Genomic DNA, 144,179 nt, shown 5'->3' with positions numbered 1-144,179 from the left:
GCCATCTATCGGCGCGCGCGGTCCGGTGGACTGCGGGTCGCGTCGGCGCCGCGCGTAGAATGCATGTTTACGTGTTCGCTTCTGTCGTTGTAGTGCTTCATCATAACGTATGAGGGTGTGTGCTGTGCGTCACTACTCACATTTTCCCTCTGCCAGACAGTACTGCGGTTATCTTGCGCGCAGTTAGTCGTTAACGTGACATCTCCGAGTTTTTTTCCGTTCATTTGGATGTGAGTAAGTGCGGCGAGGCAGTGCGCGTCCGTCTCGTTGTCTGTGCCCACCGTGATGATATTGATATTGATGATTTGTGCTCGTGTCCTGTCTTCACCTTTTCTGTGTCGCGTTTTTCACGCTACGTTTTTCAATGATGATATTCTGCTGGCTCAGGATTCTAAACGCTGGCACCGCAGCGGCGACGTTGCTCCACCGAGCCGCTGGTGCGGCGGCGCTGCTCAGGGAAATTCTGGGATAGTATTGTAAACAGCAAGGATTTTTCCCGCGGAGTAGTCGGCCAGGTAGCGTACGGACTGGAAATTGGCACTTCTAAGCAGATTTCTGCGCTGGCGTGTCGTTTGTTGCCGTCTTTTACGGACGCTATCATCTATGATAATTTTAGGCACAGGAATGTGGATTTATTAGACTGAAGGTTGTCCCGACGAAGCTCGTGTTTTCGATCACCTCCTTGCGCTGAGCTTGCTCTAGTTCCCATTAAACACATTTCATGCACAGGACTGTAAGCACGACCGCTACCGATTTCAGTTGCTCTTTCCGCACGCATGTCACAGGGATCAAGAGGGGGGGGGGGGGGGTAAAGGGTTTACCGTAGTGTCTTTCTGCTTTTGCTATCTACCTTAATCATAGGAAAGTATGCGGGATTTTAATACTATCATTCACACTTAGCCAAAGGCCTACGCAACGCTGTCACACGCGGCGAGAGCTACAGAGTAAAATGAACGCGACTTCGGACCTCAGAATTCGTGAAAGCTGGATTCGCTGCCAATGTCTATGCAAGCTTTGATAATTTGAGCAAAAGTACGTTTTTATCCACCAGGTTGCATAAACCGTGACAAATTTTGTTTTCTGTTGGCGCTGCGACTCAGCTAAGCTCACAGCGGTAATTTGTTGATAAACTGGCGCACCACGCATGCGGCAAGAAAGCCCGATTTGTGGGTGGTACTTTATGACCGAAGGATTAAGAGTGCATGGGAATTGGAACTGCATGCTAGCCGCACACCTAATACTTAATATTGAACAAACAGTTTTTTTTGGAGTGGAGCACCAAGACGGTAGCGATATAAGCACGAGCGCGTTCTAAACGTGAGCACAATTCACGTGAATGTCTAACTAAATGTCATTAAAACGCATCAATGTGCTCCCTTCGATAACGTGAATACTTCCTGCAACACAGCCACGCTGCGGAAGTATGCTCGGCAATGTTTTTTTAGCGCCCGAAGCGCGGCTATATGCAGGCGCGGCCGCGGAGCTGCCGCAGCCCCGCAGTCCCCAAAGAAACGCCCGCACCGCGGCGCGCCAGTCGGCGGAAAATGGCCGCGCCCAGGAGCGGCTCTGGATTCTGGTCTATAGTCGGTTACAACTGAAGAACGAAGCGGCACATGCAACTCAGAGGGAGCCCTCCAGCCAACCACGTCAATTTCTGTGGCTGTGCATGCAGCCAAGTCTGCGAAAGAGATGAAAGGAGATGGCGTGTTGTCCCCGTGTCGCCGAGAGTGGAATGTCCTTTGTTCGGGATAAGGCTGCGCATAAGCTGCATAGCCAGCAGTAGTTTATTAAAAGACTAATAACGCAAAAAGAAAGGAAAAGATTTTGCTGCCCCGGAATCTGCCATAGTCTCTCGGAGCACCTGAGCTGGGGCAGCAGAAAGGAAAGGGATAACTATCTAACAGGTAGGAGAGAAATAAAAGTGTGAAAAGACAGGGAGAAAGGAGAACGTACTAGTAGGTGTGCCGCCCCCGTTTATTGTCTTAGCTGCACTGACCACTACGGGGGAGGGGGGGCTGGGATGCTCATTTTTCGCATATGTCCGCGCGAGAGCGTCTTTTGCGCAAAAGCGCTGAATGTTCCTGGTGGGGTCATGTTCGGCATCAGACGGTCGTGGCGGCTTCAGTCTCCACCGGTGCTGTCGCGGCGCACCGGTGGAGAACGAGCAGTAAACTGTTCGGTCGACGCGCTTGGCTGGGCGGTCTCCTTTGATGGGCATGTGCTGCTTCGTTCTTGAGTTGTATCCGACTTATAGGAGGTATTCACATGACGTCATCCGCAAGGGGCGCTAGCGGCCGGCGCGGCATTCGCCATGTTGGTGGTCGCGCGCGCGTCCGCTGCAGCCCGCCGCAGCGTTTAAATAGCTGGTGATGGGTGAGATGTGAGTGTATTTCGCGTCTCGCCGCAGATAATTTCTGTCCGACCTGAGTGATTATTCCGTGAACTGTGCGAAGCAGAAAAGAGCGGGCACGCTCAGAAGGTTCTACTTTGTGAAAGGTCGACCCCTGTAGGAATGCGAAGGCGCTGGCATGGTGTGCGACGTACAGGACTGGTGCCGCGCGTTGAATTCACCGGTATCAAGGCCCACCTTGTGCACGGTTTAAGTTTGCTGACAGGCCAAGGAATTAAAACATACAACCCTATGAGAGGGTGCAATTACTTGACAAGCGGGTGAGTCCAAGAGCCGTGCTGAAGGTGCCGAAGGCCGAGGTGCCGAAGGCCGAAGTGCCTTTTTTTGGAGAGGTGAGTAATTCGAAGGGTCTGTTCGCTTAGCTGTAGCTTGACATGTCACCTCTATCTGCTGAAAGTGACGTGTTGCTACGGCTTGAAGCAGCGCTACGTACCTACAATCAAAACTGCAGAATATTCTCGCTGGGTCTGACGTTCGTGCTGCGAGCATTTGTTTGACCGTTCTGCCGCTGGAATTATCAGTTTCTGCGGCGCCAGTTTTGGAATTTCGGTAGTTAATCGTGCTGTTTATCCACGATGTGCCCTGCATGACTAGCTGACCGTTATCAACTGATATTAAAAGCTGCAAGTCGTGTACATTTTTGCGTGCAGTGCAGCCAGCCAGTTTTGCTGCCAAGTTGAGGCAGCTCTGTTTAATCACGGCACAGAGGAATTCTGCTGCAAACTTCATGCACAATAAGCGTACGCGGTCGCTGATGCATTTAACAACGTGCAAATATGTTACTGATCACTAACAGTTCAGGCCGGGTACCTCCCGGCGTACCGTGTTCACTGCACGAGATGGCGTGAAACGACCGCAAACTTGACGCGTTTGCCGCGGCGACGCTCGCGCCATCTGGTAGCGCGGCCTCACTGAATACCTCCTATATGCCGCCACATGGACTCATTTCAGCGGTGGAACATAGCGCCCTCTGAATTCGTTTGAAAGAAGTGCGAGTCTAGTGCAGAAAAAATGCACCTTCTCGGTGGTTAGTGCTGAAATAGTGTAGCTGCAGCCGTCATGGAAGCAGATGATGGTTTGCGGGTTGTGATAAACGACGGAGACTCGAGTAACTTTCACTCGTCGACAAGCTAGAACGCTGCTCGAGTTCTCCAAAGAAACGGATCGAGGCTGGTTCATGGCAACATGTTATTGTGATGGGCTGTTTGAACATTTCTTCATGAGATACGAGATCTTGGCAGCCGCTGATGTAGGCTGTAAACAGCTGGCTGCAATTCATTGGCATCGCCAAGGCTAGCGACGACCAGGCCTGCACTCTACCATCCGTTTTGGAAGCAGACGTACAGTGCCAAACTTCGCTCAAACTGCCGGAACTAGCGGTACACACCCGCGGCACCGCCGCTGCCGCAGAACTTTGCCGAACTGGTGCAGTGAGTGCAGGCGAATCGAGCGCTCTCCAACTTCCCTTTCCACAGCCAGTGGTGCTCCAGCTGCTCCATTTTGATACATTTACATTTTGCTGCACCAGTCTGCTCCAAAAGTGGCAAATTGATCAATATTGCGCCTTAGCTGCTCCAAAAAGAAGACACAGTCGCGGGAAAGCAACTATACTTAGAGCCATTCAGGATTTTGGTTGACAGCCTACTAAAACGTTTTCGCAGTTGGCAATCTAGGGCGTTGGTGGGCTGCCTTGTGGTAGAATTTAGCAGCCAGTTTTTATGGAGGAAGGAAAGAACTCAGGAGAGGCTGTTACTTCACATTTTTTGAAGCCGGCTCCCGTAGGGAAAAAAACTGAGCAGGGAGCGTCCGGTGAAGCCTAGTCATAAAGACCATCGCCGCCCCCATTGAAGCGTGTAGTAAAGGTGTACCTTCATGTAGTAAAGGTGTTGCGGGAGCTGACCTTGATGTAACGGACTGGCTACGCCCTCTATCTGTTAGTGCTGAGCCACTCAAAATTTGTTAGAACCACGCGAAAGTTCCGTGACGAGAAAGCACGAACTGACATGAGAGGAACGCCGATCGCATCGAGCCGCTGCAGTTGGCACAACGCGCCGTGCTCCAGCGCCGTTGACGCATCTCCGGCTCTTTCTCTTTTGGAAGGTCATGCCACGTGGCGTTACAATTGTTCATGCTCAAAAGCAATGGAAAATGATAGGGCATAGCAAAAAAGAAAAGACACGAGCAGTGCGCGGCAAATGCCGCGTGGTTGCTCGCGTGATTCTGGTGCCGATAACTTTGGCGTGTCAGGAGCGGGGACGGCGGAGATCGCCGGCGACGCAAGGTGAGGAGTCCGTTTCCTGGGGCTACAGTGAGGGAGCAGTGAGGAAGAACCTCCGCGGTTGGTCTACGGCAGCGGCACGGCCGCACGCGTTCCTCTCCAGCTCGGTCGCGGTGCCCCCGCCTTGCGCGGGTCGCGGTGGAGGTGGCGGCAGCTGCTGCTGCAGTCACACTATCAGTGTGATCGCAAAAAGTTTCTCCACGTTTATGATTTTCAAGTAACACTGCTTTGTGTAAATGTTGTTAAGGTGATTGCACCTACTTTTATTTCTTATTTCGGTTCCCGTTCTGCAGTGTCCTTTTGATTCACTTCACGAAACCTACATGTAACGGAAACCTGGATGTAAAGAAAAATCTCAGCCTTTTTAAAAATTTCGTTATGACCACGTTTAACTGTAGAGCCAACATGAAAAAAGAATGATTTTAGTAAACGTCTTCTCTGCACGCTTGGTTGAACTTGCGTGCAAGGCAGTGTGAGCATTAATGAAATCTTTTCTCTGTTTTTGTGGTTGTTTTTTTCCTAGCTACGCATGGCTGAACCTCATCTCGTTAGGAACAAACTCTTTGTGACTCCTTTATTCCGTTCATGCTGTTCCCATGTTGCTCCAGGGTTATCGTTCTGATACAAATGTGCTCCAGGATGGATATTTTTCTGCTCCAAAAATTGCTCAAGAACTTGAAATGGCTGGAGCACCACTGCACAGCGCTAGCCTGAACAACGAACAACCGACAGCACGAAGCGAAAGCCTGTCTTTTTCCCTTTCCTGTCTCTCTAGCAGTGCCAAAGCTGTCCACGAAAAATAATACGACGCCCAGAATGCGATTCGTAGCGTCAGGTGAAAAAAATTGGCAATGGCTTAGCTCTGCTGCCTGGATATACGTTGAGTAAAGCGCTCCGGTGTTTCGGCCGCACGTTTCGCCTTGGCTCGATTGCTCTTACGCTGCTCGACGGCCAACTCCCAGGCGACAACCTCGGGATCGGAAGAATTCAAATTTTCCAGACTTCTGCGCGATTTTGCAGCGGCTCGTTCCTCCTTAACCTTATGTCGAGCGCGGCAGTCTTTTCTCCGCGCGCATGCGCAGTAGCGCGCGGCGCAACTGTCGTAAACGCGGCTCCGGCCAAGCGTCGGAGAGGAGCGCACGCCGGCGGCGCCGGCAGCGAGGAACTCGCACCGGCTGTGGCTGGGAGGCGACGCACCTGCGCCTCTCGTGACGTCACGCGGTTCGCGCGCATGCGCATAACGGGCGGCGCACACTCCCGCAAAACTCGGCTCTTACCTGCGCAGTGTAGCTTTACTAGGAGCTTTACGCTACAATACAAATTAGCAAAGCAATATGGCGGAAATCTGCTAGGAAGTTCGACAAATATCTCCTAGTGGCACGAGCGGCAGCCCGGAGACAAGCCGGTCCACATAGACAACGCGAGATGGCGCTACTGCAACCTTTCCTAGTGGACGTAGGTTTAGGTTTGGTTTATGGGGTTCAACGTCCCAAAGCGACTAAGGCTATGAGAGACGCCGTAGTGGAGGGCTCCGGAAATTTCGACTACCTGGGGTTCTTTAACGTGCACTGAAACCTCACAGTACACGGGCCTCTAGAATTTCTCCTCCAAAGAAATGCAACCGCCTCGGCCAGGATCGAACCCGCGTCTTTCGGGTCAGCAGCCGAGCACCATAACCACTGAGCCACCGCGGCGGCCTGGACGTAGGTTTAGGTGCTCTTCGGATCACGCGTGGAGACCGGGACCGGACCGGCTGCACGAGCGACTGCGTAAAATAGATGAGTACATTCCTTTAATATTTTTAAAAGTGTGTTTAGTTTTTTTAGGCTGTTAGGGGAAGTGCAGATTAAGGAATAGAATTTAGGTCAGTGGCCTATATTCGGCCGGGACTAATTGGCCGGCAGTTTTTTTTTCAGTGCTTTTTTGTGCGTTAACTTTTATAAAGATAGCTATTTTTTTTTAGGTGATCGATCGGCATTTGCGGTAGACAGAATTTTATTTTATTTGTGCACGTGTTTTCAAGTGTTTTTTTGTCTCGAGCCTGTACATATCTAAGCATTTGGTGGAAGCAATAATCGAGTGTTGCTAAGATGGTTCAGCTACTGAAGGTTCGATGTATGGAGTGTGAGGCGTCGGTGAATGTAAAAAAAACGCGGTTCGATTCGGTGGAGGAGGCCGAAGGCGCAGATTTTATGTGCAAATTTTGCGTATAAAGGTGCACGCCTGGAGAGGGCTGAACAGGCGAACAGCAAACTAGTGCGAAGGATTGATGCTCTAGAAACAGAGTTACAGATAGAGAGGGCAGAGAAGCGCAAGCTTCAAGAACAGCTTTGCCAGTTGGAGTCAAAAACGGCTGACGCCGCCATTGGAAGCCACAATGGCAGGCATTCCAGCGCCAGCCACGTGGATGGGGCTTGCACTGGCATGGAGAGCGATAAGCCAGTAGGTCAGACACGTTCAGACAGGAACAGCTACGCACAGGTGGCAGCTGGGAAGTCGAGAGGCCATACTGAGAAGGGGGACGAGCTAATTCCAGGAAATGAGGTCACAGTCGCTGGTAAGAGGCAGCAAGACACGGAAGTTAGGAGGGAGGGGCAGAGTACGCTAGTGCTTATCGCTGGCGGCTCAAACATGAGGCACTGCAAAAGAGCTATTCTTGACCGTGTAAAGGGTGATAGGCGGGTAGCAGTAGGGGTGTTTCCAGGAAGGACAATGGACGATGGTCTGAGAGAGACAAAAAGTGAACTTTCCAAGAATGTTGCAAGGCGTAACTTGGTTGTGGTAGAGGCGGGGCTAAATGATGTCCTGAATGGTAACGCCGCACAAGTAGGGAAAAGCTTAGCTGAGGGAGTTGACGGTATAAGGGCGATAGCACAGCAAGCGCAGATCGTGGTGTGTACAGTGCCGGAGGTACAAGGAAGGAATGTAGAGGTTGCTAAAGACGTTGTGAATTTTAATCGAGAGATAAAGCAGTTAAGCCCCGAGAAAGGCTTTGAGGTGGTAGACATAAACAAGGAAGTGCACAGAGCAGGTTTGGGCAGAGTCTTTGGACGAGATGGCATCCATTTCAGTGGAAGGGTAGAAGAGATAGGCTGGCGCCTGGGAGGCCGAGCGGTAGCTTTTTTAGGGGGTCCACGGTGGTTCAGGGCGTAGGGATAGGTAGAAGCGATGTAGTAAATGTAACACTGGCAGCTGAGCCCAACAAAATGGCCACTAGGAGGCCCTGAAAGAAAACTACGAAAAAGAAATTTAACGCCAGTATCAGTTACATAAACATGCAAGGGGGTAGAAAGAGAGCAAAATGGCTAGAAATAGAACAGCAGTTAAAGGACGAAGAAGTAGGTGTGTACGCTCTATGCGAGACACATCTGAGGGATCTAGAAGATCCACCTTTAATCGATGGCTATGTCTGGGAAGGGTGCAACAGAACAACAACGGAGAAGAAGGGAGGAGTAGTCGGTATGCTGATACGTCAGGGAACAAATTGGCAAAGAACAAAATCAACTTGCAAAGAACATGTCTGGGTATCAGGTACAATTGCTGGCAAAAGGACATGGCTAGGGGTAGTCTATTTAGGGACCGGGGACAAATGCAGGCAAGAAAACAAGGAGCTAGTCAAGTGCCTCAATGACGATATAAAGCAGGTTCGAGACGGTGTCGATTTATTTTGCTTGGAGACATGAACGGCCACATCGAGGATCTGGATGGATACACAGATTGTAACGGGAAGTTAATGCTAGATTTGTGTGAGCGGCACAACCTAGTTATTGTCAATAGAGAAACTAAATGTGAGGGACAAATCACGTGGGAACCCCGTAACAGGCAAACAACCATTGACTACTGTGTAATGTCGCAGGGCATCTATAGCAAGCTCGCAATGATGGAAATAGACGAAGAGGGGAAGTACAGCCTAGGAAGTGATCATAAACGTATTAGACTACAGTTGGGAGCCCTAGTCAAAAGACAAATGCCGCAAAGTCAAAAAGACAACGCAAAATTAAACGATGAACAAATAGCGCTAATAAAAGCCGATATAGAAGAAGTAATCCAGAAATGCCCCATGGAAAAGTGGGATTATAATCAGTTAGAACTGCTCATCGCTACAGAAATGAAACAAGTGAAAGGAGTAGACCGCTGGAGAGAAAAGAGGAAGCCACGAAGCTGGTGGAATATGGAAATTAAGGAGGCCATCGAACAACGACGGGTGGCTTCAAGAAACAGCAAGTTCAGGTCCTAGTCCAGGCTAAAATGAAGCAGTCCTCTGATAAATGGCTGGCTGAAGTTCGCGAGGCAAATAAAGGGGGGGGGGGCAAGAAAATTTTGGAACCATATAAGCTGGTTGGGAAAAACAAATCAAAGAACGCAGGAACAGATTATAGATGCTGAGGGAAAATGTTGATAGGGAGACGATGCTGTGAACTACATTACGTCATTTATAGCTGGGTTTATCAAGGACAATGGGGTAATCTCCCCAAGTGAGGCGGCAACACAGGACAGCACAATAGAGAACAGCTTACAACTGACTAGTCTCAACTGGGAAAAGGCAGAAGCGAATATTCCTAAAACCACATCCGCAGGGATAGACGAAATTGCAATTAAGCTGATTAATAAACTTGGCCCAAGAAGCAAGGAAGCGCTGATAAAAGCTTTGGAGACAGTCATAACAAATCAGCAAATTCCGCACAGCTGGAGACAGAGTAAAATGAATTTGATTTATAAAGGGAAAGGAGATAAGATGAACATAAAATCCTTCCGTCCGATTACGATAACATCTGTTATGTACAGGCTGGCAATGCAGGCGGTGAAATTAAAAATGCAGTCATGGGTAGAAGGCAATCGGATACTCGGAGAAATTCAGAATGTGTTCAGAAGGGATAGGCGCTTAGATGATAGCCTGTTCGTGCTTACCCAATGCATAGAAATAGCTAAGGCGGAAAGAGACCTCTGTTTTTAGCCTTTCTGGACATAAGCGGTGCATACGATAACGTGAACAGGGAACTCCTGCGGAGCATATTGAAAGATTTAGGTATCTGTCATGAGGTAATTGATTTTCTACAGGAAATCTACCGAGATAATGAAGTTGAAATTACATGGGAAGGGAAAAAAAGTACCACAACTGTTGGAGTGCACAAAGGATTAAGGCAAGGTTGTCCTCTATCCCCGCTACTGTTCATGCTTTACGTGATAAATATGGAAAGAAGGCTAGAAGAAAGTAATCTAGGTTATAATCTGTCGTACAGATTAGGCGGAAATGTAGTTTAGCAGCGACTCCTGGGTTTAATGTTTGCGGACGATATTGTATTGTTAGCAGATAGCCAGGAAGATTTACAAACTTTGGTTAATTGCTGTGGAGACGAAGGAGGCGCTCTAGGATTCAGTTTTAGCGCAACTAAATCAGGTGTGTGATTTTTAACGATACAACTGATCAGATGCTTACAATACAAAGCCACGAAATACCCAAAGTGGCCGAATACAAATACCTCGGGATATGGCTAAACGAAGGGCAGATATACACGGAAAAGCATGAACAGGCTCTTATGGCAAAAGGAAGAAGAGACGCCGCGATAATGAAACATAGGGCATTATGGGGGTACAACAAATATGAAGTACTAAGAAGTATTTGGAAAGGAATAATGGTGCCAGGACTTACTTTCGGCAATGCGGTTCTGTGCTTAAGGGCAGAAGTTCAGTCGAGATTAGACGTAAATCAGAGAGCTGTTGGAAGATTAGCACTAGGTACCCACGGCAAAACCACAAACGAGGCAGTACAAGGGGATATGGGCTGGGCATCGTTCGAAGCACGGGAAGCTATGAGTAAGATACTAAATGAAGAGCGCCTGAGGAAATTGGACGATAACAGGTGGGCAGCTAAGGTATTTAAATATTTATACAGAAAAGCGTAGACACATAGTGGCGGAAAAGAACTAGAAAACTAACCAGTAAGTATGCCGATCATGAGGATGGAGGAAGAAAGAGCATTAGACGACAGGTTAACAACGCGGAAGTTAAAAATTGATGAATAATGGAAAAGAAACATGGTGTAGAATTATATCGATACTGGAAAAGGCAGATCAGGAAAGAATTTTTCTATGATAACTCAAGAGGCAGTGCCCTACTTTTTGAAGCTAGGTCAGGGTGTCTTAGAACGCGCAGCTACAAAAAGAAATTTAACGAAGAAGATGACACATGTGCAGTGTGTAGTAGATCTGTGGAAACAATTGAACACGTCATAATCAAATGTGATGGTATCCATCCGGATGTCGATGCAGGCACAGTCACTCTTCCTGAGGCCCTAGGGTTAAAAGATAACAATGGTCATGTAAATATATCTGCAGTGGAAGTTAGCAAAAATCAATTCGAGGATTGGTGGCTGAAAAGCCATCCGTCCGTCCGTCCGTCCGTCCGTCCGTCCGTCCGTCCGTCCGTCCGTCCATCGATCGACCGTAGTGCTGCTGCCGCTCCGTTGGCTGGGCGCAACGGCATCGCGCAGCTAATTTTACGAGATTTGGCGTTTAGGTTGACACAGACGTTAATATGCGGCTGCTTGGTGATCTGTAATGTTTTTACTATGGTTTTACGGATCACCCGCTTAAACAAATGCTTTTATGCTTCAATGGGTCTGGTATTGCACCTGCTGCTCGCGTATGGTGTACTCGTTTTACGGACTGGTATTTTCTGCTAGTGTAGGACATGTTGGTGCATAGCTTGGATGCAAAAAGCGATGGCACAGACCAAACGCACAAGATTAAAGGATCCTCGTCCAGTCTTCACTCATTGTGTCTGTGTTTCATTTACAATCCCCCTTTCTGCATTCAAGTATGACTCGCGCAGACTGTATTTTCTTCCACGCGAGAAAGAAGCCTAGGGCAGCCTTGTAGTTCCATGTCCTCAATTCAAAAGTGCTATCATTTTCATATATAAAAAAAACTGCAGTGACTGCGTAAAAGTTTTGTTTTTAGCAGAAAATTTCCATACACAAAGTTTTGTCACCGCTAGTTTTCTCACAAAGGGCAAGAAAGTAACAAAAGCCAAAAATAACTTTTCTTCAACTTTTTAAAACACACGAAGTAGGGAGGCCAAATACGTGTCTAGATATTCTTTGTTTATTAGAGGTTATTTACAACATAAAAACACTGTTCACGAGGCATAACCTCTGATCTGAGGTGCACAGCAGAGCCTTGTCGGATCTATTCATGCACACCACACGAACTAGTCAGCCAAGTTACCCTAATAGCATCAGCTGATTTTCGAAAACTTTGCTAGGCGCCTTTTGTTATTACTTTTGTTGATGCTACAATGCTATCTTCGCACAGGACACCTCGGACGTTCGTTTGGGCGCACACTTCGACATCACGGGCAAAGAAGCAGAGAGCTTTCTCGTGAATTGTTTCAAGCATTGCCTCTCTTCGAATTGTAGTAGTGGCAAATACGACGCCTCCATGATGACCAGTATAATCACCAGGCTCAAGACGACACCACTGCTTCGATGGATCTTGTAATTTGTGAAGTAGGCCGGTTGTAAACGGTGCAGGACTCCCTGGGGCATCGGCAGCTTCATGTTGCATAGTGTCAGTCACGGCAGTGCCGTTTAAACCATCTTGCAAATGCTGGCGCGGCTTTTTTCCCCGCACTTGAATGCTTGCCACAGGCGGTCTTTTTCGCTCTGGCCTTGGTTTTGCAGATCGGGCGGAAAGGTAACCAGGGCAACCGGGCAGAATAGTAGGCACAGCGTCAGGGGCCAACGACGGCTTTCCACGCGGGATCCGTACCTCGTTGCCTTCGATTATGTGGACATAATCCCGCAAAATGCAATGAGGCTCGAAATGATGCTCACATACAGCTGAAGACTCTGTGAAGGGCTTGTCCTGCTTACGCAAACTGCGCTCCCATTTCTTCCGCAGTTCTTCATTTCTTGGAGCAGCGAAATGGGAAGCCTTGGGTGCACCCGGATAGCCGCTGCGGCATCCCGGTGCGAAGCAATGAGAATTTGTTTTTCTTTTCGACATTCTTCGCATTGGATGTTGGCACCGTCCCCCTTGATGTTCACGACTGGCAGTGGGGTTTCACTGAATTCAGGGCAGCACGTCGCAACATCCACTTCGCCCCACGCGATTCAAGCCACGCACATTCATCCGTCCGCGCCGGCACATACACTCATCGCCCGGCGCTAGAAAAGAGTACTGCAGAGCCACTAGCGGCCGTCTGTGGCATCAGGCACATTGCGGGGGGCGCCGGACATGGCGGAAGGAGGCGCCGGAGCATGGCGTTCGCGGCCATAGAGTTTCTTGCTATTACCTAGAGGGAAAGATGGCGGCATTTTTTTCCTCCATCGCTGGCGGGGCTGCCCTTTAGCCACCATGGACGCTCAAAGCATCATGGGGCGGTGAGCTACTTGTTGCGAGACAGTCGTAGTTTTTCGGGAACACGAAGTGGCACTACTGAGATGTTTCATTCCGAAAACGCTGTTCGAGGCTAGAAGTTTTGACTAGTGTCGTGAGCAGGCGCCCTCGCCAGCCGCCGCGCCGAAACCTGTTTCGATGCTAGCGTAGGTGGCGCTGTTCGCGGCAGGCGAGTTAGGCGAGCCGAGAAGACTGATGCCGCCGCCGCAGCTCCTCGTGTCGCTCGTCGAGTCTTTCTCGTTTGTTTCCGCTTCGCTCACTTCGTTTCTGATTGCCTGGCATGTTTGTGAGCAACGCCTTCAAGCAGTTCAGCGATGAGGTTTTGAAAGGACTTTTTTTTTTACAAGGATAAGCTCGACAAAATTTTCCGTACTACTGAGCCAACAGAAGGATTGGTGAAGCTCATGGAACGCTTGATATTTGTCATGGCATCAAGGGTGGCCTCCAAAGGGCTTCGCCCAGAGTAAGCAAGTGCGAGCTTTCTGAAGAATTTTTAGCTTTTTTGAATGAATGGGAACGGTACGCCGCTCAGCACGGCGATGGATTTCTCAGTGCAGGGACTGCCCTCGGACTTCGTGTGACGCTGAAAAGCACACTGTCACTTATGATTTATGTGACGCGTCATCACTATAAAATACAAATATCTCCTGACAGCCAATTTGATCCACGACAAATTCGAGAATTTATTTGGAATTGTAAGACAATCATTCGGCTGCAATGACCACCTCTCCAGAACAATTTTTGCTTATAGTAAATAATCTTGCCTTCTACAACTTGGCAAGGTCGCCAAGGAATGGAAATTCACCAGCTGAGGTTGTGAGTTCTCTTGATGTAAGGAAAGAAAAGGTGGCACAGATAACGAGCCTAATCGATGATCTCTTGGACGAGGGAAATCTCGCACATGCTTCAGCAGTGCTGCAAGAGCAGGACAGCATGTTTGACCATAAAGGCGGCGTAGAAAAGAAAAGCGACTGCCGACTCACTTTTTATATGTCGCTGGCTGCGTTGTCAGGAAATCACTGAAAATATTCTCGTGCCCCTTCGCATGTGCATCTTGGCTATCTTGCCCCTAGAGGCTGATAAAAATGCGAATGCCTCACTGACGAGGCAGGATGACCATGGAGGTTTGGTGAACGCTTCAAAGCGCATTGAAGTGCTAATAACTGCACTAGAAAATGCATTCACTGCCTTTTTCAGCAGAAACAAGCTGCATATGCTGGTAGCATAATGTCTTTTTTACATTTTTTACAAGGGCGTGAACTCCAAGAAATTGGCTCCAGCGAACACTCCCGCGCTCTTACAAGGGATATGAATAAGTTTTATGTATTGACAAGGTAGCATTTTTTACTAAGGCAATGAGCAAAGATAAGGCGTCCAATAGCGGGAAGCAAAAGCTGCTCGAGGCGGTGCCAATGAAACTGCGTCAGTGAAATGTTCCTGTAAACAAAAATTCCGTTAAAGTGTTCTGTTCCCTTATTTATGTGATTATATTAATGTATTCGGGGCTGTAACGACCATCCGCGAGTGGTGCCTTCCACACGTGAGGCCGTAATTTCGCTCGGTCGCTATACGAGGCAAGCTCAAACTCTTGGATAACGAGCCTTTCTTGTTTTTGCGCATGTCGTGTTGTGCTCGTTCCTTTCCCTTCGTCGCTGTCTTGCTGCACACCTTTTCTTTATTCCTTTTTCCGCGAAAATGGGTCAACCAAAGCATAGAAGAGCAAAAATATAACTGCTCGCGGCTTCAACAGGCTGTGTCCACCTGAAGAAGTAGCTTCGAAAGTGGTTTGCTGAGAATACCGCTTCTGACCGATGCCGCATGCCCCGCAGAACATATGGACACTCGTATTATATTTTATGCTTTGGCCAGACGAATATCACAGCCGTTACAGCGAGATGCGCGCAGCGAAACGCGTTTCCCGGCATTGCTGCCGAGCGCGCGCACAACACGGATGGATGGATGGATGGATAGGAGCGCCCCCTTTGAAACGGGGTGGTGGCAATTGCCACCATGCTCAGCTTTTCTTTATTTATTATTTTTTTTTGTTTACTGTGTTGGCAATTCTCATTAAGATTCTCCATCAACTTTGCCTACGGTTTCCTACTATTCTAACCTTATGCCACATCTCTGCTTTTCAGCCACCAATCCTCCAATCGCTTTTTGCTGACTTCCACTGCAGATTTATTTACATGACCATTGTTATCTTTAAACCCTAGGGCCTCAGAAAGAGTGACTGTGCCTGCATCGACATCCGGATGGATACCATCACATTTGATTATGAGGTGTTCAATTGTTTCCACAGATCTACCACACACTGCACATGTGTCATCTTCTTCGTTAAATTTCTTTTTGTAGCTGCGCGTTCTAAGACACCCTGATCTAGCTTCAAAAAGTAGGGCACTGCCTCTTGAGTTATCATAGAAAAATTCTTTCCTGATCTGCCTTTTCCAGAATTGATATAGTTCTACACTATGTTTCTTTTCCATTGAATTCATCCAATTTTTAACTTCCGCGTTTTTAACCTGTCGTTTAATGCTCTTTCTTTCTCCGTCCTCATGACCGGCATACTTACTGGTTAGTTTTCTAGTTCTTTTCCGCCACTGTGAGTCAACGTTCTTTCTGTATAAATATTTAAATACCTTGCCAGCGGCACACCTGCCAGCGGCAGCGCCATCTGTGAGCCGTCATTGCAAATCATTTCCACTGCGCCCGCGCGTTCACGACACTAGTCAAACCTTCTAGCCTCTATAGTTCGTGTGTGCGCAGACGACTTTCGCGCGAATGCAAAGTGTAAAAACCATAGTAGTGAAACCGCAACGACACACAACGCCAATAAAAGGTTTCACTTTTCCAAAATGCTATTAAAAAATCTTTTGAAGTATTTAAGCAACTAAATGTTTCTTGAAAACATATTTCCTTTTAAAAGCGCGCCTGTTGAGCACGAAATATTAGTTTTTATAATGTTCAATACTTGGCCAATAGGAGAGCGAGTCGTCTCTTATTTTGGGCAAACTTTGCACTTAAAGGCTTTCCTGCTCGTTGGTTGCAATTTACAGACAGCACATTGAATGTTAGGACATTCGTATTTATCGAATAGCTTTATTTTTGCATTATTTTTTGGCCAAAAGTTGTAGTTCTGCAGTCGGTAGTTCATCGCCCCATGATGCTTTGAGCGCCCATGGTGGCTGAAGTGGTCACGAGGGGCCTCTATGCAAACTCCCATAGACGGCTCGCCAGCTTTCCCTCTAGGTAATAGAGTTTCTTGCTATTACCTAGAGGGAAAGCTGGCGGCGCTGCACTTCATCCACCATGAACGCTCAAGGCATCATGGGGCGGTGAGCTACTTGTTGCGGCACAGTCGTAGTTTTTCGGGAACAAAGAGTGGCTCTACTAAGACGTTTCATTCCGAAAACGTTGTTCGTGTGTACGAAGACGACTTTCGCGCGAACGCAGTGTGCAAAACTAATAGTAGTGAAAACGCGACGACACACGACGCCAATAAAAGGTTTCACTTTTCTGAAATGCCTTTAAAAACCTCTTATTATGTTTAAGCAACAATACTTTTTTTGAAAACATATTGACTTTTAAAAATGCGCCTGTTAGTTACGAAATATTAGTTTTTGTAGTGTTCATTACTTGACCATAGGAGAGCTAGCCATCCCTTATTTTGGGCGAACTTTGCACTTAAATGCTTTTCTGCACGTTTGTTGCAATTTACAGACAGGATATTAAACGTTAGGACATTCTTGACTATCGAATAGCGTTTATTTTTGCATTATTTTTTGGCCAAAAGTTGAAGTTCTGCAGTCAGTAGCTCACCGCCCCATGATGCTTTGAGCGCCCATGGTGGCTGAAGTGGTCACGAGGGGTCTCCATGCAAATTCCATAGACGGGTTGCCAGCTTTCCCTCTAGGTAATAGTAAGAAACTCTATGCTCTAGGTAATAGTAAGAAACTGTATGGTTCGCGGCACTAGAGTTCAATGTAGACACACACTACAGAGGGCAAAATGGAGGGAAACGGGCAAACATCGTAGAGATATCGTTCCCTCTCGTGAACACCTGATTTTAAATGTTTGCAAGCGCCACACGTTATTTTTTAACAGTGATTATTTAGTACACGTGCATTGGTGTAGATGGCGGTACTTACTACTTTATCGCATGTCGCTGCGATATTGCTAATATTGTTTGTATTCAGTAGATTTTGTTGTTGATAATTGTTGCAAGTTGATTAAAAGAATGAGAGACCGACATTTTAAGAGTATATTTACCAGAAAAAAAGAAGCTGCGGAACGTTTCAAGAGCTTGTGCCCTTCATAATGAGAACCAAAAAGGTAGCTAAAATCAACTAATATTGCACGTTCCCCAAAAGCCGTAGAGTAAAGGCGATGCTTAGCCACGTAGAGCGAAGTATTAAGCTTCTTCACGCAAAATCTCAGAACTGCCACGTGCTGGTTACCTGAACTGTACAGCATTCTGTTTTTAACTATTTCGAAAAAAAAAACGCTAACTTTGATCAGGAATAACTTTTAAACTAAACAAGGCAGATGAATAATATTTTCAGAATAGAAGAGCGATTAGACGGTCTCAAAGTGTGCAAAAAGTCGCCGCAGTACAATGCATATCCCAAAAGTTATTGCAGATTGCATTGTTCTGTTTTCTACGTTTTTCAAACATGCGTGGCTAATAAACTAACCTATAGACCTCCTTCACCCCGCGACGTCACGGAGATGCGGTGGCGCTGATGTCAGTAGCGACTTTCGCGTGGTAGGCAAAACAGGTTCCGCCTGGCCGTGCCTACCGCAGCTGCTGCAGCTACCGGCGGCTGCATATCGTGGCTGCGCACTGCAGAAGCAGCATGTACTGACCAGCTGCGTCGCTGCTGGATCCGCGTAGTATGATAAAACGAAAAATTAGATTAGCTTTAATAGGTTTCTCGGAAATAAATGCCGCATTAGGAAATGAGCCGCGGTAGTAAAAGCGCGAAGTCTGGGTGTAGACCGGCGCTGCCAGTCAACATACTTCATAGCACGGAAATTGCCGCGCTCATTCACCTGAACAACCGCATGGTACGCTTAAAATTGCGCAAGGAAAAGAAAAAGCATGTATGTAGCTGCGAACGTATTTATCACCCTGAGCTGGTGTGCACGGGCGCCGGCAGGGTCACTCTCCACCGAGGAGTGCGTTATTTTGTTGATATCACAGCATGTTTTAACGTGTGCAGAAGTTATACGGACGTGTAATGACGCATTTTAGGGCATTTAATATATACTTCAAAATATTTCTTAACATGAACGACATAATTATTTGATTGTAGTAGAAAAGTCTGGTAAGTTGTGACAACCTTGCGCGGTCGCGTTGGCATGCTTCGAACAGCTTACTTTCATTGCATCATGCATGTGTCATCAGCTTCTTCATGAAGTAGTACATGATCGCGAAGGCTGTTTGGAAAGAAGCAACCGCAGGCGGGCTACCAACAGAGGCACGTAGCGAGATTGACAGGGGATGAGGCAATGAAAAGTGTTTTCTTTATTGATGCTTGAGATATGTAACCAAATTTGGTGCAAATGTGAAATTGCTCTGCTAATTTCAGCAATGCGTTTTATTTTCAGCTATACCTGGTAATAACACCCTCGTCAAGTCACCACGGGTCTTGAATAATTAGGTAGAAAATGCGGAAATTTTTTATGCTAGCACGTTGCCAACGCCCTATTCTCTATGATGGCGGTATATATTACTTCTTTTTTTTTAGATTCGCAGTACCTTTCTTATCAAAAATGACTACCATACTACTGCTCCTGTAGCAAAAAAAAAGTCGGGAGATTTATTGCACTCCTCAATTTCTCTGGAATCGTTTGCGACAAATAGAATCATTCTATTTCCATTCGTTACAAATTTACGAAGGGTTGAGTGATACCAATCAGAAAATGTGGTAGATCACAAAACAAACCTCTAAGTTTTTTTCCCTCGTTTATGGCCTCTTCCCTTTCGCTTTGGTCAAAGAAATGCCGCACTGAAATCAACGAAACCTCTGATCCCTCTTCTGCGTAGTGATACTACCATTGTGGTGCTCCGTCGTCGGAAACCCGCAGGATTCGCGACGTGCCAGGACCATCAGAAACGCCATTACCTCACAATTTTTGACGACCAAAGATCTAAAAACCGTAATTTTATGAATTTCTACTGAATATTTTGCTATAATTTTTAGTAACCAAACAGAAGACCCAGGGCTGGAAGAAATATAATTTCAGGAATCCAAACTTTTCACCAAATCGACCAGTTTAAGAAGGGGAGAAGTCAGCCTGGTGGTGCCTGATCTGACGGCTAAAAAGAGCGGCTACGCGAGACAGATGAGATCGGGACACGATCGACGCTGTCCCCACTTTTCGCACTGTGCGACACGTGTGTCAACAGACGGTGAGCGCACGTCGGCTCTGCCGAAAAAACGCCAGTGCTTCCCTCAGCACTGTCCCGAGGTAAAATCATTCTTGCTAGTTCAGTGTCAAAAACTTATCATTTTATTGAATGCCTGGGGTAGAAACCAACTGCAGCGCTTTCTAGCCATAACACAATACACACTGTGTCGAAATACGCCGTACATGGCCAACGCGAGCCCGTGTACTTCGAGGAATACTAAGTTGAAAGCATCAACCATTGTTATGATTCTCAGAAACTCAAAACGCGCATACAAGCCTTGAAAACCGGCGCTGCACCACCTCAACTCGACGCCACTCCCTGGCCTCTTGCCTACCGCGAGCCCGTTCGCGACTGCAGCGCCACCTCGCTTGTTTGCAAACATGGAGGAGGTCTATACACGCACTTCTAAATGCTTAAACACGCTCACTAGCACCAGATCCCAAAGTATCTCGAAAGATTGTTCTCTAGGTGCAAGAGGTTTTTCACAATTTTGCATTTTCTGACACAAGTTGAGCTCAACTGCCAGTTTTTATCTTTGCATTTTCTTTTACAGTTGAAACAAATTTGCAGCTTTCGTTAAACCAAATGTATCGTTTGAAAGCAGAGAAAATTAACTTTTCGGAGATATCTGAACCATATTTATGAAGCCAACGAGCGAGGTACAGTCGACGTACAAATATCACAAAAAAAAATTTTAGATGCATCGAATTTTCCTTCGTTGTTCTGCTAGAACCAGTTACATCAACCTGGGAGAATGATTTTCGGTGATGTCAACTAAGTAACTTTTCTGGAGAATGTAGATCTCTTACCAACCTCCAAACGCAAGCAGAATTCTCTCTTTCATAGCGCGTCTGGCCTCCCCGAATTAGAGACCTTGTTTATCGCTGCTTTTTCTGTTAAGCGGGTTTAACGTCTCAAAGCGACTCACGCTATGAGAGACGGCGTAGTGAAGGGCTCCGGAAATTTCGACCACCTGGGGTTCTTTAACGTGCACTGACATCGCACAGTACACGGGCCTCTAGAATTTCGCCTCCATCGAAATTCAGCCGCCGCAGCCGGGATCGAACCCGCGTCTTTCGGGTCAGCAGCCGAGCACCGTAACCACTGAGCCACCGCGGCGGGGCCGCGACGTTTGTCTGCATCGATAAAACAGCTGACATAAATGGCACGGTGCCCCGCCGCGGTGACTCAGTGATTAAGCCTCTGCACCGCTCTGGCCGCCGCGGCAGCATTTTGATGGAAGCGAAACACAAGGCGCCCGCCGGTGTGTGGTGTCACTGTCAGTTAAAGAACCCCAGGAAATTGAAATTTATGCCGCGCCCTCCACCACGGTATCCCTCACCGCTCATATCGCTTTGGGAGGTTAAACCCCATATACCATGCCGTGAATGATAGCGCGATGTAAACACCCTCGAGTTGTTCGACAGACTGCGATCTTTTTTTTCTTCCAAAATATAAGTATGTGTCATCTTGTGGTTTCTTATAGAAGATACGGGCAATCAAAAGCTTGGAACCATCGTACGTGGTTGGGCTGGGCAGCAGACAGCATAACCCGCATTTAGGAAGTGAACTGACTTCATCCGAAGCGTTTTAGTATTTTAAATTCACAAAGTTTTTGCTCCAACAACAGCGTATGCCCATATGTTTGCTCCTCTTCAGTGGAATCGCAGGCATCGGACCTTTCGCCACTTGGGTGAAACATGCGATGGCAGTGGCTTTCGCAGTTCACTGAATGTAGAACCATGAATAGGGTCCCTAGAAATACATGAGTTGGACTCACGTAGCCTAGTCACGGCCATGGCCTTCTCTTGATAGCTGTACGACTGCGCTTTCGGTAATGTCTTGCCCTGCTTTGCAGCAAAAAGCACCAAGCAAAGATAATTTGCTCACCAACTTAGCGCACCTGCCGTCGGTGACGACACGAAACAAAGATTTAAACACTTTATTGCGATACACAGAAATCGAACTCGTTGACATTGCGGCAATTTCGTGCAAACAATGTTTTCTGTGCCCAACGTTGATAACGCAGCCAAGAAAGTTCATTTAAAGCAACCGCGCAGCCTCCCCTCGTCCGCCGTCCCCAGTAGAGGGCTCGTTTCTCTGGTGGGCGCTAGACACTGGAGTGACTCTAGTAGGTGCGAAATGGCTTCACGGGTACCATTGTTGCGAAATCTTTCTGTTGTGGCATGTGTTTTGGCATAGAGTTTCTTACTATTAGCTAGAGGGAAATCTGGCGGCGCTGCACTTCTGCCACCATGGATGCTCAAAGCCAGGAACTAACGGCGCTGCAGTCACGCTTTTCTATCGCGTGTTGCATAAATCAGAGAAAATCGAAAAAAAAATTATCTCGGCCTAACCGCACGTTTGTTCGGGCTCAAATTCGCACAGAGATTGGATTTAGTGGTCAGTTTTGTTTTATACTACATTTAGGTGGGGTACTTGCCTGATTCGGTCAGAATTATTTGGAAATCCCCATCGTCTGCGGCGACGGGGAACCAAAACCGAAAGATTTCGCAGCAGCGGTACTTGTAGCGTCATCTTGTAACTACCGGAGAGACCAAGCTGTGCTAAATTGGTGAGCAAATCATCTTTGCTTGGTGCTATCTGCTGCGATGCAGCGCAAGACATCACCGAAAATCCGGTCGTACAGCAATCAAGAGAAGGCCATGGCCGTGACTTGGCTATGCGAGTTCAAGTCCTCCTACGCTGCCCTGCCCGGTAAAGGGCTCGTTTCTCCAGTAAGTGCGAGATGGCGCCACGAGTACCAGTGCTGCGAAGTTTTTCGGTTTTGGTTTTCTGTCGCCGCAGAAAATGAGGATTTCCAAATAATTCTGACCGAATCAGGCAAGTACCCCATGTAAATGTAGTATAAAACAAAACTGACCACCAAATGCAACCTCTGTGCGTAATTTGAACCCGAAGAAACGCGCAGTTATGCCGAGATTTTTTTTTCGATTTTCTCTGATTCACGCAACAGTCGGTACACATCTCGCGCGTCGTCGCCCACACATTCGTAAAGGGGGCAGCGCCGTGCCCATACCTGGAGGTAAATTATTTTTTTCCGGCGTGAGCAAACAAGAATATGGCATAACTGGTGTTGGTAGATGGCAAAAAGATGTTCCGCTTGGTGGGCACAAGAAATTTTATTATGAGGAGGATGAGAAAAAAACTGATAGCAGCTCTACTTCTTTTTTTTAGGTGAAGACAAATCATAGTGTAGCGCAAATAGACGATATGCGAAATTGCTTGGCGGTCTGGCAACACCGCGCCCACAACTTCCGGTTTCCATCTTGGCTCGGTCGAGCTCGTCGAGCTGGTGCATCGTTTGCTATGCGTATTTTCTTGCGAGTGGAATTTCAACAGGCAAGCTTCAGCTGCTGCGTTGTTTTCACAGCTGATCTTTGACCAAATGTAGGTGCTTTCAATAAGCGCCAGCTTACTCCTACCGCGTCCTCAGCTTCGCTTGAAGTCTGGCGCTGATGATCGCAATAATCGGCACTCGAAAGTGGGTTGGAAAGTCGAACCATGACCGTGTGCTGTTGTCGTTTTAATGCTCGCATTAAAGCACCAGTTCAAGCATCACGAATTATCATGGCTATTTTATTCCCAGGTGGACGCGAATTCATCTGGTAGGGTAGCGAGCGGTTATTTTGCGGTGAGTGCGCACGTATGTTGAGAAACTTCTGTGACAGTGCGAACTTTCGTTCGCGCCGACGCCAGGAGCTTCGTGCATTGCAGTATAATCACACAAGACCCTCGACCAGCGGCGTAATTCGATTCCTTTACTGTAATGTGCAATGCGCATCCGTGGTTTTCAACGTCACCGTTTCAGAGCCCGGCGTCGGTTGATTTTCGCCACAATTCGTTGAAACCGCGTCCTGCTTAAGACGCAGTCAGTCGACATTAACAAAAGGAAAGTAGGCATGCACATATAATTCAAAATATTGTAAGCAAAGACGCAGCTTTTTTTTTTCACATAAGCACTGAGCCACCGCGGCGGCTTGATTAGAGAAAGATGCCACACCAGTAGGTGCATGCACGGACTCGATACGCTGGTCAAGCTGTGTGTGCAGGGACGAAATTAGCATGTTCGGTTGCTTCCGAAACTCAATTAGCTTACTCCCAAACTTGGACAAATGGCTTTGTTGCGAAGCAAGTTGTTGGAGCGTGCCACAACGATAATAAAATCTGATGGCCTGAAGCGTTTTCAGAACACTGTTGCACGTACTTTCTAGCTTAGAAATGCGTCCCTCCTTCATAATAAAGTAGCTATATTATTCGCTTCTTTTTTTTTAGATTATCGTCGCCGCAGATATCGAAGGTATAGGAATCCTCAAGAAATAAACATTCGCACCTCAGTTTTTATACGTAGGGTGTACTGCTTCACAAAGACTCCTTAACGCGCATAACATATGCGTATGGTTTGGTTTATAGGGTTTAACGTCCCAAAGCGACTAAGGCTATGAGAGACGCCGTAGTGGAGGGCTCCGGAAATTTTGACCACCTGGGGTTCTTTAACGTGCACTGACATCGCACAGTACACGGGCCTCGAATTTCTCCAAAGAAATTCAACCGCCGCGGCCGGGATCGAACCCGCGTCTTTCGGGACAGCATCCGAGCACCTTAGCCACTGAGCCACCGCGGCGGCTACATATGCGTATGGTCCAGAGAGTTTGCTCGCCCTTCTAAAACTGATTGAACACGGGAAAAACTTAACTGAACACGTAGCAAACTAAGCAGTAATCGGCATATGGTTCTTCGATGGAACTTATTTCGCCACGGCACGAGCGATTGGCCCGCTCAAAAAAATTACCTTCTCTATTACGTTGTTCAAGTATGCGTCTATATATATTCACGCCCGACCGGAGAGTTGATAAATGCACGAAATCGGCTTCTAATTTTGATCAGAGACAACAAAGGCTGTGGTTCTTATCTTAATTTAAACGCAAATCACCTCGAGAGATTTGTCAAAAATCAGCGCAGAAAGCGAAAGCTGCGCACTGATCTGCGTACTGACACATGATACCTCGCATGGCGTTTTGTGTTACTAAAACGTTGGGACGGAGTAATAAAATAGAAAAGCGAAAAGCTGGAACGCACCTAGTTCTGGCACGCATCGTAGTGTCTTTTCACAGTGGAGAGGGTAGCGCAACACTGCATCGGCATTTTACTTTTCAAACGAAGCGCAGCCGTTTTAACCCAACGCTGGGCAGCGGTTTCGTTTTCTGTACCGTACCAACATGGAGGACTTAGTTCTCGGAGCGCCGAGAGATGACGCTGCGCATTTCGCAGGCTGCAGCCTGGGGCACCTACCTCGAACGCAAGCACGAAATGCAAGCCATGGTGCAGCGTAAGATTGCCGAGGCAGATCGGCAGACGCTCGGAGAAATTAAGTCTGCTGGTAAAAATGCAGCAGCTAAATTTTGGTCGTACGTAGCGTCTATGGACGGCAGAACACCAGACCCGCTGATCAGAGATGAAGCAACGGGAAAGACGGGCGATCTCCACCGCGTACTGACAGACCACATGAGGCAACTGTACGCAACTGACGGCATGCCATACGTCTTCGAAGGCGTGGAAACACCCGCACGACCTCCGGACGACAGACAGGGGACGGTTTCGAGTGGAGCGATCGACAGAGCCATTGGCAAAATCAGCGCGCGTACAGCCTGCGGTTTGGATGGCATCGCCGCTGGCCTCGTCAAGTGTCTCGGAGCACAGTCAAGATACCAAATGGCAAATATCTTCGGTGACATTCTGGAAGGTGCACCGATACCAGCAGACTGGCTTCGTGCAAGAGTGACACTGATTCCCAAGAGAGGTGGGGACAGCGGCCTTCTGCGGGACTACCGGCCTCTGACAGTGACAAGCGTAATGTACAGAGTATTTACGCAGGTGTTAAAAGTGTGGATGAGTGGCTGGGCGGAGCAAAATGGGCATCTGACGGAGCTCCAAAATGGTTTTCGTCGAGACCGGCGGCTGGAAGATAATATTTTTGTCCTCACCCAGTGTAGTGAGGTTGCAAGAAGGGAAGCTCGTGGGCTGACCTGCTGTTTTATGGACGTCGCGAAGGCGTATGACAGCGTACCACATGAGCCTCTAATGCAACGCCTAGAGTCATTGGAAATGCCCTCCGCCTGGATCGACGTGCTTCGTCGCCTCTATGCACGCTGCACAGTGGTGGCCGCAGTGTGCGGCGTCAGCTCGGAGCCAGTGGTCGTACAGAAGGGGTTGAGGCAGGGCTGCCCGTTGTCCCCTCTTCTGTATATGTTGTACGCTGCAGGGGTGGAGCGCAAGCTGTTGGGTGCGCAGTTGGGGTTCACTCTAAGCTACATCAGCGGTGGTGTAAAGGACCGATGGATATTGCCAGGCCTAGTCTTCGCCGATGATGTAGTATTAATGGCAGAGACATGCGGAGCTCCAGACCCTCATCAACATATGCGCTGAAACCATGGCACCACTTGGCCTGAGCTTCAACTCAAAGAAGTCGGCTGTGGTGTGTTTTTCAGCGCCGCTGGACGCTGAGCAGCCGGTCCACTTACCTAACTTGGACGTCCTCGAGATGGCAACAGAATACCGTTACCTCGGCATTAGGTTCAGCACGCAGCCAGAATATGCAGCAAGACATGAGGAGCACTTGAAGCAAGCTTCGCAGCGAGCGGGAAACATACTGCGAAGGCGGTGCCTATGGGGCTGCAATCGGTTTGTTATGGTCCGCGAGCTGTGGAAAGCAGTGCATGTGCCCGCATTGTCATTTGCGAACGCAGTTATCTTTGTGACATCGCCCGCAAGGGAATGGCTTGAGCGTGGTCAATGAGCGGTGGGACGCCTGGCGCCGGGGTGCCATGGGCGGGTGGCTAACGAGGCTGTGCAGGGAGACCTCGGGTCTACCTTCGAGGCTCGCGAGGCAAGAAGCAAAATAGCCTACGACGGCAGGCTGCGCCTGATGCACAAAAACAGATGGGCGCGCAGAGTCTTTGACTATGTAAGTCAAAACTGCCTGCGGACCACATGGGTGAAGCGGCTCCAACACCTTCGTCGCTAGTTCGGCTTCTTCAGAAATGAAGTACAAGCCGACAGCGCGAGGAAATGGGCCAAAGCAGTTGATACCCAAGTGCGTGCGCAGGAGCGAGAGGCGTGGAGGGCTGCCATGGAGGGGAAGTCGACGCTGGAAGTGTACCGGGCAGCCAAGCAGGACATCTGCGTCGAGAGCTTCTACGACAACAGTGTAGGCAGCCGCCTGTTGTTTGAGGCATGCGCTGGTGCCATGCCAACGCTTGTGTATCGCAAGCGCTTCGACATTACAGTCGAATGTACCCAGTGCAGAGCCTGCGGAGAGCACGACGAAACAACGGAGCACATCGTCCAACTCTGCGAGAAGCTGCCAACGCCACCGCACGAGGGCGCTACGCTTCCGCAGGAGCCAGTGACTCTAGCAGGCGCTGGGTTTCCGTTCTGCGAACGAGGGCTGCACGGCGGATGCGGCAAACCAGGCGGCGGTTGCAGCGACGAAGCGCCGATTGACAGAGTGGTGGACGCTGGTGCGACACTAGAACAGTACTGTTTCGTCGGTATTTGCGTGTGTTTGCCGCTTCGCGTTTGATAGTGGTGTTTTTATGTGTGTGTATATCCAGCCAGGGCACCTTTGGTAGGCGCCCACCCGTTACAAAGGGAAGGATACATCATCATCATCATCATCGTCTATTACAATGTTAGAAATTCATGTAATTATAAACAGTGACGGACGTGAAAAATACGCGCAATAGCACTACTGGGGTTCAGATAATGTTTGTTTAAAACGGTTTAAAGTAAGTGTCAGGGTTGAACTCTATGCTGCCGGCAGAACTGAACGTCGAAACATTGTGCTCAGCGGCGCCCTCTGCATAGATAAACTTACTCTATGCTATGGTGGCTAGAATCTATGCCCTCCTTGGAGGAAAGAAATTATGCTGAATTCCAGTGGCAGATCGAGACCGCTCCGTCGGATCGCGTACGGAGCGCGTCGGAGCGCGTAGATTTGCCACCTCCCAGTTTGCGATTGGAATGCCAGTGATCCCTCGGGAGCGCGACGCCAGCGCCGCAGCGGCGACCGCGGAAACTAGGCGCGCCGCCGGACCGGACGCCCTGCAAGCTTCGTGTTCGAGTGCGATAGGAGTTGCGCGAGGCGCGATCTCCGCGTTGACAGACGCCGTCTCGGCGAAACAAAAAGGAGGTAGTACGAAGGCCGTAATGTAAAACCAAAACCAAAGCGTATGTACAGGATGGTCCACTCTCCGTGAACACGCGAGCATGCGGCCGCGGTCTTCGGAGAGCCGGTGAGCCTGTCCCTACCGTTCACGAAAGAAGTGGCGGACGACGCGCAGGCAAGTTGCTCGCTGCTCGATTTTCCAGCCTTGCGACTGCGAGACGCAAGCCGCTGAACCAATCAGCGAGACAGTCGAGCTTTCGGCAACGACGCCGCCCGCGGACACGCCGAGCGACGAACTGCGCTGCCCCCCGGCCAACGTTTCTCCCTGGCTGCCGTAGTCGTCGCTAAGCCTAACTGTTTTTCATCGATGCTGCAGCTGAGGGCGCTTCGGAATTGCCCAGCGCTGTAGTAAAGGTGCTACTCGCGTCACCGTTTTACTGTGTTCCTCGTCTCATAATAAAATAAAGACATGATCGATTTCTGCGACGCCTCCAACAGCGGAGCTAGCAGACAGCAGGCCAGCCGCACTGGGCATCAGGAAGAAATTTGCTTGTATCGCAGTTATCAATTCTACCAGCGACTCGGTATTGGCCAACGATCCTCAAAAATGATTCATTTTTTACATTCCTCTACTCCAGGGCTTGTTATGAACGCGAACAAAGAATATTAGCGCATTCTTCTGACGCCGGCGGCAGGCATATACAGGCCGGCAGCTTCACACTCGCTGTCCGTTTCAGACCAATCTTCACTGCTGGACTCTGAGCTTTCAGTGCCCGAGTCGGAACTGTCACTTCCATGAAGCAAAATTAGTGCCGCACGGCTCGAAGCAAGATCATTGCCGTCCACTGTTGACTGGAAAGTGCCCGGCTCGCCCGGCTCACCACGTAGCGACGACAGGAACGAAGCGGCTGCTGCCGGTCTTGACAGGAAGCAGACGCGGCGGAAAAGAAAACGTCACGCGAGGTTCCGGTCAAATCCGCCGATTTCGGCAGATCAAGAATCGCTGCTCCACGGAGCGATCCGGGATTTACGCCTGATCCCGATCTGCCATTGGAACATACAACTCGCGCTCCCATTTTACCATTGGAATGGGACTGATCCAAACCGAGCAGAAAAACTTGATCCCGATCTCCCATTGGAATTCACCATTAGAGGAGAGGCCGTCACGTGACATTTTGTGAAGCCGGCATGGAGGAAGGAAAGAACTAAGGAGAGGCCCTGACGTCACTTTTTGTGAAGCCGCCCGCAACCGGAAGTTGGCTCGGCTTTCCTCACTATCTTCCTTTTCCACCGAGCTGCGGGGCGGGGATCGCGCGCGGCCACGGTCACAAAAGCCTTCTATCTCCGTGCGCGCGGCTCGCAAGCGCTTCGTAAAAGAAAGGTATCAAAAAACCGCGCCGCTCGCAGCTACACTCCTACACCTCCCTCCCCGCAAACACGCACCTAGACACAGACCGGCGCACAGGTGCGGTGAACCTTTTCCGACGCCAGGCAAAGAAAGACGACATTGCACGCCGCTTATAGCTCAGCTCACCATTCTCCTCGGGCTACCGTCCGCCGTGTGGCCTTCGAAACGCAGCTCAGCATCGCCGAGAGTGGCTTCATGTTTCTGTGCTGTTTGGTGACGTGCGAAAATTCGCTGATCAAAACAATCACCGCTTCTTCGCGTGTCGAAGCGCGATTCCGGAGTGCCACCTTTTCGCGAGATTCATTTCAATGCATCGATCGCTTCGCGTAACGACACCAAGTTTGACGAACAAAATATCAAATGAGCGGTTATTTGCCGCATTTAAAAGCAATCCTAGATGCGTGTGTAACGTCACGACGCCAGACATGTAGACTTTAACACGCAAGGCCGAACACACCGTGCCGAAAGCCCATCCACCGCCACCGAGAAACACTCGGGCCCCTAGCAACAACGACGCTAGCGACGCCGTACGCCGTTGCTAGTGGCCTGAGTTCTCTTAGCAACAACGACAACGTTGCTAGTGGCCCGACTTTTTAAGCCTAAATTTTGACGTCACTTCCGCCACATTCTCGTCAATGCATTGGGATATAGTGCCTAGAATATACTGGCTAGTGTGTCGACCGCGGCCTCTCGGGTGGCACCGGGAGCAATGAATGCCGGCGGCCGCCGCGAGGAGCGCTGAAGAGCGGGTGGGTGCTAGAGTTACTGTATATGCTACCAAAGGTAGCAGAGTTGCGCGTAGGTCCGCCATCTTGCCTGCCAAGCAACCGAAGTTATGCGGCGAAGCCGCACTCCGTTTCTGCAGGCGACATGCCTAGCGCATCACCGATCGACCGTGGGCGCTTTTCCGAGGTTTTTAAAGCACTTTTTCGATTTATCGCAAACAAAAAGCCTCTAAAAAGCTGACTGCGTAACCCAGTAAACAAATGTAGCCAAGAAAAAACGGTGCTCTAGCGCGCGCCGTGAGCTGCGGCAACAGGCGATTCCCGTCACCTTCCCCGAACTATTTACCTGATAACCTAAGGGCAAACTCATTATATTCTAAATACGCCGTGCAAATGCAGCATTCATTCATCTTTGCGGCAACATTTATTCACCGGACCTGCGTTAAAAAACCTGTTTATAGTCTATTTTACTAAATACGAAACCCTGCAAAAAGTTATGAGCCGGAACTATAGAAAGGACAGTATAAAAATCCAAAATACAGTTTACTCGAAACTGGATGAACGTTACCATCTGAAGTAAACAATCAGATGCCTAAACATGTTTCCCTCGATTAAAAATGGTTTGCCATTCAGGTTTTATGCCAACAGGGATAAATACGCAACGCAGATCTCTATTTTAGCGTTTCAACAGTGCACACGAAAAAGCGCAGAGCCGCAAGTCCAGCCTGTTTTCGGTAAAGAAACCTCAATGCAACTTTTAGCAAAAACAAACAAACAAAAGGCGCGAGCTACGCACGCTAGACACCCCACAGCAGCGAACGTAAACAGCCGTTGGATAGTGGATCCGCTTCGAACTTGGCCGGCTGTCAATCCAGTTCGCTGCAGCGGCGGCCGGGCTACGTCATCAGCGCACGTGTTTCTGGCAGGGTGTCGAACCGGCATTTTTTCGGGTTCGGTTCGGGTTCACGCCTTTCGGGTTCAGTTCCGGGTTCGGCTCCAGAGGGCCATTCCGTTCCGGTTTGAACCGGTTCGGACCGTCTCGAACCGGTTCAAACGGGTTCAAACGGGTTCAGAACAAAAAAAAAATTATAACGCCGAGGGGTTTCAGTCAACCTTGCTAAGCGTTTTCTTTTTTCTTGCACATCACGGTACAAAATAAAAAATCCAAAGATTTGTTTACAAGAACATAAAACTGGGCTAGTTGGTAAGGGTTCATGAAAAAGGACAAAAAGAAGTCTGGAGACTACACAGACGCTGACTAACAACTGTTATTACATTCTCGGAAACGTATAGGAAGGCGCAGGACACCGTGAACAATCCAAAAAACAGAAGAGCAAAGATTAAAAAAAAACATACTGCGCATGCACATCATAGTCGAGTCATGACATCTTTTTCAACGAAATTGGAAGACTATATTCTATAGTAGACGGCGCTCCCCTATCTCCTGGAGCTCACACAGTTGCCAAGAAAGCCTGGCTCCTTATCAATGAAATTGATGTATGGTTGAGCAACACGCTCATCTGCTTCCTTCCTGATCATAAAGGCCTCGACCAACTCCCTACAAATTCGATCAGGGTGATTAAACAGGAGATTTGTCTTCCTAATTGGGGAAGCAATGAGCAATTGTTCGAACATCACAGATGGGTGAAAAAAGTAGTGGTGTCGTACAACTTGGCTTTGCATTGCAGCGAGTGAAACGATTGCTTCCCCCAGTAGATAAGACAAGTGTCCTGTTTAATAACCCCGTTTGCATTTGTAGGGAGTTGGTTGAGGCCAATGGGATCTGGAAGGAAGCCGATGAGTGTGTTGCTTCACCATCTATCAATTTGGTAGATAAGGAGCCAGGCTTTCTTGGTGTTGTGTGAAGTCCAGGATATAGGGGAGTGCCGTCTGCTGTGGAAAATACTCATCGAATTTCGTTAAAAAGACGTCAGGATGTGATGTGCATGCGCCACATGGTTTTTAAGTTTTAACCTTTGTTCTGCTTTTTGGGGTTGTTTCCTGTGTCCTGCGCCTTTATATACTTTTCCCAGAATAAAATAACCAGTTGTTAGTCTGCGCTCGTGTCGTCTCCCGTCTTCCTTTTGTCGTGTTTACTGCGTTACTTGAGCATGAAAAAATTGTTTAATGTGAGATGTTCTCACTTTACCTATTTTATTTATTGTCCGCAGCAAAAAGACGAATTTACGGCAAGAGCCGCAAAATGAAATGAACTCGAAATTAATGGAAATCGGCTATGTATATACGCTATAATCCACCTTATGAGGTGTAGGACGAAAAGCCGATGGACTTTCAGTGGTGGTCCAGCTGCTCCATTTGCTCCATTTTGATACATTTACATTTTGCTGCACCAGTCTGCTCCAAAAGTGGCAAATTGATCAATATTGCACCTTTGCTGCTCCAAAAAGAAGACACGGTCGCGGGAAAGCAACTATATTTAGAGCCATTCAGGATTTCGCTTGACAACCTACTAAAACGTTTTCGCAGTTGGCAACCTAGGGCGTTAGTGGGCTGCCTTGTGGTAGAATTTAGCAGCAAGTTTTTATGGAGGAAGAAAAGAACTCGGGAGAGGCTGTTACTTTACATTTTTTGAAGCCGGCTCCCGTAGGGAAAAAATGGCTGAGGCTTAGCTTAGGTTAAGCCTAGTCAGATGCGAAGCATATTGTCGCCGAGTTGCATATCGAGCACGCCGCTTGGATAGACGTTCTTCACGCTCTTCAGTCTCTGTAGCACGCCGCAACTTTTGCTTCTCATTCCAACGAGCAGCCCTGTCTCCAGGAGGCATCTCTATCCCGTGTACGCCTAGCAGAGGCAGGCGCACCCCCTTGTATACCGCCGCTCCAGCATCACGTGTTCACTACAGCGCACCTAGCGGCAGAAGCAGGAAACACATTGGTCGCGACGCCTCGCGCGACGGCGCGAGCTGGGGCCCCGTTTCTCCTATGTCGTTACGTCACGCATCACGTGGTCCTCCTTGGTCGCGACGCCTCGCGCGACGGCGCAAGTTGGGCCCCCGTTTTTCATCTGCTGTGACGTCACGCATCACGTGGTATGACATGGAGGTCACGAAAGGTCAATGGTAACGACACCGCCGCGCTCGAGGAGCTGGGTTGGGCTATTTTAGTATGCTTCGCATAAAAAACTGAGCAGGGAGCGTCCGGTGAAGCCTAGTCATAAAGACCATCGTCGCCCCCATTGAAGCGCGTATATTTCAGACCTTCATGTAGTAAAGGTGTTGCGGGAGTTGACCTTGATGTAACGAACTGGCAATGCCCTCTATCTGTTAGTGCTGAGCCACTCAAAATTTGTTAGAACCACGCGAAAGTTCCGTGACGATAAAGCACGAACTGACATGAGAGGAACGCCGATCGCATCGAGCCGCTGCAGTTGGCGCAACGCGCCGTGCTCCAGCGCCGTTGGCGCATCTCCGGCTCTTTCTCTTTTGGAACGTCATACCACGTGGCGTTACAACTGTTCATGCTCAAAAGCAGCGAAAAATGACAGGGCATAGCAAAAAAGAAAAGACACGAGCAGTGCGCGGCCATCACTGCCGCGTGGTTGCTCGGGTGAGTCCGGTGCCGATAACTTTGGCGTGTCAGGAGCGGGGACGGCGGAGATCGCCGGCGACGCAAGGTGAGGAGTCCGTTTCCTGGGGCTACAGCGAGGGAGCAGTGTGGAAGAACCTCCGCGGTTGGTCTACGGCAGCGGCACGGCCGCACGCGTTCCTCTCCAGCTCGGTCGCGGTGCCCCCGCCTTGCGCGGGTCGCGGCGGAGGTGGCGGCAGCTGCTGCTGCAGTCACAATATCAGTGTGATCGCAAACATTTTCTCCTCGTTTATGACTTTCGAGTAACATTGCTTTGTGTAAATGTTTTCAAGGTGATTGCACCTACTTTTATTTCTTATTTCGGTTCCCGTTCTGCAGTGTCCTTTTGACTCACTTCGCGAAACCTACATGTAACGGAAACCTGGATGTAAAGAAAAATCTGACATTTTAAAAATTTCGTTATGACCACATTTAACTGTAGAGCCAACATGAAAAAAGAATGATTCTAGTAAACATGTTCTCTGGACTTTTAGTCAAGCACGCTTGGTTGAACTTGCGTGCAAGGCAGTGTGAGCATTAATAACATATTTTCTCTGTTTTTGTGATTGTTTTTTCCTAGCTACGCATGGCGGAAACCTTATCTCATTAGGAACAAATTCTTTGTGACTCCTTTATTCCGTTCATGCTGTTCCCATGTTGCTCCAGGGTTATCGTTCTGATACAAATGTGCTCCAGAATGGATATTTTTCTGCTCCAAAAATTGCTCCAGAACTTCAAATGGCTGGAGCACCACTGACTTTGCATCTACAAGACCCTCCTGTTGGGAGACACCGTAGCGCGAGTAATAGGTTTGAAGCTTTAGTTAGTTGGTACTGTCTCGTACGCAGTGTGCTTACGGGGCACCAGAATTTCCGCCGCACGTGCCCTCTACGTTCCCGCGCACTACTGAGAAACGAAACTGTCATGTGTTGGCACGTATACATATACAGGCAGATACCTTTCCGTCACCCCGAAACCGACTTGCCAGTTCCCCCCTCCTTTACTACATAGTAAGAATATGTCGGAGAATCCCTCCACCGCCCATCCCCCACCCAACGAGAGCCTCGAGGGAGCACTGGCTCTCCCTAACATGCAGAACTTACCAAACATATTTTATTTAAATCACCTATTCGACATCGCCTTTGTGACTCACGTTATATATCCCAAGCCCCTATAGCTCAGTAGCTTCAAAAACTCAGCTAATCGTGGCTTCTCACTATAGTAAAGTAAGAAATTTGTTTGTGATATAATGTTTAGGACTTTTACTGGGGCGCTATGAAAGGCAATCTTTTCGTCAACAGAATTTTTTGCGCCCTTGATAGAGTGATAAAGAGTGGTTAATCTGGCGTGCACCATTTGTCCACCAACTTGTTTCAGGCATTTATTTTCAAAACTACAAACAGCCCCTTTCTGGCAGCTGTGCTTACTAGGTGACTAAGGGCTCGCCTGTCTTTTCTGGACATGCTCGCGAGTGCTGATTCATTCGGTTTTCCCACTCTTCGCTTTTACTTACCTGTACGGCCTCTCCACAAGGCAGATGACAAATGTTGCGATCGGGCATTACTTCCTCTACCCATACATATACAGCCTTACCTAGACTTTCTTGATACTGGTGTATTAAAGCAAAGTCAGCGGATGTACAGTGGAGCCCACTTTAATGGCCGCAGATATAACAAACGCTCGCTTATTGCGAGCGGGTGTGGTGCTACTATGAAAATATGCATAAGGGCAACGGAAATTCGTCGCACATACAGCGAGCAACTCTGGCCATACCACTCGGTTATAGCGAACGAGGTGGCGTGGTGAACTACCCTGAGGTTGTAGAGGTCGTCCTTCCGCTAAGCACGCAAATGAAATAGCGCCCCTCAACCTTCACGACGCCGCCCCGGAAAGAACATGTCAACCCAGAAATGGAATTAAAAGGCGGCACTGCTGTGCGCAGCGCTAACCGTTAAGTCCGGCGTCCGGTAGCACTGTAAACGCTATAAACGGCATGGTTCGAATAGTAAGTACTATTGAAATAGTAAGTAACCGCCGGCCAAACCCGCGTCGATGGCCAACGAGGGCAATCATTGCCTACGTGTTCGCCGGCTCGGCAAAGCATCCCGAATGGAAGAAGCGCGGTGCGCGTGAGAAAGGGGCATCGTCAAAAGCGAAGCTACTGACCATGGTCGCGGATCAACTCACAACAGCGATTAGATAATTCTGAAATCCCTGCTGGTCATGCTAGTCGCGTGGTATGCATATGCATAGCATTTGCGGGCGGAGGCAGGGAGTTATGGTGGCACGCCTTATGCCGAGATCGCTGAATTTGACGCTGTCAAGCAAGGCATGAGGAGGGTCAGAGAGGTTCCAAATATTCCATGCAACAACCATAAAAAAAGCCTACAAGATAGCCGAATAGCTTAAAGCATCTGTAAACAAAGTTTTCTGTTGCGCCGCCATTAGTACGAATCCCGCTCGGAGTCAGAGGTTAGACTATGCATACTCTTTTAGTTATTCATTTTACTGCGTTAGCAGTATAGCCTGCTTTCCCAAAAATAACTTCGCTGCGTGCGTGCAGCCTCCATCCTTGATTCACACTCCGGTGGGCGTACATCAGAGCATTCACTGGTAAAAATGCACCTTCAAAAACTCACCCATCTCTCCACCCCTCATCACCCACCTGTACCCGATACAGCCGAGGCAGATTGTTGCGAAGGCTCAACGTATTCAGTCGCCCAAGCGTTCTACGCAAAAAATGCCAAAAAAGCATGAGCCTGTCGTGTCAGACACTATGAACGGCAATTATGACTGCGAGAAGTAGATATAAGTCGCCAGACAGAGAATTCAAGATCGAGCAGTGCGAGAACAGCGGATGGAGCCGCGCGCTGGCGACTGGCAGCAATTCTTTCTTAGAAGCAGAACGATTTCAGCGAATCGGCATAACGAAATCACTTCATCGTAGTTACATTTCATCGCAGCAGCATCTTTCTGGGCGGAATAACTATCGCATGCCAGCGAGCGCATGTATTTCCGCATTGTCCTTTTGTGTAATCGGTATTTATTTTTTTTTTCTTATTAGTACATCTCCACCGTTGCCAAGAACCCGCCTTTCGTTGCTTATTTCTGTCGTGTGCAAACAAGAATATGCGAATTCTAAAGGAAAAAGAAGCTGGGGCGCTATGCTGGAAGGCCCGAGTTTGCTGAAACTCGGAATTTCCAGAGCTCTGGCGACGCCCTCAGATGAGTGAACTAATGGTAGCAAGACAAAATCCCACACTCGTCACGCCTCCAACTTCATTGGGTTATCTGGATATATTCCGTGCTTTATCATCACATCGGCGCCACTTCATCGGCTTCTTGGGCGGTCTACAAAGAACGGGTCACGTGAGCCAACCGCCGGTGCACTTTTCATTTGTGTGTCGCTCCACCAAGTGCACTCCCACGAAACACAAAAAGCGCTAATAGACGTCTAAAAAAAGTCTTGGAAAGAAAAGCTTGACATCTAAAAGAAGTTTCAGGTAAGCAGTTTTTTAGACTTAGATGTTTAGTAGCCCTCTATTAGCTCTGCTAACGCTACGCTTGTATACGGCTAGAAAACTTCTGAGGTAGAACTTTTATAGAATTTTTTTAGACGTTCCTTTTTTTTCGAAACGGGTGCCTGGATTATTTTACGCATTTCAATACTGATTTCAGAGTTGCGTTTAAACCCTCTAAAGCTTTAAAAATGTTGTTGTTCATTTTTCTGGTATACACAACTCAAAAAAACTCAAAGCTGATTTGAAATGACCCGAACAATGAGCCCACATTACAAGGGATGTATGGCTGTAGTAATGAGGCATAAATGCATGTGCTAGCACACTTTTCAGTCACTGCGTTACTCTTTATTGAATCCAGTGCATACACCCACACAAAAAAAGAAAAGGATCAGGAAATTAATGTTAGAAGCCACGGAGGAGGTAGCTTCACTGGTTTGGCTGACGTTACAACGGTAAGCACTTGGATGGCGGGAAAGCGTCGAGCAGCAACCAATTGTTAAATCAAAAATTCATTCGGCCCCGGGCCTTGTTCACAACGGATGCGTTGATGAGAAAGTTGCTGTGACGTGGATGGCACTTAAGAGCTCGCTAGGTGTTCCAAAAATCGCTTTTCTTGCACGGAGGATGCCAACTAGACGGTAACAAGGGGAAGTCAAATCAAGCTTGGTTCAGCAGCCTGCAGAAGTGAAAAATATAAGAGTAACCAAAAGCACAGTCAGTCAGGTGCATGTAGAATGGCCAATGAGGAGTCGGAAGCAAATAAGACCAGGAAATGGCAAGGAGTGACAGCACAGGCAATAAAATAAGCTAATTAAAAGCATAGATGCATATGATGTCACTGCAAGCTGCATTCAGCAGAGTGCTACGGCTCACCATAAACTCAAGAAGTCAATCACTGTGGAGGCCTTTAACAGAAGCAAAATCCAAACAGCGTGCATGGACACTGAAAGCCAAGCAGTCAATAGCAAGTGCACTGCCTTACTGTGATGCACATTGTACTCATAGAACCTCCTAAGCTGCATATTGCAAACAGGCTTTCTCTTACCTGCAAGATGTGGCTGAATCAAAAGCGGTTGATGTTCGACATCTTGCACCGTCGCATGAAAACATAGCAGAGATGCTGCTGTCCTGGTAATGCCTGCATCACTTCAGTATACACCAGAGATGTGTTAAATCTTGGACCTTAACTTGACAGCCACACAAGGCACATCTGAAAGATAAGATAAATAAAAGTGCATGTGTATAAGGTTCCTAACACTGCATTGCCAAAGAAGCCCTTTCTAATCTGTACGATGAAGCTCAAACAGTGGGCAAGAGATTACTTACACCACTGCACAAGAAGCATTAGTCCAGATTCCCACCTCAGAACTGAAACAATCTCCAGGCCAAGTCATCTGAACAACCAGGTACAAGGTGCTGCTATTAATTTGCGTGAAACTAGACCAGGTCCTTGCTCCTCCGGCCAACAGTTGGAGTTCTAAAGGACAAACAAATGTAGTTCCACATAATGTTTCAGTTCCACAAGCCCCTGTTCAAATAATGGGGTTTGTGGAATGAACATTAGCAAAGAGCCTAGACATATACAAGAAATCATGAAGTGAAAGAAAAGGTGTCAGCTGCAAAGCGTGCTTACCAAAACTTCAGAAGTTGAGCAACAAAGGAGATCCTCTGAAAACCACTGTTGAACAGCCTGTACATAAAACGAAATGTACACAGTGAAGTAGGGACAACGCCAGCTGTGCACGGTGCAATGGTTTTCCAAAAAATAAAAGCTGCCATGCCTGCAAAGAGCCGTAGTACTTCACTGCACTGTCAAACAGCCTGCACACATACAGAGCAGCACCACTGAGTAAACTACCTTTGTGCCGGGGCTCTCAATCGCAATGAAATAAAAGCTTGACGCAGTTAAGATAACCAAAGCCTTTTTAACGCGAGTTTCACTGACGGCAATCACAGCAAGGAGAAATGGAGCACACAGGTGGCCAGATGAGAGTCCTTGGCAAGAATAAAACCCTGCCAGAATGCAATAGAGCACAGACTTTAATCAATGTGTGGGAAAAAATCCGCGCCTTATCAACCTATGCTTAAACAAAGCTGGTTGGTTTGAAGCTTTGTCACGTTCACCTTGTCACCGCCTTGATAAAGAAAGCAACTCGCATGCGAGAGCAGCCTAGCTGTATCCACTTAACAAAAGCTCAAATACATGCAAATGCCCTGTTTTAATACATTCAACGCTGCACTTTGGTATGTAAAACACTGGCTGATACTGTTTTGTGATTTGTAAACCAAAGGTTCAATCAGGCGCGTTAGTGGCTTAGCCGGCAAAGCCGACGCTTTCACCACAGAAGAGAAATGGAACGTTACTTACTTTTGCGGAAAACGAGGCTCACATCTCAGTGCAACACTGGTAGTAAACGATACCGCAGAAAAGGGGGAAAATGCAAACTGCAGCGGCGTGAAGTGCCAACCAGCGCGGCAAAAAGTGCGCAGCGAAACATACTACAATGTGCGCAGCAACCGCTTCGCGCGCGTAGCTATCGCTAGCCTCTGCAACGCCAAATGACCAAATGAAGTACTAAATTTCTAAATCTAAAAGTAAACAAATCATCAAAGAACCAAAAAACAAATTGAATCTAATACTTTCATGTAAAACTAAGCAATTGCAGCTTCCACTAAGATTTTTTTCTGCTTTAAACGGTTAAAACCACTTTGGCAAACTATCCTGCATCGCCACCGTGCGGAGCGACACCAAACAGCAAACAGCAAGCTGCAGCGTGACAGCGTGACTCAAGAAAGATTGCCTCCAAGATACGCCGCCACGAAAAGATAGCGCGCGGGTGATCTGCGCGATAAACCGCGCGTGCGAGCTCCGCGTAGGCGGCGGGAAGGCGGCGAAGGCAGCGTGCGCTGCGCCTGTCAATCCGCATGCTGCCGCCAGTTAGCCGAGGCGTAACAGAGGCGTTCGCAACATGAAGCAAATTTTTTCGCTCGCGTAACTACCGTCGGCTTTCAGGGCCATTATATGTTACCTAAATCCAGCCTTACGAGTGGCGGGTTAGCTGCACTCGATGTGGAACGTGATTCGGGCTCCGTAGGAGAAAACGCGCTTTCTGTGTTCGAATACAAAGAGCGGTCTTTGCACCGGCGCGCCTGTTCTTCGAAACGTCAAGCAGGAGAGCCATCTAATTTATGTGCCGTGGTTTACAGCATGTTTAATACACGGTGGCAACTCTCTGCTGATTGCTGGCGCATCTCCTTGACGTGGTCTCAAGTTCCACGTGTTAGAAACAAGTCTAGAAAACATCTGACTACAGATGTTTCACAGAAGTTTCACAGCAAACGTCTGACTGCAGATGTTTAAGAGACGTCGCAGAGGAAACTTCTTCTTGTCGACATCTATGAGACGTTTGAACACAGCGCAAGACGTTTGTAGTCATTTGAAGCTGTTCCGAGACGTTCGTAAGACGTTTTGTGTTTCGTGGGCTGCTTGTGCAATTAGACAAACGAGGTTTGTTGATTTTTATAATGCACTTAATACACCTTTATAAGTATTTTACAGTGTGCAAGATTTGGATTTAAAGCGCTTTGGAGGGATTTATGCATTATTAAAGTTTGCTTTGTACCGCGAGGGAACGCTACCAACGCCCGTCATCAGCTGACCGCCAATGGCGACGAGGTACATGTGCAACGCTACGGAAGTAGTCCGCAAAAAAAAAATAGAGAGAGGTGTATCACTCCGCGCTGTTCTGTGGCTGTGTGGTCTAACGCGTCGCTCCGGAGAGTCGACAGACAATGGGAGCGCGTGGGTTCAAATCCCGCATGGTGAAATTTTTTATCACACATTTTTTTTTTCATTGCAAGTTGAATTTCGCTGACTTGAATGAGAAAACTTGGTGTGTTCAGAATCGCTTGAATATTATGCCGTGTTCTGAAATGAACTGGATGCATCTGTTCATTTCATGCATACCGCGTTAATGTGAGCTGTCCGAAATTCGTTGTCAATAAGCTCGCACCGGCTTTTGGTCAGCAGTGGCGGTTATCTTCCCGATTCTGCAGCATTGTGACTATACTTTTTAGATGCAAGTGAGAGGTGTGTGCGAAAGATGACATTCATTCGTCGGATTTAATTAGCACAGTGGTGAGTGCTCTGCAGTGGCCCGATTAACAAATGGCCATCTGCAACTTTCGATTTCGCCGTTGCCGAGGAGCCCACTTTTTTTTTGTGGGCCTCTCTTAAGGTACCTGGCATGTTATGAATTATTCTGTGCAACCGGTTAGCGGCTGATCCAGTCTTCGCCAAAAGAGTCTGGGACCGACTTTGGCACTGTGCTGTAGAGTAGCCCAAAGGACTTGGCGAGAACAATTATTTTCTTTTTGCTGATTGCAATGTTCAATGCATAATGTGCCTTCCTCCTGAAATAGTTGGCCTTCACCATGTCAGGGCTGGACTTCGAAGGGGCCTTTACGCCAATGTAGGTCCCTTGGACGCATCCCACGACGTCTGTGATGCCGCCGCGCAGAAGGAAACGCTCCTCAACATACGCACGCTCGGCCGCAGTCGTGGGCAATGCGAGCCACCGCTTCTCACAGCCGCGTCGATAAGCGCGTTGGAGATATCCCTCACACAGCGGCTCACAGTGCTTCATTGGCGTCCAATAAAGCGGTCTGCGCCGACGCTCCCCTGGAAGCTCCCGGTCGCGAAGAACCGGAGGGCGCAGAGGACTTGCTTTTCGACCGAAAGCGAATGAAGCCCGGTACGCACTCTCTGCAGGCGTGGGTCGTCGCCTAACTATTTACACAACCATCGTACCGATTTTTTGGAGAGGCGAAAATGTCGCTAGAATTCGTCGTCGGCCAAGGCAGTAAACGGGTCCAGCCGGCCCTACCGACATTTGCCGTCAGAGGAAGCGATTACCCAGGCTGCTGCCGCCATGACAGTCCCGAGATGAATTCGGGGCACTTCACCGTTCACGAGTTTAGCTCCGAGTTCACCTGTCAATCAAAACCATTGCTCACGCCCCCGGCGTGCCGTACATAAATTATAGGCGTACGCGCTATGGGTGGGCCACTCCCAACATCCCTGCCGGCTACAGGTATGCTGCGTGGCTGGGCTGATTGCTGACAGACATCGACGATGTTGACCATCGAAATATAACAGGCAAAACGCACGTCATCGCTGATAAATCTAAGCACCTCTGCGAAGGACACGCAACGTGGCGAAAGCCGCCGATTTCTTCGCTCGCATACCAAGATTGCACAACACCATAGCCTGTTGCAACCACGTAAGACAGAGCACAACACTGACGGCGCGTCACACCTGCTTGCAAGGCGTCAAACACGGAGCACGACGACGAACCGGTGCTTGGAGCACGTCCTACTCCAACAACATCGCATCACAGGTGTTTGGCTTGGCCGTCCTTTCATCGGTGATAAAGCTCAGCATCAATGTGTCAAACACATCTGGGATCGACAAACGATCGCTGCTCCAGACCCAGTGCTATAAAGTGTTTGCAATTTCTAGCACGCAAGCACTGCGTACTTCACAACCGTAACACCTTTCTCTGTTATGAGTCCGATTCCATTATTACAAACAGGATCCCTCACCTGCCCGAATGATATTAATGCGATGTCCCTGCGGTGTACAACGGCGATCGACGTTAGTGACCAAACCAGTCCGCAAAACTTTGAAGTGCGCGACGTTAACAAATACTACGCAGATACGCGCGCCACCCCTTTCACAGCTTTTAGTCAGCGTCTGATGACATAGGATGAGTTGTGTCGCTGGGTAGCACGCTCTTTGCATCCGCAGTGCAATATAGAGGCGTCACACACAACAGGCATACGTAATGAATCATTGAATACAGCCAAACAGCAATTTTGTTTCTTACACCGCATCACAGCCGCTCGCACGGCCAATTTCTACCGCTGAGATTCGCCAAGAGCGTACTAAAAGCAATGGTTGGCCATAGCGGGGTGCGGCAGCGGCCGTAGCAGCGGAGAGCTCCACCTGAGGTCACTGCAGAGATCAGCAGTGACGCGGGGGTGCAGTGAAGTTCAGTTTTTTGCTTTTGTTTATTATGCAAGCCAGAAGATGCATGACTGTTATATTTTAATAAACGACACAATAAAATATATTATCGCAATGGCCGAAAAATAAGACAGATTCAGCGTGTAGTAGTTGCCCAGTCTTTCCAGTCGAAGGCAGCGCTACCGGCGGCGTGTCAGCGCAGGAGCTCTCTCGTTTTCGACACGGTGGGCTGCCGCTCTAGTTCGTATGCAAGCCACGCTATAGTGTACTATAGCCACGCTGCAAGCAATTGCCTCACTATCGCCTCTAGCGGCAGAAAGTGTCAAATATTTGTTAATTTCCTAAAGCTATGCTTTTCAACAACGCTTTATTGGATTCAGATTTTAAAATACATTTGGAAATGAACAAAATGTTCATAATATTATCTGTTGCCTTTTAACGTATTCGAGAGAAGAGAAAGGGTTGATACAAGAGTGCACCTAGTGCGCACTGTTCGTCTTCGGAAATGGAGAGACAGATAGAGCCTGAAAGAGAAGACACGCCTTTGACGCGCCCGAAAAGGCGTGTCAAACAGCTAGCGGCGAGTGTGCAGATAGATAGCAGAGAAGTCACGATTTCGCGATTGCTGATATGGCGCTGATAACTTCAGGTAGCGCTGCGGCCTGGTATTGCGCAGTGTATTGTGTTTTAAGTGTGAAACAGGCGCGCAGGGTGCGCTTGTATCGCCTTTACGTGGCTTTATCTCTACATTTTATTGTCCGCTGCCTGCGCACGTTCCGCGCTATCTTCGTTCACTGACTGCCGTCATCGCAAACTCGGATGAAACTCGGGCGAGCGCCAAACTCGGGCCTTCCGGCATAGCGCCCCTGCACCAATTTATACATCCTTCTTTTGGTAATACTAGTAGTAATATCTCGGGTTTGACGTGTCGAGTAGACATTGGGGCTACATGACAGACGGTGTAGTGGAGGGCTCCAGATTAACGGAGACCAGCTGGGGATTTTCGACGTCACGCTGGTTTTTATATTTTTGGAATCAGCAGCCGAGCTCCACAGCCATTGAGCCATTTTTTTTTCTTTATTGCCCTTCAGACCCATCGTGAGGGGTTCTATTTAGAACTTGCTGTCTCAGACAATGAGCGCCCACAAAAGTAAATGTTGCACTACCCACTGCGGTTTCTCAGGGGTTAGGGCGCTCGGTGTACCCGGGCTCGAACTCGCCTCCGCCGACCACGTTTTTTTGGAGGCGAAACGCAAAAGGCACCGTGGGCTGCGCGATGTCAGTGCACGTTAAAGGGCAACTGCGCCACTTTTTGAGAATTTCGCGATACTCAAGGATTCAAATCTATATAGGCTGTAGGTAACGCATGCTAAGTTTTTTGCACTACCATTTTAAAAAGTGACGTAATCGACGATTAAATTTCGCACTTCTCCTCAAAGCAACAGTGGAGTGCGGCGAAGTTCAATGTGATGTCACGGAAGGTATGATTTCAAATTACTGCTGCCGTCAGCCACGCCCTGCCGTGCCTCGTTGGACGCTGCCAAACAACGTTCGGCGGGCTTTGACTTCGGTGGCGTTGGTTTTTTTTCTTTCAAAGGCGTTTATGCGTTGGAAATGTACGGATACTTTCGATGACGTCATTATGCCCCCCCCCCCCCTTAGCGTTGTGTGCTGCGGAGAAGCTTGAAGGCCGACGCAATTTTAATTGATGATTACGACACCGTTTCAAGTGCTAGGCCAAAAGGACTTCGCATACTTTACATGGAAGTTTCACAAATTGACCCTTTTAATCTCGTCGATTTCTAAAACCTATGCAGTTGCCCTTTAAGGATTCGCAGCTGGTAGAAATTATTCCGGAGCTCACCCCTACTGCGCCTGTTTCTCTTTTTTCTTTCATCCCTACCTTCCACCCTCTTACGACGCGGTTCAGGTGTCCATCAAGAAGTGAGACAGACTGCGCCATTTCCTTTTCTCAGAAACCACCATCACAACATTGTTGGGTCCTCGCGCTAATATTTCGTCTATTTGTGGGAAATGACGCAAAGAAAAGGAAGGCATTCTCAATCGGTACTAAAATGCCTATAGACACCCAGTTTAATTGCGTGTTTTCTCCTTTCAAATGACGCCATAGATATTAGAATGCATGGATCACCGTGTGGTATTCGGCTACTGCCGCAAAATAATTTAGAAAAGAATTTATTCTTCCATGCTGTTTCGGTTTCATCAACCGAATGATGGCTGTTACGTGAGTTCAACATTAGGTCACGTGAGGCACGGGAAAACTAATACAAACGCTGATGCGTTGTTTTCACTCACTGTACCACTTAAATCAGCCGGCTTCAAGACCTATCATTACAACGAACGACGTATCAGCAGTTATATTGCCGTGTTATAGCCCCTCACGTGACCAAATTTCCACTACACGTCACACCCATCGTTATGTTGGTGAAACCGAAACAGGGTCAAGAAGAAATTAAAATATAAATTGTTTATTATGTGTTGGTGAACACCACGCGGTGCTCTATGTACCCCAATGCCTAACGCATTGTTTGGAAGAAGAAAGCACGCAAGCAAAAGTTTGGTGGCTATAGTACTTTATTGATTGGTTTATGGTTTATGGGGTTTAACGTCCCAAAGCGACTAAGGCTTTGAGTGACGCCTCAGTGGAGGGCTCCGGAAATTTCGACCACCTGGGGTTCTTTAACGAGCACTGACATCGCACAGTACACGGGCCTCTAGAATTTCTCCTCCAAAGAAATTCAACCGCCACGGCCGGGATCGAACCCGCGTCTTTCGGGTCAGCAGCCGAGCACCATAACCACTGAGCCACCGCGACGGCAGTAGTACTTTATTGAGTTAGAGCAGTCCTAACAATTTGATTAAAGATTTACGCAAATATGTAAAAGGGGAGGAATACTGACTCAAGATTTCACATAAACCTGACGTACAGTATGGTCCATTGTTAAAGGGAACATGCGATCGCGTGTGCTCTGCGCTTCAGGAAGCCCTGTGGATGCGGCGAGAATAGGCGGCATCAGGCGCGGAGTCACCAGCCGTCATGCTTACTGCGCATGCGTCTTGTGCCGACAGTTCCCACAACTTCTCGGCGGCAGCGCTACGCGAAGCGCGGAGGCCACGCAATCGCATGTTCCCTTCAACAGTGGACCGTACTCTACAAGTGTTTAGAATTGGCGGTAGCACATTACAGAAGGGTCAATTAGGCTTCTTCCCAGGCACCACATCTCCTGTAAGTTTGCTGTCGCATATACTGGGTACAATTTTCTCACTTCCCAGCGCAGACAGCCACGGGTGGATGCCATAGATCATCTCATTTTGTCGGAAAACAAGACGTATGCCGGAATGCAAAAAAACTGGGGCTGAACCGGGTCCCGAACCGGTTCGGAACGGTTCCTTTGAATCGTTCCGGTTCGGGTTCAGTTCCAAGATGGCGAAAAAATTATGGGTTCGGTTCGGTTCCGGTTCCGGGCGAAAATTCGGGTTCGGTTCCGGTTTCGGGTTCAGTTCCGGTTCGACACCCTGGTTTCTGGCCGGATGGGCAAAACATGCACCGTACCGAGGAGGCTCTCACAGGGAGAAGCAAGGCTGCGGGGCGTCTCGAATCGGGGACAGAGGTGGCGGGGGTGCACTCGACACTGGTAAAACCGGTTCAGAACCCAAAGTGAACGATTTTGCCCATCGAGCGTCGTCTTCTCCGCAGTACACGGTTGCTTGGACACCACGTGATGGCGCTCTACCAATGGAGTCGCGAGCGGCGTTTATCAAACAGACGCGCAACTCTGCTACCTTTGGTAGCATATACAGTAACTCTAGTGGGTGCGTGCGGGGAGCGCTCCTACCGCGCTCGCTCTGCAACTGCTGCAAGGGGCCTGCTCAATTTTTTGCTTTCATTAAGCCATATGATGTGGGCGTGCGCTCAATCCACACCTTTAGTGAATTGCAAGGAGTCATGGGAGGTTTTGCTACGCAGCCAGGACCTCCAAGAACAAAAAGAGACCATCAGGTATGCCTTCGAAGCCGCCCGGTCCCAAGGGATCTCGGCCGTCTGACAAGGACGGGATGGCGAGGCCGCCGTCCTGATTATCTGATATAATAAAGTTTGTTTAAGCCTAAGGTGTAACAGACCAAAGCTTTCAGCCGTCACGGATGCATCTGACTACAAGTTTCAGGGTTTGTTTTGAGTATTTGACAAGAGGCAAAGTATTTGACGGTTGTATCTTGCGAAAGCTTGAAAGAAGTTCGGCGCGCAACTGAGCTTCAAACATCCGTGCTCACAAAGGAAACACGGGATTTGTATTCTAGCTACGATTGCATAATGGTCTCTTTTTTGATACAAAAACAACTTGAAATGCTGCAGTTATATTGGCTTGCATTTATGCGTTCTCTCTGTGAACAACGCAGGCAAAAAAGTTGCGCAACACTCGTTTTTATTTACAAGGAACAACAAACGCAGGGAAATGGCAGAATTGCATGGTGACTGGGAGAATTTACTGGCAGCGGCGCTGTTGAAGCAACTTTTGCAGTTTAAGCAACTTTTGGTAAATGACGGTCTCTGTGCACCATCATTTTGCGATCCACCGGCGTTTGCTGGCTGCTTCACGACCAAAATGTGTGGAGCACTTTTCAATCACAGGAGCTCCGTTGTCGGCACCAGATCCTTCCGCGTCCACCGATTCGGCACTCTCAACAGCTAAACACAACTCGGAGGCTTCCGACGGGGCCCGCCTGTGGCGCTTAAATTTGCTGGAGGCACAAATTCCTATTTTTTCTCTTCGCTGGAAGGTGTTTCGGATAATCCGTAAAAATTGTAGGTACGGCGTCGGGTTTCAAACGCGGTTTATCGCGGTGGAGCTCACTCCGTTTACGGTGACACTGAACGTGCGCTCGTTACAGGTGCTCTCAAAATGTGTTTTGTTGTGTTGGGTTTAATGGCACATATGCAGCTAAGGCCATCATGCGCCATACACAAGGTATAGGAACTGTTTTCTGTGAGATTTAATAAAAATGTGGAAGCTCTCAGTGGTGTAAAGGGCCAAAAATTAGCTACCTTGTAATATTGGGGAAAACGAGATTTAGGAATGACTAATGGTAAAAGCTTTAAAAAGGTCAGGTAGCCTCAGCGGCCATCCTTGGCTGGGCAAGGATGCTGAGGATCCCGACCAATCAAATAAAAGCCTCAGCCTTTTCCTCACGAATGAGGAAGTGACTGAGGGACATCATGTGAAGCTATAGGTCATGATTTATATTTAGTTGAGAAAACCTGCTTCAGTTAAAAACTTAAAAACACAAGATATGTGCTCTCAAAATGTTTGTTGCAAACCACAGCAGTTGGCGTTAATCTTCTGTCTTTCCTTCTGATGTTTTTCTCCCATTCTGCAAGCTGTAGATGGTGCAGTAAACATAGAAACGCGCTCTTTGTTCGAGCGGTAACCGCTTTTGCACAGCGGCACAAAGCAAGTCTTTTCCTTGCCCTGCTGCTTTGGCTTCGACATCTCTCTGTGCCGTTTATAGGCAGGCAAGGGAAAACAACAATCCACGACTCACTCCATGAATTGACAACAGTGTAAACGACACGCTGAACGGCATGCTGAACGACACGGTGAACACACACGCACGGATACACGATCGCACACAACGCTAGCACAGAACCCCGATGCCATCCGAACGAAACTGCTAGGAGTACGGAATGGCTCGCATGTGCGAGGGCCTACGCAGAACAACAAACGCTGTACCTCGCTGAACAGAAAAGACGTGCACAAGCGGGTTAAATCACGCACGTGTTGACCAACCGCTTGCCTGCTGCCTTCCGAAGCAAGAAAGGAGCGCTGGCCGCGTCGTCTGCTGCGGCAGCACCCTCCTAGGGAGCCTACATGTCGCGCCCCCTCCCGGCTACACCCTCCCGACAAGCAGCGCCCTCTGTCGCCGTCGGTGGGCATTCATTGCAAACGGCGCCACCCTCTCCCATAGCGCAGCGCGGGCGGTCGTCACACTAGCCAGTATATTCTAGGCACTATAATTGGGAATACGAAGTATAGAGGCTAGATACGAAGTGCCTCTCCTTAGTTTCCCTTCCTCCATGGAAGCCGGAAACAAGCTCGGCGCCATCTTGTCCGGGCTGACGTCATGCTGACGTTTTGCCACCGCGCCGATTGCGCGCGCGTTTCAAAGCCAACGAAGGAGCGTGCTACCGCATGGGCACAGGCCCCCGCAGGTTTGCATGTACGGGGTAGAAGTTTTGACAAATGCCATTTGTTTGCAGTTGATGACTTTGTTGTAGAGCAGAAGCTTTTGTGTTGTTGTATATGATGTGAAAATATTGTAAATAGCCACGTTTTTCCGTATGAGTTGTTTTTTGTGAGAAAATCAATGTTTTTTATGAAGAAGTTCTCGGGATCCTGTGTGCATACGTATCTTTATACCGGGTGTCCCAGCTAACTTGAACCAAGGGTTTAAAAATGAAATATTGGAGTCAGGAGAGTGAAACTACCTGCATATTGGTGATAGGCATTTGGCGCACCACGGGAAATTTTTTGTATCGCAATTACTTAACTAGTAATTAAGATAATTTTTTTAAATTTTTTAATATTGACTTTAGACACTAAATGTGATTCGCAAAGTTGGAGAGCACTTTCAGAAACCCGCATTCCATTATTCGCCATAAAGAAAACCTTACGTGTACCTCTTTTTCCGAGCTCGAAAGAAAGCCCGCGAAATACAAAAAAAATCACGTGACGAGCACATTTGCGCGTCGCGATCGTGCTGCTCTCAACCGTGCTTTCAGTGAACGAAATCAGCTCCGGCCTTTATTCGACGGCCCCGTTGCAGCGGCAGGCCGATATCTTGGCGGGGGTTTTTCGTCCGCGTCAGCTAGTTGGCACCCGGCGACGACGACTTAGTCCCAATCTGATAAGATACTGAGATGGCGAGTCTGCTTTGTCACTCAGAAGCAAAAGAGAAATACAGGGAATAATGTTTCGCCGCGAGGTGTTGGCGGCTGTGTGTTGCAGTTTCCTAATGAGGATTTTGAAAGCTGGAAGCAGCGGTGAAGCACAGTTTGTCGTGTGCTCTTCTTATGCCACTCTCATGCGAGACTGAATCTTTGGTGTAGTGATTACTAGCACTGCAGACATGCCGTTTACAAATGAAGAGAAAGCAGACATGGTTCTGGCTCTAGGTGCATGTCATGGGAACAGAAGGCGCGCTGCAGACCTTATGCAACAATGGCACCCAGGCAGGCGGCCAAGTTCAGTAACGATCCTGCGTGCCTTCGAGACGCTGCGACGGATGGGCAGTTTTACGTCCACACGACACAGAGCACCTGTTTTTGACGAGGACTTCGAGACGCATATTTTATCGCTGTTCGCTCTGGAACCCCAAGCAAGCGTGCGCAGCGTGAGCGAGGATACCGGAGTCTCCAGGTCATCAGTTTGGCGAATACTGCGCAAACACCGCCTGCATCCGTACCACGTACAGCTTCATCAAAATCTGTTGCCACGGGACTTCCAAAACAGGACCGATTTTGCTAATTGGATTCTGATAAAGATGCAGGACGACCCGGATTTTTTGAACAAAGTGATATGGAGTGACGAAGCTAGTTTTTCGCGCAATTCACAGGTGAACCTGCACAATGCTCATTACTGGAGCGATTCAAATCCCTACTGGGTTTTACAGACGCAGCACCAGTACCAGTGGTCATTTAGTGTTTGGTGTGGACTTTTCGACGGTAGTTTGATCGGGCCTGTGTTTTTCGACCAGACGCTGACAGCAGATCGCTACACCAATGATATCCTCAGAGGACCCGTTGACGACTTCCTTTCGGATCTACCGCTCGCCAGGGCCACAAATGTGTGGTTTCAACACGATGGCGCCCCCGCGCACAGCAGCGCCAAGGCTCGGACCTGGCTCGACGCAGCGTTCCCGCAGAAATGGATAGGACGACTAGGTCCCGTGAACTGGCCAGCCAGGTCTCCTGATATGACACCTCTGGACTACTTTTTGTGGGGTCATATCAAGGACAAGGTGTACAGCACACCAACTTCCACACCGCAAGACCTTAAAGACAAAATAACGGAAGTCTGTTTAAACATGCCTGAGGCTGTCATACGAAATGCAACGGCTGATTTGGTTACAAGATGCCATAGCTGTATCGTCGCACAAGGTGACCTATTCGAGCACTTTTTATAATTGGTAAGAAACCGAAATGAAATGGAGTCAGGACAACCGCATGCCACGGCTGTCATCGCCGCACAGCCAAGCCATAAACCGCCACTTTTATTTTCTTTGCAACTGGCAAATAAAACTCCTCTCATTTGAAAACTTCGAGCTTGGCAGTCTTTATCGCGACTGCAAAGCGCAGCGCACTCGCTGCAATTTACACCGTCACGCGCGAACTGGCTGACACGGCCGAAGAAACCACCACCAAGATATCGGCCTGCCTCTGAAACGGGGCCGCCGAATGAATACCGGAGCTGATTTCGTTCACTGAAAGCACGGTTGAGAGCAGCACGATCGCGGCGGGCGAATGCGCTCGTCACGTGGTTTTTTTTGTATTTCGCGGGCTTTCTTTCGAGCTCGAAAAAAGAGGTACACGTAAGGTTTTCTTTATGGCGAATAATGGAATGGGGGTTTCTGAAAGTGCTCTCCAACTTTGCGAATCACACTTAGTGTCTAAAGTCAATATTAAAAATTTAAAAAAAATTATTTTAATTACTAGTTAAGTAATTGCAATACAAAAAAATTCCTGTGGTGCGCCAAATGCCTGTCACCAATATGCAGGTAGTTTCACTCTCCTGACCCCAATATTTCATTTTTAAACCCTTGGTTCAAGTTAGCTGGGACACCCGGTATAGATATTGCAGTGAACAAAACTAACCCTTCGCCTTTATTAAAGAAGAAAAATCTCTAAGGTATTGTTTAAGCGCAGGGTCTCTTTCTTTTTACCAGCGGCGTATAACACTCCCTGAAAAATACCTCTGCCTACGCCACTGGTAGTGGCTGTATTGTGAAAGAATTTTACTCACCTGCTTCGGCGCACGTGTCTACCTTGAGTTTAGAATAACCTAAGGGCGTGTGTGATCAATGAATACGTAAAGTCGGGATCGAATTAATCGCAGGTGTAAGCAAGATGCCAGTAGAAACTACAGAGAGTGCATAAAGGTATACGCAACAATAGTCGCATATAAAATCAACGGTAAATTTCACATTCAACCGAACGAGCCCCTGCATTCTTTACTGAGTATGGCATGCAATAGTCACCAGTAGCTCAGGTTTCTTTAGTCATTTCTGCAAAAACATTTTGTCAAATTTTATAAGTGCTTTGGGGAACGTTCTAAAATTAAGATTTTTCACATACCGATTGCCTGAAAGCACTTTCTTTTTTCTTCTTCCTTTCTTTTTTCTTTTTTTTAATGCTGTGTGTCTTGGATCTCACAGTGTATTTCATGAAGCTTCCGAACAAACTATCCCACCTTAATGCAGTGTAAAGTGCTCCCTTTAAACTTAAGCTTCCTGAAATGTTTTAGCATATGGCTACCTTGGAAGCCTTTCATGTACAGCTTGCTTGCACGAGACTTATATTTGAATGGAGCTCTGCAACACTTTCTATTTGAGAGCATAATGATTTTTGAGTGGACAGCTGTCAAATGTGCTCATGAGGTTGCAAAAAAAATCCTTCTTTGCTAGAATGAGTTTAGAGGTTCATGCATGAGATCCCTGAGCAAGGTTATTGATATTGGGTTGTTTGCATGCTATATGCTCGCATAAAAGTGTGCCGCTACTGGCCGCACTTTAATCGCGCTCTCTGGAGGATAGCACAAACCTCTCAGTTTTATGCTGAATGAGTGTGCACTTGACTGCTTTCGGCTTACCTGTGCTACACGGGTACTTTCGAATGACATCTGAGTCGAATGGCATTCGAGACTTGGAATGGCATTCGAACTCGACGGACTCCCGCGGTGCTACACGGCACTTTCCAAACGCATTCGAAATTCTCGGCTCGTTTTCAGTGTACAACGACGACGACGGTCACACTAGTCCGACAACGGCACTATCACGGTGAACAGTATCATGTGATTATAGTGAACTATCCAGTTCACTTTAATATTGTAGTGGGACAAGTTTTTTGGCTAAACGACACCGACGAATCCGATCGGCGGACGGTCAGCCTTCATATGCCCTCGGGAGTTCGGCGGCTGAGCGAAAACACGCTGATGAGGGGACAGTGCGAATATATGCGCGCTTATACATTATCCGTATTGGAAATAAGCGAAACGAACGGCTATATTTCACATGTGCACACTTGGACACTCGATAGCGATAACCACTTGCCAAATTAATTTCAGTCGACGACGACTCCGTTCCCTTCAGCGACGACTAGGCCTAGCGAGTCCGCAGGGTTGGATCGGTGATTGCGGTGGTTGTGAAGAATGAATTCACAAGTTTTAGCGAATGCAAATGGTCAACGAGTGTAGTTTTGACAACAGTGACATGAAATCAACTATTGCTTACATCGCAGGACGCGCATACGATGAACGGGAAGCGGCGGTGTGACACGAGCTGCCGAGCAGTGCTTTACAGCCAGCAGCAGTCGTCGCCGTCGCTAGCTTGTAACTAACAAGTTAGGCCATTTCAGTTATCGCGAACGGTCACCAAACATACTTCTGGATAAAGTAGTTTAAAATAAAGTACTGGCCATGTTGGAGGAAGCCGGGAAAATTAGCGAGAAGCGCCGATCATCCGATGTCAACAACCCGGCTGTCAAGTGTTTCTCAGGCGAGCGATCGTGTCGGCGCTTCCCACAGATTGTCGCACTGCGTAAACAAGCACGCGTACAACCGGTACAGAAGAGAAGAGATTATTTAATAGAACTAAAGCGCATATTTCGTTTTGTGTCTTGCAAACGAGCACAAGCTGTTCATACGAAGCGATGTAAACAATGTAAACAGCAGTATGACTGCAGTCGTCCTCATCGGCGCACTCCTGAGGAAATTTCATGCACACGCTGTAAATGTTCATTGGTGTACTATTATCTGCAAGCACTCACCTAGACGGAACACGAACTATTTGCTAAACAAACAGCAGAAAAAAGCGAGTAGCGGGTATCGAAATGAACAGCCACAGAGCCGAAAGCAGTCGCGCGGCGGTGGGCGGTGGGCGGGGCGAAGCGACGGCGGCGGCGACGGCTATTGGTTGGTTCGGGCTGTGTTCGCGTTTCGAAGGCATTCCAAAATCTGGAATGTCTCCGCGGAGCTCCTTCGACTCGAATGTCATCTGAACCGAATGCCGTTGAAAAACTTCGTGTAGCAGCGTTAGTTCGGCAGTCGAGTCGAATGACATTCGGTTGGAAGACATTCGAAACGCCCGTGTAGCAGTGCTGCCATGCATGGTCACACCCCACCTTGGTGTTCAACCTGCCTTTTAATGCAGCTCTTGCTGCTGAATGTTGCCATCTGCTTCCATTGCATATGTTTGGGAAGCTGGCTGTGTCAACGTTGCCTTGTGCTGCAGCAGTGAGGGTAGGAAAAATTCTGTAGTACTTTGTTATTGGCCAAAAATACTATACTTATCTTCATAGCATGTTTTCGTGCGGCTGGTGATGCAAGGAATGCTTTCTCGTATACAGCAGTGAGGATGGGCAAGTATACCAAAAAATTTGAGTTCTTGACCCTGAACGCAAAATGTAATATCATAACGTGTTGTATTGGTGGCCGTGCCAGCAATGACTTTTGATTCACAACTCCAAGAGCCACTCACGCAGGTGACAGAAACGGAGAGGGCCAAACCCAACAAGCACAAGACCTCCCCATGTGCTCCTAGAAAGGATGGAATGTCCCAGTCCCAGTACGACGTTTCTCAAACGTTTCCAGACCATAGAGGCAAGACATAGAAACACAAGCAAAAAGGCAGTGCTCCCACTAAAGGCCTAGAAACGTTTTTTCTGCAGTTTTAAGCAGCAACAAAAGCGAGTTAATGGATTTTGGTCCCAGAAAGGTAACTGGGCATAACGTTTTGGGACCAATGATTTTCAACAAGAAACAAAAATCGACTGCTCGCGTTCTTTTCTCTCTCCCTCGCGCCACAAGCTGCGGCGAGAGGAGGTTTTGCTCTTGCACGCGTCGTTTTGAGAGATGAAACGGCAGTTTCATTCGAACAGCCGAAGGAAGCAGTTAGCCCCGCATCTCTCTCGGCGCATGCGTTTCTTGCACGTGGGCCGTCGGCTCCATGCAGCAGGCAGGTGGCGGCGGTCTCCATTTTCATCGCGCCGCCGTAAGCGGCGGTCACCAACTTTCCCGTCTTCTAGAGTTTCCCCTGCTGCCGTCCAACTGCAACATTGTGTGGTGGCCCCTCCAGGCATCTCCGGCTATCGGCGCCTGCGCCGCTGTCTAGCAGAAGTGCAGTAATGGCCTCCCGTCGCTCGCCCGGCTTCCTCGCTGGACGGAAGCCATTTTGCGCGCTGTTATTCGCGCTGCCTCAGCCGTTCGAGCACAAGCCCCAGCGTGCGGCAGTTCTTGCTCTTATCACTACGGCAACTGGGCTGTCGTGGACTTCGTAGCTACGGATTCACGGCAGTTTTCCCGCGCATCTCGGCGTGCCCATACCATTCCTTTCGGAACTGATGCAGCGGAGGCGCATCGCAAGTCCTTTGCGCAGCTTCACGGCCCTACTGATGCCGCTGTTCGAGGCGGCGGAGTTCGTGGCAATAGGCGACTCCTCATACGCACCTGCATTCCTCAGCGCCTCCGACGACTGCAGCGCGTTGGTGGTGGAAGCGTGGCTCTCAACTACGGTCATAAGCGGGAAGGACCTTCGGAGACACTGTCTTTCTGCGAGTGCCCATGGATTAGCCTGCTCTACCTACTTCGCCACCGCCCAGCCATCCTGTCGAAGCGGTGTAGTTTGTGCAGTGTTCGCGTGGCTATACTGACTCTCCCGCACCGGATCAATCGTGCCTTGATCTCGACTCTCACGCCGGACTGTGCCGCATGCGCGGTCTGCCGCACCATGGATGCAGCGCGCCACTGCACCAGCCTCGAGACGTCCCCCCTCCCGCCTAGCTTCAAGCAGTCTTATCCCCACACTAGTCACAAGAAAATAAAACTCCCAGGATCGTTACGAGGGTGTAACGCGTATGTTTGAGCGTTCGCTGTGCTATGAGAAGGCGCAGGACAGAAGGCTGCGTTTAATTTATGGTTTCAGCTGTTGCAGCCTCCTATTTCATCCCTGGGTTTCAGTAGGCAACGTTGTCAAGGTATGTTGGTTTATTTTATTTCTTTATTTAAATATACTGCAGGGCCTTTTCGCACTTTTTTTTATTTTCGCCTGGTAGAACTATTTTTTTTCTGTTTTGATAACATGTCGCTGAAGCTTGTTCCGAGAGAGGGGGGTTTCAATTTGAAGAAAATCCATGACCTGAAACTGCGTGTCTGCAGCGTACGCTCATCTCGCCTTTTGTTTTGTCATCCAAGTTGCTCTTTACGTACGTTTGCTTTTGCGTGTGCATATCTGCTTTTGTAGCCCTTAGAATACTTGTTTAAGGTGCATCAACTTCCAGTCCATGTTCTGTTTTACTTTCTTCAGTTTGCAGATTTCTCAGAGCTAGAGAAAAAGTGGCCATCATAGCACTACGGCATGGCGCCGTAGTGCTATCTACAAATTGTGTATTAAAAGGTGCCTACGTTTGCGTCTGCTGTTTGTATTCATTCAAATTTGCGCCGTTGACCGGAAGTTTTGTTCAGCACGGACTTTCAATTCGTCTGTATTGTTTTTCTTTGACTTGCATTTTGATTGTGGTGGTGTATAGTGCTGTCGCCGGTATGGACAATAGGCTACAAGTCCGTGCTAAGAGTACGGCTAGTAAACTGAAATTACTTCTGTGTGGTGCTGCTATTTGTTATTATATATGGGCAAGATGGGGTGACTTTTTGAATTCATATTTCCTTTGTGTGTAAAATGCTAGGACATTTCACAGTGCGAAACGGCCGAACCAGCACGCATTCACACAAGTGGACAGGTGAATTACATCACCTGTAAAGTAAGTATGCACCTGAAATTTGGCAGATATGTGCGCTTGGATGCCTGCAGGCTGCATGAAAAAGGAGGAATAATTTTATTGAACCAGAGCCGAGAAATCGAGCATTAACCTTTTGGGGCTTTCCATGGGACGCACAACTTTTTGGACATCGCTAGTTGTGGGGACGTTTTTTGGATGTGTTCGGGAAAAATGAGCACCTCCTGGGGAGATTCCAAATGTCCCGATGGGTTATTTTTGGGAGATTTTGAGGAGGTTTTGTGTTTGTTGGGAAGTGCATATAGTAGACAGCAGGGGAGGGTTTATCTGAAATTTTACACAAGATAACCATTCTGAACACCTTTTCTCAATGAAAAAAGTCCAAGAAATAAATGTTTAAAATGTGACTGCCCCTCTCCATAAATCCATCCTTTGTAGCATGGCAACATAGCATGTTTCACATATCCACAGATCTAGTATTGTGCATAATATATATTACCGTAGCTTTTCAGACTTCTAGAAGTTTAGGAGTACCCAGTGGCTGCAGTATAAGTTTCACGGTGTTGTGCATCATTTCAATGCCGTGTTTCATGTTTAATGTGCAGAGCTGCAGCTGTACGCACCGCTTTTCGCTACTTGATGAAATACTAGCTTCTAATGTCACTGCATAGTAGCACACTTTACTCGTGATGACAACACATAAAATGAAAGTTGATCTATTGTACGTAATGATCGAATGCATCAAATCATTTTTCTTCAACATAACCACAGACATCAATGAAATTCAGTGCACATGTGGGTCCTCATTTCACTAAGTACTTTTTTACCCCAAAAAACACAATCACAGGACATGGGCACAATAAACACGTGAGAAAAGGCCTCCTAATTCAGTTAGAGCTTCGCCTTTTTCGCACTTCTTGACTATGACATCAGATAGAAAAGCAATTGCAAACCTGCAGCAGGAAACCGGTCTAAGCATAGCGCGCCACCAGAAACACAGACTTGGCCACGATATGAACGAATACACTTGAGCCCGGCACGTCCCAGAAGCTAGAGCTCGCTAGACGCTTCAAACGTTACACGCTTGAAACGGGCGGGTAATAAAGTTTCTGCAAAGTGAGCGCATGCAGCTGCATGCTTCCTTTAAAATACCGCCCTCCGCCCATGTCATGGCCCCCGCCGCTCACACAAGCGCAATCGCGAAAAACGAAAATGACAGTTACACCAGTGACGATCACTGCAGCGTTGCAAGAACACGCCTAATAGCAACGAGGATTCAGTGCCGATGGAAACGGGAGCGCGAATGGTACACGCACACTGCACGCACAGGACGTGAAACGTCCGCACAATACGCCGACGACCTCTCTAGCGCATGCCGTATTGAATCACTGGTGAACGAACAGCGCGAATGCAGCGGCGGTCTCCCGACGGCTCCGAGAAGTGACGCAGTAGACGAAATGCCCGTGCGACCGTGGTCGCCGAGCACGTTGAAATCAATGCACGCAACAACAAGAGTTTTGCAGCGAATTCCACCTGAGATATGAGTGAACGGTGCCAACGTCAGCCTGTGAGCACGATCAAAAACAAACTCGAGCAGTTGAGAAAAGTACGCCTACGCCGCATCGCAAATGCTACGCCGCGACCGTCTGCTACCGCCCGGTTTGCAAACAGCAACTACGACGCCGTTGCTAAGCTGCCCGGACTAGATGGCCTCCCGATCGCGAAAAAGCCACGTGATTTCCTCCACATTTTTTTCCTATGGTGTTGTGTGGAAAGGGCCTCTCCTCTCTTTTTCCTTCCTCCATGACGTCAGTACATCGACGAGTTTGAAAGCGAACGGTCGAGTCGGCGGGTGCTGCTGGTGATTCGATGTACCAGCGTTGGCCCACGTGTATGGTGCCACAAACTGCGCTTTGGCTGATCTGACGGCCGCGTGCAGTTGATCAGGGATCAACGCTGACGACCCTGGCCAGTGGGAGCAGCCGCCAGAGCCGACGTCCGGGCAGGTGCGTAGTTATGACGCGGTGCACAACGGTCGTGCGGCGGCGCCGCCGCTGCTCGGCTCGGCGTTTTCTGCGCTCCTGTCGCAGACGCCGTCGCGAAGATTGTCCGCGGACGGCATGCGTCGCTGTATGGGCCCCTGCGGGAGGGGGACTCTAAGACCGCGGCTGGTTTCGCCCTGACAGCTGCGGTAGCTGCGGGTTGCCCAAGCGCCGACACGACCATGTTCGCGCGCTTTCCGCGCCGCGCCTTCTCGATTCTCCTCTCGGTGATGATGGCTCTGCGCACGGCATGCTTTTTCTCCTTGGCGCCCGCCGGCCAGCCGCCGCAATGAGAGAGAGAGAGAGAAACAACTTTATTTGCTCGAGCTAAATACGACGTCTGCTTAGACGCCGTCGATGGGAGTGGTTCCCTCTTCACGGGACCCATATGCATCCCTGGCCGCCTGGCCCCTGGAGATCAGGACGAGCTGGTCTTCCGCGGCGGGGCTGGTTAGCAAGGTCTCCCATCGCTCGGTAAGGGAGGATGAGGGATGGGGTGGGGTAGTGGGGCAGGTAAGAGGTGGGGGGATTTCCTTGATGAAGTTGCATACTCCAATGACATGTTGGAGCGTGCATAACTCAGTCTTGCAGGAATCACATTCCTTCTGGTACCTTTCCGGGTACATCTTGTGTTGAAGGTAAGGGTGCGGGAAGGATCCTGCCTGTATCTGCCTGTAGGTCGCTTGCTGTTCTCTGGTAAGCGATTTGTGAGGATCGGGGTAACGTCGCCTTTCCGTCTTGTAATAGTTCATAATTTCCTTATAACTAATAATGGACTGTGGCTCACCTTCCTCTGCCCGGTTTTCCATCTCTCGGGCGAACTGGTGGGCAAGCTCGTTGCCCTCCAGCCCAGAGTGAGCCGGTGTCCATATCAACTCAACTTTCCTTTCAGGAAAGTCGCGTTTACTTTTGAGAATTCCTAGTGCCACAAGAGACACCCACCCCTTTCTGTAACTGTTATACGCCTTTTTGCGAGTCGGTGACAATTCTTCCCACTTTGAGCTGCGCGAGTGCAAGCGCTATCGCGGCCTCTTCTGCCACCTCTGGAAAAGACGTCTCAATAGAGGCGCAGGCTACGAGCATATCCCGCGTCGTAACTGCCAGCGTGGCTTTCGATGATGATGCCAGCGTGGCTTTCGTGGGTAACGAAGCGTCTGTGAAGAGAGTGACACCCTGTTCCTGAAGCGCGTGTTTTTGGGCCAGGTATGCGCTCCAGGATTGCACTAAATATTTGAAAAATTGCGAGAAAAGCTTTGAGAATGCCGAAAGTAACGTTCATGAGAAATTGGTTTCTTCTTTGAACTTTTTGAATGAGAAATACTGATGTAAACAAAGCTTTCAGTCGAGTTCTGTACTGCAGACACTTTTTAAGTCACATGGTAAGGTGTTTTACTTTGTGCGCCTGATCTAGTAATGCCTCTGTCTTTTTTCTGTTTTTGTTTTTTTAGAGCGCGAACTCTGTCACCGCGCTAAACCTTCGCAAAACAACCCAGGCTGGTGCTTTGAACTTCAAGATCAGAGAAGTTCAGTCTATTTCGCTACTGTCAATCTATCTGTCTAAGCATAGTATATGTCACGTGATCGACCGTGAGTTTGGATCATTGGTTAATTATACACTTCTTTTCCCAACTACTGGGTCAAATTTATTGATATTCAGTAAATTGCAATTGAAACCCAAATTTGCGTTGCAGCATTGAGTCATATACCGTTGGAAAGCTTAGGCCAAGTGTAATGGCACTGTGCTAATTAGCGATCCGCATTAATCTGCGTTAATTAGTTAATTTTGTATAAAACCAAACTTTGAGCTAAACGATTAAGTCATATACCGTTGAAAAGCTTAGGATGAATGCAAATGCTGTGAATTAGTTAGCGATACCTATTAACTAGCGTTAATGAGCTATATGCAATCAATATGCATTATAGCATCGAGTCATATAGCTTTCGAAAGCTTAGGTTGAGTGCATATGAGCTGTGCTAGTTATCGACCCGAATTAATTAAGGGTAAGTGTAAACGCATTATGCTAGCTAGTCAAACTTAAAGATAAACCTCACAGTAACAGAGCTTGCACTCTAACTAGGCTTAGCACGAACTGCGTCGGAATGTTTTTCTTTGCTTGTGCATACTTCCGTGCAGTAGGTCTTATTTAGCGTGAACCCGCTTACAATAAATTAGTCATGAGTGCATCTTCCGTCCATAGGCTTGTCTCATCAGTGGGAAAATGGCTTTTGCACTCTAGTCTGTTCACTGAATTAAACAGTTGCGCACTTTCAATGCGATCAAGGAGCGCGGACAACCATTCATCGAACATTATTAGGCACTGGTGTCAAGGAAGCTTAAGAATATACTCAGTATACCTGTGAGAGAATGCATTCTCTCGATAATGTATTATACTTGACACCGAAATTTCATCGCAGTATGTAGTAGGGGATATTAAACAAAATGAGAGCGTGGTCAGCAGCATGATTCATTTTCGCGCTCGCACAAAAACTATGACTGACAAGATACACGTAACAGCCGGGAGTATCATATAATATTCAGCATCTACGCGAGTGCAGCAATGTGGTATGCAGTATTGGTGACAGTTGAGAAAAAACGTGCTCAAGGAAATACAACAGTGGTGTATGCCATAGCTCAAATCAACGGCACTTTGTACATGTGTACCGCAGTTTCATGCAACCGAAAGTTGACAGACAATGGGATCTTACGCTAAAAGCTTGTCTGTTAAAAATTGCGGATTTGTTGTTATAAAGACGACGCTGCAGGTTCAAGAACCAGCACGTTTTGAGTCCAGTCGCTATTTCCAGAGAAGATGAAGTGCGCGGATGCTTTGGAGATTCGATTCGTTCTGGCCTCGCATGCAAATTAACCTAAAAACGAAGCAGCAAACAACCCTCGAAGGATGCCTTCCAACCAACGGCGTCAACCATTTGTTATGACGTCGTGGTTAATCCCCTAACGTTACATCGCACATGGCTGGTAGGTTTCTGTGTGAAATAGGATTAACAGCGCTGTCATGATGTTTGGATGATGTCATTTGCCGAAGGGTCTCGTTCTGGTTTCTTTTTTGAGCTGTACCTCGCAAACAACGCATTTCTTAGTAGGAATAAAGTTATTTCGGCCAATGTTGTGAAGCCACTGTTTCTTGCGCAAGCCGTCACACTTGCGTTGAGGTATCATGAATACCGTATAACCATCTTCAGGCCGCTTGCTGCAGTTGTACGCGCAACAGCAAGTCATAGCGCTTGCACGTTGAAATAAAAGCACAGCACGTAATACTCGCTCGCCGAGCCTATATACTCCGTTTCATACGTAGCAGGCAACGCTGCCAAAGCTAGCGCGCCTGTTCGCGCAAGCTAAGTCCGCACGCAAAAAATAGTTCGCCATACAACCAAAGCGAACACAAACATATTTCGTAGCGACAAACCTTAAATGCCATGACTGGCACCTACTGGACTTGGTTTTACGTCTTGCCACATTTTCGTCCTGCGATTCATCGAGATTTCGAGAAGCAAAAAGTACACGTGGCTGTATGATACGTGGTTGGTAGGGCGAATCGCTTCTACTATATCCACGCCCAAAAAGTAGCTCCTACTCCGTGAAAATTATGGCCAGAGAGCCCGAAAACTAAGCGCCTCACAGCTGCGACCGTGATATTCAGTGCTACTGCATCGTTTTATACTGCTCTTTGTTTTCGTCCAAACAATGACCGGAGTTTTGAGAAGAATGAATGATACATGGCGGAGTAGTATAGTTTCGCGGACGCACTCCTTCAGCAACCTCTGCAGCGTTGCCTGCTATGTATGAAACGGAGTATAGGAGAAAAATGGAGCGACATAAGGAGAAAAGCACAAGCAAAACGCCGCACCTGCCCGTTTTCAGGGGCAACGGCAGGGAGACCAGTCGTAGCGCAGGAAATGGGCGGAGAGCCGGCCCTCGGGGAAGGGGCGAGGAGGTCGCGCGGGGTCGGCAAAGTTCAATGAATGGCGGAACTTTCATACTATCAAGAGGCTTTAGCAGAACCATAGTCCTTCAAAAGCATTGAAAGACTATGGCAGAACCCTCCTCCTCTTTTTTTCTCTCTTCATTTTCTCCTCTCCTCTCCGTTCTCTTTTTTTCTTTTACGGCTGTTCCACTCTTCGGTCTATTCCTCTGGCGAGGAGTCGGAGAGGGCCGGCTCGCCATTTTGACAAGCGTGCGTCTCATTCGGCGCCATTTTTTGTGCCCTTTGCGGCCTATTCCGCACATGGCCTGCCTCCGCGCCCCGCCGCCGCGGTTTTTTGCGGTTCTCTCGTGCAAACCGCGATTCTGCGTGTCTTCTGGACCACGCGGTCTCTGTTCTTTTGTATTTTTCGTGTTGTATGATTTAATTTCTTTATATTTTTGTTTCTTTTCGTTTGGTTTGGTTTATTGTGGTTTAAAGTCCCAAAGCAACTCAGGCTATGAGAGACGCAGTAGTGAAGGGCTCCGGAAATTTCGACCACCTGGGGTTCTTTAACGTGCACTGACATCGCACAGTACACGGGCCTCTAGAATTTCGCCTTCATCGAAATTCAGCCGCCGCGGCCGGGATCGAACCCGCGTCTTTCGGGCCAGCAGCCGAGCGCCGTAGCCACTGAGCCACCGCGGCGGGGCTTTTTTGTTTCTTTTCATATTTGCATTTTTTGTTTTATTTCACTCATTAAACCCCTGCGTTCACTAGATGTGCCTTTTCTTTATTTTTCATGTGTTATGATTTAATTTCTTTATATTTTTGTTTCTTTTGATATTATCATTTTTTTTGTTTTATTTCACTCATGAAACCCGTGCGTTCATTAGATGTGCCTTTATTCAAGCTCAAACCGCGAACCTTCGTGGCGGAATGGCAGCAACTACCCTTGAAGTGCCGAAGGCCCTGGTTCGATTCCCAGTCTCAGTAAAGTTTTTTTTCGCCGAAACTCGAACACACTTTCTAACATTCCTTGCTCACGACAGTATGAGACATTAAAGGCTCTCGCCTTAATAAAGCGACTCTGCTTGTATTTTCTTTCACAGCTGTTCTGCTCCTGTCGAGCTTCTAGGGCGGCCGGCTCGCCATTTTCGCGTTGCCCTTCGAGCCATTTGTGTGGCCGGCGCGTTCCTCGTGCAAAGAAGGCGACTGCGCACGTACTTAAAGGGCGATTCACACGACGGTCCGTTCGCCCGCGGCCTGCGCACTACGAGGCGCGCTGACCAGGCCGCGGGCCGACAGCGCGCCTCTCAATAGAGAGTTTTAGTATAGCGTCACCCTATCGCTTTGGGTCATAGGGGAATAGCGGGATGCTACTGCGCATGCGCAGAACGCTATCGGCCCTTGGGTGTTTGGGTGAGCGGGCGACGCTAACGCTAAATCGGCGAAATAGCGTGCGCCCCTTGCGCCCCTAAGCTGCTTTACGTTGGGACAACATGGCGGCGCCCGCCGAAGCGGGCCCTCTCGCTTCATCACCGATTCGTCGTTGCCGCTGCTCTGTGGCTCACGCTCACATCAAACTAAAGGCGCACGAGGCTTTCGCTTTGGCTGAAGTTGCCTGAACAACAAAATTTTAGCGATAAAACACGCCTAATTTTCAGATTGCTTCCGTGTTTACAGAGCTGCTAGGCTTAGCGAGTACTCGTCGACTGACGTCAGAAAGCGCGGGAGGTTTGAACTACTGATCTCCACAAACAGGTTTGCAATTTTTTACCAGACCTTCACGCGCGTGCGACCTGTATATATTTATATTTATCATGTATATATGTAAATATATTTATTGTCAGTGTACTCCTCCCCCTGTCCTTTCTACTATCCCCTCCCCTCTTTCTTTTCACTTCTACGCACTGCCTGCTATCCTTTATTTCAGCCGCCCCAGCTCAGGTGCTTCCAGCAGCGATAGCAGATGCAGGGGTAGAAAAAATTCTTCTACCTTCCATATTCAATGCAAAATATTAAAAAAAACCATTACTACTACTACTCTTCCTGTGTGAATAGCCTTGGCTCGGATTGAACCTGTCCGCATTATAAAAAAATATTTGCATCATTTTTCGCTTTTCCTAATTAGTAATTGGTAACTGAAACAGTTTGCGCGTCATTTTATTTACACAGTAAAAAAAGTGCAGCATATATATCAACTTATTTGTTCTGAAAGCTTCTCTTTCCCGCCGTCATGGCGCTGCCTTCAAGCAACGCAAAGCGACCATCCGCGACCCTATTCTATAGACAGAAAACGTGAACCCGTTCCCCTAACGCTAAGCGCATGCGGATAGGGTCACCCTATTCGCCACGACGCTATTCTAACTCTCTAATGTTGTGACGCATGAACACATAGTGCGCGGGCTGCGGGCAGACGGACCGCCGTGTGGATCGGCCTTAAAGGGTCAGTCTACTGAATTTTAGCGACCATATTTTCTTTGCGGCAAACGATAGCTCTTTACTCAAATTACCGTTTAGCCAGCTGTGGTGCCAAGGAGTGCGGTAGAACATTTTAAAATAGAATTTATTAATGTGGAAACACATCTGTATGAGATGGTAGTCTCATCTGGCAACCATGTGGATTTCCGCCGCGCGGCGACAAATATGGCGGCGCCCGTCGAAGCCGGACCTCTCGCTTCGGACTGAATTCGCGTTGTTGCTGCCTTTTTCAGTGCGTTCACTGGCCATAAATGGGGCGCATGTCTTTCGCTTCGTCTCATCTTGCCTATAAGAAACATATAAGAGATAAATTTGCTTTATTTTAATAATTAGAGTGACGATTCTGCCGCTCCTAGGCTTAAGTGGAGAGTCGGTTTGTTTACAGCGATGGTTCCCGTCCTGACGACCAGATGGCGCCACTATAGGCTGAGTTTATTTTTGCGTCTCTGCTAGCATACGCTGAACTAAAAGTGGGAATGTGCCTGCGTTTTGCGTACGTGTAACTATAAATATTCATGTGATTTACAGAAAAAGCGAGCGGTACGCCTTCTACAGTTTACTAGAACAAAACGTGCGTTTTTCTGACATTGGGGCATACAAATGGTACGTAGTATATTCACTTATGCTTCTACAAAAAAAGACTACCACTTTCTTGAACAAAATGAACGTTTGGGGTCGCCACCATGCTTTTTTACGCGACTTTTAACGCCGAAATAAAATATAAATTCCTGCCTAAACCGGGCGCAGACCCCTCGTTATTGATGTTATAGGGTGCCAACTACCAGAATATGCCATTATTTATACACTCATATCGGTGAGTAGACTGACCCTTTAAGCGCGCGGAACACGAAACCATTCATGTCCCCTAATGTCGTGTGCTCTATCATTCCCGTGGAATTGCGGTTGTTTCAAGCAAAAACGCGATTCTGCGCGTATTTCTGCACCAACATATCCCAGTATGTGGACTGCGTGCTCGGTTCGGACATCTGGCGAGCGCAATGAAAGCGGTTCTGTGCGTATTTACGTGCGCGGAACACGAACTAGTCGTGGTCCCTCCTGTCCTGCGCTCTATAATACACGCGAATTAGTTCTTTCGTGCAAAACCGCTATTCTGCGCGTATTCTGGACCACCTGCTCGGTTCGGACGTCTCTGGCGCGCAATGAAGCGATTCTGCTCGTACTTTCTTTTGCAGCTGTTCTGCTGTTCGGTCCATTCCTCGGGCTAGTTGCTGGGGGGGGCCGGCTCGCCATTTTTGCACTGGCCACGTCTCCTTCGGTGCCATTTTTTGTGGCGATGCAGATTTCCGGCCTTTTTCTTTGTGTGGGCTCCCTCCACGCGGCCTGCCCCCGCCGCGGTTTTTGCGGCGTCACGTGATGAGCACGGACGGTACATGGAAGAGGGAAAGAAGCCCCTCTCTCCGAGCCGCACTACACAAGTGTGCGTGCAGAAAGTCACGTGGTTTCGCAAGGGCGCCACCGCTGATTCTAGGGCCCAAACCTATATAAGCACTGCAGTTAGTCGATGCATTCACATCACTCTTTGGAGCAGTTGCGGAGCCTCTCCAGTTGCTGTTGCCAGTTCCGTCTGACTGTTTTGTAAGCTTGCGTGCTTGCATTTTAGAGAATGTCGTCCGTCTGTTGGGATCCGAAATTCACTGCCTACCTTGGGTGGCTTTGGCGGCTGTCCATCAACGGGAGGCAGTGCTGCCATGACCCCTTTCTTTGACTCATGGAGGTCATCTTGAAGCATTATGCCATGTAAAGGGAGCCCCTGACATCTCCGGCAGTACATGAGGCCCTCCATGTCACTTAGCTGATTTTCTGGAAGGCCACCAAGGAGTTGCGCCTCTTTAAAGTCGACCGGTGAGATGTTGCGACTCTCGGAGCCATCGCCGCCGCCATTGTTCGGCCGGGGACCACGATCGTCAGTGATGAGTAGGCGGCGTATCATTGTGTGCCGGGGCTGCTCGACAGCAACGGAGTCAACTTGAACCTGTCTCATAACACTTGTAAACCACTCAGTTTTTGTTGGACCCTGTGACCAGCGCCCACACCCAGAGTTCCTGGCAGAAGGCCAAAGCCCACCTGATGCTGTTGTCATGATCCCTTTCTCCGATTGATGGAGGCCGTGTGAAGTGGCCCGCTGACATCTCCGCACTGCTCAAGGCCCTCCTGGTCTCTAAGCTGCTTTGCCAGCTACTTTTGTTTTGCAATAAACAGTTCACCAGTATCATTGTCTGTGTGCACTAAGTTAATTTCTTGTACATCGCCACACTCAAGGCGGAGTATATTAGGGAACTTCCGATTAAGCACGATAGAAAGCGCACCATGGTAGAATTATGTGGATGACCACAAATGACTCGACGGAGCACGGTTAGTTCGTGGTTTTGACGGTACTGCAGTCGCTTTGTTTGCACGAAACAGCCGCGTGTATAGGGCTAGCAAGATGCACCTGAATTACTCAAGTTATTGCGTGTTAAAGCCTCCCAGAGGAAAAAGGCTCGAAAAGTGACCCGAGTTGCTGCCGCAGTTGGAAAATAAGAGGAGGAGGGTTATGCAACACCAACAGGGACTCGCGCGACGACGGCGCCGCGGCGCTCTTGACTGACGAATGCACAGTGTGTCCATCGGTGGGCCGTTCTTAAGCGCTGATCGAAGCGTCTTGCTTGACTTGTGGGCTTCCCTGAAATGACGTATTTGCTTACTGCCGTGCGTGCTGTCAACAGAAATTACCCAGGTGTTGAGGATCATTAAATGCGAAGTATCCGGTGCTGCAGTATTGATTAAAAATAGTACTAATGATCCATGATCTGTGGCAACAGGAGAGAGCGCTGGCGGGCACTTTATATATGTGCACTTACTCAGCCGACACATATCCACATGTGAACTAAACTTGTGTCTCTGTCGTACACACGCGGTATCAGTGTGGCTCTGCAGATTACAGACCACGGACTGTAGACCTCATCGTCCACGCAATAGTGCCCCTTTGATGCGCATCATAACTGAGCCGTGCCAGTGGTTTGTGAGTTTGATGTCCCAGGGCTGTACGTAGATTGTGTGCAAAGTCGTTTTTGAAGGGCTTCGGATTAACAGATGTTATTTTTAGATATCTGTATGGTAAATGCGCCATCTGCTGTAAACGACCATACGACAGAAGCGGCTAGGCAAGCGCGACACCGGTAGGAATAGCAATGCGTTACCATGTTGGTCGTATCAGACGCACGCCCAAAAACTGAAACCTCAACAGAATCTGATTCGTTACTGCACACCGACATCGCGAAATGTGCTTTCTTATTTCGCACAAATCTAAACGCGGCGCAATTCGACCTGTGATGCTGGGGTGAGCAGCCTAGCACCAAAGCCATTGAAACACTGCGGAAAGGGAAAAGAAGGTAGCAGAAACATGTCACCACCAGCACGCACGGCGGAAGCAAGCAGATCGGGCTGAGCTGGAACAATTTGAAGACACGAAGAAAAAAAAAACGCATTCGTGCCGCAGTATCATTCGAAGGTAGGCATTAATTTCAGTTTCATGTGAGGGAGGAAACCACAAAAGGAGCGGTAAAAACTGACTTTGCAATTCGACTGAGCGAGTTCAACTCTGCCAGATGTATACCTCGTGTCACTCCGGGTTTAACTAGAGCTAAAACAGCCATTTTTCCCCCCCGCGATTTCCTCCCTTTCGGCGGCGTGGCTGGGGCAGTGAGGCTGGTCAGTTTTCACAAATTTTTTCTCTTTTGGCAGCTTTATCGCACAATACCACAAGTAAAAGTTTTAATCAGGCTCCTGTCTTGCCCACTACACGCGGCCTTACGGTAGTTTCATGCAAACAAAGCAACTGCAGTATATAGAGTCACGACGTTTTTCAGGTTCCCAATATTTGACTACAAATATTTAATTTGTATATTTAATTTGTGAAATCACCATATTCAACCGTCGAAAACACGAACTAATCGTGCTCCGTCGAGTCATTTGTGGTCATCGAGTCCAAGTTTTTCTACCACGGCCCGCTTTCGCTGCTTTCTGTCGCGTAATGCCCCACAAGTTTCCTTCAGGCGATGGTGAACTCTTTATTTAAAGGGGTGGAGACACCAAATTTTGAAGCTATAAAAAGCCTGCTATGGGATTCCTATGTATGCAAGGGCACTCACAGACTGGTGTTGGACACAACAAACGTTTAAAAAATATTTTAATTCGGTTCCAAAGATTACCTAAATGCTCACTCTCAGGATCTAGACCCATAGCTAGTGCCATTAACGCTGACGTCACAAGGTAGGTAGAAAAATTAAAGTTTTAGTGACATCATACCAAAATACAGTGACGTGCGATGAGCGGGGCACATGTAGCCGTGTGAGCGCAGTCGACGCAACAGCGAGCCGCATTTGCTGCTAACCGCCGCTCGCGCGACTAGTTTTTGTCAACATATTGCCGAACTATGCTTAAAGGCGGGGACACGTGCGAAAAGTGAGCGCGATCTGCGGCGCGCCATTGCGAACAGCGTCGCAACGTCCGATTGCAGCTCGTCGCCTGCGTCCTGCCTGCTAGATGTCAACGGCGGGCCGCTCGTGGCAAACGCAAGGATGGGAAGCGGCAGCGTCATGATGACATAGGGCGCACTCCTTGGAGCCGGGTGGCCTGCACCAGTCTTCGTGCCGACCGCCGGCATCTGAAGAGCGTGTTTGTTCATGTTCATAGCAAACCCTGGGATATATGAATATCAAAAAGGCATCGTTTCTGACGATCGTTGGCATATACCGAGTTCCTGGTAGAAGTGATAACTGCGATGCAAGCAAATTTCATCCCAAAGCCGGTTTTGTGCTGCTGCTACCTGGTGCGGTTCGCCTGCCGTCTGCTAGCTCCGTTGCTGAAGACGTCTTGGAAATCGAGCATATCTTTTATTATGGGACGAGTTCAAAGTAAAGGGGTGCCGAGCTGAGCACGTTTCAGAGCACTGGCCAGTCCCGAAGTGCCCTGAGCTGCGAAGTTGTTGCGAAACCAGCTAGGCCTAGCGACGGCTAGGGCAGTCGGGGACCAGCGCGCAGGTCGGCAGCCAGCGTTGCCGCAGGCAGTGTCGTTGCCGAAAGATCCACTTTTAGCACAGTCATGCTGTCGTATCTCGAATCTAGGAAGCATCCTTTCTGGTAGCATGGCTGTTTTGTATTTTCTTGTGCGGGCGTGAAGTACGCCGAGCCTGCGGCCGGTCGGCCAGCCTGGATACCGTCTGCCGACGCCATAAAAGCGAGCTAAAGAGTGTTCTTGACATAAATAATAAACCATGGGACAAGAAATGTGAAAAAAGTGTCGTTTTTGAGGATCGCTGACCATACTTAGCTGCTGGTAGAGGTAACAAGTGTGATATGAGCAAATTTCTTGCCACAACCACCTCGCAGCTGCCGCTGGCCCTACGTTGGGGTCCGGCTCACCTGGCGCCCGCTAGCTCCGCAGCCGAAGGCGTTGAGGAGGTTGACTATACTATTATTTTATTGTGAGATGGTGCTGTTGACACTAAAGCTATTTGTGAAAAGTAGGCCTTTTATTATAGCGCAGGTGACTTCCGAAGCGCCGGCCGCTTGTGAAACAGGCTATAGGCCTAGCGACGACCACGGCAGCCAGGCAGCAGCAGAGCTCGTTGCCCGGAGCTCCCGCGAGCGGTGCCATTGCCGAAAGCTCCCAACATAAGCACGCATGCTTTGTCGCTGCTCGAGTATAGCTGGCAGTTCTGATAACAAGGCGATCTTGTCTTTTCTTGTGATATTTGTACACCATCCCAAGCAGCGCTCAGGTAGTGCTGCATGGCAGCGAAGTGTGACACCGGTTGTGGGCGCAGCTTGGGTAGAGCGGCGCAGCGATGCTTACTGACATTCTGCAAAGTGTTTTGCACCCTCACGTGAACCCGTGAAGGCAAGACTCCCCGAGCTCCGCTGTAAACTTCCGTCCGCTTCTGATCAGGCAGGCCTTGGCCTTCTGCCAGGAACTCTCGATGTTCTGGGTGTAGGCACCGGTCACAGGGTCCATGAAAAACTCTGAGTGGTTGACAGTGTTGTGAGTCAGGTTCAAGTTGACTCCGTTGCTGTCGAGCAGCCCCGGAACGCAATGATACGCCACCTGCTCGTCGCTGACGATCGTGGTCCCCAGCCGAACGTTAGCGGCGATGATGGCTCCGAGAGTCGTAGCGTCTCTCTGGTTGACTTTAAAGAGGAGCAACTCCTTGGTGACCTCCCAGATCATCCCTAAAATCCACGGGCCACGGGCCACGGTCCACTACGCTGCCATAGTTGTTCTGGCGGTGCGGTGGCACATTGTCGCCTGCCAAAAGCCAGCCGCGGTTGGCTTTCCGCTTGCCCCTCATGAGGCTCTCATCGACTTGCACGTGCTCGCCAGGTCCACCCATTGGAGGCTGCTCGCACAGCTCAGCGCAGCAGACCTCGCGGACGTAGTTTGTCCAGTCGGTGCAGGCCTGCTTAGAGATCTAATTGCTGAGCATCTCTTTGGCGAGGCCCATGGGGATCTCCTTTGCCATGCAGAAGGTCAGGTAAAGCACAGCTAGGCATGGCAGCTTCACGTTAGGGCAGCCTACGGGCAAAAAAGCTCGACAAACCGCCTTCCTTGTCGCCCAGAGCAGCACTTCCTCGCAACGCAGCAGTGCCATGCATTTGCGAGAGTTGTTATCGGCATTTGTTGATCGGAACTGTGCCTGCCTACCGCCGAGCTGTCCACAAACACCCCAGCACTCGGACGTCGCCGGACATCCTCCCGAACTTGTGAAAGGATGGGGTTCTGCTGCTTCTTACTCAATTTCGTCGTCCATGATGCGGTCCATCTCAGTGAATTTCGGATCCCAATGGACAGACGACATTATTGAACTGCAAGCACGCAAGCAAGCTTACAAAACCGTCAGACAGGAATGACAAGAAGACCGCACACGCCCGGCGCCCACACCTAGAGTGAGCAGCGTACAATATGCACCGCCTATATATAGGTCTGAGGCATGGAGGAGGGAGAGAGGTAAGTAGCGGCGCCCTTGCGAAACCACGTGACTTTCTGCACGCACACTTGTGTAGTGCAGCTCGGAGAGAGGGGCTTCTTACCCTCCTCCATGTACCGTCCATGCTTGTCACGTGACGCTGCAAAAACCGCGGAGGGGGCAGGCCGCGTGGAGGGAGCCCACGCGAAGAAAAAAGTGGGAAATCTGTGTCGCCACAAAAAATGGCGCCGAAGGAGACGCGGGCAGTGCGAAAATGGCTAGGCGGCCTCTCCAGCAACTAGCCCGAGGAAGAGAGCGAACAGCAGAACAGCTGTGAAAGAAAACACGAGCAGAATCGCTCGTATCGCCCGCACGAGGCAGGCCACGTGCGGAAAAGGCCGTAAAGGGCAAAAAAATTGCGCTGAATGAGACACGCTTGTGAAAATGGTGAGCTGGCCCTCCCTGACTCCTCGCCAGAGGAATAGACCGAAGAGCGGAACAGCCGTGAAAGAAAAAAGAGGAGAAGGGAGAGGAGAGGAGAAAAGGAAGAGAGAGAAAATGAGGAGAAGAGAAAAAAGAGGAGGAGGAGGGGTGGCGCTGCGAGGAGGGTTCTGCGACGCCAACAAGGAATGAGCCGACCATGTTTGCCTTGGTGACGAGTGGCACGCTGCGAAGAAGCGAGTGGACAGCTGGAGGACGCCGATGCTGGCCGCTCCCATCCGCACGGCACGCGCCTCTCACATGACTTTGCGGATTATAGATGCGGAGCTGTCTGGGGCCGAGGTTAAACACGACTGGCAAAGCCGAAAGGCAGACCCTTTGCGTGAAAGCCTAGCAAAACACGCCAAATGTGGTGTTCCTGCCTCAAGAGTTTGCATGGCTACACATCTGTTATCATACACACTTGATCTTGTCAAGCTTACTACACCGACAATTTTTATGAGCCACAGTATGCATCCTGTCAGCACACTATGAACTCTACTTGTTGAGAGTAATGTGTAGGCAGGTACGTAATAGGTCCCCCCACCTGCTCATATTTATTGTGTGCGATAAATGGCCTCTCACTTCATCATTGTTGACTGCGACTGTGAATGTTTTCAAAAAGCATCTTTGCTTCTGTTTTAGACTTTATGAAAATGTATGCAGCAATCAGTGTGACAATAAACGAGAACAAGCCACAACAATTTTAGTACCAGACAGTTATATAATTCATGTGGTATTGCGCAAATAACAAGTAACGTCTCCTATTGACCTCTCAGATGAAACTGAAAAACTAAATGGAAGATTCCAGACATTGGATTACCTGGTCGACGCAGTTGTCATTTAAATGAAGTGGTGATAGCAGAATAACATATGGGCATCCTAGACAGACTTGTACCGTATTTTCCGGTGTATAAGGCGCACCCTTGTATAAGACGCACCCGCCAATATGCAGGCTGTCATTGAAAAAGTTGGTATATAAGACGTACCCTTGGATAAGACGCACCCCAGTTTACTCAGTTAGGCTAGTGAAGCTTAATTAAACGCTTGTGCAACTATCGTGAATGCACCGTACCTGTGAGAAGTTCTTAAGCAACGCTAAGTGATCGAAAAAGGCAACACTCACGCCATACCCACCCAGGTTTTAGCAAAAAAAAAAGAAAAACGAAAGAGCTCTCCTGTATGTCCACAACATTTTATTTCTACTTAAAACCTTCGAAGTCTTCATCTTCCGATGCGCTATAAAAAAGTTAGCTCATTTCTGGAGGTGACGTGGCTGAAACATTCTTTTCGCACTACGTACACAGAGCAAACACAGTTGCCGGCTTGTCTTGATAATGGTGAGAAGCACAATTGTCGCCATCTTTTGGCCTTTCACATTACTTTTGCTTGGGGCCCCCGAAACGGCCACCAGTTTGTGATTCCGGAAGTGGTTAACCCCGCCTTTTCATGATAAAGTTCATCTGAAAAAGTGGCACACGGCGGTTCCCATATTGAAGTGTTAACCGTGTTACAACCGCTTTATTGGCAGCGATATTTTTTTGGTGAAAAAAAGCTTGGGCATGAACCTGAGTAATTTCTGAACTCGCAAAAAAAGCCCAAAAAATTTGCGTATAACACGCTCCCTTGTATAAGAAGCACCAGCAAGATTTTTGAAAAAAAAGCCGTGTCTTATGCACCGGAAAATACGGTAAGCTTAAAATAAGCACTGAATAATGATGACGATGTGCACACAGTCGTCAGCCCCACCATGGTGGCTCAGTGGTTACGGCACTCGGCTGCTAACCCGAAAGACGTGGGTTTAATCTCGGTCATGGCGGCCAAATTTCGATGAGGGCGAAATTCTAGAGGCCTGTGTGCTGTGCGATGTCAGTGCACGTTAAAGAACCCCAGGTGGTAGAAATTTCCAGAGCCCTTCACTGCGGCATCCCTCATAGCCTGAGTTGCTTTGGGACGTTGAACCACGATAACCTAACCAACAAACAGTAGTCAGCATGCCTGTCTAGAGTGCTCGAATGCTGCCCTTTTGCACGAAGGAAGGGAAATTTTTAAGCAGGTATATAGCTCTAGAGACAAGGCTTGTGCTGGAGTGAAGCTTCATAGACCCATAATTTGGCCTGGCAATTGCACTGTATCAGCAATAGGTGAGCTGAGTGAAGATTTCAGTTTGTTTGCTTTGCAGAACATCGCTCCAGCGCTCTAGATAAGCGTGCTGAGGACTGTGCTGCCTTTGCAGAAAGTAAAACTCTAGCGGTTTGCTTCTAAACCATGTAGCGGTGCTTTTGTAGCATCCAGTGAACTCATTACTTTTGTGGGGGTGCTGACAAGAGCTCTGCTCGCCCTAAGAGGTTTTGGAACGCCGATGATGCATAACAAGGCACATAGAGCAGACAAGAGTAAACCTCTTGGGCGCTAAACTTTTGACAGAGTTTGTACTTGATTGTCAAGAGCTGTGCATTAGTGAGATGTTAAGTGGCACAAAAACCAACTTTCACTAGTTACTACACCCATGTACATGTATGGAGTATCGTTAGGGTAAGAACCTCATACATTGTTCTTAATGTTGACTTGCAGCTGCCCAGAAGCCGTGTCGGCTAGGTGCATATTGAAATGTAAATCTCTGGTATGAATGCAGGAGGATTTTAATTATGATCTGGTGGTTAGGAAGCTCATGCACACATGGAAATGGACTTGGGCATAGTATTTAACGCGAAGGCAACATAACCGGTGGTCGTTAAGGGTAACGGATTAGATTTCAAGAGAAGGGTAGTAGGCTAGCATAGCAGAGGCTGCAGAAAGTTAGGTAGGCGGATGAGATTAAGAAGTTTGCGGGGACAGGGTAGCTGTAGCTGGCACAGGACAGGGTTAAGCAGAGAGTTATGTGAGAGGCCTATGTCCTGCAATAGGCATAGTCAGGCTGATAACGATGATGCATTGAAAGGTCATGTGAAGTGGTAATGTCAGTAACATAAATTGGAGGAACTTCCGTGTGTCTTGGCAACTTTTAAAAATTCTTCAGGTGAAACTTAGCCATATAGTAGGTGTTAAGAATATCACCAAAGGATAGCAGGGGACAAAACTTGCATACTCATGTCATCGGATCTCGTTAAAGTTGAATCATTTTTCATTTTGTGTCAATGTATAATTTCGCTTTCAGGTTAATGCCAGTTTGCATGCAGTCAAAATGCATCTTGTGCACAGTGCTGCCACATGGGAAACATGATGCTGCTTTGTGTGCAGGTCACCAGGATAGTCTTGCTGGCACACGGCCAAACACTGCCCATGTCCAGATGAGCGCCCCACCTTCCGACTGTGCACGCAGTGATCTCTGAGCAATCTGCCTGCAACGCCCCAAGATAGGCACTCTTCTGGCCTCCTGTATCTGTAAGTGCTATGTACCTTGATAGTCTGTGTGCTGTGTGATGTCAGTGGACGTAAATTACGGCAAGTGGTTAAAATTAATTCAGAGCCGTCCACTTCCACCTCCCTCATAGCCTGCGGGCAGCGAAAGGGCATTGAACCCCACACACCACATACCTCATACCACTATATCTGTCGCGTATTCATAGTGTTTGACAGGGCTTCATGCCTCTACATGGTAGGAGGCTGCCTGCAGACGGTAAAACTGGCCTGAGCCTTTGGCTCACAAGGTAGCTAATATGCGACATTGGCAGGGGTGCCCAGGTATGGTGGTGTATAACAGGGATGGATGCTTGGAAACACTTTTCTCATGAAAGCAAGGGCATACTGTCACAGGCATGGTTTTAATGTCCATGCTGTGCTGAACTGCTTTAGACCACCAATATGGAAAAAAATACATTTGCTGCTTTTAGAACCCTTTTTTGACTTGGTCATTTTGTTTTCTTCTGCACTTCAGCTTACGTGCTGTGCATAATAGCCACAGGATTGTAATTAAGTTCACTATCAAGTTTTTGCTTGTCATGGCTCAAGGGCATCCACAGCTTTTTTCGCAGGTGGGGGGGGGGGGGGGCACCCTGTGGCCAGGGATGGGGGTGGCGGTAGGTTAGCACCAAAAAGGCACTATTTGTGGTCTAAACTACGCACATGAGACGAAAATTAGAAACAGCAAATTTGTGTTAGGCTTGGATAACATACTTGTTTTATTAATGAACAAAGAATTAAACTTAATAAGCAAAATGCGGAAAGTTACTATCACCGAAGCGTGCTGATATGTTTGGCCATGCTAGTAGCGTGTTTCACCAGGCATCTTGTCCAGGAACATCGCCACTGTGCCGATGGAGGAAGGAATGTGGGCCGGAGATAGGAAGTAGGAGAATCAAGGGAAAACTGTATACATATTTACAAGATAATTTACAAACAGAGACAAACAAAGTAAAAGCTGAGAAGAGTCTCAGGGAATCGCTCCTCGATGAACGTGTCGAGCGCTTTAAATAGCCCCTCCCGTTGTTTTTTGTCCAATCACAGGGACTCCGTCTTGGGCTCCGCCTTTGGATGAAGCCAATGACGCTCATTGGCTGGCTTAGCCATTTTGTCGAAATCGGGCAGTTAATTTTGCAAGATCTTGAAGATCGATGGTCTCGAAGTCTTCTAATGGTTCGGTGATCCGGCGACACGTTGCGGAACAGACAGGACACTTCTTCGGGACGATGTAGTTTATTCACGAGCGCTCATCAGCGGCTTCTCCCAGACCTCTCTCAGACCTCACCCGGTCTCTCCGGACTCCCTCGAGCTCCGATCTCCAAGTACCCCCCCCGGTCCGATCTCCCCCCAGCCGGCCTCTCTCCATCTCTGTCCCGTCTGATCTCCAATCCCCCGTTTCGCGCCAAAAACTCGCCCTTAAATGCACTTTCCCAGCATTCTGGGGACCACTTATGTAACCAATAGGAAATGCGCTTGTCAGAGCCAATCAGGAGAATTTTGTTCAAACTGAAGGAGCCAATAGCACGCCAATGCTCAAGGGGTTGTTGTTTACGCGAGCACCGCGCGAATTCCACGAAGACGTTATGCATTTCCCCCTGGTCACAGCACCGACACACACAAACACACAAAAACACCACCGGCGGCACAGGGAAAGCGAACACTCAGCCCGAACCGTGCGCACTGTCCCGGTCGCACTCTCCCCCTTCGTCGCTCGTCTTTGGGGCATCCCGTCCGTCTTGCACTCTGCAGTCAAAAGCTATAAATTTGCACGCGACCCCCTCTCGAAACCCCAGGGGTCCGCACATCGGCTGTGTCTTGCGGCCCGGACGCGGCTGCTCAAGGAGCCCCGACAAAAAGCCAACACACACAAAAACAAGGGGGCCAGGCTACCGGCTTCGGGGTGCATGCGCGATGGGTCCGTAAGCCGCAGCCCGGCAACTCAACTCCTCCTTACCGAGAATGTTGTGCGTACACTTGCTGTACGCACAACACAAAGCACGTTACAATAAAAAAAAAATGTGAGGGGACATGCGACACACAACATACAGAAAAGCTCACTGATAATACACACAGCTACCAAATCAAGAAGAGAAACTCGCGTCTTAGCAACAGTCCCGACACATCTTGCACACTCACACACGTAGCAAAGGCAATATAAGAGAAAAATACTTAATCCATGCAGTGCTAATGACAAATACATTCCAACCTGCAACCGAGACACATCTTTCTCAGGGCACTCCAAAATTCGGTAACACACACACGACGACAGTTCCGAGCAGTTCATACCGCATTGTCTGTCATCACTGAAGCACAAAAGAAAAAACTCACACACAAATTCCGCACAAACAACATTCGTTCACGTCTATGCAATGGTCTCTCAACACTGAGTCCTTCCACCTCCGGATCCCCCACTTCCACCTACTGCATCCGCGCTTACACGAGCCTTTTGTTTCAATTCATACCAAGGCTAGCTGTGTTCCAAATCTAGCGCATGGCTCCCGATCACAGCATGCGAAGCAGCTAAGTGTGGAGTGGCCCTGGCCAATGCGGCCGACGATTTTGAGCGGTGTCCTCCCGGGTCGAACACACGCACTTGTCGTCTACTACGGAACATTGGTGCGGCACAGGCAGTTCGCGCAGAGACGATACTCCGTTTGCGCCGTGGTCTATCTGACTCACGATCCTCGCCGGCGGTCAGTGCACACAGGACACGCACCATCACGATGGACAGAGCCATGTTTTCTTTGGGATTCTTCATGTTTTGCGTGCTCAACTGCGGTGGCGTGTTTACGCCAGACGCCTGCCCCTTGAGCTGCATAGGCAAATGCACGCCAGGATCGTGCCGTGATTTGGGGTGCACCGCAAACTTTCGCCGTGTTTCCGTGCTCTGCTCACGGTAGATGACACAGACACTGTCTCCACCAGCTGATCTCCGTTCGTACGGCAATCTCTCCGCCGTAGCATTGCCTGTACCTGTGTCCGGTGTCTCAGAATCAGCTCTAGTCAGCTGCGACACCTGCTCCTCTGACGACGACGCCACCACTAAGGTCGCTGTTTGATCTGCGTCATTGGCGCAACACCCCTGACATACTGTTTCCCCATCGACGCTCAAAGGATGTTCACAGTGGACACTCGCGCCTGGTGATTCGCCCGTATCCGCATGCTCATGCGGTTCAACGCAAATGTCTTCCTTGTCCTCACACACATCGGCAACCTGGGCAATTTCGACAACAACCTGCATGTCACCCGGCCCGCTCTCAGGGCTCATCTCAGTACAGGCAGGTAGGGACTGCTATTCTCTTTCAGCCTCGATTGCCGACACAGCCGCATCCGGCAACTCAGCGCCTGTGATCTCTGCATTGTTTGCCGGGACCTGCGCTTTGCCTGAAGCGCTATCAGCCCATACCAACTTGAAGCCATAGCAATTACCCAACACCTTTCTTACACCGCTCAGACCCTGGCTGTCATCTCCTCTACCTGAAGGGGGTATTCGGCTCTGAACTCGCTCCAGCGGTACCGCCGGCTTCTGCGTAATTCTCTCTTTCTGGAGAGATTCTTGCATTTCCCTGTACTTTTCTTTGGCCATCGCGAGCTGGTGCTCGAGAGACTCCAGACTCACATCGTCCAGTTCATTTCTGAGATGACCATCCCGCCTGGACCCAAATGCGCGCCCCTCGTAATGCCCACTCGAACACCTCAGCGCGGCCATTACCTGCCGTTCCATTGGCACGCTATCAGTTTCAACCGGCTTCATGCCGTCGCAACTTGCCCGTTCATCTGAAGCATTGCTCTGCTCCTGCCTGGCTTCTTCTCGGCCTGAAGGGGGTGATCGGCTCTCAGTTCGCTCCGGCAGTACCACCACCTTCTCCGCACTTGGCTCTTTGTGGAAAGATTTTGTCATCTGCCTGTACTTTTCTTTAACTCTTGCGAGTGCGAGCTCGAGAGACTCCAAACTCACACTGTCAAGCTCATTTTCGAGATAACTGCCTCGCCTGGGCCCCAACGTGCGCCTTGTGTAATGCCCACTCGAATACCTCAGCGCGGCCATCACACCTGCTACTCACTAACCCTGCGGCTCGAGCGCTACGGAGGCAAGCAAAATGGGAAGGGGGACTCACTCTACCGTCGTGTCGGCGTCCATGGCTTCTGTGGCTTCCTCCGAGTCTTCTCACTCAGATGCCACCTCGTCCTTTCCAACGGCTGCAGCACTCTCTTGCTCGTAGGCCTCCCGTTGCCTCCTCGATGCTCCAAAGAGATACAGCGCTCTTCATCCAAGGACACTCCTCAGCTTCCGTCCCCTCTTTGCCTCCAACAGCTCCAGAGGTCTCGCATCAGGATGTCACCTCTCTTCGCTCCAAACAGCGCCCAGGGTCTCTCAACAGCAGCCCGCTTACTCTCTCCGCAACGGGTGCCCAGGTGTCGCGATGATCAGCCGCAGCGGTGGGGACTCTCACCAAGGTGTTGCTCTCCGCTGATGTCCAATTGTGCCCGTGCCCGTGTCCGCGCCGCAGAAAGCCACCGGAATCATCCTGTCGACTGCGCCAGTTAATTTTGCAAGATCTTGAAGATCGATGGTGCTGATCTCGAAGTCTTCTAATGGTTCGGTGATCCAGCGACACGTTGCGGAACAGACAGGACACTTCTTCGGGACGATGTAGTTTATTCACGAGTGCTCATCAGTGACTTCTCCCAGACCTCTCTCAGACCTCGCCCGGTCTCTCTTCCGGTGCCGGCCGGTCTCTCCGGACTCCCTCGAGCTCCGATCTCCAAGTACCCCCCCCCCGGTCCGATCTCCCCCCAGCCGGCCTCTCTCCGTCTCTGTCCCGTCTGATCTCCAATCCCCCGTTTCGCGCCAAAAACTTGCCCTTAAATGCACTTTCCCAGCATTCTGGGGACCACTTATGTAACCAATAGGAAATGCGCTTGTCAGAGCCAATCAGGAGAATTTTGTTCAAACTGAAGGAGCCAATAGCACGCCAATGCTCACGGGGTTGTTGTTTACGCGAGCACCGCGCGAATTCCACGAAGACGTTATGCATTTCCCCCTGGTCACAGCACCGACACACACAAACACACAAAAACACCACCGGCGGCACAGGGAAAGCGAACACTCAGCCCGAACCGTGCGCACTGTCCCGGTCGCACTCTCCCCCTTCGTCGCTCGTCTTTGGGGTCTCCCGTCCGTCTTGCGCTCTGCAGTCAAAAGCTATAAATTTGTACGCGACCCCCTCTCGAAACCCCAGGGGTCCGCACATCGGCTGCGTCTTGCGGCCCGAACGCGGCCTTGTGAGGCCGGGCCTCCTTGCTGCCAGTTAGCCGTCATTGCCGCCATCTGCCGCGTTTGTCTCAAAACAAACCCATTTCGGCGGCGCCGGGGTGGCGGCTGCTCAAGGAGCCCCGACAAAAAGCCAACACACACAAAAACAAGGGGGGGGGGGGGCTTCGGGGTGCATGCGCGATGGGTCCGTAAGCCGCAGCCCGGCAACTCAACTCGGGCACTCATTAACGGCGCTCCCGTCTCCAGCGTCTTCCTCGGCTGAGTCACTCCCGAAGGTGCCCTTTCCTCAGGTCACCTCCTCACCTACAGTTGGACTCGGCTGAGTCACTCCCGAAGGTGCCCTTTCCTCAGGTCACCTCCTCACCTACAATTGGACGCGCAGTTAACCAAACGCAGCTGTCAGCCGATGACCCTTCAGGAAGCTGGCCAGGGGTCCCATGCTTTTGTTCAAGGAGACGCCCGAAGTCGAATACTGGCAGCGGCGCCACCTACGCCATAGACAAAGGGAGAGGCGCGGAAGATTGACAGCCGCTTGTGTTCTTGGTGCATGGCGGCAGGTGTTGAGTACTGTCTCCCTGGCAGTGGTGCATATACGGTCGCAGGGTCATTACTGCTGCGTTGGGTGCTGCCTAAGGAAAACCCATTAAGTCGGGAAAACGGGGTGGCAGTGACGCTGCAGTGGAACAAAGGAGTTGTCTAGATTCAGTCTTCATTCGTCGTGTCGGGTGCCACTGTTCTTTGCAGGTGTCGCATGCGAGCATGTGCTCGGAGAACGCACTGCCCCTGGGAATGGCTTAAGTGAAGACGACTATGGCAGGAACACACAAAAGGGGAGGGGGGGGGGGGTTAGAGTCACAACAGCTTGTCCGCCACCTGAAGAGGTCTCTCAGTGGTTGCAGCCAACGCTGCTCCCCACAGAGACCTGGTGTTGTGTCCGTTCTTCATCTGGTCACAGCTGGGCCCAATGGTTGTTGCTTCGTTGACAGCTGTAACAGTCTCTACCAGGAAAGTCCAAAGCCCAACAAACAGAAAGCGCCAAACCGACTTTAAGACCTGCCAACCTGTCTTCGGTCAACAAAGTCTCTTACGAGAAAATAAGCTGCCACCTGAAATTTACGTCCTCCTCTGAAAGTTTCCAAGTTTGACCAAACCAGTATACAGAGAGCATGTTTAGCCAAGAGGGAAAAATTCCTAAGATTTTGATAGGTGCCGTAGCACAGTTTATGTCACAGAAAGCCACCTCCCATGAGAGCATAAAGTGAAGGTGGAGCTGCTGAACACGCATACACACAGACAAAAAAAAATGATTCATGCTAAACAAAAAGAAAATACAAATTTCCCTAGTGGATTAACGTCTGGGGAGTCAGGGAAGGGCATCACACGGAAAAGCTTCGGCTGAGGCCATCAGCGTTGCCATTATCTCGCCCTATTCAGCAACGCACATGAACTGAATCTTCCCGCAACGCCGAGCTATAAAGTTTCGCTTTCATTTTTGTACAGAAGAGTTAAATGAACAAAAAAAATTAAGCATTAAACTCAAGCCGGGATTATTCCTTGAATCCGCCCACAAAAAGCGTTGCGACTCAAGGAATGTACTCTTTCCTATTCTTCAGCCACCCCCCGCGTGGCCGTGGTCTGATAGCGCCTCTAGCAGATGAGACATGACACAAGGCTAAGAATTTCAGCTTGGGACCCTGAACTGTTCCTTGTCCAAGTCTCGCGATCCCTAAGTTTGTCTGGCGCTCAGAAAGCATAATGTGAGAAGGGAACGAACGAGTGCGAAGGCAGTGCCAGCGCATCCGCCTCTCTCGGATTTGGTTCGTGCGTTGCATCTTCTTAGCTTGTGTTCTTTTCATGCGGTGTGGGTGAAATCTTGAGCGTTGTGGTGCCAAATTTGGGCAGTTACACGGTTGTTCAGTTTTCAGTGTAGCAGTTAACATGAGCCGCACTTTCCCCTTCATGAACACTTCCCGTTTGGCCACCACTGTGCACTGCCGCTCCGTGGAAACCGTTGCTCTTGATTTGCCTGGAGCGTCACTAGCAATCGCGGAACCGTCACAGGTCAAGTCGCCGGCGTTCGCCATATCGTCAGTTTGTAATAGAACCTGCTCTGACTCACCACCGTGAGAATTTATCATGTTTACAGGGCCATGTTTACCCTCTTCACCTCCGTGCTCTGCTGGCGCTGTGAATTCTTGAGCCTTCAAAATGGCGAGGACCTGCACAGCGTTATCTCGAAAACTAAGACCCTTTTCTTTGAGCAGCATATCCGAGCGATTTGAAAAAATGTAGGGATACTGCTTAGGCAGGTTTTGAGAGACAGCTATCTCGTTCAGAAGCACCCTAGTTAAGATCAGAGAACACGGGCCTGGGAAGAATTACTTCCAGACGTGAGTCATCGTGAAGCAAGATGCGGCGAGGGCTAGCGACTGCAGCAACAGCGGTGATGGCGGTGCCGAGTGGCTGAGTCTACCCTCGGGTCGCCGGATGACGGAGTGGTGCTGCTAATTGAAAGACGGCTGTGTCCTCGACAGAGGTCTCATGCTTCAGAGATCCAGCGGGGGAATACAAGGACGTTCGTTCACCTGCTGGGAGGCAACGAGCAGAAGACTTGCTGCAGTGATCAAAGCGACACTTCAGTGTTTGATGGCTCTGTCTCTTCCCCTTCCCATCTTCTGAGCTACGAGAGAGCCCAGCACCACCCCCTGCCGTGGGTGTTACCACCAGCGTTCACAACTGCCCATCCAATTGGACCTCATTCTTCAAACTTTATGCCCCAGTCAGGGATCTGGGGAATACTAAGCGTATTTAACAGGATGTTGTGTTGTGATCGGAGCACTCCCTTCTCGACTGTAAATGAGTAAAATAAACCTTCTGATAAGTTTCCTCAATAATAGAGTTCGACACCGTCCTTCCGATCCCAGACCTGCGATCCTGAACTACCCTCCCAATTCAAAGGCACCTCCGTCCCCAACAACCTTGAACGGGCCCTTGATCGCGACGTGGGCAATGGACAATGATTTGCTGTTTTCATCCACTGTTTGCCTTATGCAGGCATACTTGCCTGTGAAATCTTCAGGCTTAAAGTTTGCCGAGTCGACAGCATTGATGGTGGCAGCTCAGTCGCGGAGAACATTGCACAGTGTTCCGTTTACTGTTAGTTCCCGGAGATAGGGCTGCAAGGGTTGCAAGTTGTTGTCCTCATTGTCTGGAAACGCAAAGACAGCTCTAGGCTTACGGCAGCCGGTTGCAAGGTGTCCTGGCTCTCGGCACCGGAAACAGACGATCGGCTTTTTAGTTTCGAAATCTTTTTCCTTTCTAGCCTTTCCCTTTGTGCTACCAGCATCTTCGTTTTTGACTGCGGGAGGGCTAATAGACGATGCGTCTATCGCGGAGCTCGTGGCTCTCTGGTTTGCAGGAAAGCGTGCCCGACTATCTTTCTGAGAATTAGCCATGCGTCGAGCACGTGTTGCTTTGGAAGGCTGCAGAAGATCTTTGATTTTAATTTCTCTTCGCGCCGAAACCTCCTGATTTAATGTTGAATTACTCTCGGCGTGCTTCGCCTCTGCAATTTGCAACTCCAAACGCCTTAGAGCAAGCTGCCTTTCATCGGCTTCCTTGAGATAAAGGCGTTCTTTTTCAACCCTCTTCGCCTCCTCCTTAGCGGCTTCCTTGAGGTAAAGGAGTTCTTTTTCAGCCGTGGGCCTCCTCTTTAGCCTTCCTGATTCCCTCCTGAATGACCTCCGAGGTCTCCGAAATTTCTCATCCTCAGCACCAAATTCCTTAAAGGGACACTGAGGAGAAATTGAAGTTGGCTTGTATTGATAGATTACCAGCTCCTGATTGCCAAAACGCCACTCATACTGACAACAAAGCTCTTGTAACGTAGAAAAGAGCAAGAACCGAAATACAGGTATCACCGCCACAGGCCAAACTCGCAAGTACAAGCGTGATGATGTCATAGGACAAGACAGTGTTGCTAGAACCAATGATTCCAGCAACACTGGGACACGAGAATCCACGAATCACTGAGGCTGACAAACGAAGGTTGCGCGGTTGAATACTGAAGTACGTTTTGTTTTGAAACCAATAGTGCGCTTTTATCACACAAGGAAGACCGACAAAAGACAACCTGAATGTTGTAAGCGAATAAAATCAATACTTAGCGGCGCCACAGGTGGTCTGCATGCCCGCGTGGTTTCATCTTTGACGCGCCTCGATTTACAAGCACAGAACAGCAGGGGAACTCCCAAGTGCCGCTCCAAATGCTAGTTAACTTTTGAAGGAGCCTGTTAAGGTTGGTCAGATGATCGCCACGGTCGATGAAAAACTATCATGGCACGATTTTCGGTGATCATACAAGGCAGTTTGCAGTGTAAAGAGTACCTTGAGTCTTCGTACGCTCGCCCGGCGAAACGTTCCCGGTTCTGCCGGTCAACTTCCAACGCTCTGTGTGGCTGAGGTCGCTGAAGTGCAGGCAGGAGGTATTAGACACATTTAGCATACCCTGTGCCATGTTCCCGTTATCGGTACGTGAGTTCCGGGAGCCCGCGAGCAGCTAATGCATGCGCAAATCTCCTTGACGTCGCCAGATGGCGCCACATACCCGGCAGCTACACGCACACCTGCAGCTGGCAAAACGCCGTTGCAAATGTAAACGAAGCGACGGTAGTGACGGCCACTATAGCCGATAGATGCCTTCAATGTGCAGCCGGCGGTAGCTTTTATTTCGGCTGCTGCTAGGACGCACCGCTAGCCGCCAAAAATCACGGAGTCTGCGTTACGTCATGTGCACGTCATGTTTCACGTCACTTAGTCCTGTGTCGTCATAAGAGAATCCCAAGTTTGAATCAGAGTGGCGGGAAAAACTTTTTCAACTTCGAATCCAAATTTCTTAGAAATACATGCATCTTTCACTGCTGGCCAAGTGGCAACAAAGCCATTAAATGCCAAGCTATCGGATTTTGCTATAAAAAAAAACATTAATAGAGCTCTCCTCACTGTCCCTTTAATTGCCTCAATCAGCTGCGGCTTTCTATGGCTTTTCTGATCTCAATACCAAGTTCTCCACAAGCAAAATCAACTCTGGCTTCTTTAGTTTGGTCAAATCCATGGCAATTCTCGAACGAGGACTTTCTAAAACAAGCTGCTACGTGAAATGCTCTAGTGAGCACGTGCAGAAAAATTACGGTTCTGATAAAATTTTCAGAGTTATCAGCCTAGCAGATTCTCAAAGAAAGTCAAGCGCTCACCACTGCTGAAGCCAGGACCAAGCGTGGACGATCCCGCCGCTGCCAGCCAGTTATGTTCTGCGGGGCTAGTAGTGTGTTTCACCAGGCATCGGGTCCAGGAGCACAACCGCTGTGCCGATGGAGGAAGGAATGTGGGCCGGAGACAGGGAGTAGGAGAAGCGAAGGAAAACTATATTCACATATTTACAAGGTAATTTAGAAACAGAGACAAAAAAAGTAAAAGCTGAGAAGAGTCTCAGGGAATCGCTCCTCGATGAACGTGTCGAGTGCTTTAAATAGCCCCTCCCGTTGTTTTTGTCCAATCACTGGGACTCCGTCTTGGGCTCCGCCTTTGGATGAAGCCAATGACGCTCATTGGCTGGCTTAGCCATTTTGTCGAAATCGGGCACTCATTAACGGCGCTCCCGTCTCCAGCGTCTTCCTCGGCTGAGTCACTCCTGAAGGTGCCCTTCCTGAGGTAACCTCCTCACCCACAATTGGACGTGCAGTTAACCAAACGCAGCTGTCAGCCGATGACCCTTCAGGAAGCCGGCCAGGGGTCCCATGCCTTTGTTCAAGGAGATGCCCGAAGTCGAATACTGGCAGCGGCGCCACCCACGCCGTTGACAAAGGGAGAAGCGCAGAAGATTGACAGCCGCTTGTGTTCTTGGTGCATGGTGGCAGGCGTTGAGTGCTGTCTCCCTGGCGGTGGTGCATACATGGTCGCAGGGTCATTACTGCTGCATTGGGTGCTGCCTAAGGAAAGCCCCTTAAGTCGGGAAAATGGGATGGCAGTGACGCTGCAGTGGACAAAGGAGTTGTCTAGACTCAAAGTCTCCGTCTGTCGTGTCGGGCGCCACTGTTCTTTGCAGGTGTCGCATGGGAGCACGTACTCGGAGAACGCACTGCCTCTGGGAATGGCTTATGTGAAGATGACTATGGCAGGAACACACGAAGGGGGGGTAGGGTCACAACAGTGCTAATCTAGCTGTGTAGTAGTTTTTTGCTAGTGCTTAAAAATTATCCGAAATTCCAGGGGGTGGGGGGCAGCCGCCCTCCCCTTTCGAATGCCCATGTTGTGGCTCTCTTTTTAAGTCTCTGTCTCTAATCATAGTCATCATCAACCTGACTGCTCACTACAGGACAAAGGCCTCTCCAGTAACCCTGTCCTCTACCAGCTGTGGCCATATTGTCCCTGCAGGCTTGTTAATCTCATCCACCCACTTAACTTTCTGCTGCGCCCTGCTACGCTTCCCTTCCCTTGGAATCCAGTCTGTTACCCTTAAGGACCTAAGGTTGATTCTGAAGACGATGCAAAAGGGACAAGGACAAGGAAAGCACAAGAAAACAACTTCCTTGTCCCTTTTGCACCGTCTTCAGAATAGACCTTAGCTACATATACCCAATGGCCCAACCCAAAGTACTTCTTTCTTAATGACCATCAGTTATCTTGCCTTCGCATTACATGCCCTGCCCAAGCCCATTTCTTCCTCTTGATTTCAACTAGGATGTCATTAATCCCGTTGGTTCCCTCACCCACTACCACTGCTTCCGGTCTCTTAACATTATACCTATCATTTTTCTTTCCATAGCTCATTGCATTTAAGCTTAACCCTTTTGTTAGCCTCCACATTTCTGCCCCATAGCTAGCGTCCTTGTTTGCGCTGTCTACATCCATGATCAAAAAGTAGTGCTTTCCTTATAGTGTATACAGCTGTTGTATTTCTCATGAGGGATATTGGTAAACTGCCATTCATGATTTCAGAGAACCTGCCATATGTGCCCCACCCCATTCTTATTCTTCTAGTTACTCCCCTTCCATGATCTGGATCAGTGGTCACTACCTGCTCTAAGTAGACATTCCCTTAAAGGTGCAGTGAAAAGGAATCTGACCTCGTCTTTTTGCCACGGGAACTCGATCTACACGTTCCGAGCATTTTTAGAAATTTCCACTTATTGCCCTGTGTGGCCGATTTCCCTAATTAAATTGAATTAATGTCCGGCTCCTGCCTTTATTTTTTAATTCTCTCAGTACGGTGGCTGGAGGTGACTGACGCGTGGAGTACTTTTCAGCCAGCTCCGTGGAGGCTTTGCTTTAGCTTTATTTTGTTTTTTAGGTTTCCGTGAATAAATAGTTTCATTCGCAGATAATATAGCTGCAAAATAAGCCCGCAGAAATAAAAATATGTGCAGACTATTTGCTACTACAGATTACAGTCGAACCCCGCAATAATGAAACCGCCGGGGAAGGAAAAACCTTTTCGTTGTCGTGAGAATTTCGCTCTCGCGAAAATGGACGAATAAGCACACCCATTACCTTCCAGAACCAAAATTTAATGAAAAAAGTCGCTTATTTTGCTCTGCTTGACATTGCTGTGCAGGAACTTGACGACTCTGGCTTCGCAGCTTGATAAGCTATGCATAGCTTCGTCGTTGTTGTGGTCGCCGAGAAAAGTCCGGATAACATCGAAAGCATCAAGCACATCACGCGAGCTTACTTGCGTAACTTTCCTGCATCCAGGACGACGCTGCTTCAGCGTCGACGCGCGCACACTCCCCTAACAACACTATGGCGACGATGCAGTGCTGCGCTTTAAATCGACTTAGCCATCCGGCGCTCGCCTTAAAGTTGTCGTGCCCCAGAATGCACGCGAAGTCAATCGCCTTTTGCTGCAGAAGGCTTCCAGACAAAGGCACCTCGTTCGCTCTCTTGTTCAGGAACCACTGAAATACGGCTTTGTCCACGTCTTCGTAGACCGGCGTTGCCAAAGTCTTGTTCAGAGCGCGCGCGCCGTTCTGGAGTGCCGCCATGATGCCATTCTTTGATTTCAGAATCGTAGAAAGTGAGCTGCACTGGATACTGAACTCCTCCGCAATGTCCGTCTTCTTTCTGCCTTTTTCAGCTTCGGCGATGATTGCAGCCTTTTCCTGCAGCGTCAAAAACTTGCGCTTCTTTACAGGAGGCAGCATGTTTCCGACAGTCCAAAAACAACAAAAAATACTGTACACAAGCAAGGCGGACGGCGAGATCGGCGAGATAGCGTGGTCGGCGCACTAGAGAAAAGAAAAAAAAGGGTTCCTTGCTCTTCCCCGGTTGGCCGGCGGTGGTCACGTGAAACGTCACGTGCGTGCGTAGTCGCCAACAGACGGGCTAGCAAAAAGACGCTTTCAGCGGGCAAAAAAAGAAATTGCTTTGCTATCATCATCATTACCGAACCAACCGAAAGTAAACAAAAATGGCTGCGCCGGTGCTTGTTGGCAGGTGAAATGAATGGGCCCGACTTGTCGGATGAGTGTGCTGCTGCAGTTTTGCCCATTCTATGTTCCCGACTGGCTCATGTGCCGAAAAAATGTTGCAGATCACTACCTCAAACTTTCGTTAATGCGGGACTGCTTTTTAAAAACCCTTCGCTGTTGAGAGGGGACAAATGCATTGAACCCAATGGGAGTTCGTCGGGGGCGCCAGAATTTTTCGTTGCCGCGAGAATTTCGTTCTTGAGGGCTTTCGTTATTGAGGGGTTCAACTGTACTACGTATTACTCTGCCGATGGCAGAGCAGCAAGCCGCCACGGGACTGGGTGAAGGGCACTCCACGCGCTGGTGGACTCCGCCCACCGTATGGGGAGAATTAAAAAAAAAAGCGGGAGCCGGACCTTAATTCTATTTAATTGGGGAAATCGACCACACAGGGCAATAAATCGAAGTTTCTCGTGTAGATCGTGTAGATCGAGTTCCCGCAGCAAAAAGACGAGTTGAGATTACTCTTCACTGCACCTTTAACACTCCCAGCACCCATTCTTATTCTTCTAGTTGTATCCCTCCCATGATCCGCATCAGCGATAACTACCTGCCATAAGTAGACATTTTTCCTTGCCGCTTCCAGCACCTCGCTACCAATTGTGAACTGCTGTTCCCTTGTGAGACTGTTGAACATTACTTGAAGTGTCTCGTATGCAAGTAATTTTACATGTGACGAGGTGCTGCACAGCTGATGTTTTAGGCTTTGAGGTGGTATCGGTAACGTTTGCACGTTAAGACTGGTTGTGAGAAAGGGTTACGCTTTGGTGCTTATAAGATCGGACTAGCCCTAATGGTTTGTTAGCAGTAGTGTAAGGGAAGAGAAAAGGGCTATGACGGTGATAGAAGGCCATGCACTTATATTATGGGCGTTTAAGGTCATTATCGAATTGCTACAACATTCTGAACATCACTGAGGTCATTGTTCTGAGTGGTTTGGTCACAAGCGTTATTGATAGTATGGCAGGTGGCCCAGTCTTCTGCAAACATACGTTTATTAGAGGACACGCTCTGAGCTGAGCTGTTGCAGACCAAAGGCGGGTCCTTGGGAGATACCAGGAGTTCCCTGTAGGGGGCTATACAAGTATTGACAAGCACCATCTTCTCACCTCCCCTTTGATCTTGCACCATTTTGACCCTTCTGCCCCGGCGGAACTTCACACGGATGGCAGTGGCATCGGTCTGGGTGGCATTCTTGCTCAGCGGAAACCTGGCTTCAATGAGTACATTGTTGCTTATGCAAGCCGCACACTCACAAAAGTGGAAGCAAATTATTCAGTCACGGAAAAAGAATGCTTGGTGATTACTTGGGCAACCACAAAGTTTCGCCCGTGCTTGCATGGGCGCCCGTTCGATGGCCCGTGTACTGTGCGATGTCAGTGCACGTTAAAGAACCCCAAGTTGTCGAAATTTCCGGAGCCCTCCACTATGGCGTCTCTCATAGCCTTAGTCGCTTTGGGACGTTAAACCCCATAAAACTAAGACCAACCAAATCATAACAGATCACCATGCCCTTTGCTGGCTGTCTTCTCTCAAGGATCCGTCTGGCCGCCTGTCTTGTTGGGCTCTCTGTTTACAAGGTTATGACATTTGAATCATATATTGTTCCGGTCATAAACAGTTCAATGCTGACACCTTCTCATGCTCCCCTGTGCCCTCTGATCCTGACCCACCATCTATTTCCGGCCTCACACCTTCTCTTGACATAACTGATATGGCTTCTGAGCAGCGCAAGGATCCTTGGATTACTTCTCTTCTGGATTTCTTAGCCAACCACTCAGCGTGCCTCCCTTCTAGAGCGCTCCTTCGTCAAGCTCATCACTTTGTCATGCGTGACCAGCTGCTGTACTGTCGGAACTACCTCCCCGATGGTCACAAATGGCTGCTCGTGATTCCAAGGCATCTCCGCTCCGCCATTTGTGCCAGTTATCACGACGACCCACAATGCACTCATGCCAGTCTGCTGAAAACTTTTACCTGCCTACGCCTGCGGTATTATTGGCGAGGCATGCACTGTTTTGTCCGCCAGTGCATCCACTCTTGCCTGGAATGTCAGCATCAGAAGAACCCACCACCACACTCACCAGCTCCTCTGCAGCCTTTACCGTGTCCAGCCCGGCCATTCGATCGTGTTGGGATTGACCTTCATGACCCTCTTCCCAGCACTTCTACAGGGCACCGCTGGATCATTGTTGCCATTGATCATCTCATGCGCTCTGCGGAAACTGCCCCGTTACCAGCTGTGACGGCTTCGTGACGTAGCCAGTTTCATACTTCAGAACATCATTCTTCGTCACAGTGTGCCTCAGAAATTGCTCAGCGATCTGGGTCGCGCCTTTTTATCTGGCGTTGTGAAAGCCCTTCTTCTGGAGTGTCATATCGTTCACCTCACAACATCTTCGTACCATCCGCAGACGAACGTCATGACCGAGCTTTAACCGGACCCTCGGTGACATGCTGGCAAAGTACATTTCTTCCAATCGCTCCAACTGGGACCGAGTTCTACCTTTCGTTACCTACACTTACAACTCTGCAACACAAGCCACTACTGGTTTTCCCCCTATTTTCTTCTCTGCGGCGGCCCATACTCCCTTACTGCCCAGAATCCTCTGAATTTACAGCCATCTCTCAAGCCGCTGTGCATGCCAAAGAATGCCATCAACTGGCCCGTTCCTTTACTTGTCACGACCAGCACCATCAGAAAAGCGCACGCACCACTGCTGCCAGTTTGCTGCCATGTTGTCTTCCTGAATCCTTGGTTTGGCTTTGGGTGCCCTCCTCCAGCCCAGGCCAGTCCACAAAATGCTGAGCATATACCAGGGCCGCAATCGTGTTGTTCAGCAAACATCCCCAGTTGATTATCTCGTCGAACCCCTCACGCCTTCGGCTGATCATCGCCGCCGCGGCCGTGAAATTCTCCACTTCGACCACCTGAAACCCTTCTACGACCCAGCTATCTATCGTCTCGTGCCCTTAGGCCTCCAGGATGACGCCTTTTCACCTCGGGGGTATTGTAAGACAGACAGTTGCGGTTTGATGCCCAAGTGGCCTGTGTGGACGAAAGAAAAAAGCAAAAGTCGAAGCTGAGTTTTGCGCTCACGAACGCTGGACTACTGGGCTGCACCGTGCTAACAAAAGTTGAGGCCGTGCGCAGTTAATGTTTGATTTGCCTCTTATATATATATATATATATATATATATATATATATATATATATATATATATATATATATTAGTCCGGTCGCTTCTTGCGTCACGAACAATAATGATAACACCCCGTTCCTGTGCCCTTGAGCGCGAATGAACGAACACTACAATGATAGGTGGCATTACCCCCCCTGCCAAAGAAGCATAGCCTCGATGCTTGAAATAAACACGGAGAATGCAAAACTTCGAGTCCTTTGGCATTCAAAATAAGGTTTAAGGCGTGTGACTTGTACGGAGGATGTGGAGGAGGTTGTGGAATTGGCAATGACCAAAGTAAAATCACAGTACACTGTACTGATGGGCGACTTTAATGCAAAGGTAGGTAAAAAGAAGGCTGGAGACAAGGCGGTAGGTGACTATGGCATAGGTTCTAGGAACGGTAGGGGAGAGTTATTAGTAGAGTTCGCAGATAGAAATAATTTACGGATTATGAATACCTTCTTCCGCAAACGAGCAAACAGGAAGTGGACGTGGAAGAGCCCCAATGGTGAGACTGACAATGAAATAGACTTCATACTGTGTGCACACCCTGGCATCGTAGAGGATGTGGAGGTCCTCGGTAAGGTCCGTTGTAGCGACCACAGGATGGTAAGGTCCCGTGTTAGCTTAGATTTGAAGAGGGAACGGAGGAAACTGGTGAAGAGAAAGGCTATTAACGAGTTAGCATTAAGAGGGAAGGTAGAGGAATTCAGAATGTCGCTGCAAAACAGATTTTCCGATTTAACTGAAGAAGACGACCGTAGTGTTGAAAGAATGAATGATAATCTTACAGCTATCGTTACAGAGTGCGCCGCAGAAGTAGGTGGTAGGATTGTTCGACAGGATACCAGCAAGCTATCTCAGGAGACTAAAGATCTGATTAAGAAACATCAAAGCATGAGGACGTCTAACTCCACAGACAGGATAGAACTAGCAGAGCTATCGAAGTTAATAAATAAGCGCAAGGTAGCCGACATCAGAAAGTTTAACATGGAGAAAATCGAGCATGCTCTAAGGAACAGAGGTAGCCTAAAATCAGTGAGGAGAAAACTGGGCATAGGTAAAAACCAGATGTATGCGCTAAAAGACAAACAGGGCAATGTCATCAGCAATATGGATAAGATAGTTGAATTAGCCGAAGATTTCTACAAAAATCTATAGAGTAGCGAATCTAATCAAGTTACTAAGGGAGACAGTCGAGCACAGCAATGGGACATCCTGCCAGTAACGAAGGAGGAAGTAAAGAAAGCCTTAGGAGCAATGCAAAGAGGGAAAGCAGCTGGTGAGGATCAGGTAACAGCAGATTTGTTGAACGACGGAGGAGAGATTGTGCTACAAAAACTAGCCACCCTGTATACGCAATGCCTTGTGACCTCGAGAGTACCAGAAGCTTGGAAGAACACTAACATTATCTTAATTCATTAGAAAGGAGACGTCAAGCACTTGAAGAATTACAGACCAATCAGCTTATTGTCCGTTGCCTACTAGGTATTTACTAAGGTAATCACTAATAGAATCAGGACAACCTTGGACTTTAGTCAACCAAATGATCAGGCAGGCTTTCGTAAAGGATACTCAACAATAGATCACATTCACACTGTCAATCAGGTGATAGAGAAATGTGCAGAATATAACCAACCCCTATATATTAGCCTTCATTGATTACGAGAAAGCATTTGACTCAGTGGAAACCTCAGCTGTTATGCAGGCATTGCGGAATCAGGGTGTAGAAGAGTGCTATGTGAAAATATTGGAAGATATTTATAACGATTGCGCAGCTACTATAGTTCTCCATAAAGTCAGCAATAAAATTCCAATACGGAAAGGTGTCAGGCAGGGAGACACGATCTCGCCAATGCTCTTCACTGCCTGCTTACAGGAGGTATTCCGGGGTCTGGAATGGGAACAGTTGGGGATAAGAGTTAATGGAGAATACCTGAGTAATTTGCGATTCGCTGATGACATTGCCTTGCTAAGCCACTCAGGACAAGAACTGCAAAGCATGATCAATCAGTTAGACAGGCAAAGCAGAACGGTGGGGCTAAGAATTAACATGCAGAAAACCAAAGTAATGTTCAACAGCCTAGCAAGGGAACAGCAGTTCGCCATTGGTAGCGAGGTGCTGGAAGTAGTAAGAGAATATGCCAACTTAGGGCAGGTAGTGACCGCAGATCCGGATCATGAGAGGGAAATAACTAGAAGAATAAGAATGGGGTGGAGCGCATATGGCAGGTTCTCTCAGATCATGAATGGTAGCTTACCAATACCCCTGACGAGAAAAGTATACAACAGCTGTATCCTACCAGTACTCATCTATGGGGCAGAAACGTGGAGGCTAACAAAGAGGGTTCAGCTTAAAGGGCCACGGACCACCCCAGCTCAGCAGACACTCTCTACCTCTCTTTCAGCGAGCCTCCTCTCCTTCCACTCCCTCCTCGAAATTTTTCTCTCCCGCTCCTCGTCGAGTAGGCTCGGCAAGGCAAAATCACCCCTTCCTTCTCCGGTGTAAGCCGGAGGCGTGGTGTCTGTGGAGTGCGTCACAGGGCGACGTCATGGCCCCGCCTTCAATAGAATTCTTTTCTTGGTTTTTGCATTTTCTCCGCACACTGAACGATCGAGAGGCGCGATCGGCTCGACCACCTAGACTTGTTAGCGAGCGCATCCTTTCATACATCTGTTTGTCATTCCCAGTTAACGAGCCACCTTTTCATTTTCTTTTAGGCCTCCCCACCGTTTCACGAGCGGAGGGGCGGAAGTCGGTTGTGTTCGAAACACACGGCGAAGCGCGGACCCGGCAACCGCCCGTTTGCTTTTCTCCATGCGTGTTTGTGTTCTGTGTGTTTGTGTCTTTTCTCCGCTCCAAAGCATATGTCATTCATTGGAGTCAAGGCGTACGCAAGATGCACGAAAGATAAGCGGTATGTGTGCGGAGCGGTAAAGTGGGCGAGCGAGGGAAAGGCTCTGCTGCACTACTAATTAAAACCTTGTTTTGGGGGGCTCGCATAGAAGAAAAGAAACTGAGAAGGGAGCGCGCACGCAGAGCGTCTCGTGACGGGATCACGGCGGGGGGGGGGGGGGGGGGGGGGCGAGCCAACTCCCTCAGTTTTACTGTTTTTTTACTTTTTATGGCTAGGGTTCAAGGCTGTCGCCGCACGCTCCCTGCGCAGTTTTTTTTTTTTTTTGTTCCTTCATGCGGGTTTGTAGGCATGAGCCAGAACAGAAGGCGCTGCGGAAAGCGTTGTGCAGACGATGCGACGCCAAGGCTACGCCCAACCTTCTCCCATCAGTCAGAACGATGCACCAATGGAGTGCCTTTAGCGAAAGTAGCCCCCCCTGACGTCAGCGGGGTGCAGAGTAGTGGGCCGGGCCCGTTTTTGAAGGAAGGAAAGAACGAACGGGCTTTGATTTGAATTTTCGCAGCTTTTCGGGGCGCGCATGGCTCTAGTATTTTGCAGAGGTTATCTTCGATGCCTCATCTATGCAGTGGGCTTGTTTTTCAAAAATGTCCGGACCCTGGTCAGTGGCCCTTTAAGTTAAGAGCAACGCAGCGAGCTATGGAAAGGAAAATGATAGGTGTAACGTTAAGAGGTCGAAAGCGGGCAGGGGTGACGGAACAAACGCGGGTTAATAACATCCTAGTCGAAATCGAGAGGAAGAAGTAGGTTTGGGTAGGGCATGTAATGCGAAGGCAAGATAACTGCTGGTCCTTAAGGGTAACGGAGTGGATTCGAAGAGAAAGCAAACGTAGCAGGGGACGGCAGAAAGTTAGGTGGGCGGATGAGATTAAGAAGTTTGCGGGAATAGAGTGGCGGCAACTGACAAAGGACAGGGCTAATTAGAGAGACATGGGAGAGGCCTTTGCCCTGCAGTGGGTGTAGTCAGGCTGATGATGATGATGATGATGACGATGTATGGGATGTGTGCGTCGTCGCTGATATGTTGTCGTGCCGTCGGAGATGACTTCGTAGTCTAGGTCACCGATGCGGCGGAGAGCCCTGTACAGGCCAAAGTAGCGTCACAGCAGCTTTTCACTCAATTCACGGCGGCAACGAATTGGTGTCCATATCCAAACACGATCACCTCACTTGTAATACGTGTCTCGTCGGCGCAGATTGTAGCGTGGTTTACTGCTGGTCTTTAATGCGAAGAAAAGCAATTGTCGTACCTCTGTTTAGATGCCGGTATTCTTCGGTGAATTTGGTTAGCAGCATCCGAGCTTGGCCATTTCAGATTTGGGTGACTCCCCTTGCGACGCCCAGTCCTCGATCCAGGAGTAACTGGGTGTTCCCCTCGACAATGCCTTCGGCAATTTCGATGGCTCCAGTACCTATGCAGGCGAGGACGCTTGATCAGGGCGGCACGCTCAATGCTTTGTCGCGGATATTTAAGTCAACGTGATGAGTCACACTCATTGCAGCAGGTATGGCTTTGTCCGTGGAAAGCTTTATCGACTTAGATCGAAGGTCAATGATCGCCCGATGTTCTTTCAGGAAGTCCATTCCCAAAATCACGTCTCGCGAGTATTGCTGTAGGACCAGGGAGGTTGTAGCATAGGTAATCAGGTAGGCGTAATCTGGTTACCACCTGTGGTGCGAATCAGCTATCCATCCCAAGTTGTTGTTACTTCTTGCCCTCGTTGAGTAGTGAGGCTGCGGTGAGCGTACTCAGACCTTATTTCTCTGGGCAGTGGTAAAAGCCTCAAGTCTGGCCGTGTCGTCGTCGTCGGTGTTGTTGTCATAGCTGAGGCATGGTCTTGCGTTTTTGTCGATGGAGGATCTGTGTTCTTGTGCTTAGAAGCAGCCTCACCTTCAGAGGCTGCTTTATTCAGTTTATTTTTATTTAGTAAGGAACCCACAGCGCCGTGGCATTACAGTGGGGGGGGGGGGGGGGCAATGTACAACAAAGAAGCACACATGACACCTCCGCTCGCAGGCAGAGTTACAAGCATAAAACTTTCACCATGTACATCTCACTTCAAAAGAACACATCACAATCGCATCACATCATTAAAGAACGAAAGAACGCATCATTTGATGTCACACTCACAACATCGCTCGGTAGTCTGTTCCATTCTCTAATGGTTTTCGGAAAAAAAGACATTTTAAACAATTCAGTTTTTGCCGCGAATTCGGGGCTGGGGGAGCGTCCAACGCACGGCGTGGCCTCGCCTAGGAGACACAAAGCACGGTGATCATGGCGATGGGGAACTTGATAGGAGGCTCGGCGATGAGGATTCTTCCCGACGCAAAAACTCCTCCATTTCAGCTGGTTGCTGGCCGGGCTGGGGTCGTGGGGCATCGTAAGAGAACCCTTGGAAGCCCATTCTTCTGTATGGGCAGTGCTGGAGGATGTGACCTGCTTTGCCGCAGTGGAAGCATAGTGGGCGGCACTGGTTGGGAGTTCTCCACTCGTCACATTTCCTCGGCCGTGTGCGACGCTTGTAGGACGGGCGGGTTGGGGCGAGAGGGTGGCGGTCCAGCACAGCTGGCTGAGGGCGATAGGGGCTTGGATCCAGATGTCGAGGTGCAGGATGGCACACTGCTACGGCGTAAGTCATGGCTGGAGGCTCCAGTTACTGCATGGTTGTCGGCGTCACACCCAAGGCCTGTTGAACTTTGTCCTGGATGGCGTCAGTGAGCGATGTAAGCTGCGTTCCCGTTGGCAGCAATCGTCGGAGCTCTTCTCGCACAACTTGACGTATAACCTCCCGCAGGTCATCGTTATTAGTGGTGTCCGGGAAGCTTGCTGAGAAAACATGCTGTTGGGGGTCATACTGGCGGGCTCTGGCATCAAGAGTTTTTTCCATGGTGGATGCCTCTTCTACAAATTCCGTGACTGTTTTCGGTGGGTTGCGGACGAGGCTGGCAAAGAGTTGCTCTTTAACTCCTCGCAAAAGCATCCTTACCTTTACTTCTTCCTTCATGTTTGCGTCGGCACGCCGGTAGAGACGCTTCATCTGCTCAGTGCACGCTACAACAGTCTCGTTTGGGTGTTGTATGTAAGACTGTAGCAGCTGCTGGGCTCTCTCCTTTCGCATGACGTTTGTGAAAGTCTTGAAGAAGCTGCTCCTTGAAGGTTTCCCAGTTCGTAAGGCTAGCTTCCTCATTCACAAACCAGATTCTTGCTGGTCCCTCCAAGGCAAAGAAGATGTACCTTAATTTCGTGGCATCGTTCCAGTGGTTAAAGATAGCCACGCCGTCAAACTGTTCCAGCTATTCTTAGGGGTCGGCCCGAGGCGATGCGTCGAAGGTTGGTGGCACCCGCGGCTGCTGCAGAATGATTGGAGTCGACGTCTGGGGCAAGCTCATGGTGGACGTTGCTGTTTGCTTTCACTTCTGGGTAGGCTCCGGCAGAGTCCCGAACTCGGGTGGGTCCCATAGCAGGCGTCGGCTTGCTTGATGGACTGGAGTCAGGTCCTCTGGTGAATGACTCATAGGGCTGGCATCACGACTTGTAGGGGGTGTCCGGTACACGGAAGGCTACCCTGCACCTCCACCAGATGTCATGTTGTAGTGACGGCAGTCCAGCGGTTAGGAAGACAGCAACGTGACTTGCAAACGGTGCTCTTTGTTTGGGCTGACTTGCGCTCGTAAAAGAACTAAACAGCACGGCAGCGGTGTAAGCAACAAACACGCTCGTCAGTCGTCGAACTACGAATGCTCAGCTGCATCGCTCAATTTAAAGCCGGCAAGGAAACTTCGAGATAACCGGTCAAAATCAACTACAGTAATCTGGAAAAACTAGATGCAGTTCTTCATGGCTGTGATCAATCGAGATTAGTCTGGTCGCTTGTCGTGTCACGAATAAAAATAATAACGCCCCGTTCCTGCGGACTTGAGTGTGAACGAACAAACACTACATTGATATATGGCAATTTTTTTTGCAGAATTCGAGCTGTATTTATATGGTGTGTGTTTCAGTTTGCGAGTATGTAGTGCTGTGTCTGTCTTTCATCTTCCACCTGTGCTCATCTTGGTGCGCTGCAGAAATGTACCTTGGAGTACAGCTGTTGCTGGCCCTTTTTTGTTTGCAAGACGGGGCAAAAATGTTGGTAGCATTAATACACGCTGCAAGTCCAAAGTGGAATGTTTCCTCTGTATTGCTGTAGAACTGTTTGCTTGACCAGTACTTCAAGAATTTTTAGCACTTTCGCCACTCGCTTATCCTGTGCGCCTTGTTGCCAGGCCACTGTGTAAATGCACTGTGGCTCTCTTTCAGGGTTGCAAGGTGGCCAGTCCCCTGGCAGGACGGGGATCCATTGAGTGCTGTGGTCCACCTGTGCATCCTGGCCTAGCAGTTTGTGGGCAAGCCGAGGTAAGACCGGCTGCAGGGCTTTGGTGATCAGTCTGCAGCTGTACAAGAACTCTTACACGATCCGCTGTAGGTCATTTGAGTGTGTTAGTACCCAAGCATTCGTTATATCCGAGATGGTACACTTAAGTTTGTTAAAATTGAAAAAAGTACGGGGTTTTTCGCTATGTTCAGGTTTTCGTTACATGCAGTTTTCGCGAGACGACTCGAAAAGACAGTGCAGAATGGAAACCAGAAATAAATGTAGGTGAAATTGCCTTGAAAATGTTTGTAGAAAACTCCATCACTTGAAGTCATAAACATGGAGAAATGTATCACGATCGTGCTGATAGCGTGTCTGTGGCAGCAGCCACCACCACCTCTGGTGCGGCTTGCATAACGCCGCTGCGAGTAGGGTGGGGAAAGTGGTGGAGGCGAAGCCACCCATCATCCTGTGGACAACTTGTGAAGTCTTCTGGTTGTTCCTTCCCCCCTGGGCTATGTCACGCAAAAGAGGCCCACATAAAAGTTCTGGGCAGCACGTTTCAAAGCTGCGACGGGTGCACGGGTGTTGAAAATGAGGTCGGGAAGGTGTACAATGGTTAACCCAACCTATTCGGAGACGTCGGGAGTGGGAGACGACGGCGACGACAATGCGATCAGTTCCTGAAACACGTGACACCTCGTTGATAGCCTTGGGGCAAGATAAGTCGTGGCATGCCACGACATGCTTCGTGACATATTTTTTTTTCTAGACGTCAACCCCGCATGTAGCGTCTACATTTTGTGCTGCACTTGCTATTGTGTGTTTGTCAAGATGACATGCTAGTGTCTTCACTGGAGTGGAATGTGGATTACGCTTTGCCAGGATATGCCTAACACGTGCTGCATGCCAAAATGCCAGAGTAATTACAAATTGGGGCCCAAAAATTGTTTTTAAGTTTCCCCAGAATGAAGAACAGAATGCTTGGATTAGGGCGATGCCACGAGCAAGTTCGTTACATCACCGCACTCCAGGGTAAGATGTTCAAAACTTGTTCAAATAATAATTACTTTTGAAAAATACAATAAACTTGAGTGCTGCATTATAAAAAGTCTGTTTAAACGAGGAAGCTGCTTAGAATTGTGAGTAGCGAATGCAGCCTTTCAAGAGAACTCCCTTGTCAAGTTACAGCTTGCGTTAACACGTTTTGGCAGGCTAGTTGGTTAAACTTCTTGAATAAACAGTGCGAATGAAGATGAGCACAAATAACAAGGAAACAGACGACACAGCACTGACTAACAAGAGTTGTTAGTCAGCGCTGTGTCATCCGTTTCCTTGTCTTTTGTGCTCGTCTTTGTTCATGCTGTTTATTCAAGAAGTTACAGCTGCTATTCAAAAAAAATTTAACTTCCCTCTAGGTTTGTGAATTTCCCTTCATTGAGTCTGAGATGTCGCGAGAGGCCTTCCATATTGACGAGGTTACAGTGCTCACCACCACTGCACTGCTTCCGCATCTGTGCCTTTGCCCAGGCACAATCCGTTCAAAGTTTCCAGAATGCCCGTCTTACCTTTCTAAGCCAAGCAGCCCAAGGGGTGACCCAGACTTGAAGCACATGCGTCTTGAGGCTGCTGTTTTGAATAGTCTCCTAAGTATTTCTTAGAGAGCAGGAAGCGGATAAGATTCCAAACCTAAAAGACTTGGCCAAATATGTAGCAAGCAAGGAGTCTACATTCTGGCATGCTGTTGAAGGAAATTAGCGGCTTATTTTACTGCACATCATTGAAAACAAAGCTCCAAGCGTCAAATGTTCAGTTGCAGTAAAAGCTGACCTTAGCATGACAGTTTACTTCATAAAGGCACTGATAACGAAACTAGGCACCAATTCCGCCATCCCAACTATATCAAACAAGAAAGCAGTGATGGAGCTACCGTATAGACTCATGTAATGGCCACACGTTTTTTTTCTGAGGTCTGGGCTGAAAATCTGGGGTGCGGCCATTATGGAGAAAAAGACAAAAAATAAATATTTCTGGCGGTAGCTGCCTTTATTATTGCCAAAACACTCCTCGTTGTCCTCCTCCTCCAAACTCGTCGGGACCTCACGTTTGTCCTTTATTTCAGATGAAGTCATCTTTTGTGCCGTCCAGCTTGTTGGATGTGCCTGTCACCTTGAAACTTTTTTCCACTGTAATAAGGAACCTCAGTGACGAGGCAATAGATCAGCTTACGACCTACCTCAACAAGCTCTGGCAAGAGGGAAGAGTGCCGGCGGAGTGGAAACACGCCGTCGTCGTGATGATTTCGAAGCCAGGCAAGAAGCTCCAGATCGAGAACCTCAGGCCGATATCTCTAACGTCGTGCCTGGGCAAGCTGTACGAGAAAGTGATCACGAAGAGAATCCAGTCCCACCTGGAAAACGGACAATGGTACCCGGACAGCATGTACGGGTTCAGAGCCAACCTCTCTACGCAAGACGTGCTGCTCCAACTCAAGGAGGAAGTGCTCGAGGCGATGCCGAAGGCGGGCGAAAACGTCGTCATGGCCCTCGACATAAAGGGGGCTTTCGACAACGTAAGCCACGTGGCCATCATGGAGGGCATCAACAACACCAACTGTGGGAAGAGAACGCACGATTACGTCAGAGCCTTCCTGAGCGACAGAACAGCGACCGTGGGGCTGGGCGAGCTGAGAAGCGACGTCTTCCCCACTCTGTGCAAACGCACACCCCAAGGATCCGTCATATCGCCCGTCCTCTTCAACGTGGCAATGATTGGACTTTCAAGACGGCTCAAGGAGATCCAAGGCATCCAACACGCGATATACGCCGACGACATCACGATATGGGTCACCCAAGGATCACTCGGGGAGAAGCAAGAAAAACTACAGGAAGCGGCAACTTGCGTAGAAACTTACACCAGAGAGAGGGGCCTAAGATGCTCGACGGAGAAGTTGGAACTCCTCAGTTTCGGCAAGCATCCCACCCAAGCGACATTGGAGGTCGTTCTCGAGGGACAGAACATCCCGGAAAAGAACATGATAAGGATCCTGGGCATGTGGTTGCAAGGAAGCCGGAAATGCAGCCACACCATCAGCCTGCTGAGTAAGGTGGCAGAGCAGGTGGGCCGTACGATCAACAGAGTCTCCCAAAAGAGATATGGAATGAAAGAAGAAGACACTCTCAAGCTAGTTAACAGCCTAATTGTCAGCCGAGTCACGTACTCCTTGCCGTACCACGCGACGACCAAGGCAGAAAGAGAGCAAGCCGACATCATTCTCAGAAAGGCGTACAGGACTGCTCTGCACCTACCCAAGTACACGTCTAACGAAAAGTTGCTCCAGCTAGGCATCAGCAACACCTTCAGCGAGCTCGCCGAAGCTCTGCTGGGAACGCAAACCACGAGACTCAGAGGCACCCCCACGGGACGAGCGCTCCTAAGAAGGTTGGGTCGGGACACGAGCGGACTGGTAGACAGATACGCGGACGTACCGGACCACCTTAGGAAAACCATTAACGTGGGACCATTGCCGAAAAACATGGACCCCAATCTTCACGAAGACAGACGAAAAGCGAGGGCTGAGTACGTGGAGAGAACGCTAGCCCAGTTAGACAACACCGTATAGACGGACGCTGCCGTATACCCGCGCGAGAGAGAACGGGTAGCCGCGACGGTAGTGGTAAACAAGGAAGGAAACATGATCACATGTGCCACGGCAAAGGTCGCCGGCACAGCGGAGGCCGAAGAGATTGCCGTTGCGCTGGCGGCAGCAGAAGGCTACAGAACGGGCCGATCTCTCAACATACTGAGGGACTCGAAGGAGACGTGTAGGAACTACACGAGGGGCAGGATCAGCAGAACAGCCCTTAAAATACTCAGCGGGGTAACCTCCGCCGAGGAGAAACCCAGGCATAACCTAATCTGGATCCCGGGCCACGCGGGCATAGTGGGGAACGAAAGGGCAGACAGCCTAGCTCGAGGTAACGCATTCCGAGCAGGGCAGTCAAACGCTCCAGAGCTCTGCCTACAGGCTTGCGAGGGGGGATACGCAGAGACCTTGCACTTGCATAGGGGAGCTAGAATTAGATTAGAGCCACCTGCCCTTGGTGCGATGCCACACCTACACTATCATATCACGTGGGAATGTGAACGTAACAAAGCATTGCACCAACACGAACACCCGAGTGCGGAGCAATGGGAGAGTCGGCTCACCAGCGGTGAGCTCGCGACCCAAAGGGCCTTAGTGCAGCACGCGACTGATGCAGCACGACTCAGTGGAGCCTTGGAATAGGGGCCCACCCTTGCTGACGAGAAGCCTCAAGTCGCCAGCACCAGAGAAGACGATGGAGACTTCACAACCGCGAATCCCTTGAAAGATACAATAAAGTTTTCATTCACTCAGTCACTCACTCCACGGTCTCGAACGAAACCGTGGGAAATCACAGGGCAGCAATGCGTTCCCATTTCGATATTGCACGTGATAGGCCTTGGGCGAGCGAGGTAAACATAGTAAAACGAGAAGCGCGAACAGACGGCTGTGGCTGAAAGTGGCTTTGGCTATTCTTGGCTGTTCCCGACGTGCGCAGCACTTGATTTTTGTGCCCCACCTGGCGGCAGTAACCACAAAACGTTCTGGATTTCTTGCACCGCACTGTAGATGACACTGCCGAACTTCCTGAAATTCTTGGTGCGTCATTTACTCGGGTAATTTTTAAATATATTTTTTTCTTGATTTTTTTTTAAAGTTAGGGGTGCGGCCATTACATGAGTGTGGCCATTACACGAGTCTGTATGGTACTTGAGAGCATTGTGAACAGCAGTGCCGAGCTCACTCAATATCCTGAATCTGCCAACGAAGACATCTGCAAGCGATTTCTTCTGCTGTTGAAAGAACTATCCTTTTTGCCCACAGCTCCAGTGTCATGCAATCAGTTGATGCTACTGTCAATGACGAAAGTTTGGAGACATTACTCAGCCAACTTCATGTGGTAGTTTGCTGTCTACTCTTCAATATACCGCCTCACGCTTACAAATATATCCGCGAGTCCGGAATCATGACTCTGCTGCACTTGGTGACCATTCGCTTAATATGCTCATCATACGGCATGGATCCCCAAATTGAACATCAGAGTGAATTGTCCCTCGAATACATGGTGGGAAGAATCACTGACCTGAATGATCGCCATCGTTTTGTGACACTGATGTTCATGAATGATGTTCACATCAAGCCTTATTAAGGCAAGAGCCTTTAATGCCTCGTCATTGTAGACAGGAGGTTGTCAGCAGATCTGTCACGCTTATCGGTTGGTCAAAATGATTGTGACATCAGAGTGCGCGGATTCGAAGTAATGAGGTCACTCACGAATGCCTGGCGCCGCCTTTTGGAGAACGCGACAACTAATAAAATAGTTGTCGTACGCTCTGACAGGGGGCGTAAGGCGTCCGTGGGTGACCACATTACATACTTCATTACTGCGAACAGAGCCATGGATACAGCCAAGCTCATCGAAGCAGAGAGAGAGTCGTGCTAAAGAAGCAGTCAAAGTCGGCAGTCAAAGTGTGTAGTTGTAATGTGTAGTCAAATAAAGCACTAGTACAGCACCAACAGTTTCTCAGCCAATGCCACACAGTGCACCAGGAAAGGCTTTCGCCTTGTAGCACTTTAGAGAGCCAATGTGTGCCCTGAATTTTTTTGACTACAAGGGAGGGAATATTACCGGTGCTCCTCTGAACAGCTGATGTACAGCAACTAGCGCACTTGCCTTTATGGTGCAGAGCCTCTTGTGACAGTTTAAGAAAGTCGTTCACATTTTCTGCATCACATGTGCAGAGTATCTCTACAAGTGGCTGAGAAAAGTAATGTGTGGACTGGAAGAGATTGGCTACAGGGTAGCGAGTGTCATGACAACAATGCCATCAGCACAAAGGCTACGTCTCTCTTCTTGCCGTCTCCTTCGAAACAAATTGTTTATTCGCATCCATCGGACCCTGCAAGGCCACTCTTTTGTTGTAGTAGACCCAGTACACATACTAAACTGTATATGCAATAATTGGCTTAACCAAAAAAAAGACCAACATTGCTTCTACTTTCCTGTGTTCAGAAAAGACTGGAGTACAGCAAATGCTCTCTGCATGATCTGCTACCATCAGGAATATCTACAACTTGGAGGGCAAGAGGCTGTTAGACTATGCTACAGCCTGTCAAGAAAACTTCTTTGTCCATTGAACATTGAATGACAGAATGTCAAGTTGTCTTTGCAAATCTTCAATGACTACTTTCCTCAGGCTCTGCAAGCCCTGGGGATGAAGCACAACCTTTTGTTTTTCGAGGGGACTGCCACTTTCGTTGAGATGGCGGTAAAATGGTGGAAGATAGCGAACGTGAAAACCCTTTGGAAAGAAAAAAGGCTTCGGGACAGGTTCCAAGAACCAGTGTTTCCTTCAGAAAAATGACATCAAAATTGATTTCTTGCGCAACTTTTGGCCTGGTTGGAAGAGTGGAAAAAATTTGGACAGCGGTATGCTAACGAGAGACCCATGCCACTATCTACGACGCAATATGTGCATTTATGGAATCTACTAAGTACTGCTTCGAAGAGCTCAAGCTATCGTATGTCCTAAGATCCAAACCGACAGTCTGGAGGAGCGCTTCGGAAAATACAGGATGCTAGCTGGATCCCAGTATATGATGTGTCGATAATACAAGTGTATGACTGTGAGAAGAAGCCAAGGCTGCAAAGCACTTTACCAGCCATTGGTAAGGGTGAGCGATGGGATGAGCTTCCCTTGCGACGAGACCATCCATGCCCTAGCTTAAATGCAGCGGTGACTGCAGGTGCACTGTAAGAACTAAACGACATCGTCCCAGTAGTGGTCTATGGGGCAGGCTATGCTGTGTGTGCTATGCTGGAAAAGCTGAATTGTATAAGATGCGGGGACGCGCTCAGAGAAAAAAAGGACATCATCAGTATCGGACACGGGTGGACAATATGACCTTGTGAAGCAACTTGGGAGGGGAGGACTTGTCTACCCAGTTACATTTGCTGTCAAATGCTGTCACACACAACTACATAGTTGTTAAGCAGCTGTCTACAGATGAGGACTTCATCAGTCTGCCAAACCAGCGCCATTTAGTCATGGACCTCGTGCTTGAACTGCTCGCCGGTGACGTTTCCTCAGTGTTTGACATCTGCGAGGATAGCCACAAGTGTGAAGTTGTGTTGAAACGCTTGTTGTGGTGTAGCACTAACATTCTGCTGAAAAATTACTGTTGTAAGATGAATCACGAAATATTGGGTGCCAATGCTAGGGCAAAAAAAGAGAAAAGCTGAAACTCTACAGAACAAGGCAGCTGTTTTCTTGTAAATAGTTACCAGAGTTTTTTATATGTCCATTTCTAAACTCGCGTGGAGAAGATTGCATCCAAACGTCTGTGGATGTTTCCGTTCCGTGAGCATCCCAAGACGCAAGCAGTGCCATCTACCTCATGGATTTTGCACTACTATTGCGATTTACAGCCACCTTTGCTATATCTGGTATATTTCCTAGTTACATCTGTTTGACACCATCGTTTGACACCATTTGGAACCCCTGCGACAAGCGGTTCGGCCATTTTGGCCGTATGAAGGTCCTCACAATGTATGGTTTGGGGGCGGAAAGGTCGTTGTTGCGAATCCCACACGTAATGTTACAGGCTTGAAGAAGAGCTAGGAAGAGCAAGGTGGAGAAAGGAAGAAGCGGAAGTTGGAGTGTTGTGCCCCATTGGACGCGGCTTCCCGCTTGCCAAATGAACCGCTCGCCACTGGCCTGTTGAACCGGCTTGAATGCCTCGGCTGTAAGACTATAGTCGTATCATTGTGGTGGAGGAGCCAGGTGACAGCCCAAGCTACAAACAGCGCAGCTTCAACTGGAGCCTCGCCAGGGTCATCGCCTTGTCAGCCTGGAACCGCTGACCGGTTCCTCACAGCACTATTGGGAGCCTCGCACTTTTGCCAGAGCAGCAGGCAAGGACGTCGATGAGTGGTTGCCCATTATCAAAGGGTGAGCCACTGTAACCGGTGGGACGCTGCCACTCAGCTTGCCGACATGGTTTTCTTGCTGACCCATACTGCTTTGGTCTGGTTTGAGAACCATCCCTCATCACCTGGGACCGCTTCGTAACCAAAATGCGACAGTGTTTTGGCAACTGCCGCGCATGCCGCTAGCAGGCCGAACAAGCGCTTGCACACAGGGCTCCATTGCCGGGAGAAACTTGCACAACCTGCATAGAGGAAGTCCTCAAGTTATGCAAAACAATGAATGCTAATATGACCGAGGAGAATAAAGTAGGATATCTTCTGAAGGGCATTGCAGAAGATGTGTACACTTTTCTGATCGTGAAAGATGGCCTGGGAGCAGTCTCAGATGTCATTTACCACGTCCACACATTCAAGACTTTTGAAGACTCGTCTTATTACTCCCAAATTTGGGTGGCTGGCCAACGTCCCAACTGTGGCCAGTGTCGAAGAGCGCTTTACGGATCTCTCAACTACCAGATAGTTCTCGAAGAACTTTTGCGATTCGAGCTCCATGCATGGTGTACACCATCTGTGCTGTTCGACTTTCCCATTTATCAAGGGTGTCCATATGTAGTCCCCTCGATGCCCGGGCTAAGTTCAGTAAATACTGCACATACGTCCAGGTTCAGTGGCCTTAGTCATCCCTCTCACTCCTACTCACGCTCGGCTGACTTCGAATTGCACTACGATTCGGATTATGAACATCGTTCACAACCGCCTGCACGCTCTTTCTGGCGCCCAGCCAGAAGGCCTGAAGACACACATGGGTATTCAGTGCTTCCTGCCTTGCCAGAGTATTCTAGGGAACAAGGGCTTCGTCTGTCCGCTCCTATGTTCCACCACTGCGGCATTGAGGGTGACATTGCTCGCTACTGCCGCCGCCGCCCACCACCTCGTTACGAGCGACCCGTCCATCCTCCTCCGTCAGTTAATGATTCTTATGACTTTCCTTGGCAATAGCCTTCAACTTTGAGCGACTATTCCCTGCCTGACGGACAACGCAGCCGCTCTCCCGTTTCCGACCGAAGTTTCTTACCACCGCTTTCCTCTTCTGTGCTTCAGCATCCTGGTGACATTCCCCATCGCCTTTGCTGGGAAACTAGTCTGCGTGGCCGCTGGAGACTGTGTGCTGTGTATAGAAATTCCTCCTTCAGTTCCTATGTTGAAAAACACAGTTCATGTGCTTGTAGATGGTGTGCCCACAATGGCCATAGGGGATACAGGTGCAACTATCTCAATTCTGAGTTTGTCGTTCAAGAACCAGCTAAGCTGCAAAGTTATGTTTCTGTGGGAGTGCAGTGTTAACTTTCATAGCATGGGCGGTGAGTTGTCTGGGGATATGCAGTGCTGTGTTGTACCTCGGCGGAACGGCTTTTACAGCGGAGTTTGCAGTGCTTCCGAGATGTATGCATGATGCTATCCTAGGCTTTGACTTTTTGTGAATGTGTGGCACAATTGTCGACTGTCACTCTGGGGAACTCTGCGTTGATGGTTCCCTTCCATCTGGACTCTTCGAGGAGGCGCCGGCTTGAGAGATGTGTTTTGCATATCTGAGGAAACCAGTGTGCCACCACTTTCTATAATGTGCTTACAGGGGTAGATGTGTGGGCTAGTTGGTAAACCATGATTCCTTCAAACAGCATGAAAGACAAGGACACAGAAAGAAAAGAAAAAGAAAGAATGTGCATCCCAGTTTCATGCCCCAGCCATGCTTCCGATAGCTTTGATGCCACAATGGCGCCTCTCTATTCTAACTGCGCCATGAAACTCATTCTGGTTCCACGTTGCCTGGTGTCAGTGTTCCAGGGCAGGGCACAATAGTGGGCCATCAAATGTTATTCGCAACCAGTGGTTTTGCCTGTTCACATGAAGATCGCCACGTGTAATCGAGATGGCCCTGCTTTGGTCTCTTTGATTGCTGACACACCAGACATAGTTGCTGCTACTCCAGCCACTGACTCACAGCTGCGTCGGATGATTAGCGAATCCCTGAGCAGTGCCGAGCGTGATGCCTTGGAAGCCTTGCTGGTCAAACACTCGTCCATCTTTGACTTTTCAGAGCCCAGCGGTTCACGTAGCATTCACATGTCATATACATGGCATAGGATTGACAACGATTACTCACACCCCATTTGACAAAAGCCGTACAGAGTGTCTCCAACAGAACGCCAGGTCATCAATCAGTAAGTTCGAAATATGTTGCAAAAGCATGTTATACAACAGTCCTACAGTCCTTGGGCCGCCCCTGTCATTCTGGTCAAGAAAGATGGCACAGAGCGCTTTTGTGTGGACTGTCGCCACCTGAATGGTGTAACAAAGGAAGACGTGTACTCACTTTCTCGGATTGATGATGCCATTGATTGCCTGTTCTCTGCATCGTACTTCTTGTCTGTTGACCTATGTTGGGCTATTGGGAGGTTCCTATACCTCCCGAGTACAAAGAGAAAACTTTTTATCACACTGGATGGCCTTATTGAATTTAACGTAATGCCTTTTGGGCGCTGCAATGCTCCTGCAACTTTCGAGCAATTTATGAACGCGATCCTATGGGGCTTGAAATGGCAAATTTGTATGTGCTACCTCGATGATGTCATTTTTGGCCAGACATTCATTGAGCACAACAAATTTCTCACCCTTGCACTGGACTGCCTGAAATGTGCTGGTCTGATGCTTAATTCGAAGAAATGTCGTTTTGATGAACATCAGACATTGGTGCATGGGGACCTCGTCGACCGGGAAGGTGTCGGCCCTGATCCACTGAAGACCTCGGCTGTAGCTTCCTTTCCAACACCTCAGATTGCAAAACTTCGCAGCTTCTTCAGGCTTTTTCATATTTTCGCCACTTTATTCTCCGTTTTGCTCATATCGCTCACCCACTCACGTGCCTGCTTCACAAAGATGCTCCCTACGATTGTACATCTGAGTGCGATTCTTCTTTTTACCAGCTTATGTTTCCCCTTACATCGCATCCAATTGTACGCCATTTCAATCCTTCTGCCCCAATAGAAGTGCATACTGATACCAGTGATGTTGGCATTTGTGCTGTGCTGATTCAGCGTTATGGCCACAAGGAACACGTGATTGCTTATGCTAGCCGCTGCCTGAGCAATACTGAGCGTAACTATGCCATTACTGAGCAGGAGTGCCTTGCAGTAGTTTTTGTGATTCAGCGGTTTCGCTGCTACCTGTATGGACGACCTTTCACAGTGGTTACCGACCACCATTCCCTCCGTTGGCTGATCAACCTCCGTGACCCATCTGGCTGTCTTGTGGGCAATCTGCTTGCAAGAGTTTGATTGCACCGTTCGTACAAGAGTGGACGCCGACGCACTGACGCGGGCTCTCTCTCTTGGTTGCCACTTGCTATGATGGAATATGATGCCGACAGCTTTGACCACTACATCGCTTCCGTAGAACCTAAATTCCCCGTTGCCCGTATGTTCCACGAGGAATAGTGGAAGGACTAGCATCTCACGCTTCTTTAACACTGCGCAGGCCCCTACAACTTCCTGTGCATTCTGTGTACAAGATGGTCTTCTCTATAAGAAGGTCTACTCCGCCACTGGTCTCCATTTCCTTCTGGTGGTGCCTGAGAGCCTACGCTCCTCTGTTTTGCGAGTCATGCATGACGATCCCACTTCGGGACACCTGGGATCTGCAAGGACACTTCACCGCGGCCAAGAACGCTTTTACTGGCCACTTAGCATGATACGACTGAGAAGTATGGGGCTATCTGTGCACAGTGTGCGAGTCACAAACGCCCCACTGGTACCCCTCCTGGTCTTCACCTTGTGACGCCTCCCAGATCTTTTTTTAAGAAGGTCGGGGTAGACATCTTGGGTCGTTTTCCAAAGGCCCATGTCTGCAACCGTTGGATTGTCGTCTGTACAGATTACCACACTCATTACTTTGAGACAGCTGCTCTCCCTTCGGTTACTACATATCAGGTCTCTTTCTACTGCATTCTGTGATCGTGGACCATATGCTCCCACGAGTTGTAATCAGCGACCGTGGCCTCCAGTTCATCGCCTATGTTGTTGAAGAACTTCGTTTGTGCACAGCACAGTTCAGACATTCTATCCCTTAACATCCACAAACTAATGGCTTAACAGAGCGAACCAACCGGACACTCACCAACATGCTTTCCATGTACGTCGCCTCCGACCACAAAGACTGGGACTCCATCCTACCTTTTATCACATACGCATAAAACACTGCTTAACACAAAATTTCGTACTACAGTCCGTTCTTCCTCCTCTATGTCCTCTCTCCACGACACACCCTGGATTCTATATTCCCGTTCTACACTGATGTGGACCCTGGCATCGCTGAGATCCTCTGCAATGCTGAGGAAGCTCGCCAACTAGCCTGACTGAGAACTCTTGCCTCACAAGAGTGCTCCAAAGCCCGCTACGACAACCATCGTTGCCAAGTCACCTACCTGCCTTGCGAGTTGGTTTGGTTTTGTCATCCACTCAGGAAAAGCGGCTTATGCCAAAAACTGCTCGCGAACTATACCGGTCCCTATGTAATCTTGGAGTGACTCAGTGACCTCACTTATAGGAATTGTGCGGGTCACCAGAAGCGGCTGATGTTCATCCCGCACAGAACTCACCGAAGTCACGCGGCTGAAACTTTGTCATCTACGTGCCGATGCCTGACTTGCCCAGTGGGCTTCGCCTGTGACGGGGGAAGTGTTACGGGCTTGAAGAAAAGCTAGGAAGAGCAAGGTGGAGGAAGGAAGACGGGGAAGTTGGAATGTTGTACCCCGTTGGACGCTGCTTCCCGCTCGCCGAATGAACCGCTCGCCGCTGGCCTGTTGAACCGGCTAGAACGCTTTGGCTGTAAGACTAGCCGTAACAATATTTTGGGCTCCATCTCAATTAGTAATTTTATCTTCAGGAACATGCCAAGTCATTTGACGCCATTTCAAACATTCTGCGTCAAACGGATGGGCCATGAATATTATGCAAATGGTGGTCCTGCTGGGGTCCCACTTCGATGATCGCTATACTGGCAGATATATAACGGATCGAAAGTGTAGGTATAAATTGAGACGCTGCTGTGTGATATAGCGTGGTCACGTGGTTACTGTTTTGGTTAATTTGACCTTCATTGCAGACAGACGCATCCGTTACAAATTTAAGTAGTAAGAGTCAGTGCTCTTGAAAGTCTGTTTGTAAAAATCTCACAGGCAGCATGGCCGACGGTGAAAATGGCTGGGAGGCGCAACCCGCTCGTTCACTTTAGGTGAACAGCCATGCAGTTGTTTAATGCTTCATCTCTATTTGAACAAATTCATAATCAGTGTATGCAGCTGGGGTGATAACTAGCAGTACTGACGAATGCGCTCCAACCTAAATAGATATCGAGTCGCTTCCTGCAGGTTGGTTGAGGCATGATGAGACCTTTTATTATCTGCTGTGAAATAGAATGCTTATTTTTCAGTCTTAAGGGGGGCAAAGGGGGGATAGAGAAGGACCAGAAGCACTGATTGTCCATTAGTGTCTCGCTGCACTCCACATCTGTTCCGCAAGTTTCTCACGTACCTAACCAGGGTAACCTTGCAGTGAGTTTGAACTGTCTGCGAGACAGGGTATTGCTGGGCTTGTGTGGAGGATTTGTTGATGCTTTCTGTCACATGCATGTGATGCTCACCATTTCATCATTTCTAAGTTCTGTGTGGAAAATTTTTGACACTCTTGTGCGCTCACAATGAAGAATAGGTTCGAGTGGCGTGTTCCGCCGCACGCGGGATTCTGGCACCTGCATCTTCATTGCGACCAGTCGCCACTTCTGGGGATGTTCTGTCTATTGGAATCTCAGTGCCATAGCGTTAACTTGCTTTTTAAGGGGAGACGCAGGTCTTGAAGGATCAAGGAAGGAACAACGTTGTTGCCTCCGTGCGAATGCTCTGTCTCTTCCATGCCTGAACTTCGGCTTCTCTCCTCAAGTTCTTCCATCTGGCATTTGCATTGCTGCGCTTTCCCTCATCGCACTGTGCCAAGTCGCTGCATTCGACACTGCCCCTTTCCGTGATTCTGCAGTCCATAACCAGCCTACCTCACTTTCTCCGAACGCCTTCATGACTATGATGTGCTATCTCTGTCCAGCCCAAACAGCAGAGCTTTGAGCCCTTCTCGAATCTTTTTCGGACATTTTCGGCCTCAGTAATGTCCCACTTCTCTGTGATGCACCGCATTGACACCAGGGATCTGTCTCCTATCCGCCGTCGACGATACCGAGTTCCCACGTCAGGTCATCAATGCTGAGGTTATGAAAATGCTTGCTAACAACATTATTGAACCCTCCTATAGGCCCTGGACCTTGGCAGTCGTCCTTGTGAGGAAAAAGGGTGCCTCATGGCGTTTTTGTGTTGACTATCGCCGCCTGAACAAGATAACCAGAAAGGACATGTACCCCCTCCCATGCATCGATGACCCCCCTTGATTGCCTCTACGGTGCAACTTCTTCTCCGTAGATCTTTGCTCTGGCTATTGGCAGATAGCTGTGGATAACCATCACCATGAGAAGACAGCATTTGTGATGTTGTCTCAAGTGCAGTTGAAAAAAGTGGCTGAGGCTTAGCTTAGGTTAAGCCTAGTCAGATGCGAAGCATATTGTCGCCGAGTTGCATATCGAGCACGCCGCTTGGCTAGACGTTCTTCACGCTTTTCATCAGTCTCTGTAGCACGCCACAACTTTTGCTTCTCACTCCAACGAGCAGCCCTGTCTCCAGGAGGCATCTCTATCCCGTGTACGCCTAGCAGAGGCAGGCGCACCCCCTTGTATACCGCCGCTCCAGCATCACGTGTTCACTACAGCGCACCTGGCGGCAGAAGCAGGAAACACATTGGTCGCGACGCCTCGCGTGACGGCGTGAGCTGGGGCCTTGTTTCTCCTATGTCGTTACCTCACGCATCACGTGGTCCTCCTTGGTCGTGACGCCTCGCGCGACGGCGCGAGCTGGGCCCCCGTTTCTCATCTGCTGTGACGTCACGCACCACGTGGTCACCCTTGGTCACGACGCCTCGCGCGATGGCGCGAGTTGGGCCCCCGTTTTTCATCTGCTGTAACGTCACGCATCACGTGGTATGACATGGAGGTCACGAAAGGTCAATGGTAACGACACCGCCGCGCTCGAGGAGCTGGGTTGGGCTATTTTAGTACGCTTCGCATAAAAAAACTTAATAGTCATGCGTTGGTTTCCCAATAAAGGAAAATCACATTAATTAAGACCTAAGAGGACTGAAAATCCAAAGGTCCAATAGTCAAATGGCTACATAAAAACTTTCGGAAACTGTTTTGCACCACAGCGAATTTAATTTAGCCATTGTGGTGGCTCGGTGGTTATTGTGTCCGGCTGCTGACCCGAGATATGCAGGTTCAATCCTGGTCATGGCAGTCGCATTTCGATGGGGCCAAAATGCTAGCGGTCCATGTACTGTGTGATGGGAGTGCATGTTAAAGAACCCCAATAGGTCGAAATTTTCCGGAGCCTTTACTGCGACGCCCCTCACAGCCCGAATCGCTTTGGGACGTTAAAGCTCATAAAACCAAAATCAAGCTTAATTGGTGAGAAAATAGGCAATGGTCGTCGGCTTTTAACACAAAACTGCGCAGCATTGAATATTTTTCACATTTCCGTCATTGTGTATTGTGTGACCATTTTCAGGAATATCAAAGCAGGGCTGCTTTAGAATAGTAAAGCCTTCAGCGATCTCCTTCACAGGTGCAGTGCAGTAGCGGTGGAGCCTCCTTATAACTGGCTGTCTCCATATAAGGAGGCCCCACCACACAGCTAGCAGCTCCTCATGATGAGTGCGCATTATCGACGTGCAGGTCCATGCGGACAAAAGCGAGGGGAACGAACATTTGCACCTGAACAATGAGATGCCTTCTAAAAGAAACAGTGACCAGTGATGCATCAGTTAGTGTTCGAACCAGTGCACAGCTGGGCTTGGCTTGCTGGAGCATGGTTGACAGCCGCAGTTCTCACGGGCTGGTAGTGAAGCTCAGAAAGCGAAACTACGCAGTCACGGCGCAGCTCAAATCTACACTGCCCCCCTTTTGATTGCACCTGACCTAGATAACCTAGATGGAGGTCAGCTTGTTGATGCTTGGTTTCAGGAAAGATCTTTTCACCAGACTGCTTTGTCATCCACCCAATGTTATGGTGTAGTGGAAGACCATGCTGGAGTCTGTGGAAAACAACGATGAAGAAAGTTCTTACCATGATATTGCCACCTATTTTGTGCAGACATGACCTTGGTGATACGGCATCAGAAGAATACCCCTGCCACACGGGCACTTTCAATCCCCATTGAGTCAGTGCTCATCGAACTCAATGTAGATCGATGGTTGTCAGACGGCCACTTTCAAGCGCAAACGATCTTGATCCTGCTAGACTCGATGCCGATTCCTCAAGGGTGCTTGAGGTTCCAAGCACAATCGAAAGCACTCTCACGAAGCTATAAAAATAAACACTAGTTAACAAAACAAAACCACAATTGTTGTTGTGATTGATTAAAATGCGAGACAACATTTTCAGGCACTACGCCTGCTTATATGCAAGCATATTTATAAATAGTTTCGACACCCTTCAAGCTTCGCCGTCAGTGTAAACAAAGATGGCGTCCTCCTGCTCGTCGACCCGCAAACTGTGGAGCGAGCACAAGACAGCCGCTCTCATCGACTGCTCGCAAGACTGCCTAGATGATTTGTGGCGCCAGAACAGAAACGCCGTAGTCTACGCAGAAATCGTGGACAGAGGGGTTGCGGACCCTCGGGTTTCGTCGCACAGCAGCAGAGTTGTGCCGCACGTCTGGCTACGGATTTGGCTGTCGCTGCTCCAGACTGCACAGTGTTGCCAGAGATCACCATGTTCTGGCTGTTCAAGGAACATTTGGCACCACCTAACACACATGAGGGAAACTTCTCAAGAAGCATTGAAAATGCCTGTGTAGCACCGGATGTTTCGAGCATGCTCGAAAACCTCGATGCAGATAGAGTTCAATCAGGATAGAAAGTGCCCAGGAATATAATGCACCTCAGCCGTAACTTTAACGCATAGCAAAGCTGTGATCCTACCCTGAGAGCAACTTGCATTGCAAAGACAGAGACCTCCGTCCTGAAAATCAGTATTCATGGCCGTAAAGACTTTTTGTGGACCTTTTGCTGCTGTAGTTAGTAATGTGGTGACCACTTGATGCGACACAGCTTAGAGATTCAAACAGCTGAGAACATGTTATCACCCCATTAGGCTGATAGCTGCGAGAGTAACAGTCGGCATATAAACACACGATGACCTTGTAAGAGGTACAGCTGTGCTTGCAAAAAGCGATCTTAGTCGTGGACTTTATCACTTGGCCTGAAGCAGTCAGTCACCTTCAGTCAAAATTGTTCACCTTGTCACTGGCCGAGGCCCTTCCACTTAACAAGGACCCAGAACATCAAACTCTCCAGTGTGTGCTTGAAAGAAGGAGTATTCCCCTGTATTCAAATATTATGATTCCGGTAGTCGCGGGGGCACATGAAAGGTATTGGTGAATCATATCAAAAGCAAATATGTATGCATGGCCTGTGTGCCAATACTCCAGCAGGTCTTGCTGTTGGAATATGAAGCCATCGGCGCACTAAGGTGAACAGATGCTGCATGACATCATCCAGGCATTGAAAAGTCCGTGGCCATTTCCAGCTGTTATAATAAAAAAAACTCTCAGGATGGTTGCTAATTACTAGAAATTATACTGTTCGGTTTGAACTGAAAAACACTAGTAAATGTATCCCCAATACATTTTTAAAATTCAGTTTTAACCAAAAAAGGGTCAGTATTTCCGCCATGCAAGCCACAACTAAATGGAGTACCAGTTGGTCACAGCAGAAAACTAAGAAAGTGCTGGAACCAGGAGCGTGGTGAGACAAAGGTATCTTGGGAATTTAGTACAGTTAGTCAGTAACTCTGAGCTATGAGGCACTGATCTAGTCAGTAACTCTGAGCTATGAGGCACTGATCTGCAAACTCAGACACGCCATTGCACATAGGAAAGCTCGACTACTTAGCTAAGTGCTACTGGCTAGCATGGTGCCATCCACTCGGACTTATTACTGACTTGGGGCTGTTACTTTGTTAAGTAGGTTTTGCCACTGCATCTCAGGGCATTGAGGACTTTTGGAACCGTAACAAGCAACTTTCAACGTGAAACTATGCATAAATGACATGAAGGTGTTGTGTTCTGGCTTCCACGATGGTTAAGCAGCAGTTTCATCATTGCCTAAGCACGCAGAGCATATAGGGTGCGGGTCGTCTTGCTTGCTCAAGAGTGCAACCAGGATGCGGCAATCAAGTTTTTAGACACATTTTCGCTCATGGCCCAATCATTTGACTTCGGAATTTTGACTTTTTGTTATGACCACACGACTTTCTTCAGCAAAAACAACTCTTAAGACGGCCATTTATGCGGTACACAGTGCCACAGGAGCGGCTGGCTTAAAAAAAAATGGCTAGTGTTAACTGTACGCCACTTTTGACCGCACAAGAACATCATACATTTCACTGATAAAAACTGAAAATTATTATGTAGAAAACAATATTTGCCGATAAAAACTGGAGGTGGTATTCTGAAATAAACACCGAAAAAAGAAATTTTCAAAAAATAAAAACCGAGAAGTCCAACTCTTATGTGCAACGTGGGGTTAGCACTGTTGCTATTGCATATAAACACCGCACTGACCCTTGCCTATTAGGCTTCATGCAACACCTCACATGTGGAGCTTGTTTGCCAGCAGCGGTGTTCATTCGTGAAATACCATCGTTCTGTTTGCCTCATGAAAAACTTAAAGAGCTAGCTGGGCACCTTAGGTCATCTCTGCCAGTCTGTGAGAAGATGTTTTGCAAGCTTCCCATCATGCCATGATGTTATCAATGCGTTGCGGATGGCATGAAACTGAGAAACGTGCTAACAAGAGTGAACGGTTAAAAAAATACAAATTCTCAATGACAATGAGAGATGTGTTCATTATGTGAGTAAATACAATAGTTTTGAGGTGAAAAAATTATTACATTGCTAATTCCTCTATGATCAGGACAACAAATAAAACTAAAAAAAATTCCTCTATACATTGGTTTCAGTTGTTGTTGGCTTTCAGTTTGTCAATGTTATATTACGTTTCATGCATGAATGCAGGAGTTGTATGATGCATTCCTGGCACAAACTTCTTTTCTCTGCGGTGGCTCAGCGGTTATGGCGCTCGGCTGCTGACTCGAAAGACGTGGGTGCGATCCCGGCCACGGTGTTTGCATTTCGATGGAGACAAAATGCTGCAGGCCCATGGATTGTGCATTGTCAGTGCATGTTAAAGAACCTCAGGTGGTCGAAATTATCCAGAGCCCTCTACTACAGCGTCTCTCATAACCCGAGTTGCTTTGGGATGTTAAACCACATAAAAATGAAAGCAAGCCTTGCACTTACATATTTTGCATGTGTGTGTGTGTGCGTGTGTGATTGAGAGAGATATGTGTGATACGAGTGGCTTACAGTGCCTGCAATGTTTTTTTTCAAGATGAACCCACAACAACTCTCCCAAATGTCTATTCTAGTGCCTACGAGTTCTTGACCACTGGCATGTTGTATGTTGCAGGTGCCTTCCCACTGGTGGTCCTTGGTGTGTGGAAGTTCCCGGAGCGGTACTTCGTGTGACGCAGTTGATAAGCAAGATGGCGTTCTCGGAGAGCGCTGAACCCCCGGTGAGACCACATCTGTTGTTTTGAGAAATCTACTGGCTGTATGTCTACTGGGCATGTCTTCTGTTTCTGTCTACATCTCTATGTATATTGTGTTGTCAACATCAGTATTATAGTAAGGACATTGCTTGCCCTTACCTTCGATTCTAATGACACTATTGGCAAGCATTAACCCCTTCTTTGCCCCAGAGAGTTTACCATTCTTCAGGTGTCTAGGAAAGTATTCTTTTGCTGCAAGTACAGCCTATGCAGAAGCATACTCACTCGTGGGTTTTTAATGCTCTATTCTGTACTATATTTCTGGGAAAGTTTAATTCAAAAGTATCAAAAATTCCGAAAAATTTTTTGTGCTCGTATTTGAGCCCATTAATTGTTGACCCTCTGTGTCTTCATGTTGCTGCAAAACGGCACATGAGCTCTCATGTCAAATTAAAATGAAGTCACTATACTTCCCAATGCAACACAGTTCCTTCCACATCACTTTTATGGCACAGAAGGCCCCACTGTCTCAGCATGGCTGTCGAAAAGAGGTGGTGGTCTCGAGCAGTGCTTTTCCATCAGCAGCAAATGTCAAGTGCCTGGTCTCAGCTCTTTTCTCGTTCTCTGCATTCCTCCTTGGTGAAACAAAGTGGATCAGTGCCTGGCCCCCTCTACCTGCATTAATGACCAGCATTGCTGTGGGTCTCTTCGTCGCACGATCACGAGGGGTTGTGTTCTCTCATGAGGCCGTGCAGGTGCACCTTGACCTTATTTATGTTGAGTAGGCAATGGGACATCAAGTGTGATCATCTCATCATCGAGAGTCAACGGTGGTGAGCTTGATGGCAAGATGGACACTGCTTTTGAATATGACTGCTGGATCAGCTTTGACAAGATACATGCTTGCCTTGTCATGCAGCCTGTTGCACCATCCATCCTTTCCACCACAGTACCAACTGCTGGAGACCCTGATGTAACAGCCCAGAAGGCACCGAAAGTGCTCCAGTGTGCGCCTCATGGTTCATATGGTGCTGTTGATACTCCAGATCTCAGCCTTCTTTAGCGATCAAGCAGGCTGGCAAGGCTTTTAGTTCCAATACTTAGCTGCTATTCACAGCCATGCAGCACTACTGAAGGTTGAGTGGTTCAAATATTTGTACTTGTACCTGACTGGATTGCAACTCTGCAGTTGAAACTCTTACTGATCGCTTCAGACGTTGCGGCCTCCTCATGGATGAGCACCTGAAAAACCTGCTGCCTTTGACCCCCCCTCACAGCTTGGAGGATGTAGTCTTCTACAATGACACCAATTTCTCCATCTTGGAGGGGCTTGGTATCTCTGCCAGCTGTAACACTGTAGGGCTCCATTGCGTCTCGATTGAGGCCTTCCTTTGAGACCTGAGTATCCCCCTACGGAGTCTCCAAATGTATCCAACACAGGACCAGATCGAACAGACAGAGCAAGGCAAGTTTGAAAGGCTCTTTATTATCTTCAAATTCAGTGGACATTGGGGAAAAGAGATGGCTTAACAACCCTGTCTATCTACCCTGCCATCTTGTGAAAGGGAGAGTCGTGGTTTCTGCGAAAACGAGCCCTCCACTGTGCGCTTAATTGCCTTGCATGTCTAGTCCACTTCTCCTGCTCGTCACCCTTGTCTTCTGTGCACCGGCTCATTCCACTCGCTTCTGGAACACGTATTCGTTGTGCTTATTGATTAGAACGTACTTAATTGTAGTGTTCGGCACTGCAGTCTGGTAGCTGCTACAGAAGCTGCTGCACAAGCTGCTGCTGTCCCATAATCTTGTGGACTGGCATGAGCAAAAAATGCAGCTTAGTAGCCATATCCGAAGGCCCCTGTGCACCAGGCATTTCATGCAGCTAGTTTGTCTTGTGGTAGCGGAGAGTCTCACTGGTGATGTAGTTTCCACAGATCTTGGAAAGAACATTGCTTGAAAGCCGATAGGGGTAAGAAAGCCAAGGGGATCACAGCTTCTTGTGAAAGATGGAAGTAGCATCCTCCAGGTGGCAGGAAGGCAGGCTTGGTGGACACAAAGGCATGAATATCATTTATATTTACACATACCATGCCTTCATCTTAGTTCCAGAGGAGCAGCAGGACTTTAAAGGGACACTGAGGAGAAATTGAAGTTGGCTTGTATCGACAGAATACCAGCTCCTGATTACAAAAACGCCACTCATACTGACAACAAAGCTCTTGTAACGTAGAAAAGAGCAAGAACCAAAATACAGGTATCGCCGCCACAGGCCAAACTCGCAAGTACAAGCGTGATGACATCATAGGACAAAGCAGTGTTGATAGAACCAATGGTTCTAGCAACTCTAGGACCTGAGAAGCCACAATTCACTGAGGCACAGCCAATGCATGCGCAAATCTCCTTGACGTCGCCAGATGGCGCCACGTGTCCGGCACCTACGCGCGCGCCTGAGGCATCGGGACCAATCAGCGTCTGCTCACCGGCTCCCGGTATTCCGCTAAAGGTAACAAGGTACACGGTATTCTAAAGGTGTCTATTTGCGAGAACTTCGTTGACGACTTTGAGAACGAGATCCATCGTAACGCTGGCAAAACGCCAGTGCAAACGTAAGCGAAGCGACTGTAGCGACGGCCGCAATAGCCAATAGATGCCTTCAATGTGCGGCCTGCGGTAGCTTTCTTTTCAGCTGCTGCTAGGCCGCACTGCTGGCCGCCAGTAATCACGGAGTCTGCGTCACGTCATGTTCACGTCATGTTTCACGTCTCTTATTCCTGTGTCGTCATAGGAAAATCCCAAGTTTGTATCAGAGCGGTGGGAAAAACTTTTTCAACTTCGAATCCAAATTTCTTAGAAATAAATGCATCTTTCGCTGCCGGCCAAGTGGCAACAAAGCCATGACATGCCGAACAATAAGATTTTGCTATAAAAAAATATTAATAGTGCTCTCCTCACTGTCCCTTTAAGTATACTTTGATGTTGAAAATAAAGATGAGGCACCGATTTGTCTGTAGCAAGTTCCAGAACATGTGCAGGCTTGAGCATTGCAATTCCATGAGCAGCATCAGCTGAGGGCCTGATTTCAGCTCTTTTCTTGCTTACTACATTTTTTCGGTGCCAAAGCCTAGAGTCAGCATCTGTCCCCCATGACCTGCGGTCCATGACTGCAGGTTGCGAGGGTCATGGACCATGGTCTGTGGAGCTGGTCCATGACCTGCAGTCAAGGATCAGCTCCGACATCACTGAAGGTCCCTTCGTTCTCCAATCATAACAGCCATGACCTCTCTTAAAGGGCCACTGACCAGGGTCCGGACATTTTTGAAAAACAAGCCCACTGCATAGATGAGGCATCGAAGATAACCTCTGCAAAATACTAGAGCCATGCGTGCCCCGAAAAGCTGTGAAAATTCAAATCAAAGCCCACTCGTTCTTTCCTTCAACAAAAACGCCCTTTCCTTCAACAAAAACATCCCCCCCCCACTACTCTGAACCCCATTGACGTCATGGGGGTTACTTTCGATAAAGGCACTCCATTGGTGCATCGTTCTGACTGACGGGAGAAGGTTGGGCGTAGCCTTGGCATCGCGTCGTCTGCACAACGCTTTCCGCAGCGCCTTCTGTTTTGGCACATGCCTAGAAACCCGCATGAAGGAACAACAACAAAAAAAAACTGCGGAGGGAGCGTACAGCGACAGCTTGAACCCTAGCCATAAAAAGTAAAAAATAGTAAAACTGAGTGAGTTGGCTCGCCCCCCCCCCCCCCCCCCCCACCGTGATCACGTCAGGAGACGCTGTGCGTGCGCGCTCCCTTCTCAGTTTTTTTCTTCTATCCAAGCCCCCCAAAACAAGGTTTTAATTACTAGTGCAGCAGAGCCTTTCCCTCACTCGCCCACTTGACCGCTCCGCACACACACCGCTTATCTTTCGTGCATCTTGCATACACCTTGACTCCAATGAATGACATATGCTTTGGAGTGGAGAAAAGACACAAACACACAGAACACAAACACGCATGGAGAAAAGCAAACGGGCGGTTGCCGGGTCTGCGCTTCGCCGTGTGTTTCGAACACAACCGACTTCCGCCCCTCCGCTCGTGAAACGGTGGGGAGGCCTAAAAGAAAATGAAGAGGTGGCTCGTTAACTGGGAATGACAAACAGATGTATGAAAGGATGCGCTCGCTAACAAGTCTAGGTGGTCGAGCCGATCGCGCCTCTCGATCGTTCAGTGTGCGGAGAAAATGCAAAACCAAGAAAAGAATTCTATTGAAGGCGGGGCCATGACGTCGCCCTGTGACGCACTCCACAGACACCACGCCTCCGGCTTACACAGGAGAAGGAAGGGATGATTTTGCCTTGCTGAGCCTACTCGACGAGGAGCGGGAGAGAAAAATTTCGAGGAGGGAATGGAAGGAGAGGAGGCTCGCTCAAAGTGAGGTAGAGAGTGTTTGGGACGATGGGGTGGGCAGGGGCCCTTTAAGGAGCCGTGTGTCGCGGTGCGCGAGTTTTGTGCGGCCCGTATGGAGGGGAAGTTGGCGGGGCGTTTGGGGCGATGGGGGGCGGAAAGTGCACCCTTTGACCCTCGCCGCGGCGCCTCTGGACGCTTCTGATGAGGGGATCGTTGTCGCCGACCAGCGTCCGCGCACGTGCCGGTGTATGCGTGTTTGTGGCTGTGGCTGTGTGCGCGTGTAACCATGAGCCAAGGCGACGCCTGTGAGTTGTGCCGTTGTGTGCTTCTGCGTGAGCGCGAGGATGAGAAGGACCCCTCGCTGTGGCCAAGCTTACACATCAGGACACCGCCGAACGTCCTCGCCCGTTTCAGCCGGCGTGAAGGGGGTGCACTAACTGTCTTGTGCCGAACGTGACGTCGTGTCCAAGGGCACGAGGTTAGTGCTCTGCCGCGGCCCCGTCGTCAACGGAAAGAAGACCACCATCAGTCATCGCCCCTCCCAACCCGTTCAACTTGAAGTCTGCGAGCGGTGAGTCGCTGACAGGCCCACTGGGCCGCGCCATCGAACTTTGAGGCTGGCATCCACCTGTAACACACCTGTACAGTTGTATTCACATCTCCTTGTGAACCGTGTATATAATCTGCGTGCTGTTTAGTTCCTTGAAGCGTACGCAAGTGTTTGTTTGTTTGCCTTGTTTTCCTTTGTTTGTGTGTTTTTTTTTACGTTCTGGCTGGAACTGAAGAGTAGCTAGTTTTTTTTGTGTATTCATTTCTTTATTTTGGAACTGAAGTGTAGCTTTTGTTTTGTGTATTGCTTTCTTTATTTTGGCCGTGTGCTTTGCCGGTGGGTAGGAGGGCATTTAAGGAGAGGGGGATGTGGGAATCCTGGCTCTCCGCCGTTGCCTTTGCACGGCCGTGCCGGCTTCCCGCGTTGTTTCTCCTCTTTCCCTTGCTCCCGCCTCAGGTGGTGGAGAGGCGGCTAAGTGACTAATCACTGTCATTTGGCCACAGCTCTGCCCCGGCTCCCCAACGGCCTTTGCCATTGGTGCCTTTTGGCGGGATTTCGGGACCCGCTGGGCGGCCGCGCACCGCGCGACTGTCCGAGCGGGGCCCAGGGAGAGATCCCTGGGAGACAGCGTAAGGTGCGTACACTACTGCTTGCCCCTGCCGGCCTTTGCCGCTCGGACCAGTGCATATACTCGAGCTCGCCCGCACGTGTCCTCTGACCTGCAGCGGCCCGAGCCTGTCCAGCGGGGTCCAGCGACCTCCGACAGGCGTACCTTGCGTTTATTGCCCACTCTCTCTCGCAACCGGCCCAACGGTCGACACGAGAGGGAGATCACAGCACTGCCGCGGGGACATTCTCCTGCAGCGGCGTGCTAGCAGCGCGCATTGCTAAAGTCGCTTCGTGCGCGCAGCGGAGCCTTGCACCTCGCGCGCCCCCGGGACTGGGTGACGATTGAGTGTGTGTGTACTGCTGAAGGACGACGTGAATAAACGTCTCCTTGGCGAACTTGGAGGCCTATTTCTTTGCGGCGAATCGCTCTCCTCCCAGCGGAGGTTGAGTGCGCTGCAGCGGTGTCCCAGTGTGTGTGTGTTGACGGCTGATCGGGGCCCTTAGCTCGCGCGAAGCTCGAACCCGCGGTGGGTGGTGGCCTGTGTCCACTTAGAAACCCACACCCTTCATGCTTTAAACTCGATCTTCGGATGATTTGCAAAGGTATTGGGCGTTGGCAAGGTCAGATTTATAAAAGTCTGCGTGGTATTCGAACACTACTCAATACTAGGAAGTTCTCACATTCTCACATATAAATTTATCCAAATGATTTCAACCATGTCACACACATATAGTAAACACACTTGAAAGTCAAGAATATTAGTTCTTATCCTTGTCACAGCTTATCCTTGACGAAATTAGAAGGCGCCGACCAAAAGAAAGGATGAGATGACGTTTCGGCTCCCCCACGGGAGCCTTGTTCACAATGAGCTCATCCGTCATCTCATCCTTTCTTTTGGTCGGCGCCTTCTAATTTCGTCATGTACCATCCCGACCAGACGGGTTTCCGTCAAACACTAGACTTCAAACAGCTTATCCTTCGTGCATCTTGCGTACGCCTTGACTCCAATTAATGACATGGGCTTTGAAGTGGAGAAAAGACACAAACACACAGAACACAAACACGCATGGAGAAAAGCAAACGGGCGGTTGCTGGGTCCGCGCTTCACCGTGTGTTTCGAACACAACCGACTTCCACCCCTCCGCTCGTGAAACGGTGGGGAGGCCTAAAAAAAAAAATGAAAAGGTGGCTCGCTAACTGGGAATGACAAACAGATGTATGAAAGGATGCGCGCGCTAACAAGTCTAGGTGGTCGAGCTGATCGCGCCTCTCGATCGTTCAGTGTGCGGAGAAAATGCAAAAACCAAGAACAGAATTCTATTGAAGGTGGGGCCATGACGTAGAAATGTGACGCACTCCACCGACACCACGCCTCCGGCTTACGTCGGAGAAGGAAGGGGTGATTTTGCCTTGCCGTGCCTACTGGACGAGGAGCGGGAGAGAAAATTATCGAGGAGGGAGTGGAAGGAGAGGAGGCTCGCTCCAAGAGCGGTAGAGAGTGTTTGCGACCCGAGGGTGGTCAGTTGCCCTTTAAAGACCTGCTGCGGGAATAAGCCACATCAGTGGCTGACCTGCCACAGCACCTGAACCGTGTGTTAAGGAAGCAACAGAACTGCCACGGATTGAATCAATGCATCCTTGTTGAAGATGATGGCAAGGTCAATGATGGAATGGTTGGTGCCTTTAATTGCAACTTCAAGGTCAGCCTCGTCAAGACTTGCATTTGCCTAGCCACGCAGCCCGTCCCACCAACTGTCCTTGGCACCACACCCTTGGCTACCACTGACCACTGCAAGCGCTGAAACTTATCTCCAGGGTGCTCCCATTGTTACGCAGAGCTCCTCTCCCATGTGTGCAGTGCTACTGAAACCCCCAGACACCAGCATCCTTCGAAGACCTCAAGGGTTGGTGAGGGTTTCTGTCCCGGGAAGCAGCTGCACGAATTTCAGCAAATCATTGGTAGATCACCCAAATGGCGACTTAGTGCTTAAAGGGCAACTCTGGGGGTTTTTCGAACATTTTGAATTGATAGTCACGTCACATTCCTTAAAGTTCTTCCTCTTCACGAGTCATACCATTTTGAAAGAACATAAGTGGCAAACCGAAACACAGTCCATTACCAGGGACGTGATGCAGCGATGACATCACAAACTTTACTCGAAAAACACTTGTACACACATTGAATGGCTGAAGTAGCTACTGAAAACAATGAATCCTTTCACAAAATGCCTGAGACGACCTTACACAAGCCTGAAATTTTTGTTAATGAAGTGGGGAGTGGGTATTAACGTGCGGAAAATGTTTGTGATGTTGAATACATAGTGTTGTCATAGAAATAATGTGCACTGCAGTTATAGAAATAAGAAACTTTAAAACCAATTTGCGCTAGAATAAATTGTGGCATGGTTGCCAGGCTTGGTGGAAGAAGTGAGGAATGAGAGAAAAACCTATAGTATGAGCTTGATAACCTTGAAAAACTGCAGGAGCAGCCCTTTAACAGTAGTAAAAAGAATGCTTATGTGGATGCCACCCTTCAGATGTAGTCTTTGTGTCTACAGCTTGGCTGTGCTCAAGGACTGCAACGTAGCCTGCAAGCAAGCCAATGCTCTGCTGTAGATGGCAACAAGCTCATCCTAGTAGCATGGGCGTCAGTGACCACAGAGTGCCACACCGCTCACCAGTACAGCTCAGTGTTGCCATTGTGAGGTATCGTGACTCAGCAGAAAACAGTCTTGACAAAAGGCTTAATGGCATGGCACCCCTCAAGCAATGCTTACATCTACATAGACAGTTTGGTTTTGAATGGCTCTTCAGTATCTTCATCACAAAAAAATTGATGCAGGAAATTTACCCGTCTTCCTGACAAGAACATGGAGCTAGAATAGACAGTGGTTGATCTGGGAGAGCTGGATATTTTTTTTTCAAGGGACGCAGCCTTGCCATGGTTGCTCCGTAGTGTGTACAAGAAACTCGGTTGGCTCCCTGGAGCTCTGACTCTCTGGCGGTTCCTTCCTTGGATACGCCCTTGAGGGCTACCAGCTTGGGTTGTTGAGCCCGCACACTTCTTTGCTCACAGACCCCTATTCTCTGTTATTATACTTAGTGGGATGGACGGGTCCCCTCATCTTGCTTTTCCAGTCCCACCATAGCATTTGTCCCTGCATCAGCGATGCAGGCAGAGGCTCTTTCTCTTCTTGTTTGTTTATTGGTTGCACTATATGTCGGTCCCACTCTGCCTCCCACCCCCTGGCATGGGCGAGGGAACTTTTGTTTTTATTTCTTTTTTGCTACTCTGGACACAGTATCTGTCTTCTAGCTCTCGTGCCTTCATGTTTCCGCGTTGCTGGCACTGTGAAGTGCTACCAGTTAGCGCAGCTCACCATCCTTGTCAGTCTCGTCTTCCATGTCAAAAGTGTGCAGCTTTTCTGCCATTGTAGCATACTTTTCTTTAGCATACTCGGTGCCAGAAAACACAAGATTGGATGAATACATTTCATCATCACAATTTCAGAGATGTCATTGAGGTCTAGGAGAAAGATCACTTAACTGTGCGATGTCAGTGCACGTTAAAGAACCCCAGGTGGTTGAAATTTCCGGAGCCCTCCACTATGGCGTCTCTCATAGCCTTAGTCGCTTTGGGACGTTAAACCCCATAAACCAACCAACCAACCACTTTGCATTTGTTTTTTTTTTCTGTCAAGAGAGTAGCTGGAGGGCATTTAGTAAGAAATTATGGCCTTCCTTACACCTTTGAAACTACAGTGTCATTTCAGTGTATTTAACCCATTCAGGTGTCTTGTACACAATTGTGTAAGCGGTAAACTTGCAGCTTTTTCTGAGAAACTGAAGCACTTAACAGTGATTTCATTATTTCAGTCAAATTGAGCACCCTTCATGCAAATAAGTTGCTTTTTTGTACCATGTAGCGAATGCAGTAGATAATATTTCACATAAGTGTGAGCGAGGTAGTACTTTGTCCGCCGTTTTTGTGCAGACAGATTTTGCCGCGAGTGAAAACGTCGATGGTTTTTGTTCAATTTCGAGCGTAATGTGAATCTTCGAAACTCAAAGCGATTCCACGATCCCTAGGGTGTTTACCTGACACATGAGAACATTTCGATGTTATTATTTCTAACAAATCTGACACTTTGTACAGAATTCTCCACATCGTTGTAAAAATTAATCGGCTGGTCTTTCACATTCGAAAACTAACAAATTCCCTTTCTTGAGGCCTGAATATACTACTTAGGTGCAAAAATAATTGATTTCAGTAAAAACAAAAAATGGCGCCTGAAAGGGTTAAAGCTGTGAGTAGCCAAAGGCTGCACTCTGCCCTGCCACCATTCAAGATTGTGGTGCTTATGCATTAGCTCAGTTTCAGTCGCTTTCCTTGAAGTGCTTTCTCTCCAGCATTTGTGTAGCATTTTGAAAGCTGTGTTATTCCCTAATTTAAGTTGCTGAGAAATTCTGGCATGGTGTTCATCAGGTAAATTTTCAGTGCTTATCAAATCGAAGGAAGATCATGGTTGGGGTATTCGTTGGAGCGTCCCTTATTAATGCGCTAGCATTAGAAAGTGGCAACCCACCCTCCAGGCTACAAACGAACTTTGTATACTGCCTCGGATATAATGAGCCTTAGTATGCCACCTTGGACATAACGAAACTTAGTATAATGACTTTTTTGTGTTTACCTCGAATGTACCGAACCTAAGTATGCCACCTCAGTTATAATGATTTTCGTGTGTTGATCACAGGTATAACAAACTTTTGTTATACCTGTTGGAGAGAAATAACTAGAGGAATGAGAATGGGGTGGAGCACATATGGCAGGTTCTCTCAGATAATGAATGGCAGTTTACCAATATCCCTCAAGAGAAAAGTATACAACAGCTGTATCTTACCGGTACCGGTAGCAGGGAGCGGCAGAGAGGTAGGTGGGCGGATGAAATTAAGAAGTTTGGGGGGATGTGGTGGCCGCAACTGGCGAAGGACAAGGTTAATTAGAGAGATATAGGAGAGGCCTTTTTCCTGCAGTGGGCGTAGTCAGGCTGATGATGATGATGATGATGATGTATGCTATCTTGGATATACGAACTTAAGCATTCCAAGTCGGATGTAATGAAATTTTGTATCTTTACCTTGGATGTAACAAACTTAAGGTGTTTGTTGATCTTGGATATAATGAGCCGAAGTGTACCACCTCGGATATAATGTATGTTTCATTCGTAATGCACTCAAACAATCGACCGAGGATTGCCTAAGAGCTTTCTTGAGTAAGCAAGATACCACAGTGCAGCCAGACATTATACTGAATCCTGTGGCTATGGAGACTGCAATAATTTGTAGCTGAACCAGTTAACATTAACAAATGCTGGTTGTAGAAGTGGTGTGTCAAACCAGAATCTTGCAAAAGCTGCTGCCAGGTTATAGGCTAGGAAAGTAAGGTATAGCAATACATAAATTATAATAAGTCATGCTTAGAACAACCTTTGAGCTGTATTATGTGAAGGTCCTTTATGATTTTGGGGTTGCCCAGCCTTCGCAATCGTTTGGTGTGAGGTGGCTCATGTGCAGTGTGTCTAAAGAAGTAAGGCCGTTTTACTTCCTGGAACATCTCTCCCTTGGCATAGCGCATTTTTCAAAAGAAGGCACATTGCACTTCTGTGCCTCAAAGTTTGGCACAGAACCATCCGCTATAAGGGGTGAGCAGAAGGGCTGTTGTTCTGCCATGAAAACTCTTGCACAGGGCCTGCTCTTGTGCTAAAAGCATCGTAAGAAATAGTGCTACTTTAATTAATTTAGTGGTGGAGTAGAGTGTGCTTAGGTAGTTCAGCTTGGCCATTTAGTTTGCATATGTGTGAGATGTATTTTAAATGCAAGTTAGATCCTTTCATTGTGCTTTTCTGCATGTTCCAGAACACAACAAGATGTCAGTGATGCTTGAGGTGATGCATGCCAGTCTCTGTTCAAATGGAAGGCTGTGCCCTTGAGTTGATGTGGCACTGGTGTCACTGTAGGCAGCTCTCCCACAGTGCTACACAAAGTTTCATGACTGTCAAGAAAGATGAGGGGAGTACACTTGAACGTTGAAGCATCATCTGCTGACATAAATCTCGCATGCAATGCCTACCTTCTGTTGGCATCATATCATGTGGCTTCAGTTAACCACAGCAGCTTAGAATCAGCCCCGGTTGTCTCTATACTGGAAAAAGCGTTCTGTCGTCTGGCACTCCTTCATGTTTGCCCCAGAGAGAGTCTGTTGTCAGAGATGACTATAAAATTAGTGGTATATTATGGTAGACTTTTCACTGTGCTGACAATTGCAAGAGCAGAACTAGCAGTTTTGGCTGGAATTTTTTTTTTAAATTGACAAGGAAAGTCAAGGCAAAGCTGAGGGTGGTGCCACGCTGTGTTCAATGTTCGTAGCTGTGGAAGTAGTTAGGCTGCGTCGCGTGAAGTAGGCATACTATATTTCATAGGTTATTTTTGTTGCCAAACACCTCGGGTGCATTGTGTTATGTTTTAGTAAAAGTTTATTGACGTTACATACTACAAGCCAGAGCGGCCATGGCGAGTTCCCGCGCTTTTTTGTCCCTGCCCGGTTCCCCCAGTGTCCAAGCCCTGGACTGGACACCCACACAGATACTGCACAGCACACGTAGGGGCGCTAGCTACAGGTTTAAAAATGTCATACATAACACGCCCCTTTTTAAAAAAACAAAAAGTTCACAACACAAGGCGGTGTTCAGGCTTTCTGGGTTTTGTCATTCACGAAATCTTGCTGGCTTAACTACCCGCTGACCTGTGCAAGTATGGTACACGCTAGAAGAAACTGCTCATGGAGGTGATGATGCGGCTGGTGTGGGGGATGTTGGTGAAGCCAGCTGAGCAGGTGGAGGCTGAGGTGATGCAGGCTGAGGCCATGGATGGTGAGAGAATGGAGTTATGTCATAGTTCTCTGGAGAAGCCAGTGGCACTGGAGCAATGCCAAATAAAGGTCTAATGTGGTAACGGTTCCGACAATACATGGCACCTTCTGGTGTGACGACCAGATATGATCGGTGCTGTGGGCCAACTCTGTGTATACTTCCACGCATCCACTGACCTTGGCGTCTGAACCACACTTTGGGCAATAGGGAGAACTAGGGTTGTATGTGATGTCCCAAGAAGCGAGAAACTCCTGGAACTGGGTAGCATTGAATGGCGGTCCATTGTCACATACGAGTTCTTCCAGGATGCTGAAACGGGCAAATACTGCTTTGAGAGCAGTGATAATGGCTTCAGTGCTTGTTGATGCCATTTGTTGCACCTCCACATACTTGCTGAAGTAGTCGACAATTAGCAGGTAGGTAGATCTGTTGAAATGAAAGAGGTCCATTGCAACCTTCTGCCACGGACGGTCAGGCAAAACACGCTCAGCCAGAGGTTCATACTGGTTTTGTCGCTGGTGTCGCTGGCAGTGATGACAACGTTTAATCATCTCCTCAATGTCTGCGTTCATGGACGGCCAATATAGGCTTTCTCGAGCCTTATTCTTGCATGAAACTATGCCACGGTGTGCTTCGTGAAGTCTCAGTAAGGCATCTTGCTGACACGTGACAGGCAAGACAAGTCGCTGCCCTCTCAATATAAGGCCATCACATACGTGTCGTTCATCTTTGCAATGGGCAAACGGTTTCACTGCTGTTGGAAGCAATGTGTCACGTGTAGGCCAACCTTCTTTGATGTGTTTCAACACCTGTTGCAAAGTGCTGTCCTCAACAGTTGCTTTTCGGATATGTTCCAGCTTTGACGTTGAAGCGTTGACTACCACACAACTAGCCAGACACTCAGCGGGTTCATACTTCTGCAAAGAACTTGCACTGTCAGGTGCTCGTGAGAGCGCATCAGCTGCTATGAGTTCTTTCCCTGGAACATATGTTAGCTGAACATCATACCGCTGGAGTCTGAGTAGAAGACGCTGAAGCCTTGGGGTTATCTTGTCAAAGTCCTTTTGTTGCAGACCAATCAGAGGCTTGTGGTCAGTTTGTACCACAACACTCCGTCCATATGTGTAAAAATGGCAACGTTCACAGGTAAAGACTATAGCGAGCAGCTCTTTTTCGATCTGGGCATATTTTTGCTCTGCCACAGTGAGTGCAGCTGAGGCATAGGCTACTGGATGATTTTCCTGTAGGAGTACCGCACCAACTCCGTATGTGCTTGCATCCGCTGAGACCACAACCTCCTTTGATTTGTCAAAGAAGTGAAGGACAGGGGTCTTAGAGCTGAGGTGCTTGATTCTGCTGAACTCTCGAGTCAGGTTGTCATCCCAGTGCCAAGGAACGTCATTCTTTAACAGCTGCCTGAGACATGTAGTTTCCTTTGATGCATTTGGCACAAATTTGGTAAGGTAAGTCACCATACCCAAAAATCGGAGGAGTTCAGTCTTGCTTGTTGGCACTGGCATTCCTAAGATAGCACTCACTTTTGCAGCATCTGCTTGCAGACCCTCTGAAGTGATCTGATGTCCCAGGAACTGCAGACTAGGCTGTGCTAGCTGACCCTTCTTCTCATTAAGCTTGAGATTGTGTTTGCGAGCTGTTAACATGACGAGCTGCAGCTGCTCCATGTGTTGCTTCATAGTCTTGGACGCTATCAGAATGTCATCAAAGTATGGGTAAACACCCTCAATGTTTGCAAACCTATCATCCGTGCAACGCTGCAAAAGTTCTGGAGCATTTTTCAGTCCAAATGGTAGCCGCAGGAAATGGTACCTGCCCCAAGGGGTTGCGAACGTACACAAGTAAGAGCTTTCTTCAGAGAGAGTAAGCTGCCAGAATGCAGATTTGGCATCAAGCAGGCTGAATACAGTGCACCCACATAAATGAGCAAACAGTTCCTCTTGCGTTGGTATACGGTAGTGCTGGCGCTTGATAGCACTGTTTAGATGCCTGGGATCGAGGCAGATTTGTAAGCTGCCATCTTTCTTGGGTACAATTACCAATGGGTTCACCCGGTCTGTTGGCTTCGTGACTTTTGTGATGATAGCATCCTGCTCCATATTCTCGAGCTCTGCTTCTGCAATAGTAGGAGTTGCACTATCTTGCAGCACAATGCTGACAGTTCCTGGAAGCTGGCCAATCCCAGTGAACACATCTTTGAAGTCCTTAATGATGTCTTGAGCTGTGACATCGTCAGAACCACGCTGAGGAGTACCGGCTGCATTTCCTGAAGAGGCGAGATGATGAAGTCGACGAATCAGCTGTAGCTGCTGGCATGCCTCAGCACCAAGCACAGGGAACACATCAAGGTCTACGACAAGGTACTGCAAGTTACAGCTGAGGTTTTGTGTTTTTGTCTGCAGAGTGCACTCATCGCTGACCAGCAGTCGATCACCTGTATACGTAGACACCCTGATGCAAGTCGAATGCAGCATTGGTTGATCACTCCACTGTTGAAGCACATGCTTTGGAAGAATATTCACGTCAGCCCCGGTATCAAGCTTAAACGTCACCTTGTGGTTGTGGATGACGAGTGTAGCTGTCCAGTCCGATGTTTTGAGAGTACTGCCCGCTGTCAGCTCCCCAAGAAAGAAGTCATCCCGCTCAAGCGTCGACACGTTGTGCGATGGTCTAGTCTGCGTCTGTTGATCATCACAGTCAGCTGGTCTAGCTGGTCTTGCTCTCCTCTGACGGCACATTACTGCAAAATGTCCAAACTTGCCACAGCGAAAACAGTGCATTCCATATGCCAGACAGTTGCGCGGCGGATGATTGCTCCCACACCTCGAGCATGAGAGTGTAGTCGGGGTCGGCGTGCGGCCTTGTTGCGGCGGTGGCGGACGTCGGTCATTCACGGGCTGGTGGCGTTGACAATTACTGGCCCGCCGACTGTTGCAGCAAAGTGCGTCCACCTCTATCTTTGGTTCAGTCGCCTGAAGATCTTGCAAGTGCTTTTTTGAAATCTCGGCAGCTTTGCAGATTGTGATGATGTGTTCCAACGTTAAGTCGTTTTCGCAGAACAGGCACTCCCGAAGCGCAGAGTCCCGAATGCCCACGATGATTCGATCACCAATCAGTCGATCCGCTATGCTGGCAAAATTGCAGCGCTTGGCTTGAATTCGCAGTTCAACTACGAATTCGTCGATTGACTGTCCCACCTGCTGGGTCATGGAGTTGAAAATGGCGGTGGCTTGAGTAGCGCTCCTGTAAGGCTTATAAAGGGCGTCGAACTTGTCAAGAATGTACTCGACTTCATCCACTGGTTGTCCGTCTGGTTGCGTAGGAGGCGGCGGGAACGTTTGATATATTCGTCATGCTTGTGGGCCAAGAATGTGCAGAAGTTTGGCTTAGCTGCGTGCTCACAAGCTTGCTTATATATGCTGTACGACGAACGCCATTCTTCCCAGGTCGTCGCTGGGTCGTCTGTCGGCTCAAACGGTGGCAGTTGCTGCAGAAATACACCGGCCATGTTGCGCTGCTTGCTGCGGAGTCGTTGCGGAGACTAGGCGTTGACTTTCACTTCTGACACCATGTTATGTTTTAGTAAAAGTTTATTGAGGTTACGTACTACAAGCCAGAGCGGCCATGGCGAGTTCCCGTGCTTTTTGTCCCTGCCCGGTTCCCCCAGTGTCCAAGCCCTGGACTGGACACCCACACAGATACTGCACAGCACACATAGGGGGCGCTAGCTACTGGTTTAAAAATGTCATACATAACACATTGATTTTTTTTTCTCTTCCAACTAGCTGACATTAGCTGACAATGACATTGCTATCGGCAGTACTGCTGCTGGCAGAAAATGGTACAGATGTATACAGTATATATCCCCAGCCTTATTTTATTGCTAGTTGTTTTGAAAACTACCTTAGTGCCTTCAACTTTATTTTAAAAAAATACCATGTCACATTCATTATTGCCATTGAGTGTTGCCTTGGCAGTGGGTAGCTCGTGTCTGTAAAATTAGTGTGTGCAGATGCTGACTGCCACGTGCAGCAACGTTCCCATGTCGAAGAAGTGTTTTAAACATTTTACTGGGTTTCTTATTATCACAGCTGGGCATACATTTATTTGGGCGAAAAGTTTTTGATTACAGGTAAGAAAACATGGTTGATATAAGTCAGTACTCTGTCCCAATAACACTACCGCGATGAAGCAAATTTCCAGCTGCCACATGTTGACACTGTGGCAAACACTGGAAAACAGGCTAGCACAAGTGTCACACAATTTTCCAGTCTTACCTGGAGGTAAAGCTGGCAGTGCTGCATTTCATCCACCATTGAGAGGCACTGGAGTGTCAGGAGGATGAGGTTTCGTACTTTGCTTTGGCTGCTGTTGTGCAAAAAATGTGGATTCAACTGTAACAATGTGACTCTTCTCACGGCAAACCTCAAACAAATACTGTGAAAGCTTCTATTCCAGCCCAGTGCCAAACTTTTACTTGTGTTCAATGCATTGAAAAAGTGAAGAACAAAGTTTTGAAATAATCTGTGCCCAGAGGACAGCATAGCGGTGTAACTGCCAATGTTGAGGTACAATCCATGCTTTCAGCCTAACACTGGACAAGCCAAAAACAAAACCTCTCCTTCTGGCATCCCGTGGTGGATGAAGTGTTCGTTAAGAGACTGGATAGTGACAAATGATTGTACATATCAGTGATAGGGTTTTTGCCATTGCGTATTAGGTGCGCCTGTTCAGTGTTTGTGAGTGATAGCAAACAGGAGTACTGCGAGAGGGGTTCAGTGATGCCTGGGGGATGGCTGGCCGCTTGTGCAGGTGGTGGCGGCGGAGGAGGACCACTCGGTGCTGCAGCGTCCCATCGAGCTGGGCGTGCAGGGCGTTCGCCAGATCGTGCAGTGCATGGCTGGCGGCAGCCGTGAGGTTAAGGACGTCCTGCTGAATGAGTGCAATGTGCTGTTCGAGTGCAAGGTGTGCCAAAGCCTGTTCCGGAGCCTTGCCAACCTGTTGGCCCACAAGCGCATCTACTGCACCCAGCACCTGTGCAAGGCCATGCCACTGTGCGCCTTCACGTCACCCCTGCCCATTGAGCAGCAGAAGCAGCCGCAGGTACAGCTCGCGGCTATTGCAGCCGCCACGAACGCCGTGTGCCAGGGCCGCTGCGAGCCCAACCAGAGCCCCAGCAGCGCCTTGGTGGAGGCACAGAGCGGAGAACAGCAGCTGGGCCGGGGCCCCTCGTCGAGCCAGGCGTCCTTGTCGCGCACCAGTTACCTGTCGTCACGCAGTGACTGTACCCAGCGCCTGTGTGACGCCATGCCGCTGTGCGCCCTCACCTCACCCGTGCCCATCGAGCAGCAGAAGCAGCCGCAGGTACAGCTCGCGGCTATTGCGGCCGCCGCGAACGCCGTGTGCCAGGGCCGCTGCGAGCCCAACCAGAGCCCCACCAGTGCCGCGGTGGAGGCACAGAGCGGAGAACAGCAGCTGGGCCGGGGCCCCTCGTCGAGCCAGGCGTCCTTGTCGCGCACCAGTTACCTGTTGTCACGCAGCGACTGTACCCAGCACCTGTGCGACGCCATGTCGCTGTGCGCCCTCACGTCACCCGTGCCCATTGAGCAGCAGAAGCAGCCGCAGGTACAGCTCGCGGCTATTGCGGCCGCCACAAACGCCGTGTGCCAGGGCCGCTGCGAGCCCAACCAGAGCCCCACCAGTGCCGCGGTGGAGGCACAGAGCGGAGAACAGCAGCTGGGCCGGGGCCCCTCGTCGAGCCAGGCGTCCTTGTCGCGCACCAGTTACCTGTCGTCACGCAGTGACTGTACCCAGCGCCTGTGCGACGCCATGCCGCTGTGCGCCCTCACCTCACCCGTGCCCATCGAGCAGCAGAAGCAGCCGCAGGTACAGCTCGCGGCTATTGCGGCCGCCACGAACGCCGTGTGCCAGGGCCGCTGCGAGCCCAACCAGAGCCCCACCAGTGCCGCGGTGGAGGCACAGAGCGGAGAACAGCAGCTGGGCCGGGGCCCCTCGTCGAGCCAGGCGTCCTTGTCGCGCACCAGTTACCTGTTGTCACGCAGTGACTGTACAAAGCGCCTGTGCGACGCCATGCCGCTGTGCGCCCTCACCTCACCCGTGCCCATCGAGCAGCAGAAGCAGCCGCAGGTACAGCTCGCGGCTATTGCGGCCGCCACGAACGCCGTGTGCCAGGGCCGCTGCGAGCCCAACCAGAGCCCCACCAGTGCCGCGGTGGAGGCACAGAGCGGAGAACAGCAGCTGGGCCGGGGCCCCTCGTCGAGCCAGGCGTCCTTGTCGCGCACCAGTTACCTGTCGTCACGCAGCGACTGTACCCAGCGCCTGTGCGACGCCATGTCGCTGTGCGCCCTCACGTCACCCCTGCCCATTGAGCAGCAGAAGCAGCCGCAGGTACAGCTCGCGGCTATTGCAGCCGCCACGAACGCCGTGTGCCAGGGCCGCTGCGAGCCCAACCAGAGCCCCACCAGTGCCGCGGTGGAGGCACAGAGCGGAGAACAGCAGCTGGGCCGGGGCCCCTCGTCGAGCCAGGCGTCCTTGTCGCGCACCAGTTACCTGTCGTCACGCAGTGACTGTACCCAGCGCCTGTGCGACGCCATGCCGCTGTGCGTCCTCACCTCACCCGTGCCCATTGAGCAGCAGAAGCAGCCGCAGGTACAGCTCGCGGTAATTGCGGCCGCCGCGAACGCCGTGTGCCAGGGCCGCTGCGAGCCCAACCAGAGCCCCACCAGTGCCGCGGTGGAGGCACAGAGCGGAGAACAGCAGCTGGGCCGGGGCCCCTCGTCGAGCCAGGCGTCCTTGTCGCGCACCAGTTACCTGTCGTCACGCAGCGACTGCGACCTGTCGCGCCTGGCGTGCTTGAGCTGCGACACGACGTACACGTCGGTGAAGATGCTCTACCTGCACATGGTGTCGCTGCACTCAACCAAGCGGCGCTACCCGTGCCCGCTGTGCCGCGCCAGCTTCATGCAGATGTGGGGCGTCACGCGGCATCTGGTGAGTGTGCACGGCCAGACCAAGGAGCAGATCGTCAAGCTGCGCGACAGCATCTGCGGCAACATCCAGCTGCGCAAAAGCCGGCTCCAGCACATGGTCGACTGCCTGCTGCGCAACAACGGGGCGGCCGCTTGCGGACACTGCGGCCGTCGCTCGCGCACCTGCCGGCTGCCAGACAGGCCGGCGGCAAAGAAGGCCACCCGCAAGGGTGTGTCACGCCGACGGGGAACCCCCGCTGCGACGGTGCCAAACAGCACTGCCAACGGTGCGGCCGAAAATAGTGGTGAAAACAGTGCTGCAGCGATGCCGCCGTCGGCCAAGACTCCTCTGCAGCACGGTGGCAGCAGTGCGACCCCGAGCGGTAGCAGAGCCTGCATCAAGCGTATCTCGCCGGCCATGGAGCGCAAGATATTGGCGATCATCGATTACGACCGTCTGGCGTGCCTGCGCTGCAAGCAGCTATTCTCGAGCTTCTCGAGCCTGCGGCGCCACGCGGCCATGGATTTGGGCTACAGCCGGTGCAAGTTTATGCATTGGAGCCATGAATCGGACAGTCAGACCGACTGCCGCAGCCACGTGCAGCGCGTGCACGCAGACGCGGCCCATGACGCCGAGCGCATGATCGTGCAGGTGCCGGGTGAGGAAAGGGGTGGTCACCCAATGGACACCTTCGCCTCGACTTGCTCTCCACGCTCATCACCCACTCGGGTGCCTACCCGAAGAGGCCGCCACCGCTGGAACCTCAGAAGTAGGGAGGGGGGCCCGCGCAATGGCTACACCCGCTCCGGTCGCAGATTCGCGGACCCCGCACTTCGTCGAGGGACGCATGAAGTAGCCTGAGTGCTGCCTCTCGATCCATTGTGTGTGCAGCTAGATATTTCAATTATTTATGGTTCGCATGCTGCGCCCATCTTACACCGGTTAGTGGGACTGTTAGTGGTCACAGTCGCCACCTGTTGATTGTGTAGTCGGCTTCCGGTGCATGGAGGTTCATGGCCTGAACTGCTGCAATCTCGGTGAAAGAACTGCCAGTGAAATATAATATTACGGGCACACTTGAAGCCCGATTTTACGAAGTTTTTGATCCGACATTTAGCCATCTTGTTTATTGTGTTCATTGTTGTTGTTTATTGTGTTACAAGCACCTGAACTGATCATCAAAGCTCAACATAAAAAGTTCATGGCTTGGAGTTGAAATCCTTTCATCGTCTACGCCAGTTGAGATCCTGTCTCGACTGCGCCAGTTGAGTTTCCCCTTCAGGTGGCGATGTGGGGATGCACTTGATGATGATGAATAGATGGTTCGGACTTGCAAACAATCACGTTACTCGATGGCGGGACAAGAAGGTTAACTATTTATTAACACATGAATAAACGAGAAGAAACAAACAAGGAGGAAAGTATTTACAACATGACTGAACCGTTGGTTACACGAAATCAGCCCCCGACGCGCGTCGCGCCGTGTGTCTGCGGTGCGTCTGTTGTGCGTCCGCGGTTCAATGAATTTGATCACCCTTGGCGCCGCAGAAAGTTCAGCGAACTTAACACTTGGTATGTACAACATTTGTCCAATACATAGAGCCGGAGGAGTTAGCTTCTAAGCCATGTAGGGGGTTCTAGTAGCATCCGTAGAAGTCCTAACTTTCGGAGGTGCGGGGCCTTCCTTTCACCTTCAAGCAATTTGCAACGCTGTCAGTGCATGACAAGCCACATCACGAGACCTATATATGGTAGGGTACAACTCAAGTCTGCAGTGAAGCTCCACCCACATTCAGGGTCGCCGAACAGAAGTCCTTTTTTCTTTTATTGTTATCTAAATGAGAACCTCTCACAAGGACAAATCAAAAGCTCATTGATTCCTCTGGCTTTTTTTGTACAGCCGGACATAAAAAAGCTGATTTTGTTCACTGTTGCATTTGGTCAGCAGAGTAATACAAGATGCCGCGGACCGTTACCAGTGTGAGCAACTGTTGTTTTTTAAAGTTGTATCCTCATATGGAAAGAAACCCCTTGTGCTGCTTGCTTTCAAAGGTGTCTGTACCATGCAGGGTCACAGACATAAGGCACACAGACTGCAGTTTCATGGAGGTTTTCGGGGCAATAAAATGGGGCTGGAATCATGCATTGCTTCAATGAGCTGATGGCTGAACAGCACGTGTTGCGTGATTATGGTTGGAATGATATCTTGCCTCATATAGATAGGATTAGGCATGATATTGCTGGTTTAACGACGAAATGTAATTTTATTTAAACACCGAAAGCTGCATCAAACGAGACCAGGCAACGTTCTCGGTACTGCAGTGGAACTCGCTGAATTCGAACGTTCGGTTTATTCAAAATGACTCTTTGGTACCGTTAAAATCACATGTATTTCTCTGGAAGAAAACTGCCGTAATCTGAACGCATGAGTGTAGCACAGTTGATTCGAAAGGGCTGCGCAGACAGACTGGTGAAGCGAGGCATTGCAGCCATGTAGAAGGAGAAACTCGGGAGGGAGCGTCGTGACGATTTTCAAGCCTAGTCAGAAAAAGAAAGGGAGAAAGTGGGTCACCCACGTGGCTGCCTGTAGCACATTTTATTAGCCATGGCCGGCTGGCGCGTAGGGACGACTTTGGTGTGCCCGGAAACAGAAGAAGCAAAGAGAACGACTTCAGCGTCTTGTTTCGATCAGTATCCCGATATTTCCGACACCGCATTGCTAGAAGGAATTTTTGGATTCCTTTCCACATGGTGTACCCCAGCATATGACCACATGTCATGCTTGTCAAATATACCGATTCTCATAAATTTTGCTCAAGTATGCTGCCGCTCTTCAGTACATCTGACATAAAAAAAATTCATTTTAAGTGAAGCATCTTTTTTGTGTGTGGATGATGGAATGGTAGAACAGCTGGAATGCTCGTATGACGGCGGCTCATGTGAATGCGTTTATAGGCAGCCGTGCATGAAATGTGGCGTGTGGGTTTAAACGTCTGAAGCCACATGTGGTGCTGAGGGACGATGCCGAAGTGAAGGGTTCCGGGTTAATTTATACTACCTGTGGCTCTACAGTCGGCGTTAGGCAAAAAGTGAAGACGGGCTTTTGTCACAGTGCTGTGCCAACGACCAGTAAACGAGTAGAGGGACCACAGCAGGGAATTATTAGTTGGAGGAATAGGGGAATAGTGAGGAGCCAGCATTTGTGTGCAAGACAATATCCCCAGGCGTTATTCTGCGCATGCATACTGGCGTTCCGCTGTTCACCTATCCACTCAACCTATAGGGTTTGGGACGAAAGGCACGCATAAGCACAGACAGTGTCTGCCTTTCATCCTGTTGCCTTTGTGCAGTTTTACTCGTTCACTTCAAATGTTCGTATAGGGTTCCTCTATTCTAAAATTTCCTAATAACTTGGTCAATTACTGTTGCAAAACCTTCTTCACCCTCAACCGCCATGCCTTGATCACCCCCTTTTAATGTGGCAGTATCGGGAGGGTGATGAAGGCGAAAACTGTCTATCGGCGCCTGTGTGAAGCCTCTGCTTGTTCGGTGCTGTTTAGGGGAATTTGCCGTTCTCCACGTGTCAACCGTTTCCCTCTATACTTAGGGGAAAAGAGAGAGACACTGGACACAGGTTGACTAAGCAGGAAATGACTTCGATAACAGCAGGTCTACATACATAATATGCAGCCTCATGAAGAACTGTGTGTGTGCAAAAATGAGGCTTGCGGGAGCTATTCTCGCATTACTGGGGAAGAGCAACCTAGTTAGAAGTTAGCTAATAGCAAACAGCAATAAGAAAATTGGTGGCTCAAAAGCAGGGCAGTGGCGTAAGGTACAAGCTCAGTATTAACAGTTGTATTTAAACAGATATGGTGAATTTATAAACAGTACTGTTAAGTTCGACCGATTGTTTAAAGAAATATCAGAAAAAAAACGAGCATGGTGCCAACTGCCACCACCCCGTTTCAAAGGGGACGCTCCTAACTTCCTTCTTTCGTTAGAGCTTCGCGATCGCTTGTCCCGCGCTGTTCGTAATGCTATTCACGGAGCGGCGATCCCGTGAACCTCCTGGTGTCAGATGTTCCTTGGGTGAGGTGAGTTTTCACATTCAGCGCAAAGGATCATGGGAAGGTCGTCTGCTACCGCTTCTTCTGGTTCCGAATTTCTCCCCCAGCTCGCCTGCCTCACTGCACTTCACACTGTTCCTACTTCGAGTTATTGATCAATTCGCTCTCGCCCTACCATAAGCTTGCCGTCCCGGTTAGCTCAGTTGGTAGAGCGACTGCTCCGGTGAAGCGGTGGTCCCGGGTTCGAACCCCGGACCAGGACGAATTTTTCTTTAACTACGAAGTCTCTGAGAAAGCTGTATAG

At 49.1% G+C, this 144,179-nt stretch overlaps 1 long non-coding RNA gene and 2 pseudogenes across 6 annotated transcripts; 1 reads left to right on the top strand and 2 right to left on the bottom strand.

The window, feature by feature from the left end:
• Window positions 1-37,234: 37,234 nt before the first annotated feature.
• LOC149354106 (uncharacterized) lies at window positions 37,235-39,653 on the bottom strand. Of its 5 annotated transcripts, XR_016291160.1 has the most exons (4): window positions 38,255-39,653; window positions 37,974-38,138; window positions 37,802-37,871; window positions 37,235-37,604 (listed from the first exon to the last, which is right to left on the bottom strand). It is a non-coding gene; the product is annotated as an uncharacterized LOC149354106 (long non-coding RNA). The 5 variants fall into 5 exon arrangements; XR_016291158.1 differs by having other exon boundaries at window positions 37,802-38,138; XR_016291157.1 differs by lacking the exon at window positions 37,802-37,871 and having other exon boundaries at window positions 38,255-39,640.
• Window positions 39,654-58,819: 19,166 nt separating this feature from the next.
• Window positions 58,820-141,016, top strand: LOC149354104 (uncharacterized; annotated as a pseudogene). Its single transcript, XR_016289630.1, has 5 exons — window positions 58,820-58,985; window positions 76,110-76,253; window positions 100,482-100,577; window positions 120,231-120,336; window positions 137,628-141,016. The product of XR_016289630.1 is annotated as an uncharacterized LOC149354104 (transcript).
• LOC149354105 (uncharacterized) lies at window positions 71,309-71,945 on the bottom strand (annotated as a pseudogene).
• Window positions 141,017-144,179: the final 3,163 nt, after the last annotated feature.

This window comes from Amblyomma mixtum, chromosome 3 (genome assembly GCF_055824585.1).
Source record: "Amblyomma mixtum isolate Tamu chromosome 3, ASM5582458v1, whole genome shotgun sequence".
Classification (NCBI taxonomy): domain Eukaryota; kingdom Metazoa; phylum Arthropoda; class Arachnida; order Ixodida; family Ixodidae; genus Amblyomma; species Amblyomma mixtum.
This window is presented reverse-complemented; position numbering and strand designations above follow the sequence as displayed.